The sequence below is a fragment of the Bufo bufo genome, chromosome 2 (genome assembly GCF_905171765.1).
Source record: "Bufo bufo chromosome 2, aBufBuf1.1, whole genome shotgun sequence".
NCBI lineage: Eukaryota > Metazoa > Chordata > Amphibia > Anura > Bufonidae > Bufo > Bufo bufo.
In genome coordinates this window covers 316,496,950-316,620,021 of record NC_053390.1, presented here as the reverse complement: position 1 = coordinate 316,620,021, position 123,072 = coordinate 316,496,950, and the positions used below count along the sequence as shown (strand labels likewise).

Genomic DNA, 123,072 nt, shown 5'->3' with positions numbered 1-123,072 from the left:
CCGATTGGCAACATTTTCCATTTGTCTTTTGCCTTCATATTTACAAATGGGATTTAGGCTCCATTCACACGTCCGCAAATGGGTCCGCATTTGTTTCGCAATTTTGCGGAACGGGTGCGGACCCATTCATTTTCTATGGGGGCGGAATGGATGCGGACAGCACACTGTGTGCTGTCCACATCTTTTCTGTCCCTCTGTAGAAAATAAATGGGTCCGCACCTGTTCCGCAAAATTGCGGACCCATTTGCGGACTTGTGAATGGAGCCTAAGGCCTCTTTCACACTACCATATGGCTATTTCAGTGTTTTGCGGTCCGTTTTTCATGGATCTGTTGTTCCATTTTTTTGTTTCCATTGTGTTTCCGTTCCGTTTTTCCGTATGGCATATACAGTATACAGTAATTACATAGAAAAAATTGGGCTGGGCATAAAATTTTCAATAGATGGTTCCGCAAAAACGGAACGGATACAGAAGACATACGGATGCATTTCCATATGTGTTCAGTTTTTTTTTGCGGACCCATTGACTTGAATAGAGCCACGGAACGTGATTTGCGGGCAATAATAGGACATGTTCTATCTTTCAACGGAACGGAAATACGGAATGCATGCGGAGTACATTCCGTTTTTTTTTGCGGAACCATTGAAATGAATGGTTCTGTATACAAACCGTATACGGAACGCAAAAAACGGCCTGCAAAACGGGAAAAAAAACCGGTCGTGTGAAAGAGGCCTAAGGCTCATTCACTCCACCGTATCCATTTCGATGAACAGAACATCCGTCTCCGTGATAGAAATGCCGATTCTTGTCTGCAAAAACGGGAAGAATAGGACATGTTCTATCTTTTTAGCATGGCCACGGAACGCAAAATTGTGGACAGAAATGTATGGTCGTGTCAGTGGTCTCTTAGGCCTCATGCATGCGACCGTTGTGTGTTTTGCGGTCCGCAAATTGCAGATCTGCTAAACATGGATGGCGTCCGCGTGCGTTTCGCCATTTGCAGAACGGCACTGATAGCCATTGATATAACTGCCTATTCTTGTCCGCAAAACAGACAAGAATAGGACAGGTTATATTTTTTTTGCGGACCACGGAACGGAGCTACGGATGCGGACAGCACACATTCAATGGTTTTTATTGCAGATTTGATAGAGATTTTGCACTTTTCATTGCAATGGGTGAAATCTGTAATGTAATCTGCAGCAGTAATTGACTTGCTGAGGATTTATAATATACACTATTAGTTTCTGCCGCAGATTTTTTACACAACGTGTGGATGAGAATTGCGAAAAACTCTTTCCCTTTGCTGGTAGTGTACAACATGGCGGATTTGCTTAAGGAAGTGCACACATGACTGAAAAGTTGCACCAAATGGTATGTTTTTTTGTTGCAGATTTCATTACGGAAATGCTGCTGATTTGACGCACATTTTAGGCCCCTTGCAGACGAGCGTTCCTCTCGCAGCGAGTCCGCAACGCAGCTCCCGGCCTGACCTCCCAGCGCTGCCGGCGGTCACATAGCATTATGTAACCCTTACAGTTCTGGAATGTATTGCATAACACTGGCAGCATTATGCCAGTGTTATCCAATACATTCCAGAACTGTAAGGGTTACATAGCATCATAAATCAATATAAAGCTATGTGAATCCAGTCAGCGCTGGGAGGTCAGGCCGGGAGCTGCGTTGCGACATCACGGTCACTGATGGGCGGGCTTTAGTGCTGCCCTAGACATTTTACAGGCTAGGGCAGCCCTAAAGCCGGCCCATTAGTGCAGGTGACGTCACCGTGCTCATTGATAGGCGGAAGCCTCCACCTAGCAGTCCTTAAGAAGAGCCCGATACGTCACCGGAACTCCATAAAATGCCTTTGCTCCGCCGTGCTCCGATGCTAATATGAGGGGGGGCTGCCTGGGTGAAAATGTGGGTATGTCCGGATTCGGCTCTGAACCCGGACAACACCTTTAATGCAGAAGTTTTTTTTTTTCCATCAAAAATAACGGATCTCAGATGGAAATGGATAAAACAAATGCAAAATGTGCATAACTGATCACAATGGATGCTTAAAATACAGGATCTGCTTTTGTTTCTTTCTGTTCTGCTGACGGATCCAGAGAATGGAAAATGAAACAGTGATGTGAACCCGGCCTTAGGCTACATTCACACGACCCTATTTTTGGCTCCGCATCCGTTCCACAATTTTGCGGAACGGGTGCGGACCCATTCATTTCAATGGGGCCGCAAAAATATAGAGCATGTCCTATCCTTGTCCGCAATCGCGGACAAGGATAGGCATTTCCATCATAGGGCCGGCTACATTCACACGGCTGGTATCCGTGTTTTGCGTATCCGCAATTTGCGGACCGCAAAACACATACAGTCGTGTGAATGTAGCCTATGAGATACAGATCATCCTGCTAATGAGGAACGTCCTGAAGATATTTTTAGTTTCTTCATGTCCGGCCACAAATGTCATGTATTCCATACAGTGCACAGTAATCTGTACTTCTCTAGTGGTTTGCAGCATACACAGATCTTTGACATTTGACCCTCTTTATATCTTAAAGGGGCTGTCTCACTTAAGTAAGTGGCATTTATCATGTAGAGAAAGTTAATACAAGGCACTTACTAATGTATTGTGATTATCCATATTGCTTCCTTTGCTGGCTTTATTCATTTTTCCATCACATTATACACTGCTTGTTTCCATGGTTACAGACCAGCCTGCAATCAATCAGTGGTGGCCGTGCTTGCACAATATAGGAAAAAGCACCAGTCTATGTTCGTTCCCATGGTCCTGGCCACCAGAGAGGCTTACGCTTTTTCCTACAGTGTGTGAGCACGACCACCACTGATGGATTGCACGGTGGTCTGTAACCATGGAAACGAGCAATGTATAATGTGATGGAAAAATGAATCCAGCCAGCAAAGGAAGCAATATGGACAATCACAATACATTAGTAAGTGCCTTGTATTAACTTTCTCTACATGATAAATGCCACTTGCTGAAGTGAGAAAACCCTTTTAAAAGTAAAAAAGAAAATTTGTCATCAAACAATGGCTAATTCACCCACCACCTAAGTAACTCAGTTGGAAGACTCCCCCAAACCACACTACAGAAATCTATTAGGTATTTACGGTGGGAAATGTGGCATCCTTTTACAGCCGGCTTCTCACTAGTTTGGTGATTTTTCTTTGTTTGTACATCCCAACAGCAATTGGTGCCATAACTTTCTGCTCCGATACTAGTCAATTGTCTGGGGAGTGGTCTTCAGTCCGTGTGAAGGCTCCCAGGCCTGCCATAGCAAACTGCCTGGTAAAGGGGTATTCCAGCCGCTCCATTCATTTCTATGGGAGTTCCTGAGATAGCCGAGTGCTGTATTTGGCTATGTCTGGAATTCCCATAAAAATGAATGAAGTGGCCGCACGCATGTGTGACCGGCCGCTTTGGTCATTTCAGGGTAGCTGCAGGGGGTATGGGGCCGTTCTCATGATTGGTGGGGGCCCCAGTGGTAGGACCCTTACTGATCTGATAGTTATCCTCTATGCTGTGCATAAGGGATAACTTTAACCAACCGGAATACTCCTCCAAGTCCTACCTATGGCATAGCTTAATAGGAAGACTCTCAAAATGCCCTAGACTACAATAGTATTCCACAGTCTATGATACAAGCGTTCAGAAGGTCACATATTTAAGTCCCCTAAGGGGACTTAAAAATGTTTATTATAAAATACAAAATTATTAAAAATTTAAATCCTCCTCCTTATCCACTTTAACATATAAAAAAACCAATTAAACATAAACATCATTGGTATTGCTGCATCCACAAGTAACATAACAGATAAAAAATAAAATGGCCAACTTGCAGTTTTTTTGACACCTTGCCTCCCCAAAAAATGGAATAAAAAGTGATCAAAAAGTTATTTGTACCCCCCAAAATGGTACCAATAAAAACTTAAGCTCGTCCCGCAAAAAAACAAGTACTGTCATGGGTGTCAGAATATGAAGATGAAAATAATTTCTTTAACGTTTTTTATTTTTAAAAAAGGTAGTAAAACATAATAGAAACTATACATGTGGTATCACCGTTATCCTATTGACCTGCAAAAAAAGGTCATGTCATTTTTAGAGCATAGTGAAGGCTGTAAAAACAAAACCCCAAAAACCTTTGCATAATTGTGGGGGGGGGGGGGGTTTCCCACAGTTTGAACCCACAAAGAATTTTGACCTGTTTTCCAGTACAAAATAAGGTAAATAAAATGGTGCCATTACAAAATACAAGTTGCCCCAGGGAAAAACAAAAACAAACCCTCGTCTAGGTGAATAGAAAATTCAAAAAGTTATGGCCTTTGGAAGACAGGGAAGAAAAATCAAAAACACTAAAAAGAATATTGGTCTGGCCCTGAAGAGGTTATTTTATTATTATTATTATTATTATTATTATTATTATTATTATTTATTATTATGATTAAATAATAAAATAACCCCTTTAGGACCAGACCAATATTATTAGTTTTTTTCTCTTGTTGCTTGTATATCCTGTGAGATACGCCTCTCCTCCCTGGCACGCAGTGATCTGATATCTTGAACGTGCTGAAACAAAGAGTATAGCATATCAGCGTTACCTGTCATGTGTCCCTCTTCTTAGACGGAAACCGTTCATGCAAATTTCATACTTCACTGGCTGCCTTTGTTTAGTCTGATCCATAGCAACGATCGGCAAGTCAAATAAACCATTCTTCTAAGCTACGGCTAGTTTTCAGTTCTTTCGACTTTTAGCTAGTTCTTTTTAGCTAGTTTAGCCGGTAGTTTGTATCGCTGCTTATCAAGTGTTCAGTAGAACCCTGCGCTGGGGACATTGACATATCACATCTGGTAAGTGCAGCTGGCTGTGTGATGCATTGCGATGTATGAAAAGCATAGTCTACATTCAGGATTTATATTGTACTGTTATGGTGCTTATTCATTTTTTTAAGCTTGAAAAACATGTCTCTGGCAAGCGGACATTGGGTACAAAGCAACGTCCTTGGAGATGCCCCAAGACCTCGGTATGTTTAATGGCCACTATTTTTTTATTATTCTTAATTCTATATTTATTAACATGCCCTGTAGAACAGTGTACATAGATGCCCAGGAAAGAGCTTACAATCTATTTTATATACATGTTATCATGCTGGAATTTATGCATTTATCATGCAGTAGATAAAAATGGTAGTGGAGCACATAAAATTACTTGGAAGAGACTGGACCTAAACACAACTATACTATACCGCTTTTGCAAATAAAGAAAAAACATGGAATTATGTACAGTGTCTTCATATAAATCAATTGGAGGAGATTTACTAAGCAAAATGCACCAGGATTCTGGCTTAATTTGCACCAAGCACATGCTTTACCCCATGTTTATGTGTTTGAGACTTTGTTTTGACAAGGGGTGGTGGCTTAGTGGAATAGGGCAGTGACTTAATGGGAATAGGAGTGGCTTACCATGAGTCAATGTATGCCAGCATTTTTCAGCAAAATAACTAACCACAGGTAGGGTTGCCACCTTTCCCAACAAAAAGTTCAGTCCACGTTAAGCTATACCCCAAAGGGGGTGTGGTTGTGAGGGCGTGGCTTAACACAGGGTGTTAAGTTTCAATGTTATAATGTCACTCCCATTATTAATAGTGCCCCCATTACTGCCCCCCAGTAATATTAATGCCTCCATTAGTGCCCCCCAGGATTGATAATGCCCCCCATTAGTACTCCCGGTAATAGTAATGCCTCCATTAGTGCCCCCAGTTATTATAATACCTCCATTACTACCCCCAGAATTAATAATGCCCTCATTAGCACCCCCAGAATTAATAGTGCACCCATTAGAGCCCTCGAGTAATATTAATGCCCACAGTAGTGCCCACTTCTCTTTTATGTGCAAAAAAAAAAAAAGCACTCACCTCCTCCATTTGATCGCGCTGTTGTGAACACTCGCTGCTCACTGGATGCGCTCCAGTGTGATGACGTCTCGCAGCTGAGTTGTTTTTTTGTTTTTTGTTAACGGGGGGGGGGGGGGGGGTAAAGGCTGTACTAATGAGCGCTCCATAATGGAAGTGCTCATTAGCAACAGTCCTTACAGGAAAATACCAGCAATTATTATTGCCGATAGAGAAAATAATTACCGATACTTGTAGGGGCACTAAATTACCGGCCTGGCCGGTTAGATACCAGCCGGTGGCAACCCTAACCGCAGGTGGTGTAAAGTTAGACAAATGTTTCTAGCAACTTGCCAAATTATTCATGCAGAGTGAGCCACTGTGATAAATTTGGCACATCTTTAGACTGTTTACAGAGTCTAAATATTAGACAGACTTAGTAGATTTGTCCCTCTGTGGTAAATTGGTGTAAAAGCATACCAAGGTTACGCTGCGTTTATTACTTTTTGTCCCACAATGACATAATATGTTTCTTTGTTGGATCACACATAACATAAAGATGTTTGAAAAAACTAAAATCCTGTTCCAGATTTTGCTTTTTCTTACCCGTGTTATGGCATCCCTTAATGTGCTAGGGCCAGTTAGAAAATGACATCTCTAGTGCACAAATTAATATTGGCTAGCACTGCACAATAGTAGATTTAATATTTTATCGCAGAACAACATACAGCAATATTAAAGTGTACCTGAGGTTTTTTTTTAAGTTTGCATAATGGCTGTGCTGCTTTGTAGAATCATAACTGTGAAAGAGCAGGAGTTTTTTGGGCTTCCCTAATGTCTTTTTCAGCCATTTTAATCCCCTCTTCAGCTGCACAGCTAGATGCATTTCCCTCAGAAGCAGGGGGTGTATCCTTTCTGGGAAATCTACCAGCATTGTACTGCTATGACAGGGGCTCCTTTTTCAGGTAGATGCAGGCAATAAACAGAAATAAAATTATAGGAACTGATTGGTTGTTTTAAGCAAGGAAGATTGCATTCCTGTATGATAGATTTCACCCATGCCCCAGAAGAATTTACTTGATGTGAAAATAAAACATACAGTACATGAAACATTTTTGTAAAATAATTAATTTCTCATAGTTTTGGACCATACTAATATCATATGCATTTCTCATTTATTTAAAGGGGTTGTCCGGGTTCAGAGCTGAACCCAGACTAACCTCTATTTTCACCCAGGCCCCCCTGACTTGAGCATCAGAGCAGTTCATGCTCTCCTTTGCGCTGCGCTAAATTGCGCAGGGCAAATTCTCTTTTGTTCACAATAACACACTGCCAGGCGGAGGCTTCCGCCCGGCAGTGTGTTCAGTGATGTCACCGGCTCTGATGGGCGGGCTTTAGCACTGCCCTAGCCGTTTTACTGCCTAGAGCAGTGCTAAAGACCGCCCATCAGTGCCGGTGCCCTGAGCAGCCGGAAGAAGAGACTTCAGCGCTCCTGCAAGAAACCCGGTACGTCACCGAGTATAAGAAAACTTCACTTCCGGCAAAGAATTTCCTATACGAAAACGGGGCTTCAGAAACATGTGGAAAAGGTAGGACATGTATGTATTATGTATGTCTGTCTTGTACTAATGGAACAAAGTCCTCAATCCCAGACAACCCCTTTAAGGCATCTTAAAATTAGGTCTCATACTAGAGAGCAGCAGAGGGCTCCTGTGTAAGAACAATATATGGGCCCCTTGGACTATAATATCTCATCATAGAGAACAACCCTTAGGCTGGTTTCACACGGGCGTTGCGGGAACATGCGCGATTTTTCCGAACGAGTGCAAAACATTGTAATGCGTTTTGCACTCGCGTGAGAAAAAACTTGCATGTTTGGTACCCAAACCCGAACTTCTTCACAGAAGTTCGGGCTTTGGATGGGTGTTCTGTAGATTGTATTATTTTCCCTTATAACATGGTTATAAGGGAAAATAATAGCATTCTGAATACAGAATGCATAGTAAAATAGGGCTGGAGGGGTTAAAAAAATAAAATAAAATTTAACTCGCCTTAATCCACTTGTTCGCGCAGCCGGCATCTCTTCTGTCTTTAACTGTGAGCAATAGGACCTTTGATGATGTCACTGCGTTCATCACATGGTCCATCACATGATCCATCACCATGGTGATGGATCATATGATGAACGCAGTGACATCATCAAAGGTCCTATTGCTCACAGTTAAAGACAGAAGAGATGCCGGCTGCGCGAACAAGTAGATTAAGGTGAGTTATATTTTTTGAAAAATCGTTTTAACCCCTCCAGCCCTATTTTACTTAGCATTCTGTATTCAGAATGCTATTATTTTCCCTTATAACCATGTTATAAGGGGAAATAATAATGATCGGGTCCCCCATCCCGATCGTCACCTAGCAACCGTGCGTGAAAATCGCACCGCATCCGCACTTGCTTGCGGATGCTTGCGATTTTCACGCAACCCCATTCACTTCTATGGGGCCTGCTTTGCGTGAAAAACGCAGAATATAGAACATGCTGCGATTTTCACGCAACGCACAAGTGATGCGTGAAAATCACCGCTCGTGTGCACAGCCCCATAGAAATGAATGGGTCATGATTCAGTGCGGTTGCAATGCTTTCAACTCACGCATCGCATCCGCGCGGAATACTCGCCCATGTGAAAGGGGCCTTATTCCTCTCTAACACTCACCAGTAATTGTGAGCCATGAAATTCACTAGTCGCTTACAAGCAATCTAATACACAGTGGGATGCTGCTTTTAAAGTTGCAGTGAGTTTGTGCCGCTGCACAGGTTGGTTTCTCTGACACAATAGCAAACGGGTCCGTCCCCCATTGACTTTCAATGGTGTTCAAGACGGATTCGTCATGGCTATAGAAGACATAATACAACCGGATCCGTTCATGACAGATGCATGCGGTTGTACAGGGTGGGCCATTTATATGGATACACCTTAATAAAATGGGAATGGTTGGTGATATTAACTTCCTGTTTGTGGCACATTAGTATATGTGAGGGGGGAAACTTTTCAAGATGGGTGGTGACCATGGCGGCCATTTTGAAGTCGGCCATTTTGAATCCAACTTTTGTTTTTTCAATAGGAAGAGGGTCATGTGACACATCAAACTTATTGGGAATTTCACACGAAAAACAATGGTGTGCTTGGTTTTAACGTAACTTTATTCTTTCATGAGTTATTTACAAGTTTCTCTTTGTTTACAGCCATTGACATGTCGCCGAGGTTAACACGTGAGGAGCGGATAGAAATTGTGTTGATGTCTGGTGAACGCAGTAACCGGGTCATTGCAGCAGATTTCAATGCAAGACACCCTACGAGACCACCCATCTCCCATGCTACAGTTAGCAAACTGCTTGCTAAGTTTCGTGAAACTGGTTCAGTGTTGGATTTGCCAAAATGTGGACGCATGAAATCTGTCTCTAATGAAGAAACATCAGTGGCTGTCCTAGCTTCATTCAGCAAGAGCCCACAGCATAGCACTCGCCGCATGTCACTGGAGAGTGGCATTAGTCGTTCATCCCTTTGGCGGATATTAGCTACTCACAAATGGCACCCTTACAAACTCCAGCTACTGCAGCATCTCAACGAGGATGACCCAGATCGGCGCACTGAATTTGCAGAATGGGCAAAACAAAAATTGGAACAGGACCTTCAGTTTACGCAGAAGATTTTGTTCAGTGATGAGGCAAACTTTTATGTGAATGGTAAAGTTAACAAACAAAACCACCGCTATTGGTCTGACACTAACCCACATTGGATAGATCCCTCCAAGACTGTTGGAACAAAAAAATTGATGGTATGGTGTGGTATATGGGGTACAAAGATAGTGGGGCAATTCTTCATCAATGGAAACCTCAAGGCCACTGGATATGCGAAATTGCTACATGATGATGTGTTTCCCTCTTTATGCACTGAAGCTGGCACGTTCCCTGAGTTTTTCCAGCAAGATGGTGCACCACCACATTATGGGTGTCAGGTCCGAGCATTCCTAGATGAACAGTTTCCTGGAAAGTGGATTGGTCGTCGTGGGCCAGTTGAATGGCCCCCAAGGTCTCCCGATCTGACCCCCTTAGACTTTTATCTTTGGGGTCATCTGAAGGCAATTGTCTATGCTGTGAAGATACGAGATGTGCAGCACCTGAAACTACGGATACTGGAAGCCTGTGCTAGTATTTCTCCTGCGGTGTTGCTATCAGTGTGTGAAGAGTGGGAGAAGAGGGTTGCATTGACAATCCAACACAATGGGCAGCACATTGAACACATTTTATAAGTGGTCAGAAACTTGTAAATAACTCATGAAATAATAAAGTTACGTTAAAACCAAGCACACCATTGTTTTTCTTGTGAAATTCCCAATAAGTTTGATGTGTCACATGACCCTCTTCCTATTGAAAAAAACAAAAGTTGGATTCAAAATGGCCGACTTCAAAATGGCCGCCATGGTCACCACCCATCTTGAAAAGTTTCCCCTCTCACATATACTAATGTGCCACAAACAGGAAGTTAATATCACCAACCATTCCCATTTTATTAAGGTGTATCCATATAAATGCCCACCCTGTATTATGGTCATGGGAGCATTTTTGCAGATCCATGACAGATCTGCAAAAAACGCTAATATGAAGTAGCCTAAAGTAAAATAACACTTTAATCAGGTGAACCACAGCTATGTGTCTGTGCAAACAGTTGGCTAGGATGTTGATGACAGATTCCCTTTAACAGTAATCTCTGTTACTGTGTTGCTATTTGACTTTATTCCACTGACTGACTAGGAACCATACATTAATTCACGGGGCCACCAAGAATCAGACACTGGGGCAAATTTACTATTTTCCCTTTCATCCTCCATGACGGCATACCATGAGAGATGACCCACCAACCAGGTAGGGACAGGAAGAATAAATTTGACCCTCCTCCGGCTCCTCCTCAGTGTCTTCCTGTCCCTCCAGGTGGAAACAGATTATCCTCATGGCACTTGCTGTGAGGCCACTTTCTGTGTAAGGCAGGCAGAGGCGGGATAAGAAGATGGAATGCCTTTCACAAGAGGGAAGCAGGCAGCACCCGTGCCCTAGTTGGGTATTGAGGTGCTGGTAGGCGTTGGAGATCCCTGCTCCTTACCTCCCGCTCTGTGCATCGGGCGCAGAGGTCCATGTGAAGACCGGACACTCAGGGAGTATCTCCGGTCGTTTTCAAGCTCCTCATCGCAGCCTGATACTTTTGGCACTTGCAATGACGTCACCGGAAGTCGGATGCGTTCCAGGAGGTACTTCCGGTCTGTGTAACGCACGCTAAGGGGGCAGAGCTAAAATTGGCGCCCAGGATCAAGGCGGACGTCGCTCGCTGATCTTGCGTCTGCAGGTAAGAGTACTTCAAGGGGTCAGATGTAAAGTGGCCAAACATGTTTGAGCCTGGTACAGTCCAAATGGAGACCTCCCAGGGGCCAACTATTGTAAGTTACTCAAAGTCTCTTGGGAAAATGCTGTATATTTTTACTTATGCTAACCCCCTTGTACCTCTGTCTCCCTCTCTTACTGTATGCATTTAGAGTGATAACGATGGGGCTCAGGGAGCTAAACCTAGTCCAAAAACTAAGAAATGTGTTATATGTTACCTGATTCATATACAAAAAAACTCTGCAAAAAATGTACTACAAATATGGCGAAGGATCTGGTTCCTTCAATTAGAGAGGAATTAAGGGACGTAATCAGGGAAGAAAAGCGGGCAGCCCTTTCTGAAAATCCTATGCCTACCCCTGGTACATCTGCGTCAAAACATAGTGAACCTAAATTAGGTTACTCCAGTTCATCGTCCTCAGAGTCAGAACAAGACTTAGATTCAGAGGGCCTTGTCACTTCTGATTCCTCTGGATCTGATTCAGAATTTAAAAGTTTTCTCTTCTCCTCTGAGGATACAAAGGATCTAATAAAAGCTGTCAGGGCGACCATGGATCTCTCGTAAGAAAAGGTCCAGAGGTCCGTCCAAGATCAGATGTTTAGTGGACTAGAACAAAGGAAAAAGAGAGTTTTTCCAGTCCACAAAAATATGCAGGAGTTAATAAAAAGGCAATGGAAGACTCTGGATAGGAAATTATTTATTCCAAAAACTATGAGTCGCCTTCCATTTAGTGATAAAGATTAGAGGCGTTGTTTACGTCCTGTCCTAAAGTATATGTATCCTTATCAAAATTAGTCAAGGGGGCAAATGCCCTTCCATTTGAGGACATGGGGTCCCTAAAAGACCCCATGGATAAGAAAGCATATTAAAGTCTGAAGAAGACCTGGGAGGCTGCCGCTGCTTTATTTAAACCAAATCTAGCTGCTACATCCGTTTCTAGATCCCTAAAAAGATGGTTATCACAGTTGGAATCTCTTCTAAAAGAAGAGGCTACTTATGACTCCCTCAAAGACTCCTTTCCCCTCCTATTAAAAGCGGTGGACTTCTTGTCCGATTCCACAGCAGAATCGGTCAGAATGGCAGCAAGAACATCGGGACTAGCGGTAGTGGCCAGAAGGACGCTTTGGTTAAAATCTTGGAGGGCGACATCAGTTCCAAGATGAAACTATGTAGTTTGCCCTTTCATGGGAATTTGATGTTTGGCCAGGATTTAGAAAGAATTTTTAAAGAGAACTTCGGACTCTAAAAAATCATTTACCATGGGATACAAATAAAAGAAAATTTCCCTTTCGGAGGGTCAAAAAAAGATAGTTCCTTCCAGGCCAAAAGATATAATAGAGAAGGACAGTGGTCCAGGGAAAAAAAACAAAAGACCGGAAACAGAGGATTAAAGTTTTTCACAAAAGAATGGGAAGAGATTACCGTAAACCCTTGGGTTCTAAATATTGTATCAAGGGGTTACGATATTTCTTTTTGTCTTCCTCCTCCCATGAATGTTTTCAGAATAACCCCAAATCAAAGATCGGCGGTTTTACAAGAAAAATTTGAAGAAGAGATGGGAAGCGCATTGCTTTCATCTCTCTTTCCAAGGACAATGGTCCGATGGTCAGAGGTCTCTCTTTTCAAATCAGGGGGAATTGTCCGCAGTCTGGGAATCTATAAAGGCATTGTCCCATTACATAGAGGGGAAAGACATTCAAGTAAGGACGGACAACGCGACCGTAGTTGCGTATCTAAACCATCAAGGGGGAATAAGAAGTGTAGGTCTAAGTCTATTAACAGGAAAAATATTTTCCTTGGCAGAAGTTCACTCAAGATCACTATCGGCAGTACACTTAAAAGGATCCTTAAATACAAAGGCGGACTTCCTAAGCAGAAATTCACTGAGGTCAACAGAATGGAGACTAGAAAAGGAAGTTTTTCTCCAGATTACAGAATTATGGGGTACTCCCCTAGTGTCTCAGCAGATAACACAAAACCCAAAAAATTATTTTCCCTAAACCCCTTCGACGGGATCATAGGAGTAGACGCGCTGTCACAAAAGTGGGACTTTCAGCTGGCGTACGCCTTTCCTTCTCTTCAGTTAGTTCCCAGGGTGCTAAAGAGATCCGCCTAGACAAGGCCCATGTGATTTTAATAGCCCCTCTGTGGCCGAAAAGGCTGTGGTTCCCTCTTCTGAAGCTCCTGTCAATTCAGAGCCCATGGATTCTTCCCTGGAGACAAGATCTTTTGTCGCAGGATCCAATCTTTCATCCCAAAGTGGAAAGGTTACATCTGGCAGCTTGGAACCTGAGAGGGTGACATTGAGGTAAAAGGGCTTATCGGACGCCATAATTGACACCATGCCGACTAGCAAGAAAGAAGTTACTTCCAAGATTTACTCTAAAATCTGCAGAAGGTCCTGTAGTTGGTGTACTCAATCGGGGAACTCTTCTCAGAGATTTTCCATCCAGGCAATTTTGGGATTCTTACAAACAGGATTTGAGAAAGGGTTACTACCAAATACCTTAAGAGTACATATATCAGCATTAAGTTCGGTGTTTAATGAAAAAATTGCGAACCACCCTTGGGTTATCTGGTTTTTGAAAGGGGCAGATAGACTAAGATCCTTCTTAAGACCTACAGTTCCTCCCTGGGATCTTAATTTAGTTTTATCAGGTCTGACAATTCACCCTTTTGAACCCCTTTCAGAAGCCTCGCTGAAGTATGTTGCTCTGAAAACCCTATTTTTAGTAGCAATTACCTCTACCTCACAGCCACTCACTCAAAGTCAATTATTTTGTGATTCTAGAGGAGCATCTATCGATTTATATGATTTCCTGTATTATTATATCTCATACTTTAAATCTCACATCACACATTTTTATATTTTTGCATTTCACAACTTTTTTCCCCTATATTTTCAGTATAACACTAGGAAACATAATAAAGACAAAATCATGATCCAAGCGCATTCATCATTATGGTCATATTAACCATCACCTCCAATTCATTCATTTTATGATAGTGGTATAGTCTGTGCCTTTCATGCAGTCATGCCTAGCAATGCTTTTTTCTAGCCCTTTCTCCTAAGGGTACTGCCACATATCCTGCCGATGCTTTTTTGAATGCGTCAAAAAACGTATCAAAAACATGCATGCGGTTTTTGCAACAACGTACCTGTGATTATGCTGCTTCCAGCAGAGAAAAAGAGTAAATCACAAGCACCCAGGATCTAGGTTTTATTTCCTGATCTTTAGTTGTGTCTTCTAATTACTCACATCCTGCATAACATGAGTTGAACTACTTCCTGTTCTAAGCCTGACTCTCACTAACAGATTATTGTGTAAAAGGTTTCCAGGCTATGCAAGCATGATTGTGAAGAGTTCATACAATAAAATGTATCATATAATATTTTAATTAACACTGAAACATGTTCTCTTCCTAAGCTTCTATTTCTTGTAAGGACCCTTTTACATGGACCTATGATTGAGAACAAAACACACTTGTTCCCAATCATTGCCTCGTATAAACAGGTTGGAGATCACCCTTAACCCTTAGGATACCGGAGGTTTTTTTCGTTTTTGCGTAATAACTTTTTTATATTTCAGTCACATAGCTGTATGAGGGCTGTTTTTTGCAGGACAGGTTGTATTTTCTAATGCCATCATTAATTATGGCATAAAATGTAATGGGAAGCTGTGAAAAAATTCCAAATGGGGTGAAATTGGAAAAAAAACACAATTCCTCCACCGTTTTATGGGTTTTGTACCCATGGCGTTTCATTTATGGCAAAACTGACCCATGCCCTTCATTCTCTGGGTCAGTACGATTACAACGATACCCCATATGTGTAGGTTTTTTATGTCTAAATAGTGTAAAAATAAATGTAAACTTTGATAAAAAAATAATAATTTTACATCACCATATTCTGACCCCCACAACTTTTTTATACTTATGTCTACTGAGCTGTTTAGGGGCTCATTTATTTGCGGAACAATCTGTAGTTTTTATTGATATCATTTTGGAGTGTGCTTGACTTTTTGATCACATTCTATAAAAAAAATTTGGGTAAGAGAAGCAATGAAAAAATGGCAAATTGGCCATTTTGGCCCTTTTTTCCATTACGCCATTCACCGTATTGGAAATTTAAAAAAATATTTTAATAGTATGGGCGTTTTCGATCGTGATGATATCCATGATGTTTATAGTTATTGTTATTTAGGTATTTATTTTTTAATTATACGGAAAGGGGGGTGATTTAAACTTTTTTTTTTTATATATACACTGCTCAAAAAAATAAAGGGAACACTTAAACAACACAATGTAACTCCAAGTCAATCACACTTCTGTGAAATCAAACTGTCCACTTAGGAAGCAACACTGAGTGACAATCAATTTCACATGCTGTTATGCAAATGGGATAGACAACAGGTGGAAGTTATAGGCAATTAGCAAGACACCCCCAATAAAGGAGTGGTTCTGCAGGTGGTGACCTGACCACTTCTCAGTTCCTATGCTTCCTGGCTGGTGTTTTGGTCACTTTTGAATGCTGGCGGTGCTTTCACTCTAGTGGTAGCATGAGACGGAGTCTACAACCCACACAAGTGGCTCAGGTAGTGCAGCTTATCCAGGATGGCACATCAATGCGATCTGTGGCAAGAAGGTTTGCTGTGTCTGCCAGCTTAGTGTCCAGAGCATGGAGGCGCTACCAGGAGACAGGCCAGTACATCAGGAGACGTGGAGGAGGCCGTAGGAGGGCAACAACCCAGCAGCAGGACCGCTACCTCCGCCTTTGTGCAAGGAGGAACAGGAGGAGCACTGCCAGAGCCCTGCAAAATGACCTCTAGCAGGCCACAAATGTGCATGCGTCTGCTCAAACGGTCAGAAACAGACTCCATGAGGGTGATATGAGGGTCGGACGTCCACAGGTGGGGGTTGTGCTTACAGCCCAACACCGTGCAGGACGTTTGGCATTTGCCAGAAAACACCAAGATTGGCAAATTCGCCACTGGCGCCCTGTGCTCTTCACAGATGAAAGCAGGTTCACACTGAGCACACGTAACAGACGTGACAGAGTCTGGAGATGCCGTGGAGAACGTTCTGCTGCCTGCAACATCCTCCAGCATGACCGGTTTGGCATTAGGTCAGTAATGGTGTGGGATGGCATTTCTTTGGAGGGCCGCACAGCCCTCCATGTGCTCGCCAGAGGTAGCCTGACTGCCATTAGGTACCGAGATGAGATCCTCAGACCCCTTGTGAGACCATATGGTGGTGCGGTTGGCCCTGGGTTCCTCCTAATGCAAGACAATGCTAGATCTCATGTGGCTGGAGTGTGTCAGCAGTTCCTGCAAGACAAAGGCGTTGATGCTATGGACTGGCCCGCCCGTTCCCCAGACCTGAATCCAATTGAGCACATCTGGGACATCACGTCTCGCTCTATCCACCAACGTCACATTGCACCACAGACTGTCCAGGAGTTGGCAGATGCTTTAGTCCAGGTCTGGGATGAGATCCCTCAGGAGATCGTCCGCCACCTCATCAGGAGCATGCACAGGCGTTGTAGGGAGGTCATACAGGCACGTGGAGGCCACACACACTACTGAGCCTCATTTTGACTTGTTTTAAGGACATTACATCAAAGTTGGATCAGCCTGTAGTGTGTTTTTCCACTTTAAATTTGAGGGTGACTCCAAATCCAGACCTCCATGGGTTAAAAAATTCGATTTCCATTTATTTTTTTTGTGTGATTTTGTTGTCAGCACATTCAACTATGTAAAGAACAAAGTATTTCAGAAGAATATTTAATTAATTCAGATCTAGGATGTGTTATTTTTGAGTTCCCTTTATTTTTTTGAGCAGTGTATATATATATATATATTTTTCTTTTTTTATTTTTTATTTTTTTTTTGTGATCATTTTGAAGCTCATATAGGAGCCTATAAATAATGTTTTTTAATTTTTGATTTTGTTCTATCAGGGATTTTTAAATTTACATTTAAACCCTATTTTGCTCATTTCTTATCCTGGCCATTTCTTATCTGGTGGCCAAAATAAGAATTGCAGCATGAACACTTTCAGCCTCATCAGTGAGGCTGAACGTATACAGCGCAACTACCGATGCCCGCATTGGCCACACGGGGCATCGGTAGCAAGTCTTTGCGCATTTAGATGCCGTGATCTCGCTTGATCACGGCATCTAAAGCCTTTAATTACCGCAATCTGCATTATTGCCGGTCAAGGTAATTAGCCGCAGGTCTCTGCTGTATGAAACAGCAGAGATCTGCCGGCCATGACGCCCGCTGCACGTGCGAGCGGGCACCATGTGTACACATCGCTCCAGCTGGTAGCGAAGGTGTTAAAAATGATCAAATGCATATCAATCAGGTGGTCACAGCTTTCATGTAAACAGGATGAGCCGCTAATAATATACAAAGAGAACGAGGGATGAACAATCCTAGTAACGATCATTCTTTCCCCAGTAAGGTTGCATCAGGTCGTGTAAAAATCAGCATAGATGGACGTGTATATCATCAATCGGCGCTCATAAGGGGATGAATTTGCCCCATGGAAAATCCCCAAAAACTCTGCAAACACAAATAAAGTACAATAATGCCATAATTATAGAAAATATTTAGGTGCTAATGCTACGTTCATTCTATAAATTTGAGATTCTTGGCAGATACATTTTGAACAAAATTATTTGTGCCTGTCCGCTACCAGCCCAGCATCAAGACAATCTCTATAGGACAAGAACCTAACACTAAATGCTACCTACCCCATACTGGCCACCATTAAATACAGGGAATGCAGGTTCCACATGCATGCTGAGCCCACTTTATATCTTACCTCTCCTGGTGCCAGAAGGCTTCCAATGAATGCAGGGAGAACACATCTCCAATGCAAACTGCATTCATTGGAAGCCTTCTGGCACCAGGAGAGGTAAGGTATAGAGTGGGCTCCGCATGCATGTGGAACCTGCATTTCCTGTATTTTATGTTGGCCATTATGGCACCAAAAGCGGTAAAAGGCAGAGTGGACCCAGCTTGCATGCGGAACCTGCATTCCCTGTATTTTATGGTGGCCAGTAGGGCACCGTAACGGGTAGCATTTAGTGTTAGGTTCCTGTACAAAAGAGATCACCTTGACGCTGGCGGACAGGCACAAATAATTTTGTACAAAATGTATTTGCCAAGAATCTCCAATTTATAAAATTAGCATAGCATTAGCACCAGAATATTTCCTATAACAATGGCATTATTGTACTTTATTTGTGTTTGCAGAGTGTTGTTGCATTGTTTTTTTGTTTTAGTGCTTTCAACCATGGCAACGTGCACCTGGATGTGCTGACTGACCCCTTTTTCTTTGCCCCATGTAAAAGCGCCATAAGACTGTCAGTTATTTAGACCTCCAGAAGTAGCCTCTGTTGAATTCATTAATATTCCCCATGACTTACTTATAAAAATGTCTATACAAAATACATTGTAATAGGGTTTATTTTACACAGGAGTCTTTGAAACATAAAAGCATAATGCAGTAAAGTTTCTTTCATCCAGTAGCCATCAGATCAGAAATGCAATAGAAACTGCAGGGAAGGCTCTAACCACTATCAGGGCCCATTGACATGGACAGATACACATTGAACTTGATAGACGTTTGTCTTTTTTCAACCGTATTAATTATGTAAGATGACAATGATTGAGAATGAACCGTTTTACAGGGAGTGCAGAATTATTAGGCAAGTTGTATTTTTGAGGATTAATTTTATTATTGAACAACAACCATGTTCTCAATGAACCCAAAAAACTCATTAATATCAAAGCTGAATATTTTTGGAAGTAGTTTTTAGTTTGTTTTTAGTTTTAGCTATTTTAGGGGGATATCTGTGTGTGCAGGTGACTATTACTGTGCATAATTATTAGGCAACTTAACAAAAAAAATATATATACCCATTTCAATTATTTATTTTTACCAGTGAAACCAATATAACATCTCAACATTCACAAATATACATTTCTGACATTCAAAAACAAAACAAAAACAAATCAGTGACCAATATAGCCACCTTTCTTTGCAAGGACACTCAAAAGCCTGCCATCCATGGATTCTGTCAGTGTTTTGATCTGTTCACCATCAACATTGCGTGCAGCAGCAACCACAGCCTCCCAGACACTGTTCAGAGAGGTGTACTGTTTTCCCTCCTTGTAAATCTCACATTTGATGATGGACCACAGGTTCTCAATGGGGTTCAGATCAGGTGAACAAGGAGGCCATGTCATTAGATTTTCTTCTTTTATACCCTTTCTTGCCAGCCACTCTGTGGAGTACTTGGACGCATGTGATGGAGCATTGTCCTGCATGAAAATCATGTTTTTCTTGAAGGATGCAGACTTCTTCCTGTACCACTGCTTGAAGAAGGTGTCTTCCAGAAACTGGCAGTAGGACTGGGAGTTGAGCTTGACTCCATCCTCAACCCGAAAAGGCCCCACAAGCTCATCTTTGATGATACCAGCCCAAACCAGTACTCCACCTCCACCTTGCTGGCGTCTGAGTTGGACTGGAGCTCTCTGCCCTTTACCAATCCAGCCACGGGCCCATCCATCTGGCCCATCAAGACTAACTCTCATTTCATCAGTCCATAAAACCTTAGAAAAATCAGTCTTGAGATATTTCTTGGCCCAGTCTTGACGTTTCAGCTTGTGTGTCTTGTTCAGTGGTGGTCGTCTTTCAGCCTTTCTTACCTTGGCCATGTCTCTGAGTATTGCACACCTTGTGCTTTTTGGGCACTCCAGTGATGTTGCAGCTCTGAAATATGGCCAAACTGGTGGCAAGTGGCATCTTGGCAGCTGCACGCTTGACTTTTCTCAGTTCATGGGCAGTTATTTTGCGCCTTGGTTTTTCCACACGCTTCTTGCGACCCTGTTGACTATTTTGAATGAAACGCTTGATTGTTCGATGATCACGCTTCAGAAGCTTTGCAATTTTAAGAGTGCTGCATCCCTCTGCAAGATATCTCACTATTTTTGACTTTTCTGAGCCTGTCAAGTCCTTCTTTTGACCCATTTTTCCAAAGGAAAGGAAGTTGCCTAATAATTATGCACACCTAATATAGGGTGTTGATGTCATTAGACCACACCCCTTCTCATTACAGAGATGCACATCACCTAATATGCTTAGTTGGTAGTAGGCTTTCGAGCCTATACAGCTTGGAGTAAGACAACATGCATAAAGAGGATGATGTGGTCAAAATACTCATTTGCCTAATAATTCTGCACGCAGTGTATTGCCTGCTTTTAGTAGCATTTACATGCAGAAATCATCCCCAATGCTTGGTGATGAGTGATGGTTATAGCGGTTGTTTGTCAGATTAATTGTTTGTCAGCAGTAGATCCCTGTTTACACAGGACGATGTGCTGGCGACAAATGATGATTGGTCTTCCACCTAATATATTCAAAGCTGGTGAGAAGGAGCTCTGATTGTTATTAGCTGACCTGCACAATACCAGGACTCACTCCACTGCCCATCCAGGTGCTGGGTTTGTGTGTCCTCCAAGCACTGGACACAAGTGGACTTCTGAGAGGGAATCAAAAGAACACCAGGGGGCGCCATGACAAGTATATAACAGCAACATTTAATAACAAACATTATTATGTTATTTTCTGATATTGAGGTTATTTAATCATGGGATAAGCAGTGGCATAACTGCAATTTAGGCAGACTATGTGACTGCAGTGGGGCGCGGGAGGCCTGGTGCTGAACTTTTAATTCTCTTCCCCTTGTGAAAACACTGCATTATCTATCAGCAGTTGACAATAGGGGGAGCTCAATGCAAAGAGATGATTACAGCTTCCATAGTTATTGCACAAATTCCTATGTACTGAGCTCCCCCTAGTATTGGCTGCAGGCAGACAGCTTTGTAACAGAAAGGAAGCAGATTTATCAATGTATTTTTGCCAGTTGTCTGGTGTAAAGACATTGAGAACTATGGTGTCCAGAATGAGCACCATAATGTCACGATGCAGTGTTCTGGGAAGCGCGGACGGCCGGGGCGCGCTTGCGTCATCAGCGCGCCCGGCGTCGCTCGTTATCATGACAACCGCAATAGGGCTGAGCGCCGAGCTGATCACTTGGCGCTCGGCTGCATCAGAACTCAGGAGTCATGTGATGCTGGTCACGTCACATGACTCCACCAGCGCTCTATTTAAACAGGCCATCTGCTGGCCACAGATTGCCTGTTATTGAGTTCCTTCCTGCATGATACTCACCTGGTTTGTTTGCTCCTGCTTGGCTTCCGATTTCCTGCCCGTCTCATCCTCTGCTCTTGGCGTACTCTACTGGTTTGACTTCGGCTTGTCCTGACGATTCTCTGCTTGCTTCTCTGGTACCTTTTCTGCTCTCTTGGTTTTGACGCGGCCTATATGACCTTTCTGTTTATGTGTTGTTTGTCTTCCCTACACTTTCCTAGCTAAGGGTTTGTCGACCAGTTGTCCCTTGTCGCTAGGACTTGCGAGGCAAGTAGGCAGGGACAGGGGTGAGGGTGGAGTTCAGTGGTGACTACCCCACCCCCTGTGTGTGTGACACATAATTTTGAAGCACCTGTTCTATTTTTTCAGACTTAAAAGTCAGATAAAGTGGTTGAGGCCAAAGGCATTTTTTCATTAGTTTGTATTTAATTAAAATTTCTTTCTTCTTAAAAAAAAAAAAAGTTGTAAATTTGTAAAAAAAAATCGGGGGCGTTGCACTTTGTGTTCTGCACTGCCTGGGAGTGACTGACACACACATACTCAGAAACTGGGGGGAGGAACGGGGGGCAGGAGTCTATACCAAGTTTTCCCATGGGGACCTATGAGACCTGTGTAGGCCCCTGCCTGTAAGCTCATATTCACACTTTAAAGGAGTTGTCATTGTTAAATAATAACTCAGGCAGCCCCTGTAAATAACAAAGGAAGAGATAGTTACCCCCTTCATCCCCTGCGGCTTCCACTGTCTGGCTCCAGTCCTCCCTCTGTTGTTTCTTTTCCTATCTGTGATGTTCTAATAATTGGCTTCAGCAGTGTTGTCACTTGTACTACTGAGGCCAGTGATTGACTGGAAATATTACCGCTGCAGCCAGGAAGATGGCGTTAGCAGCAGGGAGGACTGTATTGTAGCACTGGAATCGGCAGGGAAAAAAAGGGGAAAGTATGGCTTCTTTTGTTATTTAGTACATTTCCAGAGGCTGCCCAAGTTTCTATTTATAGTATTGAACGGGTTGACTGTGTTAAACGTAATGGAAATGACCCATTGATAGCTCTTATTTATTTTAGATGGACTTTAGAGGGCATCTGTCAGGAGATTTGTACTTATTAAACTGGCGGACCTGTTACATGTGCGCTTGGTAGCTGAAGGTATCTGTGTTGGTCCCATGTTCATATGTGCCCACATTGCTGAGAAAAATGGTTTTAATAGATGGAAATGACCCTCTAGGAGCAACAGGGGCGTTACCATTACACCAAGAGGCTCCACCCTCTCTGCGCCCTCTGCACTTTGATTTACAGGGCCAGGCTATGTGAATGTGATCACACCTGGTCCTGTCAATCAACGTTTAGGGAGTACGGCAGTTGCAGAGAAAACAGAGCCTCTATGTGATGCTCCCGTTGCTCCTAGAAGCTTATTTGCATATATTTAAACATAATTTTTCTCAGCAATGTGGGCACATATGTACATGGGACCAACACAGATGCCTTCAGCTGCCAAGAGCACATGTAACAGGTCAGCCAGTGTCATAGGTACAAATTTGCTGACTGATGGCATCATGCTGAGTAATACAATATACTGCAGTTTTTAGTCCCTTTAGAAATGTTTGTCTTCGCTTTTCAGTTATAGAGAATAGAATATTAGACAGCAGTGGATATCATGTTTGTGATCAGTTTTGTCTGTTAGTTGTATTTTTGTAATGTAAAGAAATCCAGATATTGGAAATAGCACAGATCTATTCTATATCATCAAGCATAGAGCACATGCTCTTCTAAGGTTACTTTCTCACTGGCGTTTTGAATTCCGTTTGTGAGATCCATTTCAGGGCTCTCACAAGCGGTCCAAAACGGATCAGTTCAGCCCCAATGCATTCTGAATGGATAAGGATCCGTTCAGAATGCATCAGTTTGCCTCCGTTCCGCCTCCATTCCGCCCTGGAGGCGGACACCAAAACGCAGCTTGCAGCATTTTGGTGTCCGCCTGGCGATCCGTCCTGACTTACAATATAAGTCAATGGGGACAGATCCGTTTTCACTGACGCAATATGGTGCAATTGAAAACGGATCCGTCCCCCATTGACTTTCAATGTAAGTGAAGACAGATCCGTTTTGACTTTGACTTTTTTTAAAAAGAATAATGCAAACGGACCCGTTCTGAACGGATACAAGCGTTTGCATTATAGGTGCGGATCCGTCTGTGCAGATACAAGACGGATCCGCACCGAACGCAGGTGTGAAAGTAGCCTAAATTGTGAATAGTCAATTGATGGGCATATGCCAAAAACACATCACAAGAGTCAGACAGGCAAGCAGTGCAGAAGGCAGAGGAAAATGGAATCAGGAAAACAGAGTCAGGTTTCTACCACAACCGAAACAAGCCCAATCAGCAGCATGACTGGGACCAATGCTTGGACACGTACCATAAATAATATTTTCAATATAACAATGTTATTCGTTTGACTTAATGCATTCATGTATAAATAAATCAATATTAATTATATACATATTTGTGTATTATACAAAATGTAGGTATGGCCATGCATTAGCAGTGGCAGGCAATATTGCATTTGTATTTGGAGGCTGCACCACTAACAAAGTTCTGGTAAGTGCCGCAATGATTATTTTTTTAATAGGACCACTGAGTACTTGCTCCACCTCCCAGACTGTTCTGCCGGCCGTAGCCACTCCCCTACACAGTGAGACATACGTACACGACATAGTATATTCTTCTTCTTCTCCCCAGTTATGATTTGGTTGTACAGTACAATATCCAAGCATAATACCTATTACCCTTTTGTTTTTATTCATATGATAATAAACGTTTGTTTCAATAACAACATAAAAAAGCCACCAAAAATGGCAAAATGAAGAGTCACAAAGCCACTTGTCAGTATCATCACTGGAGTATGTGGACATATATATTGCTCGAAATAGATTTTTTTTTTGTACCTATTTAATGCATTCATTTCTATTTTTATAGGATGAAAAGTCAGTGTACTTCAATGACTTTTACATGCTTACAAGTAAGTTTTTCATCCTCACTTCTGTGAAGTATATAACTAGAAATGTGAAATGGTGGTATATGTGTTACAGCAAGTTTTATACAATGCAGAGAATACTTTGCCTTCATTTTCAAATAATTTTCTTCTGTGATACAGTGAAAGAGTTAAGTTGCAAGTAACCTTAAAGTCTATGTACCTTTGGAGTAAATTTTTTTATGATTGCATTTAACTTATTTTGGGCTAAAAATCATATTTTCAGTTGGTTTTTATTAAAAACATTGAGCTGTTGAGTCACAAAGGGTTAACTGTTTTTCTAATTATGTGACTGGTACTTTCGCTTTGTGTCATTACCCTTATCTCTAAACTACTAAGAGGTCATAAACACTTATTTAAGCCACTTTCTTATCAGTAAGAAAAGGATTGAGCTTTAATGAGTGTTTATAATGTGAGAGAGCAGGGATAAGGAGTCGTCTGTTCCTCAGATGACGGAAAAGACAGAAAATCTACAGGCAGCTAGTAGAGTATGTCAGCTCTGTACAGAAAAAAGGATTCCATATTCTTAATAAAGACCAATTGAAAAAAAGATGTTTAGCTTAAAATAAGTATAATGCAATAATAAAGAAAATTGCCCCCAATGGTGTACATAGCCATAGCAAGCTGGTTTTTCAGTTTGCACATCTTTTCAAATAATCATTGCTGCAAGTAACCGTCATTTTGTAATGTATTTTTTTACCTTTATTACTCATATCTTCAGTTCTGGGCTGTGGTCTTCTTGCAAATTGGGAGGTTATTCCTTGGTCATGTAGATGTCATCAAACTCACTCAATATTTATTGTACACAACTATGCTAGTTAACATAGAGTCCTTACCAGTCCTCTTAGGGTACTTTCACACTTGCGGCAGGACGGATCCGATATGCTGTTCACCATGTCGGATCCGTCCTGCGGCTGTTTCGCCGTGCCCCCGGGCCGCCGCTCCGTCCCCATTGACTATAATGGGGACGGGGGCGGAGCTCCGGTGCAGCACGGTGGTGCACGGCTTAAGGCCGCCGGACTAAAATTACTGCATGTCAAAAAAATTACAAGTCGCATATGGCAAGACTGTTCATTTTTATGTGCACTGGTTCACTGTCTTGCACTTTAGTAAGTCTATTCTCTTATTTTAATTAATATGTAAGTGCTTTTATACTAAACTATTAAATGTTAAGTTTTAACTTACATGGTACTTTCTTTGGCTTATGCCCCTTGTTCTCGATACATGTTCCTTTGCAAATAAATTTTTCAAATCCTGGAATAATGCCAACTCCTTTGTTTAGTGTACTCTACTATAGTATTGTTTTACATACAAAAGAAAAACTGAGTAACATTTAAACTGAGGACAGTTGTGTAACAAAAACACTGAATACTATTATTCCCATCGAAAGCACAATGGAGTAAAATGCATTTTATACTTTTATAATCCTTGTTTATTTGTTGCTTTCTTTCCTGCCTTAGGTAGTAAGCAAGAGTTTTCATCAGGATAGGGAACAGAGTGAGCACGTTGATTGCATGAATGCCTCATAAAGCCCATAGTAGAATATTTTGAGTGTTAATAGTTCATAAACCTCTGAATAACCACCTGCATCACCTCTTGCACACCAATAGCAAAGAATGAATAGCAAAAGCTGCTCTAATTTTAGTCTTCATTCCATTCATCTTCTCCTATTCCTTGGCACTATATTGTCCCATGTTTCATGAAGAAATATTCTTTGTGTCCCAGGAGGTCATTCATGTCCCCCTCCTCCTCCTCCTCCTCCTCACAGTCCAGTGAAAAGCTGTAAGATGCCGTTGCAGCAGGAGCCTTCCTACTGTGTTTTTTTCTGTACTGTTCTTGGCCCCATCACCGATCATCAGGAGATTAACCCCCTTTGTTCACCTCAGGATTTCTACAAAAACAAACTATGAGGGCCAATATATTTTTGATTACCTTTATCCTTAATTTCTGGTTGTTGTCTTGCTTTTATCTAATAATACAGTGTTTCTATCAACCCCTTAAGGTCTGACCTGTTTTGGGCTTTCAGGATTCCAAACGTTTCTTTTCCCCTTGAGTAATAGGCTGATGCATCCTGATCATTTTTATCCCCATTGACAATGAATGGGGACAAAACTGATCCGTTAAATTCAGGTTTTGAGATCCTGTACCAGATCTCAAAACCTGCATTACAAATGCAGATGTGAAAATAGCCAAATGTGTCTATGTTGCTTCACTTGCTCTGATCTCAACAGTGGCACTGAGAGGAGAAAGAGATCAGGAAAGCTACTGAGCATGTCTGGTCAACCACTGAATGCAGGAGCTGGACCAGAATTTCGGCCTCACAAATCTTAATAACAAAAAATTACAGTGAACTTCAAGGATTTTACTATTGATAGCCTATCCTCAGGTTAAGCCTTCAGTATCAGATCAGCAGGGTCTGATAACCCAAACCCCGCAAATCAGCCATTCTGCATTAGCTCAGAAAGTCGTGCTGGAACTACACAGCTCCGTCTACTGTTTAGTGGACAGAGCTAGTTACCGTAGCGCGGCTCCCTTTGAAGTGAATGGGAGATGTGTAGCTCTGTAATTGGATTTACTGCAGGACAGCTGATCTGTGGGGCTGCACGGTGACAGACCCCCGCTGATCTGATATTGATGGCCTGTTCTTAGAATAGGCCATCAGTAGTAAAATCCTGGAATACCCCTTTAACTGTTTATAAAATTAAAACAAATACACAGTAATATGTACTTATGTAAATTGCACAAAAAGCTGAGAATTTGTTGTAAGTGGTTCAAATACTTTCTTCAACAGTTACTCCAAATGATCTAACATGGGAACTAATTCCACACACTGGCCATATACCAACCCCTCGAGAAGGGCATGAAATTTTGTAAGTATATGTGACTAGTGGAAGATTTTTAGTTTTTTCTTTCTTTCTATCCTTTAAAGGGGTTATCCAATTTCAGAAACATCCCCCCCATGTGCCGGGCCCCTCACAGGTAATATACTTATCCCGCTCCTGGTCCCCACACGGCTGCTGCTTCTCTCTGTACACTGGTGAAAACATCCGGTGTGGGGGGGGGGGGGGGGGCAGCCAGTGGCAGGCGGGGACAGGGTCGAGCCTCCTTAGCGTCACCCGCGATGCTAGGGAGGCTCGTCCCCGTCCCCGCCTGCCATTGGCTGAATCCCCCCCCTCCCCAACACTGGATGTTTTCATCGGTGTGCAGGGAGAAGCAGCGGCCATGTGGGGACCAGGAGCGGCGCAGGGTGCGGAGTAAGTATATTACCTGTGAGGGGCCCAGCACATGGGGGGAATGTTTCTGAAATCGGATAACCCCTTCAATTATTGATTAAATACTTACATCTATTTATATACATGATGTTAATTTTGTTAATCATAATTTTTATCTGCCTATCTACATACATATACTGTATATTGAAGAGTAATAAGTTGTTTTCATAATTTTTTCACCAATGCATGGACTATGGTAAAATATGTTAAGATTGTTTTCCGCAGAAACAGGACATCAAGTTTTCAGTACTAATGCTCTACTCTTTGCTTTTAAATATCCTTCACGATTCTACTTATTAACTAACACATTCAGCACTCCAAGCATTGATGCAAACTCTACATTGCCTACATCAATACATGCATTTCATGCGTCAGTGTCTAAATGTTCGCAAACACAACATGGAAATAAAGAAGTCACCTCTAAAAACTCAGTTTCATAAAATGCAATATGTTTTTGATGATTGTTTAATATTGGTGATTAATTAGCTTATAGATCATTCACAAGTGGGAATCTTATAGAACCGCATTCAGCAGCTGGCTGCTTAGTATATTGACAAGAGGTCAGAGAAGAACTGGAGACCCAAGCCATCAGACAGCCAGTCTAATGGATTTAGCAGAATGGCTTCCTGCAGCTACCTGTGTATTGTATATATGTATACCAGCTGTAGAAGCCAAACCAAACTTTCTTATATGAAAAACTTGCAATTTAATAATGCAAAGAAATCTATATCCTTAAAAGGATACTCCAGGACTGGATCCCCTATAAAGTAAGCCCCTTAACATGTTTGACTTAAGAAAAGAATCAGACTCATCTGCACCCTACTTCTCCGGTCCTGCTTCCTAGCTTCGTTCAGCAATCTTCTGTCCCCTGGCGTTTTTGCTTCTGGCCAGGGTATGGACATGGTCATGCGTTCTGCTGCAGCCAACCACTGACCGTAGTGGTGACATGTCCCTATTCCGCACATCACTGCTGGCTCATCTCACCACTGAGGCCAGTCATTTTGTGCAGTAGCACATGCGACCCTATCCTTACCCCAGCCAGAAGTAAATAAGCCAGGGACCAGAAGATTGCTGAATAGAGCCAGGAAGCAGGACCGGAGCGGTAGGGTGCAGGTGAGTATGATTATTTCCTGAGGTCAAACACATTAGGGGGGCTTACTTTAAAGGAATACCTCTTTAAAGGTCCATTCACACATCCGCATGAATGGGTCTGTATCCATTCTGCAATTTTGCAGAATGGGTGTCGAACCATTCATTTCAGTGGGGCGCGGCAAAAGATGCAGACAGCACATCGTGTGCTGCCCGACATCCATAGTTCCATTCCGCAGCCCCGCAGAAAAGATAGAGCATGTCCTATTCTTGTCCGCAGTCACGGACAAGAATAGGCGTTTATTTTATAGTGCCAGCCATGTGCAGTCCGCAAAATGAGGAACGCACATGGCCGGTGTCAGTGTTTTGCGGATCCGCAATTAGTGGACCACAAAACACTTATGGAAGGGTGAATGGACCCTAAGGCTGTATTCACACAGTGTTTTTTTTTTACAGCTTTTTTGTTGGTGTTTTTGACAAAAACTGTGACACTGTGGTCAGATGTTATTTTAAAGTCAAAATAAATAAATAATTTTCATATACAACGTTTTTTTAGATCTTGGGGTTTGTTCTCTGGTACTGTATGTTTTTTTCCATAGGATTCTCTACAGAGAAATACTTTGCTTAAATAGTACTAACTCAAAGTATACAATCTGTTAAACTGTATCTTTATCCTGTATACCTAAAGTAAGCTAAATAAACGAGTTCTTTATGGACTTGTCAACTTTTTCACATTAGACTACCTACAGTAATACGCTTGCCCTTAGAGAGAACACATGCTGTTGTTTTTTTCCACAGTGTTGTGAAAAAGAAAATCTTTTTGTTTGGAGGTCATGATGACAAAGATGCTGTTGAATGTTTGCCTGGGATATATTCATTTGACCTGGGTAAGAAGCATTAAATGGTTTGTAGATTTCTATTTAGTACCTATAGCAAGCACATGTTCAGTAGCTAAGCAAAGCCCCCTTCACCATCACGGCCGCTGCAGAGACAGATAAGGGGATTGGCTAAGCCATTGAACTAAGCCCCCTTCTAGCACATCACCAACACCAAGATGGGGGTAAATTCCTTGCCTATGTGGGAGGGAACAGAAATAGAAGTTCCTGCACCTGGAGTTTGACCTGTCAGTCTCTGATCCAAGGACTTGACGCTCTATTTAACCCCTTAGTGACCAAGCCTGTTTGGGCCTTTATGACCAAGCGTTTTTCTTCCTTTTTTCATGGTCTCGTTCCAAGAGCTATAACTTTTTTATTTTTTCGTCTATATAGCTTTATGAGGGCTTGTTTTTTTACGGGACAAGTTGTAGTTTTTAATGGCGCCATTTTGGGGTACACATAACTTTCTGATTAACTTTTATTAACTCTTTCTGGGAGGGAGATGGGGAAAAATAGCAATACTTCCACTGCGTTTTTACATTATAAATTTTATGGTGTTAATTTTTCGGTACAAATAACATAATATCTTTATTCTCTGGGTCAGTACGATTACAGTGATACTAAATACTTATAATTTTGTTTACGTTTTACTACTTTTTTTGCAATAAAACCCCTTTTATTAACCAAAAAAATGATTTTGCATTGCCACTTCACAAGACCCATAACTTTTTTATTTTTTTATATGGAATTGTGTGAGGGCTTGATTTTTGAAAGAAGACTTGTATTTTTCATTGGTATGATTTTGGAGTAAATGCCGCTTTTTGATCACTTGTTATTACGTTTTTTTCGTGTGCAAACTAAGAATAAATTCGAAATTCAGTTTTTCTTTTTTATTTATTTTTTACGGCGTTCACCATAGGGGATAATTTATGTAATATTTATGTAGTCCGGTCGTTACGGACGCGGCAATACCAAACATATGGCGGATTTTTTCTTTTTGCCATTTTTTTCTTGAAAAGCGTATTTTCAATGGAAAAAAAAGCATATTTTTTTTATTTTATGGAATTTTTTTTATTTAATAAATGTATTTTTTTCTATTTTTTTACTACTTAATAGTCCACAAGGGGACTATAATATACAGTATTTTGATTGCTTTTAAAATGTAATGCATTATCTCTATAATGCATTGCATTTCAATAGCAATGCTATTCAAACATTGACCAGCAGGCTGCGCCAGAGAGGCACAGCCTGCTGGAGGTAACGGAAGACAGGCTCGGGGCCCCTGATCGGAAGCAAGGTAAGCTTCCCAACACATCAGCACCCCACGATCGCATTTTCGGGGTTGCTGATGGGAGACAGAGGGAGTCCGCTCCCTCTGTCACCACTTTACATGCAGCGGGCACCATTGCGCCGGCATGTAAAAGGTTAAACAGCCCGGATCGGCACTCCTGCCGGTCCGGGCTGTTAGAGCAGGGACCCGGCTCTCATGTGAGAGCCAGGTCCGCGCTCCCCGTTGCACGGGGGAGCCGTGCAGCGCTTAGACTGGGCCGCCGTAAAAAACACGGTGGCCCAGCCTAAGGCCCCTTAGTGACCGCCGTAAAAATACGTATGGGTGGTCACTAAGGGGTTCTGACAACTTTCTGTCTCTCGTTTGGTACTGCATTGTCTGTCTGGTTCTGATCTCGTAGCTTGTCTGGTTTTGACCATTTACCTACAACTCTGGTATTGTGTTTGTCTGTCTTTGATGTTTGTCTGTCTATGCACTTAAATAGCGTAGGAACAGTCGACCAGTTGCAGTCTAGATATCTAGGGCTTGTACTGCAAGTAGGTAGGGAAAGAGGGCTGGGTTCTAGCCTTAGGGCTCATTGTCCTGATCTGTCTCTATCTACAGTGGTAACAGTTTCTCAGTGCAAAGATGTGTCCCAGTGATTTTTCATATGCATCCTATGACCATTACAAGTAAGCATCCACTATGGCTAGGTAGGGGAAAGAAGGTTTGTCTCGGGAAGAGTCAGGTCAGTGAGGCTACTTCCCAGAAGATTATGATGGTTGATGGTATCTATGTCAAGTTGTCTATACAAGAACGCTGTGAGGGACAAGGGATTTATTCATATTCTGACACACTGGAGTTAGAAAGGTATTTATTTCTGTATATAAAGACTGCATATAAGGGTTTATATTTTACCTTCCTTTAGATCAACATTGTAGGATAATATGTTGAACTTCATGGAATGAAAGTCTCAGTAATGCATATTCTTACTACCCAATAGCATTTTCAACTCAGCTGTCAAAGTTATTTTTTATTATTTATTTATTTTTTGTCTCAGAAAAAAGAATTGTCACAGGGCTTATAAATATAAAGTTTCCATACATTACAGGTACATTAAAATGGGAGAAATTAAAACCGACTGGAGCTGCTCCTCAAACCTTGAACCATAGTGTGGCCACTGTTGGTGAAAATGTCTTTGTTTTTGGCGGTATCTACCATGGAAGAGTTGTAGATGACCTGCACATGTTTAACACAGGTATCATGCCTTATATAAATTTGTAAGATTGTCTAGTGCTTGGCTGGTATTGTGAAGATTATCTGAAATCAAGATAATTCCATGCCTTAAATGCATAACTGCTTTCTTCCCATTAACTATGAGGTCTGTTTAGTCAGCCCTCTTTGGGCATAAAGCATGAACGCGCAAACAAGCAGTGTGATGACTGCTGGTGCAAAATGTGGACCTGATCCAAGGTGGGGCAATCCGAGTCAAGTATAATGCCCTATGGGGATCTAGAATGATGTTGGTCTATGAGCTGGACCGCACTACCATGCATAACATTGTATGGTATATCGATGAATATAACCCCATGGGGCAGAGAGTATGTTACCCCTCTTCTTATGCTGAGTGGAGGTGGAGATAAGTCCTTGCTCCACCGCCCGGACTCCATCGGCGTCCGTGTGGTCTCTAGGTCTGATACTGCGAGTAGCCAAAGTGATGGGTGGGTGGCTGCTCCCCACGTTCCAGGCCGGGTCTTGGGAGGCTTATAAAAAGCAGTCGCCATTAATCAGGTGGTGTGGATTATCCTCCATCTCACAGTAAGCTGTGGAGTCTCTGCGGTTTGGGATTTGAAGATGTGTGCTGTGCAAAAGGGCTGAGAGCCGCATGATGAAAAACTGCTAACAAGGTGAATGTTTGTGTTCTGTGGACTTTCCATGGTCTGAACAAACACCAAGACTGTGAACTGTTATTTTGTTTTGCCTTCTGTGTGAATAAACACTGAACTATTTAAGTTAAAAGACTTTGTGATTGCCTCTATACTGCGTCCGCTAACTGCCTACCAGAGCGAATCCCCACATTATATATACACATATACATGTGGCACATGTAAAACATTGCATATGTAAACAATGTACCGTATCCCTCGATATTAACTTCTATGTAGGTCTTGAACCTGGCAAACAGAGCCTTACATACAAGGATGGCTAATTTCTGGCCTCTGAGATACTGAAGATTAACTAATTTAGAGGGGGTTATCCAACAGTATAAACTGCCCCCCCCCCCCCCCATATTCCAGGCCCCCCACATGGAATATACAGTCAGGTCCATAAATATTGGGACATCGACACAATTCTAACATTTCTGACTCTATATACCACCACAATAGATTTGAAATGAAACAAACAAGATGTGCTTTAACTGCAGACTGTCAGCTTTAATTTGAGGGTATTTACATCAAAATCAGGTGAACGGTGTAGGAATTACAACAGTTTGCATATGTGCCTCCCACTTGTTAAGGAACCAAAAGTAATGGGACAATTGGCTTTTCAGCTGTTCCATGGCCAGGTGTGTGTTATTCCCTCATTATCCCAATTACAATGAGCAGATAAAAGGTCCACAGTTCATTTCAAGTTTGCTATTTGCATTTGGAATCTGTTGCTGTCAACTCTCAAGATGAGATCCAAAGAGCTGTCACTATCAGTGAAGCAAGCCATCATTAGGCTGAAAAAACTAAACAAACCCATCAGAGAGATAGCAAAAACATTAGGTATGGCCAAAACAACTGTTTGGAACATTCTTAAAAAGAAGGAATGCATCGGTGAGCTCAGCAACACCAAAAGACCCGGAAGACCACGGAAAACAACTGTGGTGGATGACTGAATAATTCTTTCCCTGGTGAAGAAAACACTGTTCACAACAGTTGGCCAGATCAAGAACACTCTCCAGGAGGTAGGTGTATGTGTGTCAAAGTCAACAATCAAGAGAAGACTTCACCAGAGTGAATACAGAGGGTTCACCACAAGATGTAAACCATTGGTGAGCCTCAAAAACAGGAAGGCCAGATTAGAGTTTGCCAAATGACATCTAAAAAAGCCTTCACAGTTCTGGAACAACATCCTATGGACAGATGAGACCAAGATCAACTTGTACCAGAGTGATGGGAAGAGAAGAGTATGGAGAAGGAAAGGAACTGCTCATGATCTAAGCATACCACCTCATCAGTGAAACATGGTGGTGGTAGTGTCATGGCGTGGGCATGTATGGCTACCAATGGAACTGGTTCTCTTGTATTTATTGGTGATGTGACTGCTGACAAAGCAGCAGGATGAATTCTGAAGTGTTTCGGGCAATATTATCTGCTCATATTCAGCCAAATGCTTCAGAACTCATTGGACAGCGCTTCACAGTGCAGATGGAAAATGACCCAAAGCATACTGCAAAAAGCAACCAAAGAGTTTTTTAAGGGAAAGAAGTGGAATGTTATGCAATGGCCAAGTCAATCACCTGACCTGAATCCGATTGAGCATGCATTTCACTTGCTGAAGACAAAACTGAAGGGAAAATGCCCCAAGAACAAGCAGGAACTGAAGACAGTTGCAGTAGAGGCCTGGCAGAGCATCACCAGTGATGAAACCCAGCATCTGGTGGTGTCTATGCGTTCCAGACTTCAGGCTGTAATTGACTGCAAAGGATTTGCAACCAAGTATTAAAAAGTGAAAGTTTTATTTATGTTTATTATTCTGTCCCATTACTTTTGGTTCCTTAACAAGTGGGAGGCACATATGCAAACTGTTGTAATTCCTACATCTTGTTTGTTTCATTTCAAATCCATTGTGGTGGTGTATAGAGCTAAAAAATTTTGAATTGTGTCGATGTCCCAATATTTATGGACCTGACTGTACTTACCCCATTCTGCTCCTGATCCCCGCACCGCCGCTGCTGCTTCTCCCATGCATGGATGAAAGATACGGCGTTGGGAGGGAGAAGCCAATGGCAGGCGGGGACGAGCCTCCGTAGCATCGCAGGTGACACTAGGGAGGCTTGTCCCCGTCTCTGCCTGCCTTTGGATGCTTACCCCCCCCCTTCCCCCCGACATCGGATGTTTTCATCCTTGCATGGGAAGAAGCAGCGGCGGTGCAGGGACCAGGAACGGCACAGGGAGTGGGGTAAGTATATTCCATGTGGGGGGCCCGGCATATGAGGGGACATTTTATACTCTCAGAGAACCCCTTTAACCAGTTCTGTTTCCGTAAATGATTCTCTCAGTCTGCACATACTACTATATCTCTAAGACAACAGCAGTAAGTGCATAAATCATAAACTAATGTGGACAAATCCAGCGCTTTATTTACAACATATTTAAAGATTTTACAAAAATGAATAGATTTTCTGAAATACGTCTATCATATAGTTCTTTATTGTCTGTGGTCAATTCTTAAAACACATTCTTAATTCTTGCCTATCCCAGTATTCCGAAAAGGTGGTTGAGTGGCACTCCTGTAGCTGGTTGGCGGTGCTCAGTGTAAGGGTGCATATAATTTATATTAAAAAAACCACGGCACTCTATAGCTGCTTTTAAGTTGCTTGTTTTATTTCATTTTTTCATTATATATCTTTTTTAATTTTAGTATCCATCCAAAAATAAGCCACTGGCCAACGTTTCGGTCTAGTCTTAGACCTTGTTCACGGCCTAATGTATAGACAAGTAAATGTTTTACATTAATAATTAAATATATACAACAATAGAAAATGGTTCTTTGTCAAATCACATAATATAGTTGACTATGCATTGGTAAATAACATCGTTCTTGGGAAGAAAATCTCTGTCATATAAAGGAGAATACAAAAACTGACCAAAATCATCTAAGGACGGACACAAGATCATATAAGCATATATATCTCTTCAGGTGGTCTATCAGTAGCATGATATGTCGCAGGGTGAGAGCAGAGGTCTAAAATGGGGTGCTGTAGTAGGGATATCCAGATAGCGGTGATGTAGGGTATCTGTGGGATCCAAACAGTATAATATTACTATTATTATTACTATTACTAGGTGGATACTGGGATAGTGTTCTAGTCATATAGGTTGTATAAACAATGTGGTTCAGACCACATAGATACGATGCCAATAGACTTAGTCAAATGGGGGTAACATGAAGGTAGCAAGGTAGCAGAGACACAGATATTATTAACACAGATATTGTAAACTCAGGTATTATGAAGGTAGCAAGGTAGCAGAGACACAGATATTATAAACACAGATATTGTAAACACAGATATTAGCTAAATCCTTAGCCATCAATTTTGGAAGCGCACATACCTTAGTCTGTATAGTAGGGAAGTCTCTGGGATGGTATAGGGACGCTACTGGTTTGTGCACTTTATAGAGCTAGCGAGGGGAGGCGAGGGGGGGGCGTGTCTGGCGCCAAAAGCGTGCGCATATGCAAAATAACTTGTTGGTCCACGTTACCTTAGACGAGCGTCACAAGCGGACGCATGTGCAGAGCGACCTGGGCGGAGAGTGGCTTGAGCCGGATTAAATGTTTGCGGGCGCTGCGCAGTAAGGCACGCTGGTCTAGAAAGGGAACTGGTAGAACGTAGCCGCATATTGGAAGATGTGCGCATGCGCAATGGCAATAGCGGTTATAATAGGAGGAATAGAGCAGCATAAAGGACATAAAGTCAGCATTAATCATATAGAAATTGCTCATCTTAAGACAAAGTCGCTATCTATTTGTTAGATATAAGAAAATATGTTAAAACTAGGAGTTTGGCTAGTCTAAGGTAAATGAGTACAAATGCCTCTATGTATCCTAACGTATATATTGATATGACACTATAATACTATAATACTATAATGTATCACTATAATATATTATGGCAGTGGTATGATACTACCTGTGTGACAGTGGTCATTTCACCTGTAGAAAATAAAGAAGAGGGGGGGGGGGGAAGGGAAGGTTAATATCTGGAAGCATATCACATATTAATTTTGCATATATATACAATGTGTTAAACAATGGATTGTGAGGTTACTAGCATATAGTCATATGACTATGACTACATGCTAGTAACCTCACAATCCATTGTTTAACACATTGTATATATATGCGAAATTAATATGTGATATGCTTCCAGATATTAACCTTCCCTTTCCCCCCCCCCCCCCTCCTCTTTATTTTCTACAGGTGAAATGACCACTGTCACACAGGTAGTATCATACCACTGCCATAATATATTATAGTGATACATTATAGTATTATAGTGTCATATCAATATATACGTTAGGATACATAGAGGCATTTGTACTCATTTACCTTAGACTAGCAAACTCCTAGTTTTAACATATTTTCTTATATCTAACAAATAGATAGCGACTTTGTCTTAAGATGAGCAATTTCTATATGATTAATGCTGACTTTATGTCCTTTATGCTGCTCTATTCCTCCTATTATAACCGCTATTGCCATTGCGCATGCGCACATCTTCCAATATGCGGCTACGTTCTACCATTTCCCTTTCTAGACCAGCGTGCCTTACTGCGCATGCGCCCGCAAACATTTAATCCGGCTCAAGCCACTCTCCGCCCAGGTCGCTCTGCACATGCGTCCGCTTGTGACGCTCGTCTAAGGTAACGTGGACCAACAAGTTATTTTGCATATGCGCACGCTTTTGGCGCCAGACACGCCCCTCCACGCCTCCCTCGCTAGCTCTATAAAGCGCACAAACCAGTAGCGTCCCTATACCATCCCAGAGACTTCCCTACTATACAGACTAAGGTATGTGCGCTTCCAAAATTGATGGCTAAGGATTTAGCTAATATCTGTGTTTATAATATCTGTGTCTCTGCTACCTTGCTACCTTCATAATACCTGAGTTTACAATATCTGTGTTAATAATATCTGTGTCTCTGCTACCTTGCTACCCTTCATGTTACCCCCATTTGACTAAGTCTATTGGCATCGTATCTATGTGGTCTGAACCACATTGTTTATACAACCTATATGACTAGAACACTATCCCAGTATCCACCTAGTAATAGTAATAATATAGTAATATTATACTGTTTGGATCCCACAGATACCCTACATCACCGCTATCTGGATATCCCTACTACAGCACCCCATTTTAGACCTCTGCTCTCACCCTGCCGACATATCATGCTACTGATAGACCACCTGAAGAGATATATATGCTTATATGATCTTGTGTCCGTCCTTAGATGATTTTGGTCAGTTTTTGTATTCTCCTTTATATGACAGAGATTTTCTTCCAAGAACGATGTTATTTACCAATGCATAGTCAATATATTATGTGATTTGACAAAGAACCATTTTCTATTGTTGTATATATTTAATTATTAATGTAAAACATTTACTTGTCTATACATTAGGCCGTGAACAAGGTCTAAGACTAGACCGAAACGTTGGCCAGTGGCTTATTTTTGGATGGATACTAAAATTAAAAAAGATATATAATGAAAAATGAAATAAAACAAGCAACTTAAAAGCAGCTATAGAGTGCCGTGGTTTTTTAATATAAATTATCCCAGTATTCCTGCCTGCCTTCTCAGATTTCAGTGATTTACTTCTTGTAAATTTAGTTTTATTGGGTTTTCATGGATAAAAGCATCCAAAATAATCCTTGCATGTTACATCCATCAAAAATAGTAACATTGATAAGCTAAATAATATGTTGTATTTCTTTATTCAGACTTTCATTAATTAAGAGAGCATTTATTAAATTGGTAATATTAGAGCGTGGAATTCCCCTCTCTGCGTAGATCTGATTTTAATCTTTATTTATTCAGTGATTTACTTTACCATAGTATTGTTTGAGGTAAGATACTACAAAGTGTATAGCACAGAGACTAGCAGGAAAAGGGCTGTATGTGGAGAGACTTCACTGGGCCGGTCCTGACTTATTTTAAAGTTTTCTAGATGATGGTGGTATTGTTTCTATTTTCACAATGACATAGCTTAGCATTTGGTATAAATAAAAATTAGCTATTTAAAAAAAAAATACTTTTTTTGCTAACTTGCTTCTTTGTGGCTATTTAAATTTCAGTTTCTGAAATGTGGGTACCGGTTAAAACATCTGGTTCATTGCCTGATGCAAGGTAAGTCTCTACATTATTTTACAAATCTAAATTATACTTCTTTCATTATCAGTACTTAACTATGGTTTTTGTCAAAAATATATCAATTTACTAATATGTTATATTAAGGTTGGGCAATGCATTTGCTACAGTTGGACAACAATATACATGTTTGGCGGCTGTTCAGCAGATGGAGTATACCACAGTGATGTGTACATGCTGGATACAGGTGAATTATTTCCTTTACCGCTAGATGTATCCAACTATTTATCTGAAATTCTTTCTAATACTTAAAGGGGTTGTGTCATGTCAGATTTCAGTAGGATATACCATCAAAGTCAGATAGTTGCAGGTCCCACCTCTGAGTCCTGCACCTATCTCCAGAAAGTGAAGGAGAGCACACTGCACATGTTAAGCATATTCTCCATTCATTTATATGGGAGTTCCAAATTAGCTGAGCGAGCACGCTCGGCTATTTTTGGAAGTCCCCATAGAAATGAATGGAGAGCGCACCATGCAAGTGCGGCCACCGCTCCATTTACTTCAGTGTGACCAGCTGGAGATGATTTTAAGAGTCCCATATAAATGAACGGAGGGTGGCCCCATATGCACAGCTGCTCTCTGTTCACTTCAAAGTTCCTGTTCTGGAGATAGGTGTGAGACCCCAGAGTTTAGACCCACTCCTATCTGACATTGGTGCCATATCTAGAGATATGCCCACCAATGTGTAAGATGAGACAATGCCTTCAGGAAAAATCTTTTTTTTTCTTCTATTTTCTGTCATATAAGTTGCTAAATATCATTATAAAGAGTTTTCCATGTTTAATGGAATCCTCATAAACAGGAAGGTATTTCGGATCAGATAGTATAATGCATGACAAGCCCAAAAACCAATTAGCAAAAACCTTTTGACAGTCTAATGTAGGCTATACGATTTCTGAGAGTATGCCATAGCATGCTGCCATCATTAAATCAATTTTGTTATTTCAAATCAAACTAGTGGTAAAATACAACAAATTCAGAAAGTCTTCAGACCCTTTCGCTTTTTGGTTACAATGCAGCCTTGTGCTAAAATAAAATTAAATAAAACAAAAAAAATATATGCTTTTCCCCATCAATCTGCACTCAAACAGAATGTTTGAAATCTTTGCTAATATATTGAAAAGGAAAAACTAAAATATTGCATTGGCTTAAGCATTCTGGCTGTTTAGTCAGTACTTAGTTGAAGCAACCTTTGGTAGTGATTGCAGCCTCAAGTCCAGAGCACTCTGGATCAAGTTTTCATTAAGAACATCTCTGTATTTTGCTACATTCAGCTTTCTCCCAACCCTAACTAGTCTCCCTGTGTCATCTGCTGAAAAACATCCCCACAGCATGCTTCTTTGTACGGATGGTAGTAGGCAGGTGATGAGCAGTGTCTGGTTTCCCCAGACACGATGCTTAAAATTGAGACCAAAAGGTTTAATCTTGCTTCCATCAGACCGGAGAATCTTGTTTCTCACAGTCTGAGAGTCCTTTAGGTGCTTTTTTTGCAAACTCCAGGTGGGATTTCATGTGTCTTTTACTGAAGAGAGGCTTCTTTCCTGCCACTCTGTCATAAACCCAGATTTGTGGTGCTGCAGTGATTTTCTGGAAGTTTCTCCCATCTGAATTCAGGATCTTTGGACCACGACCAGACTGACCATGAGACCTTCGTTCAACTTTCTTACCAAGGCCCTTCTCCCCTTATTACTTAGTTTAGTGGTGTGACCAGCACTAGGAAGATTTATGGTTGCTGCAAACTTCTTTCATTTAAGAATTGTGTAGGCCACTGTGCTCTTGGAAACTTTCAGTGCCTCAGAATTTTTTGTACCCTACTCCAGATCTGTGCCTCCATACAAACCTATCTCTGAGCTCTACAGGCATTTTTTTTCTCCTCATGGTTTGGCTTATGTTCTGATATGCATTGTCAGTTGTGAGACCTTAAATAGACAGGAGTTTTTCTTTCCAAATCATGTATAATCAACTGAATTTACCATTCGTGGGCTCTAATCAATGTGTAAAAACATGTCAAAGATAATCAAAAGAAATGGGAGGCCTCCAGAGATAAATTTCAAGTGCCATAACAAAGGGTCTGAATACTTATGTCCATGTGAAAGTTTAGTTTTTCCTTCTTAATTCATTTGCAAAAATTTCTAGAACTCCGTTTTCACTTTTTGATTATGGCGCTTTGAGTGCAGACTGATGAAGGAAAACTTTTTTTTTTTTATTTTAGCACAAGGCCGCAACATAACAAAATGTAAAAAAAAGTGAAAGGGTCCTAAGACTTTTCAAATGCACTGTACATATGATACATGCAACAAGCAAATAAATCCAAAAACCTAAAATATGTTCAGTTAGTGAAGTATGTTTATTTTAGGTTGGTTGGTTGAGTAAAACCAACTTTAGGGTAGGTTCACATTTAGTTTTTGGAGGAGGTTTTGAGCCAAAGCCAGAAGTGGATCCAGTAGGAAGAAGCAAATCCTTCCTTTATATTTCCAATTCCCTTCGCATCCAGCTCTGGCTTAGACTGAAAAATCTGCATCAAAAGCTTCTCCAAAAACCCTTGTGTGAACTTACCCTTATGCTGCATCTACTATTCAAATTAATGTGTCTTCTCAGTGGTGTGGCAAAATGTGAGTTGGCAAAAATCAATAAAATGAACACTATCCCCTCCTCAACAAAGCCGTTAGCTGTTTCACTTTGGCAGAAGCATAGTGTGCCTGAAACATAACTATTGCCTTGAATGTGGACAAGAATTTTGCCTTTATTCACTTATTTATTTTTATAGCTACTTTGTCATGGCAGTGTTATGAGATCAAAGGAGAAAGTCCAGAGGGAAGGAAATTCCACTCATTTACAGCACATTGTGATAAGGTAAAATGGTATAGTAACACAGAATGGAAGGACCATGGCAAATTGTCAGGTCACAATGTTGCTGTCAAGTTACCAAATCTAAACCAAAATGTAAGTTTGGTATAGTGCACTCAGACATGCCCGGTACCAAATACTAACATACATCTAGCCATGTTTGAAAGGTGCAGGTACAGGTTAAGATAAGAATAGTGTGATTTATACCAAAGAAGAACCTCACTCCTAATGCTGTTTATGGATTATAAAGTGTAAAGGGAACGCAGGTTAACCTTTGCAACTCTTTTCTAATTGTTTCCATTCATTTAAAATTAACAAAAGTAACTTGGCAAATAGTCTTAATAAAATGAAAAAAATCTTTAGTCAAATAAGATGTAAAGTGTATGAATGTATATATATACAGTGGGGAAATAATTATTTGACCCCTCACTGATTTTGTAAGTTTGTCCAATGACAAAGAAATGAAAAGTCTCAGAACAGTATCATTTCAATGGTAGGTTTATTGTAACAGTGGCAGATAGCACATCAAAAGGAAAAATCGAAAAAATAACTTTAAATAAAAGATAGCAACTGATTTGCATTTCATTGAGTGAAATAAGTATTTGAACCCTCTAACAAAAAAAGACTTAATACTTGGTGGAAAAACCCTTGTTTGCAAGCACAGAGGTCAAACGTTTCTTGTAATTGATGACCAAGTTTGCGCACATTTTAGGAGGAATGTTGGTCCACTCCTCTTTGCAGATCATCTCTAAATCCCTAAGGTTTCGAGGCTGTCTCTGTGCAACTCTGAGCTTGAGCTCCCTCCATAGGTTTTCGATTGGATTAAGGTCCGGAGACTGACTAGGCCACTCCATGACCTTAATGTGCTTCTTCTTGAGCCACTCCTTTGTTGCCTTTGCTGTATGTTTTGGGTCATTGTCGTGCTGGAACACCCATCCACGACCCATTTTTAGTTTCCTGGCAGAGGGAAGGAGGTTGTCGCTCAGGATTTCACGATACATGGCTCCGTCCATTTTCCCGTTTATGCGAATAAGTTGTCCTGTGCCCTTAGCAGAAAAACACCCCCAAAGCAAAATGTTTCCACCCCCATGCTTGACGGTGGGGACGGTGTTTTGGGGGGTCCATAGGCAGCATTTTTTCTTCCTCCAAACACAGCGAGTTGAGTTAATGCCAAAGAGCTCTATTTTGGTCTCATCAGACCACAGCACCTTCTCCCCAGTCACTCTCTGAATCATTCAGGTGTTCATTGGCAAAACTTCAGACGGCCCTGCACATGTGCCTTCCTGAGCAGGGGACCTTGCGAGCCCTGCAGGATTTTAATCCATTGCGGTGTAATGTGTTTCCAATGGTTTTCTTGGTGACTGTGGTCCCTGCTAATTTGAGGTCATTAACTAACTCCTCCCGTGTAGTTCTAGGATGCTTTTTCACCTTTCTCAGAAACATTGACACCCCACGAGGTGAGATCTTGCGTGGAGCCCCAGAGCGAGGTCGATTGATGGTCATTTTGTGCTCCTTCCATTTTCGAACAATCGCACCAACAGTTGTCACCTTCTCTCCCAGCTTCTTGCTAATGGTTTTGTAGCCCATTCCAGCCTTGTGCAGGTCTACAATTTTGTCTCTGACATCCTTGGACAGCTCTTTGGTCTTTCCCATGTTGGAGAGTTTGGAGTCTGCTTGATTGATTGATTCTGTGGACAGGTGTCTTTTATTACAGGTGACTAGTTAAGACAGGTGTCCTTAATGAGGGTGACTAATTGAGTAGAAGTGTCTAACCACTCTGTGGGAGCCAGAACTCTTAATGGTTGGTAGGGGTTCAAATACTTATTTCACTCAATGAAATGCAAATCAGTTGCTATCTTTTATTTAAAGTTATTTTTTCGATTTTCCTTTTGATGTGCTATCTGCCACTGTTACAATAAACCTACCATTGAAATGATACTGTTCTGAGACTTTTCATTTCTTTGTCATTGGACAAACTTACAAAATCAGTGAGGGGTCAAATAATTATTTCCCCCACTGTATATACACTGCTCAAAAAAATAAAGGGAACACCTTAAACAACACAATGTAACTCCAAGTCAATCACACTTCTGTGAAATCAAACTGTCCACTTAGGAAGCAACACTGAGTGACAATCAATTTCACATGCTGTTGTGCAAATGGGATAGACAACAGGTGGAAATTATAGGCAATTAGCAAGACACCCCCAATAAAGGAGTGGTTCTGCAGGTGGTGACCACAGACCACTTCGCAGTTCCTATGCTTCCTGGCTGATGTTTTGGTCACTTTTGAATGCTGGTGGTGCTTTCACTCTAGTGGTAGCATGAGACGGAGTCTACAACCCACACAAGTGGCTCAGGTAGTGCAGCTTATCCAGGATGGCACATCAATGCGAGCTGTGGCAAGAAGGTTGCTGTGTCTGTCAGCGTAGTGTCCAGAGCATGGAGGCGCTACCAGGAGACAGGCTAGTACATCAGGAGACGTGGAGGAGGCCGTAGGAGGGCAACAACCCAGCAGCAGGACCGCTACCTCCGCCTTTGTGCAAGGAGGAACAGGAGGAGCACTGCCAGAGCCCTGCAAAATGACCTCCAGCAGGCCACAAATGTGCATGTGTCTGCTCAAACGGTCAGAAACAGACTCATGAGGGTGATATGAGGGCCCGACGTCCACAGGTGGGGGTTGTGCTTACAGCCCAACACCGTGCAGGACGTTTGGCATTTGCCAGAGAACACCAAGATTGGCAAATTCGCCACTGGCGCCCTGTGCTCTTCACAGATGAAAGCAGGTTCACACTGAGCACATGTGACAGACGTGACAGAGTCTGGAGACGCCGTGGAGAACGTTCTGCTGCCTGCAACATCCTCCAGCATGACCGGTTTGGCATTGGGTCAGTAATGGTGTGGGGTGGCATTTCTTTGGAGGGCCGCACAGCCCTCCATGTGCTCGGCCAGAGGTAGCCTGACTGCCTTTAGGTACCGAGATGAGATCCTCAGACCCCTTGTGAGACCATATGCTGGTGCGGTTTTGGCCCTGGGTTCCTCCTAATGCAAGACAATGCTAGACTTCATGTGGCTGGAGTGTGTCAGCAGTTCCTGCACGATGAAGGCATTGATGCTATGGACTGGCTCGCCCGTTCCCCAGACCTGAATCCAATTGAGCACATCTGGGACATCATGCCTCGCTCTATCCACCAACGTCACGCTGCACCACAGACTGTCCAGGAGTTGGCAGATGCTTTAGTCCAGGTCTGGGAGGAGATCCCTCAGGAGACCATCCGCCACCTCATCAGGAGCATGCACAGGCATTGTAGGGAGGTCATACAGGCACGTGGAGGCCACACACACTACTGAGCCTCATTTTGACTTGTTTTAAGGACATTACATCAAAGTTGGATCAGCCTGTAGTGTGTTTTTCCACTTTAATTTTGAGTGTGACTCCAATCCAGACCTCCATGGGTTGAAAAATTTGATTTTCATTTTTTAAGTATTTCAGAAGAATATTTAATTAACTCAGATCTAGGATGTGTTATTTTTGTGTTCCCTTTATTTTTTTGAGCAGTGTATATATATATATATATATATATATATATAAGTAAGGAACAAGACTTGTTTACAGTATGTTACCATGGAAACACATAGGTCCGCAGACACAAAATGATCGACTGTTAAGACAATTTGAAAAGTTATTACATTTTTTCATTTTAGATGCATGGAACAACTAAAAACTCAGTTCTGAAAGTGGACCTCCCTTTTTAGACTAGGGAGGTCGTTCATTAACCTTAAATATACCTATGTAAGGCTTACATTTAGAAGTGGTGTTGGATGCGCTGAAGTTATGTAGAGGCCAGCACCTCTACATAACTTCGGCGATCCACCGCCAGCGCAGGGGCTGCTAAAACACCGGTCTTAATAACTGACCATCTAGGTTTCCACTTTGAAGTTTTCTGATGCAGTTTTTGAATCCAAAACCAAGAGTGGATTAAACAAAGAGGTGAAATAGTATCTGTACCCCACACTTGGTTTTGTCTTCACAAACTGAGGGGCACATTTATCAAATCTGCTACACCAGTTTTATGGCTTAAAAATGATGCCTATGTGAAAGTGATGCCTATTTATGAAATTTGGTGCATATTAGGCCTCTTGCACACGACCGTATGCCCTCCGAGACATATGGTCCGGGAGCAGGCCATATGTCCCGGTGCGGCATTGATCGTGCACTCGGGAGCACACAACATCATAGACTACAATGATGCTGTTCACATCAGGCTACCCCCGGGACTATTGTCCTGCACTCATAAGATCATATGAGTGCGGGACAATAATCCCGCGGGCGGCCCAACGTGCACAGCATCATTGTAATCTATGATGCAGTGTGCTCCCGTGCACACGATCCATGCCACTCCTTGACATATGGCCCGCTCACAGACTGTATGTCTCGGAGGGCATACGGTCGTGTGCAAGAGGCCTTTCTGTGACATTTGGTGAGCCTCACCGCTTTCAGAAGTGGAGTGAAAAGTAGGCCAGGATTACAGATTAGAACACCTGTAAGTCTCATTTATGATGTGCAACATTTTAAAAGGTCACAAAAAAGTTGCATCTCCAGGTCAGGCAACCCCATAATGTACTTCTACAGACTTAGCCGTACAAGACATTACACTTGCGGCAAATATATTATTACTGTGCGCCATTTTATAAATTTGGCACAACCTCTCAATGCAAAGACACACTTAAAATTGACACCAAAACCACCGCAAGCGATAAATTCCCCCTTGAATGTTTAAACTCAGCCTAAGAGGTTTTATTTTTGTTTTTCTAGAAGTGCCTGTTACTTTAGCCACATTTGTACATACGGATAGCAATATGAATTCCTTTTGTTGTATTGCAATCCAGAATTGAACTCTCGATGTAGTTATTAAATGAGTATAGAGATGACCTGCTGATGTGTCAAGGCCTTTATTAAACTAGATGTCATATTTCTGAAAACAAAACATTTTGACAAATTTTTTCTTCAAAATAACTAGAACTAGTTTGAAGCCACTAGACCGCCAGTATGCCATTATACTGCTGGGTCCCAAAACTGTTCATATCAATCTGACCGATCCTGCAAGATATAATAAAATATCTAACTTACCGAGAGATGAATCTGGGAAATCATCTCAAGCGGTATAAGGCGCATGTGCAGGACAGTACCCTTTGCTTCGCTGCACATGCACCCAATGCCATTGGAGATAAACCGCAGGCTGATTTTCCAGTAACTTAGATCATTTACTATATTTTGCAGGGATGAATGATTTAAAAGTTTTTTTTTTTGATTTTTATACTGATGATCTATCCTCAGTATGACCTATCAGCTGTTTGAGAAGGTACTGGCACGTGCAGTAGCACCACATCCTTCTCACAGCTTAACCCAGGCCACTTGACATCACATTCATCACAGAAATACCAAACACAGCCACTCTATAATGAGCTGCTTGGTAAGCTCAGAGAAGACTGCAGTGCTACTGTACTACCTTTTCAAACAGTTGATTGGAAGGGATCCCAGATGTCAGACCCCCACTGACCATATACTGGTGACCTGTCCAAAAGATATGTCATCAGTATAAAAGCCTGTGAAAACCCCTTTAATATGGGCTGGTTTGGGACCCTAAAATCCAGCTGCATAGCGGTACAGTATGCTGGTGGCTTAGTGGCCCCAAATCAGCTGACAGATTCCCATTAAAAACTAAAGAATTCCCCATCCTACTAAATCTTACCTAGGGTTCAGAAATGCATATATCTTAGGAGTTCTCCTGGCTTGTTTCCTGCAGTGTATGGCTGTCAAATTACATTATCATAGGCAGCCTAGATATCTTCATGCTATCAAGTCTACACAGCCGACAAATCAGGATATTGTAGTTTTGCTACCAGTCTAGCTCAGTGCTTGTTTTCGATTAAGTTGAAAATGAATTGACATACTTTGCTATGAGATTATATTATTAAATGGTCTTTTGTTTGGTCCCATTAATAGGATATCTACTTGTTTGGAGGCATCTCAGATACTGATAATGAGACTACAATGTTGAAATGTGATGTGATAAAGTTAAGTCTTGGTAAGTAATACAAAAAATGCAAATGTATTATATAAATTACCAAAAAAATCCCATTCAGAAATCCTAAGTATAACATGATAATTCTAGCAGTTGAATCAGTTAAAATGTGACTTTTATTGATATTAAAATATTCAAATCCAGAGTCAGTATGACACAGTTTACGCATTTTGGCTGATCGTCTAAGTCATAACCAATCAGAAATCCTAATCATAAGCCAATTATAATACTCATATCAGCAGGTGATAGATATTGGTTCAGAAAATCAAAATTCTACATGTAATGTGCATGTTTGTAAGGCCTCATGCACATGGCCGTGTCGTTTTTTGCGGTCCGCAAACCGCGGATCCGCAAAAAATGGAAGCCGCCCGTGTTGCCTTCCGCAATTTGCGGAACGGAACAGGCGCCGGCAATATAACTGCCTATTCTTGTCCGCAAAGCACGGACAAGAATAGGACATGTTATATTTTTTTTAACGGGGCCGCGGAACAGAGCCACGGATGCGGACAGCAATGAAGTGAACGGCCCCATTGAAGTGAACGGGTCCGCATCCGAGCCGCCAAAACGGTCGTGTGCATGAGGCCTAAGTCTCATAATAAAAATAAAGGATGATAGGCCAACATCCCTTGCTTTCTCATATGTATTGTAAATATAGATGTCACTAAGGTTTTTAACAGCTGTCACTAGGGATAATGTGAAATAAGAGTTCATGGTATGTAATTAAGTTTATTCCTGATGACTGTTGGGTTGTTTACTTCAAAGAAAACAGTGATACTGAAACATGTCTTAGTTATATGAATGCTTAACATATCTTTTATACATTACACTGCACAAATACATGAAAAAGTGCTGAATTAAGGATGAGTGAATCAATTCCACTAGTTCGGGATTCATTGCCAATTTCTCAAAAGGTTTAGAGTGATAATTTTTTATTTATTTTTGAAAGAGAAAGATGGAGGTAGGGAGAGAAAAAAAGCCCAGTATACTGCTCTGTGTTTCTCATCAATATATATGCCTTGTCTTTCTCATTATGGAGAGCGCTTAGTATGCAGAGTACGTGTGCACAGTATTGTAGGCCAGGCAATGCCCCTCTGGGTTTCTGGGAAAGATATATAAATTCATTTTCCTAAACCTAAAAAGGCCTAAAAGGCACCCCTTGCCGATCAGGTGTGTGAAGATAACACAGCACTCATATGAGTGCTGTGTTCTCCTCACTGTTTAACTTCTTGCTGAGCAGCAGTGAGCAGGTCTAATTTCAGCTCCACTATTCCCATTCACTTCAATGAGACAGCTCCTTCCTATTCACCTGAGGATAGGTTATCAGATTAGCACAAGCGACACCCTGTTTAAGAATGAGCAATTCCATTTTACCATTTTGGGATCAATTTCAGATGAACCAGAGAGAGACCTCCAAAGTAATATTCAACTGAAAGTGAGACTAGAGAGATAGAACATCCCACCCAAGGTTACACTTCTCTCAATGAAATATGCAAGATAGTTCTCTTTCTAGAAGGACAAGAGAACCAGAATGTCTCAAGAGAATTTTACCTTGCTTCGTTGACTGGTATTGCGGGATACTCTTCAGGGTGCACTTTATCATTAGGGAGACCAAAAAATATGCATGAATATTGTATGCCAGACGACACTACTGCTGGTTTCTAGGAAGAATATATGCAAAGCCGCATTAAAGAGGACCAGTTACCATGAAATGCAGCACAGTCTGTAGGCAGTGTGTTCTAGAGCAGAAGGAACTGAGCAGAAAGATTCAGTAAAATCTGTAATTTACACTTTAAAGTCTCTGCTTTTTCTGAGCTCAAGACAGCTCATTTGGCCATTATCAGTGATTGATGACATTCTCTGAGTAAACGTGTATACAGAGATAGATGTCATTGATAAGACAGCCCGTACACAACTGAACTCACAAAAAGCCGCAATTTAAATATATAAATTAAGTAAATTATAAGTTTTATGCAATCTTTTCCTACAAAACTATATATAAATCTACTTAGCTTCTCCTACTCTATAACATGCTGCCTGCAGACTTCACTTCATAGTAACATGTTATCTTTAAACGGCTTTTCCGACATTTTGATGCCGATGACCTATTCTCAGGATAGGTCATCAGTATGTGATCGGTGGAGGTTCGACACCCGGGACCCCTGCCGCAACCTTCTCGCAGCTTACCAAGCATAGCACCGTATATTGTACAGCGGCTGTGCTTGGTATTGTGCTTAGCCCCATTCACTTCAGTGACACAATTAATGCATCACCACTGGCCTTGGAGAAACTGCGAGAAGGCCACAGCGCTCACAGGAGCTCTGGTGCCTTCTCAAACAGCTAATCGACGGGGGTCCCAGGTGTCAGACCCCCACCAAGCAGATACTGATGACCTATCCTCTGGATAGTACATAGTAGTAAAATCTCAGAAGACGCCTTTTTTTGATCGAGTTTTTTTTTTTACAAGTTATGTACCCTTACCAGTGTTTTGTTCCCTTACCAGTAAGTAACTAATTAGTATGAATTGTGGAACTGTATGAATTATATAATATCAGTAAAGGGTAAGTACCTTATGACAGAAGTAATCCCGGCAGAAACACATTAACTATTCAGTGCGGCTTGTATACACATGACTTTACTCATCACTCTAATCTTGTTTTAGCGCTATTTAAACCCTGCTGAATAGTTTTGATCAATTGACACTTTTTCACAATACAGTGCGAATGGAAATGTTCCTATATATAATATGCAGCAGAATGATATAATCCTAAATAATGCATGTGCTGTTGGATTAGACATGAAAAAGCACCATTATTATTTCATAGGCTTTCCTGGGTATAGAGGTGCCATCTGATCACACTCATCCCATCTGCAGCTATCATTTTTATTGCCTGCCTTCATATGAATTTACATGCAGACAACAGACAAGCCTTACTTCCAGCAGATCGCCCTGGACTACTTGTCCTACTCTACGAAAGGCTACTTTCACACCCGTGTTTTTGCTGGATTCGTCATGGATCAGCAAAAACGCTTCCGTTCTGATAATACAACCGTCTGCATCTGAACGGATTTGGTTGTATTATCTTTAACATAGCAATGACTGTTCCATCATGAACCCCATTGAAAATCAATGGGAGACGGATCAGTTTTCTGCTGTGTCAGAGAAAACGTATCCGTCCCCATTGACTTACATTGCGAGTCATGACAGATCCGTCTTGCTCTGCACCACATTGCGGACAGAAAAACGTTGCTTGCAGTGTTATTCTGTCCGCAATGGGGAACGGAATGCATTCTGGTGCACTCCGTTCCCTCCAGTTCAGTTTTGTCCCCATTGACAATGAATGGGGACAAAATGAAAGTGTTTTCATCCGCTATTGAGATCCTATGACGGAACTCAATAGCGGAAAGAGAACAAGCAGATGTGAAAGTAGCCTAAATAATCTCTGCATGTTTGACGCTCTTTTTCACAAGCACACAGAGTATAAAACATTGTTTTGTAACAAGAGCTTAAAAGGGTTGTCCGAGTTCTGAAAAAAATATATATAGCACTGAAAAATCTGATGGGCAGCAATATATAACTACAAAACAAAGCAACAGTAAAAAACTGTAGTCCATGTATACCACAACAGGTTAAATTAGCAGCAGTCCAGATGACAGGAGCCGGTCCTCTCTCCTGTATATAATAGTAGAAGAAAATGGATTCCGGTCCGCGCTTCTTCCAACAAACACGTAGCCACTTGTGCACACAAGAAAAGTTGGTTTATCATAGGCAGACGCCCTGTTCACCACTCCACGCTGCCCAGCGAAAGCTCATACACTCCAGCACCTTCAAAGAAATGGCAACATAGTGCAGCATCCACGGTACTTTTAAATGAAAATTGTATTTATTGTACTCACAAACAAGCACTTGGTATCAGCATAAAAAAAAGCATAACACCGGCACCTATTTAAGGGCTCTTTCACACCTGCGTTATTGTCTTCCGGCATAGAGTTCCGTCGTCGGGGCTCTATGCCGGAAGAATCCTGATCAGGATTATCCTAATGCATTCTGAATGGAGAGTAATCCGTTCAGGATGCATCAGGATGTCTTCAGTTCCGGTACGGAACGTTTGTTGGCCGGAGAAAATACCGCAGCATGCTGCGCTTTTTGCTCCGGCCAAAAATCCGGAACACTTGCCGCAAGGCCGGATCCGGAATTAATGCCCATTGGAAGGCATTGATCCGGATCCGGCCTTAAGCTAAACGTCGTTTCGGCGCATTGCCGGAGCCGACATTTAGCTTTTTCAGAGTGGTTACCATGGCTGCCGGACGCTAAAGTCCTGACAGCCATGGTAAGTGTAGTGGGGAGCGGGGGAGCAGTGTACTTACCGTCCGTGCGGCTCCCCGGGCGCTCCAGAGTGACGTCAGGGCGCCCCAAGCGCATGGATCACGTGATCCATGTGATCACGTCATCCATGCGCATGGGGCGCTCTGACGTCATTCTGGAGCGCCCCGGGAGCCGCACGGACTGTAAGTATACCGCTCCCCCGCTCCCCGCTCCTACTATGGCAACCAGGACTTTAATAGCGTCCTGGGTGCCATAGTAACACTGAAAGCATTTGGAAGACGGTTCCGTCTTCAAATGCTTTCAGTACACTTGCGTTTTTCCGGATCCGGCAGGCACCTCCGGCAACGGAAGTGCATGCCGGATCCCAACAACGCAAGTGTGAAAGAGGCCTTAGTCCTCCATCAAACACTTCCGTGTCAAACCTCCTATGTCGGGGTCAATCTTTTTTTGGACAATTAAGTGACTATATCTCCATTGTATAACATTTAAACATACACAATTACATAAAAATTAATGTTAGAAAGTCAAACATAATTTCATCATAAAATCCTCTATAAAACATGTTATCTAAAATAATAAATAGAAAAAAAACACTTAATTATTCACAGTTTTCAAACAATTACCGTTCCCTACTTCTATAGCTATATTTATAGGGGAGCTAATTATGAACTACCTATATAAAAAATCCTACATAGCTGCTCTAATATCCCAATCAATATTTAACCCATTTGGTTGGAGAGTGCCTATGTCATAAATCCACTGCACTTCTTTTTTATTTATTTGTTTGACAGGGTCCCCCCCCCCCCCCCCCTACAATGTTTCACAACCCGTTCCACAGCCCTAAATTTTAAACCAAAACGTTTTTTTTTGATGGAAGTTTTTAAGATGTGCTTGGGACACTATGTGTCTCCAAACCTCTCTTGATGTTACCAATATGTTCACTTACTCTGATTTTTTATTTACGTAAGGTTCTCCCTACATATTGCAAACCGCAGGGGCACTCTAGAACATAGATCTATACAATGGAGATATAGTCACCTAATTGTCCAAAAAAAGATTGACCCCGACATAGGAGGTTTGACACGGAAGTGTTTAATGGAGGACTTAAATAGGTGCCGGTGTTATGCTATGTAGAGCCCCTGACAAAGCCATTGGGCGAAACCCGGGTCGGGCGGACAGCGGACTGACTAAATATTTTTATGCTGATACCAAGTGCTTGTTTGTGAGTACAATAAATACAATTTTTATTTAAAAGTACCGTGGATGCTGCACTATGTTGCCGTTTCTTTGAAGGTGCTGGAGTGTATGAGCTTTCGCTGGGCAGCGTGGAGTGGTGAACAGGGTGTCTGCCTATGATAAACCAACTTTTCTTGTGTGCACAAGTGGCTACGTGTTTGTTGGAAGAAGCACGGACCAGAATCCATTTTCTTCTAGCAATATATAACTAAGCTAAGCAAGTTTCAGGCAAAAAATATATATATATTTCATTTCTCTGGTTCTTTTCTGGTTCTTTGTTTACATGCAATAAAAACAATCTCTGCCCCTCCCCCTGCACTGCTAAGGGAGTGGATACAAGAGCTGCTCTGAGTGCTGGGAGAATCAACAGCAACTTGCAAGTGTAGAACTACAAGTCCCAGCTGTATAATGACACTTCTAAGGGAGTGGATACAAGAGCTGCCCTGAGTGTTGGGAGAATCAGCAGCATCTTGTAAGTGTAGAACTACAGATCCCAGTTGTATAATGACACTGCTAATACACACAGGATCTTCCCCCTACCTTCTTGTGCAATGCTCTCTCTAGTCTGTCAGCTCCAGTGCCCAGCATTGTCTCCTCACTGCTGCAGCTAGCCAGTCTGTGCAGCTGAAGGGGTTAAGAATCCTAGGAGAGAGAAGACAGCCGGCAGTGAAGGGGGCGTGGCCAGCACAGTAAGTCTAGTTTACAGGCTTGTAAACAACTTTATCAGAGCAGGGAGAGAAGCTGACATCACAGGTCATGTGACCCTCAGTCAACTCTGATAAACCAGGCACTGCAGATAAAGTGAGTTAATTGGAAAGCTGTTACATTTGCCTAGTTAGAAACCTAGAAAGAACAAAAAAATAACTCGGATAACCCCTTTAAAGGGAACCTGTCACTGTTAAAATACATTTAAATCTGCAGCAGGCAGCATGATATAGAGCAGGAGGAGCTGAACAGACTGATATACACTGTATAGTATTATGGGAAGAGATTTATTAGCTCGTACAATATATTTATTTAAACCACTGCTCTTTCTATGATTAGGAGTCATGTGGGAGGTCTTACTGATTGACAGCTGCCTCTGTATGATTAGTCATGCAGAGATAGTGGTTGGTCACTGATTAGGATTACCTACATGACCACTAGGATCACAATGAGCAGAGGTTTAAATAAAAAAAATTATGGGGGTCATTTATTAAGATAAGCATTTCAGACACCAGTCTTAATAACCCCTGTGCTGGCGGAGGAACTTATCCACCGCCTGTCTAAATCTACACTCGCTCCCTTGTTGTGTAGATTTAGAACATTTTCTATGCCTAAAACAGGTGTAGACAATGATAAATGAGACGGGCATGGCGGCCTGCCCCCATCCACACCCCCTTTTTTTAGACCTGGCGTGAGTGGGGAAAAGTTGCAGATTGCGGCACAATTAACCTTTGCACTGCAATCTGCGCCAGATATACGCCAAAATTTGGCGTATATCTGATAATAAATGTCCCCCTACATGTTTTACTGAATCTTTTCACCTAAAACTGTATATAAATCTGCTCAGTTCCTTCTGCTTTATAACATGCTGTTTTCACTGGATTTTCTTGGTGACAGGTTCCCTTCAAAGTTAATATATCTATTAAAATGGAAATGTCACCACATGCTTCTCTATTTAAAGGTAGTCTGACAGCACCAGATGGTGACAGAAAGCAGTTAAGCCATACCTGCTGCTAATACTTGCTCGATAGGTCAGAAGTAGAACTTTTAACATGAAGCGCTCTGCTCTCACAAGCGCCATGGACAGTCCCTCATGCTGAATTGACCTGCTCCACATCCTCCCCATCCTTCCAGCACTCTGAGTGACGGCCGTTGCGCCCAACGAGCAGACCACCACAGCTGTCACTTGAAGCTGAGCATAGTTAAATGCAGAGCTGAAGGGAACTTCTCATTGAGAAACCACCGAGATAGAACTTGCTGGAGCAGAACAAGCCATGTTAAAATGTTTTTTTTAATTTATTTTTTAACCTATGTAATAAATATAAGCTACACTTCAGGTATGGTTTAACTCTTTCCTCGTCACTCATCTAGTACCATTAGCAGCTTTGAGGGGTTAAAACTGCTTACAGGCTCCCTTTACTAACATATTATTATAAGTAGATAAGGAAATAGGGGACTCATGTTTTTTTTTAACTTCCATTTGAATGCTGAAATGCTTGCTCATTCATGTTCTTTCTACAATGTTTCATTGCTGAATTCTGCTCAAAGTCTGTGCTAAAGGTTCCACGTATTATACGGAAGAGTAGAAAGTATGGGGGTCACACATCACCGCAAAACAAGGATACCGGCCGTGTTCGTTTCGCATTTTACGGACAAGAATAGGACATGTTCTGTTTCTTTTTTTGTAGGTGCAGCGGAACGGACATACGGATGCAGACAGCACACGGTGTGCTGTCCGCATCTTTTGTGGCCCCATTGAAGTGAATGGTTCCGCATCCGGTTATAAAAGGGTTTGGCGTCACTCAATATCTGGCGTTGATACAGACAGAAAGCAAATATAGTTCCAAAAGTATTATTTAATATCTCACAACATGTTGTATAAAATAACATAAAACACCTTAAAAATACATAAAAATGCACGTATACCCTATTAGGACCACTATGTTAGTTAGTATGCAATTCAATTGTCCTTGTAGGTCATACAAAGTCCATAATGGGTTATGCAGTGATAACCAATTGAGGTAGGTACAGTTAATGTTAGTGTGCAGAGCACTATATCGGTTGCAGGTCTACTTTACCGCTCCTAGTAGTCAAATCGTTGCTTGGATGTAAATCGCAGGAATCACTACTGTTAGCCGTCCGGCTGTTTAGCTGTGAACTGCGAGCTGCAAGGACCTTTGGAGGCGTGGTTGATGAATCCCCGTATAGCTGAGTATACTCTGACCTTTCAGGACCTGACGGTGGCGTCCCACGTGGTACCGGTCGGATAGGTCAGGTGGCTCTTATTTCAAGCGGGGGTTTCAAATAGATGCAAAGTTCATTTGTAGTTGTAATCGTCTTCCTTATCTTGTCCCACACTGTCTGCCAACCATACGCGTTTCGGGATGAAATCCCTTCCTCAGTGGTACAGACAGTGGGATGGAAATGTTCTTTTTATATCATCTATAATTAATTGATGAGATGCATGCTGGGACATGCGGATCGGATGCGGACAAAAACAACTGTCGTGTGTATTATCCCTTTACCTACAATCCATATTTAGTTCCACTGCAGTGAATGGGAGATTTACATATAGAGGTGCTTTCTCTTATATATAACATTCAACTTATCTTTTCTAGCAAAAATGAAATGGAAGATGCCGCTCTATTTTGGCATTCCACCGGCATGCAGATATAAGCATACATCTTTTGTTCTGCAAAGTCATGTAAGTACTCTTCATTTGGTTAATATACTATAAAGGTGGTTGGGATTCTGTCTTTTAGATTATTTTGGACAATAACATTGCTAGATCAGCATGATTGTAGAATGCTTTAAAGCTCAAATCTAATGAGCAAGAACATTTGACTCATCTATATAAACTTTTTCAATCCTATTTAAAGTATCAGTGTACCAAAATACTCAATGCAGAGCTATTTCCATTTTCTGAAAATAAAGCTTATAAATTGTATAAAAAAGTATGTAATAATGGCTCACATTCAGTGCCTACAAGCAGAGATGCCGTAAACCATGATTTAAAACACAAGATGTATAATATATTTTCCCTTACGCCCATGACAGCACCCTTGAGAGAGCCCGCCTCCATCCCGGACAGGAAACAGGAACTTTCGTGGACAGCTTCTTAAGGAGGAACTCAGCTCCTATACCACCAGTTACTGTTTCCTGTCCTATGGATAGGACAATATTTTGTGGAGAGCTACGAGGCTGCAGGGCCCCGAAATCTTTTTTACTGCAGGGGTTACCTGGTACGGCGTAAGTCTCCACTAGGAGCCGCCGGAAGACTGGATGCAAAGATCCTTCTTGAGACTTGCCGGGTCGATGTCCACGGGCAGTCCGAGCCGTACAGAGAGGTGAGGCTGTCACGGCGGATCCTCCTGGCGGTGTTCGGGAGGTCCGGGGCCTTTGGTTTTCTCCGCAAAGTTCTCTCCCATAAGTCCTTACAGAGGCTGGGGGCGGAGTAGGTTTTCATACTCACGTGTAGAGCGCGCACCAGAAGTTGTGAACGTAACCTCCGGTGTTTGGAACGCATAGCGTTCCGGAAGTACGGCGCTCTGGAAGGCCACTGGCGGGCATCGGCAGGGACCAGACCTAGGGTATTTAATCCCATTAAGTGCGCAGGTAGAAAGATTCCAGCCAGCCTGCAAGCATCGGCAGAGTCCTTTATGGAAGACCCTCCATCCCTGGATCGTACCATGGAAGAAGAGGGTGTTCAGTGCACTGGAGACCACAACAGTCATGATACAAGACCAGTATTCCTTGTGGGGTAAGGGGGTCAATCCCCAACTTTATTTCTTCCTCCTTTTGTGCTCTAATGGGGTTTATTTGTTGTTATTATATTTTAGAATATCAAAAAGAGTCCTAGAAAAGCTGTCTCTAAAACACGTGGAAAAGAGTGTGCGGTGTGTAGGAAGAAACTTGCTCCCTCCTGGCCAAAGTTGTTATTCCAACAATGTGTAAACAAGATGGTAGAAGAGTAATCCCCATCACTAATGCAGAGTATCAAAAATATTGTAAAATCTGAGATCGCAGATTCTATGAAAGAATTTAAAAAAATGTTTCCTTCATCACCATCCGGCAGGCAGGGACACTCTAGTAGAATATCTGATTCAGACTCTTCAGAGGGAGAGGCAGAATAGGGAGAGGTTCTGGATAGTTCTAACCCATCCTCAGATGACGAGTCCACGAGTAAACCTTTATTCTCCCATGAAGACACTGATTCCCTACTTAAGGCCATTAAAGCCACTATGAAGGTGGACGAGTCTAAAGAACAAAAAGACAGTTCAACAGATAATGTTCGGTGACCATTCGGCGAGATCAAAGGTCTTTCCGGTAAATGAAAATATAAAATACAAAAAGAGTGGAAGAAACCTGACAAAAAATTCTTTATTCCTAAGAATGTTAAAGGGCTTCTGTCACCCCACTAAACTCATTTTTTTTGGGCTTCTTATAATCCCTATACTGCGATATATGAATACATAATGTTATTAGTCATTTTGGTTCAGTAGATAATGAATAAAACGTACTTTTATAATATGTAAATTACCTGTCTACCAGCAAGTAGGGCGGCTACTTGCTGGTAGCAGCCGCATCCTCCTATCATAAAGACGCCCCCTCCGCATGTTGATTGACAGGGCCAGTGAACGCGATCCTACTCTGGCTGGCCCTGTCTGCTATCAAGATCTCGCGCCTGCGCCGTAACGGTATTCAGTCGGCGCAGGCGTACTGAGAGGAGGACGCTCACTCGGCCGCTCCATCCTCAATGCGCCTGCGCCGATGACGTCACATCTACACCCGGCGCAGGCGCACTGAGGAAGGAGCGGCCGAGCGAGCGTCCTCCTCTCAGTGCACCTGCGCTGACTGAATACCGTTACAGCGCAGGTGCGAGATCTTAATAGCAGACAGGGCCAGCCAGAGGACGATCGCGTTCGCTGGCCCTGTCAATCAACATGCGGAGGGGGCGTCTTTATGATAGGAGGATGCGGCTGCTACCAGCAAGTAGCCGCCCTACTTGCTGGTAGACAGGTAATTTGCATATTATAAAAGTACGTTTTATTCATTATCTACTGAACCAAAATGACTAATAACATTATGTATTCATATATCGCAGTATAGGGATTATAAGAAGCCAAAAAATAAATAAAAGAGTTTAGTGGGGTGACAGAAGCCCTTTAAAAGGAAATACCCCTTTGATGAAGGTGAATCCTCCTGTTGGGACAGACCTCCTAAATTGGACGCCCCAATTGCTAAAATGTCCGAAAGATCGGCTTTACCTTTTGAGGATTTAGGTTCCCTCAAAGATCCCATGGACAGAAGAGCTGAGGTATATCTTAAGAATGCTTGGGAGGCCTCCACTCAGGCTTTCAAGTCTAATATCGCCCACATTGAAAATAAAACTCCCAGAGAAAAGTTATTGGAAGTGTTTCCTACTATATTAAAAGCAGTCGACTTTATATCCGATGCTTCTGCTGAAGCTTTAAAATTAAATGCCAGATCAGCCGCCTTAGCCAATCCCGCAAGAAGAGCCATTTGGCTAAAAGGATGGATGGGAGATACAGGATCCAAAAATAAATTATGCGCTATTCCATGTCAAGGCGATTTTTTGTTCGGACCAGTCTTAGATGACCTTTAGGAAAAGGCCTTGGATAATAAAAAAGGATTTCCTTTTTCCAGACCTACTAAAAATCGTCAGTTTTTTCGCAAAAACAGGAAAGATTTCAACAGAGACAGAAAAGGACAACAGGGGTAGAAAAGATAAAGGTTTCCTGTTTAACTCCCAGTCCAATACCAGTTCCAAAGTTAATCAACAATGACGGCTTCGTTCCGGTGGGGGGGAAGACTCTCTCTTTTCCGCCGCGCTGGGGGGGGGGGAATCTCAAGTCCGTGGATTTTGGGGTTTATAAGAGACGGGTTCCGGTTGGAGTTTGTCTCTCCTCCACCGGAAAGAATGAGAATTACAAATCTAGATCAAAATTCTGTAAAAAACATAGCGTTAAAGCAAGAGGTTTTTTCTCTTTTAAAGAAGGTCTTGACTCAGGTACCAGACTCCAAAAAAGGAAAAGGATTTTATTCGTCCCTTTTTCTTGTTCCCAAACCAGACGGGTCTTTCAGAATGATAATAAACCTAAAAAACTTAAACCATTTTCTGAAATACAAAAAATTCAGGATGGAATCGGTACAATCAGCAGTAAAACATCTTTTCACAAATTGCGTCATGTCAACCTTAGACATAAAGGATGCATATTACCACATTCCAATTCATGTAGATTCCCAGAAATACCTAATAGTGGCGATATCTATGGAAGGACAGATCCATCATTTTTAATACAGAGCACTCCCGTTCGGAATTTCCCAAGCCCCCAGAATTCTTACCAAATTAATGGCGGAAATGATGGCCCACATAGGAGAAAGAGACATTCTAACAATACCATATTTGGACGATATCTTAGTGGCAGCAGAATCCGAAAATGTTTATCCTCCCACCTACTAGAAGTAATAAAGATATTAGAAGGATTAGGATGGCAGATAAATTAGGAAAAATCAAATCTGAACCCATCCAGGAAATGTCTCTTTCTAGGTCTGATCCTGGATTGTGAAGGTGTGAGGTCTCTTGTCGCATTAAAAAACAGAACCATCAGACAAGGAATGGCGGTCTTAGGCAGGATGACCTCCACAATCCCTGCTGTCAATTGGGCTTTGTTTCACTCCAGGAAACTTCAGTGGTATATTATGCAGAGATCACAGGGATCGTTGTCCCCCTTAAATGCTTTTCTCCCTCTCACCCCTCAGGTTGCAGAATCCCTAAAATGGTGGCTAGAACCAGCAAATCTATCACATGGCCTTCCCTGGAATCTGCAAGAACAGATATCAGTTACCACAGATGCGAGTCCAACAGAGTGGGGAGCATATTGTCAGTCGGAAGTCCGTCAGACAGGATTCTCAAAATATGAGGGAGCTGAGAGCGGTTCTACTTGCTCTCGGAGCATTTCTACTGAAAATAAAAGGGAAAGGAGTAAAGGTTTTCTCGGACAACGCAACGGTAGTATCCTATTTGAACAGACAAGGAGGAACAAGATCAGAAAATGTTATGTCACTGACCGCAGAAATTTTTTCTCTAATTATCCTCTGTGTTCCTTTTATCAAGGCAGTTCACTTAAAGGGAACAGAAAACAAAAAGGCGGACTATCTAAGCAGAAACTGTTTAGACCAAGGGGAGTGGTGTTTAAATCAGGCCTTCAACCAGATAGTTTGGCTTTGGGGCAATCCTCAAATAGACCTTTTTGCGACCAAACAAAATCCAAAGTGCCATCTTTTCTTCTCTCTAGATCTCTTCCATGGCCTGATCAGCTTCTATATGCTTTTCCACCTCTAAGACTGATCCCGAAAGTACTATAGAAGTTGAGACAGCACAAAACAAGGCTTATTCTGATTGCTCCCTTTTGGCCAAAGAAAACGTGGTTCACCTGGTTAAGGAAACTATCTCTCGCGGAACTCTTTTTTTTCAAGGGCCGATCCTTCATCCGGAAGTAGTAAAGCTTCACTTAACAGCCTGGTATCTGAGAGGAATATATTAGAAAAAAGAGGCTTGTCTAAAGAAGTGATTTCTACCCTTCTGTCATGTAGGAAAGAGGTTAACTCTTCAATATACCTAAGAATATGGAAGACATTCTTGAGTTTCTCGAAGATCCCAGTAGATCCATTAGGTCCTCCTCCGATGCTGGAAATTTGGGATTTTTTACAAAATGGACTTAATAAAAAACTAGGAATTAGCTCTCTTAAAGTGCAGATTTATGCTTAGTACCTATTTTGATTTTCCCTTGGCCAATCATCCTTGGATTAGGAGATTTTTCAAGGCAGTTAGCAGATCTAGGCCGGTGACCAGATTCTCAGCTCCACCGTGGGATCTCAACCTAGTTTTATCTAGAATGATGGAACCTCCCTTTGAGCCTCTACAGGAATTACCTATTAAAATTCTGTCTTTCAAAACTGCCTTTCTAGTAGCTATCACCTCTGCTAGACGTGTAAGTGCGATTTCTGCCCTCTGTACCTCTCCTCCCTATACTAACATTTTGGATGACAGAGTTATCATTAAACCTGATCCTTCTTTTGTTCCAAAAGTGGTCTCTTTTTTTCATAGATCCCAAGACATTGTTATACCTTCTTTGTGCCAATTTCCAAAAAAGAAAAAAGAAAAGAAACTCCATTGTCTAGATGTAAGAATATGCCTGTTAAAACAGACAGATTAAAACAGAGAGCATACCCCAAATGGATGATATCCAGAGGTCTAGCTATAACAAAAAGTAAAAATAGGAAAGAATTACTCTTTTCAACCCGTGAGAAAAATATTTTCAAACAGAAATCTGGAATTGTAGGATCGGATAAAAATGACAATGAAAATCTACCCACACTTGTTTTAACATACAGCAAACAATTCAAAAAAATCCAACAAATTATTAAGAGATATTTACCTATCCTCTATGATGACAAAATATTGCACTGTTGAAACAAGGTTGCAGAATTGTGTCAAGACGGCCAAGAAATATAGGAAATGATTTGTCTCCATCTATGTATACACAACGGGTTAAACATAAACGGAATCCATGGCTCATTTATAAAGGTTTTACCAGATGCGGAGGCTTGCGCTGCCGCACCTGCACATATGTAGTGAATACAAAAACCTTCCATGATGCCAATAATTCCCATATCTACCCAATTAAATCATATATTAATTGTAATTCAATAGGGGTGGTATACATTATAAAATGTGTAGCCTGTGACATGATGTATGTGGGTTGCACCACCAGAAAGTTCAAAGTTCGAATTTTGGAGCATCTCAACTACATAAAAAATCTGCACAGTGTGAACACATCCAATGCGGCCAAACACTTTATTTGCAAACATGAAAGCCAAGTGCGCAATTTCAAAGCTTATGCAATAGAACAAGTGAGACTACCTAGTAGAGGAGGAGATTTTAAACGTTTGGTGAGATTAAGAGAAGCCTTCTGGATTTTTAAATTGAACACCAGGCACCCAAATGGCCTAAATATGAAAAAAGAGCTCATGTATTTCTATTGATCAAGGATCTCTTTCCATCATATCTCCTTTTACACTGTAATTAAGAGTACTAGCGGGGGAAAAAGGGCCTATGTCAGATATAGCAGTATAACACTATCACATATGGATCCATGCAAAAATGCTGTTATATATAACCAATGTGGTGTTCTATTGTTATCATGACAGTTGATATTCTATCATAATTTTAATATGTATACTACATAGTAACATAGTAACATAGTACATAAGGCCGAAAAAAGACATTTGTCCATCCAGTTCGGCCTGTTATCTTGCAAGTTGATCCAGAGGAAGGCAAAAAACCCTGTGAGGTAGAAGCCAATTTTCTCCACTTTAGGGGAATAAAAAATTTCTTCCCGACTCCAATCAGAATAACTCCCTGGATCAACGACCCCTCTCTAGTAGCTATAGCCTGTAATATTATTACGCTCCAGAAATACATCCAGGCCCCTCTTGAATTCCTTTATTGTACTCACCATCACCACCTCCTCAGGCAGAGAGTTCCATAGTCTCACTGCTCTTACCGTAAAGAATCCTCTTCTATGTTTGTGTACAAACCTTCTTTCCTCCAGACGCAGAGGATGTCCCCTCGTCACAGTCACAGTCCTGGGGATAAATAGCTGATGGGATAGATCTCTGTACTGACCCCTGATATATTTATACATATTAATTAGATCTCCCCTCAGTCGTCTTTTTTCTAAAGTGAATAACCCTAATTTTGATAATCTTTCAGGGTACTGTAGTTGCCCCATTCCAGTTATTACTTTAGTTGCCCTCCTCTGAACCCTCTCCAGCTCTGCTATGTCTGCCTTGTTTACAGGAGCCCAGAACTGTACACAGTACTCCATGTGTGGTCTGACTAGCGATTTGTAAAGTGGTAGGACTATGTTCATATCACGGGAATCTATGCCCCTTTTGATGCAACCCATTATCTTGTTGGCCTTGGCAGCAGCTGCCTGACACTGGTTTTTGCTGTTTAGTTTGCTGTTTATTAAAATTCCTAGATCCTTTTCCATGTCAGTGTTACCGAGTGTTTTACCATTTAGTATGTACGGGTGACTTGCATTTTTCCTTCCCATGTGCATAACCTTACATTTATCAGTGTTAAACCTCATCTGCCACTTATCTGCCCAAGCCTCCAATCTATCCAGATCCCTCTGTAGTAGTATACTGTCCTCTTCAGTGTAAATTACTTTACACAGTTTAGTGTCATCTGCGAAAATTGATACTTTACTATGCAAGCCTTCTACAAGATCATTAATAAATATATTGAAGAGAATAGGGCCCAATACTGACCCCTGAGGTACCCCACTAGTGACAGTGACCCAATCTGAATGTGTACCGTTAATAACCACCCTCTGTTTTCTATCACTCAGCCAGTTACTTACCCACATACAGATGTTTTCTCCCAGTCCGAGCATTCTCATTTTATATACTAACCTTTTATGCGGTACAGTGTCAAATGCTTTGGAGAAGTCCAGATATACGACATCCATTGATTCGCCGCTGTCAAGTCTAGAACTTACCTCCTCATAGAAACTGATTAAATTAGTTTGACATGACCGATCCCTCACGAAGCCATGCTGATATGGCGTTATTTGCTTATTTCCGTTGAGATGCTCTAATATAGCATCTCTCAGAAAACCTTCAAACAGTTTACCCACAACAGATGTTAAACTTACCGGCCTATAGTTTCCAGGCTCTGTTTTTGGCCCCTTTTTGAATATAGGCACCACATATGCCACGCGCCAATCCTGTGGGACATTCCCTGTCAGTATAGAGTCCGCAAATATCAGAAATAAGGGTCTGGCTATGACATTACTTAATTCCTTTAGGATACGGGGGTGTATGCCATCCGGTCCTGGCGATTTGTCTATTTTAATCTTTTTAAGCCGCTGATGTACTTCTTCCTGGGTCAGACAGGACACTTTTAATGGGGAATTTATTTTTGCATTCTGCATGTCATCTGACAATTTATTTTCCTCAGTGAATACATTGGAGAAAAAAATATTTAACAGCTTTGCTTTCTCCTCGTCGCTCTCTGCGACTCCCCCCTCATTACTCTTTAAAGGGCCGACACCTTCAGATTTATACTTTTTAACATTTATATAATTGAAGAACATTTTAGGGTTGGTTTTACTCTCTTTGGCAATTAATCTCTCGGTCTCTAGTTTGGCCGCTTTTATTTGTTTTTTACATGTTCTATTTTTTTCCTTATAGTTTTTCAGTGCTTCCGTGCAACCCTCCTGTTTTAGTGTTTTATATGCTTTCTTTTTGTCATTTATTGCTTTCTTTACAGTTCTATTTATCCACATTGGTTTCTTTTTGTTCCTTAACCTTTTATTACCATACGGTATGTACCTCTGACAATGAGTTTTTAGGATGTTTTTAAAGATATCCCATTTTGTGTCTGTATTTGTGAGGACTTTGTCCCAGTTAGTTTGGCCTATGGCCTCTCTTAGTTGGCTAAATTTAGCTTTTTTGAAGTTTGGTATTTTTGTTCCTCCCTGTAGAAACGCTCTTTTGAATGATAATTGGAAGGTTATTACTTTATGGTCACTATTTCCCAGGTGTCCCCCGACCTGCACGTCTGTTGTTCTGTCAGGTCTATTGGTTAATACTAAGTCCAGTATGGCCGTCCCTCTAGTCGGGTCCTGAACCAGTTGGGAGAGGTAATTGTCTTTGGTTATAGCCACGAACCTGTTTCCCTTATGAGATATACAAGTTTCAGTTTCCCAGTCTATATCTGGGTAGTTTAAGTCCCCCATAATAACCACCTCATTATGATTTGCCGCCTCGTCTATCTCGTTTAGTAGTAGATTTTCTGTGGACTCTGGTATATTAGGTGGTTTATAGTAAACTCCTATTAGTAATTTATTGTTGTTTTTAGCTCCATGTATCTCTACCCATAGTGACTCCACATGTTCATGTCCCTCACTTATATCTTCTCGGACTGTGGGCTTTAGACAGGACTTTATATAAAGGCAGACCCCTCCCCCTCTCCGGTTTTGACGATCCTTTCTAAACAGACTGTAACCTTGTACATTAACTGCCCAGTCATAGCTATCATCCAGCCATGTCTCAGTTATTCCCACTATGTCATAGTCCTCCTCACACATCACTAATTCCAGTTCACCAGTTTTATTAGTCAGGCTTCTGGCATTAGTATACATACATTTGAGAGGTTTATGTATATTTTTTACCCTACACCTTTCCTTCTGAATTGTTCTAGTCCCTCCTTCCATTCCTCCCCCATTCTTATTACCTTGCCCCCGGTCTCTATCTGCACTATCTTCCCCTCCTATAACGTAATTACCCTCCCCCCCAGTCCCTAGTTTAAACACTCCTCCAACCTTCTAGCCATCTTTCTCCCCAGCACAGCTGCCCCTTCCCCATTGAGGTGCAGCCCGTCCCTACGATAGAGCCTGTTGCCGATAGAAAAATCGGCCCAGTTCTCCAGGAACCCAAACCCCTCCATCCTACACCAGTTCTTGAGCCACTTGTTAATCTCCCTAATCTCCCATTGCCTTTCTTGTGTGGCTCGTGGTACAGGCAGTATTTCGGAAAATACTACCTTAGAGGTCCTTGCCCTCAGCTTTTGACCTAAATCCCTGAAATCATTTTTAAGGACTCTCCACCTACCTCTAACTTTGTCATTGGTTCCGATATGGACCATGACCGCTGGATCGTCTCCAGCCCCTCCCAGTAATCTGTCAACCCGATCCGCGATGTGTCGAACTCTAGCGCCAGGAAGACAGCACACTGTTTGGCGATCACGGTCTTTGTGACAGATTTCCCTATCTGTTCCCCTAATAATGGAGTCTCCCACTACCAGCACCTGTCTGGCCTGCCCTGCTCTCCTGGTTCCCTGCTTACTGGAGCTGACATTCCCCTGACTGGCAGAGGAAGTGTTTTTATTTATGTTACATTTCACGTTTGATTTAATTGATAAACTGATGACTATATGTGGATGCATAAATTATCTATGTATATTGTAAGACACATGAGCAGTGCTTCATCTGGAAAATAAGAGGTTAAAGTGTGCTTTGCCTCCTCTGCTCCCCCACCCTGCAGGTGGGGGGAGAGAGTAATTACTCTACAAACCAGCATAAAACTACCAGAGGAAACACTGCTCATTGTTACGACTAAGAACTACTGTTCGAAACGCGTCAAAGTTGCTACACTTGTGGGTGGATGTCCTGTCTAAATTGTCTACTGCCTGAATAAAAGACGAAGATTTTAGCTAACCTATATCTCAAATGGAGGCATAAAACATTATGTAAGCCCACCCTAAGACAGTTGAAGATAATTGGTGCAAAGTACAACTCTTCATGCAAAAAATATTTTGATGTTTAGAATATGGGATGGTAACAGAAAGTGGTCCTAAATTACTGCTTAAGGCTCCATTCACACATCCGCAATTCCGTTCCACATTTTGCGGAATGGAATTGCGGACCCATTCATTTCTATAGGGCCGCATGATGTGCGGCCCGGATCCAGAAATGCAGACCCGCACTTCCGGGTTCGCAATTCCGATCCCGAAAAAATCGTCATCTAATAACCCCTATCTAAACTACTAAGAGGTCATAAACTTATTTAAGCCATATTCTTATCAGTAAGATAAGAACTGAGCTAACATGAGTATTTATAAGGCCAGGAAGCAGAGATAAGGAGTCCGTCTGCTCCTGGTCTGATGGAAAAGGGTGCACGTAGAGCATGTCAGCTCTGTACAGAAAAAAAAAGGACACCATATTTTTAATAATATATAATATATTTTTAGCTCAAAATGAGTACAATAAAAAAAAAAAATATCCCCACAGGTGTACATAGGCTTTAAGACAGGATTAGTAAAGCTGCTCCATGTTTAAATCTATGGCCTAAACCACTAAAAGGCTTGTGGAGCAAGCACAGCACACTGGTGTCACGAGTAATGGGGAGGGGAAAGTACCAGATAACAAACAGAAGGAAATAGGCCGGAATCTAGGCCTCAAAGCTAAGGGAGAGGGATGGTGACCTCCTAGGAATCCCTAGACATCTCCCTGACTCCTGCCAATATGAGTAGACCCTGAAGGTGGAAATACTCATAAACCAGAATCTTCGCCCTGGTGACCCTGTGGTGGCAGGGAATGAGACTACTGGTTCCTTCCCAGATGAAGGAACCAGTGTCGCCCTGAGGCCTAGAAAACAACCATCACAAGCAAACAACAAAATGCAAAACAAAATGCACTTAGCTTAAAGAAGAATGGAGGAGCAGGAGATCCAAAGGAACAACACTCCAGCTCAACCAACTCCAGCAGGAAATATCAACCGCATGGTAAGCAGTGTGAGTCAGAACTAAATTGAGCCTCAGTAATGATCACAAGCTGCACCTGACAAGAGGTGTGGTCATTACCAAACAACAACACTGCAAGGTGAAAACAGAGAGACTGTCAGATACCCTCACATGCCGCCAGTCTCTCAGATCTTCTCACCTCTGTCATGGGAGGGCCCGTGACAACTAGTGTACAGGCTAAAAGGATAATCAAATGGCAAGATCCTTATAAATAGCTGACCCTTATTAGTATTACATGACAATAAAGGGATATTATATATGGAATTAGATAATCTTCCAAAAACTGCCTGACTCTCTTGTCCATGGGCAATGTGTGGAATTGCTTCCCAGTCCCATTCAAATAAATGGAACTCACCTGTTTCTGGTAGAAACAAAGTACAATTCCTACTATGTCATATGTTCACAAATAAACTCCTGCACAGGAGTTCCACACCGCTCCATACAACAAAGTCTATCCACCATTAGTAATACCCTCAGCATATCCTCATCACACGCAATGTTTCTGGAGACAGGCCCTCTTACTCATGCATGAGTAATGAGGCGTGTCCCCCAAAATGTTGCGTGTAATGAGGATACACTGAGGGTCTGCCCCCCTGTGATTGCTATCTGTGTACTATGTATCCCTGATGGGAAAATATATCTTCATGAAGAATAAAGAAGTCATGAGTGAGTCGCATTGTCTGTACTCATTGATACAATCCAGCATTTGGTTCAATAACTGCACTTATTATTGGTGGCGGATGGCCTATTTTAAAAATCTCCCACGTCTCTTTAAATCAAGGGTTACAATTAGAGTATTACATGTGAATATATTATGATTACGTTAATAGAATGTCTTTTTTCCCTCAATATTAAAGCTTTTCGTATTTGGTGGAAGAAATGAAGAAAAAGACTTCAATGATATGATGGCTATGAAACTCATAAACCCTTCTGACAGACAGCCCAGTAAGTTATACAATGCAATTTTACATACTGGACTAAATTCAGGACTGTGAGAAGAATAATCTAAAATTATCTATAAATTATAACCAAATGGTGTATATTACATAAAAGCCTACAATGAAATGTGACTATTGAGTCTACAATTCAGTACGGTTTAAAATGTTGACATTTTTACTTCTTTTGCAGTAATGAAAGACATTCTGTTAGAATGTGGGATTCAAGGCATAAGTAATGGGTAGGTATAGCTTTATCAGCTTTTGGACAAAAGAAAAACCTCAGTGGAAACTCTGATGGAGTCTGTTGGGTGCATCAGCATTGTTTAAATATTGTGAACAAAACATTAAACCTAGATACATTCTTGACTAATGCACTGATGAAGTTAAAATACAGACATCTCATCATTGTTATGATGTCTTTTTCGTTCTTTGTAGATATACACCAACTAAAATCCCAAAAGTGAAATATCATCTAAGTGAGCTGGAGCCTCCAAAACCCTGTTCTATACACACTGTTCCTGTAAGTCCATACAAAACTCAAAATTTTCAGCATCGTTTTACTACTCGTTTCCATGGTTACGACCACCCTGCAATCAATCAGCAGTAGCCGTGCTTTCATACTATAGGAAAAAGCACCAGCCTATTTGCCCTCCCCTGGGCTCGGCCACCAGAGAAGTCAGCATTTTTTCCTATAGTGTGCAAGCATGACCACTGCTGCTGGATTACAGGGTGGTCATAACCATGGAAACTATAAGTGTATAATGTGATGGAAAAATGAATTCAGCCAACAAAGGAAGCAATATGAACAATCACAATACATTAGTAAGTGGCTTGTATTAACTTTCTCTACATAATAAATGCCACTTGCTGAAGTGACACAACCCCTTCAAGCATATTAATTCCCTACATCTGCTATATTTTATTGCCAAAAATCTCAATTGTTTTGTTGCAGGAAGTTAAAGAAAGCAGCTTCATTTCTCTTCGTAGTGAAGCGATAGAAAAAATAAAATCAGCCTTTATCTTGTTAGATGCTGAATTTGAAAAATTTGACCTGTAAGTATTGGTGTGTTCATCTGGTATTATATAGTGTATATGCCAAAATTATATGTAGTGTAATGCACAAAAATGACGTGGCCCTGAAGGGGTTGTATCCCACTCACCACAAATCTTCAGGAATAACCTGTGACCATCAAAAGTCTTTGCTAGGTTGGATTCGCACACATGGAAAAATGGCATTGCAATTTATGATGCAATTTTTTGAGCCAGAGCCAGAAGTTGATCCTTCAGGAAGGAAAGGTAAAAGCCCTTCATTTATGTTTCCCATTCCTTTTAAATCCACATCTGGATTTGGCTCGGAAACCTGCATGAAAAACGTGGCGTTTGAAAGAAAAAAAAACCTGTGTGAGAAAACCGCACTTATTGTTTCCGTAAAAAATACACTTTAGGTAGAAGCTAAATTAGCTAAAAGAAAAATGCAAATTTTGGTAAAAATATTCAAATATATGTGTTTTTACTTTTCCGCCAGTTTTGAAAAGTGCATGGCTGAGATTAATGATTAACTGCACCAAATGTATGATTATTAAGATGTGACATATTTTTGAAATGAGATGCCATAAAGAAGAGGAGTGTTTTAACGCTCAGCTAGTTGTACCAAATGTATTATTGCTTGTGCTCAGCTTTCATAAATTAGGTACAATTTGTACCATTTTACCTGATGCCTAAGGCTACTTTCACACTAGCGTTAATATTTTCTGGTATTAAGATCCATCATAGGGTCTCAATACCGGGGAAAAAACGCTTCCGTTTTGTCCCCATTCATTTCAAATGGGGACAAAACGTAACTGAACAGAACAGAATGCTCCGAAATGCATTCCATTCCGTTCTCATACCAGAAAGCAAACCGCAGCATGCTGCGGTTTGCTATACATCCTGGGATGCGGAGCAAAACTGATCCGTCATGACTCACAATGCAAGTCAGTGGGGATGGATCAGTTTTCTCTGACACAATGGAGTTCATGACGGATCCGTCTTGGCTATGTTACAGATAATACAACTGGATCCGTTCATAACAGATGCAGATGGTTTTATTATCAGTAACAGAAGAGTTTTTGCTGAACCCTTCCGGATCCAGCAAAAACACTAGTGTGAAAGTAGCCTAAGTTGATGCAACTAATTACACGTGTGAACTATGCATATTGTTAATTGTTATACACTGTTTCCCTGTTCAGATTTGTTTTATGGTAAAAATAATAACTGATATTCCAGGTGATATAGTGGAATGTGTGCTCTAACACCACCAGCTCGTCATTGATATAAAGAAGCTGTATATAACGTCTAGCATATTAATGCATTTAATATAAGTCATTCCAGTAAAGTGGAAACATTCACTATTACTTTCAGCAGCTTGGTTTTATATACACTCATTGACAAAATTACGCACCAAGAAGAAGCTGTTGCAATTGAATAAAACTTTCTATTTGTAAGTGTAATGATGATACAGTGGCATGCAAAAATTTGGCCACACCTGGTCAAAATTACTGTTACTGTGAAGATGAAATAATCTCCAAAAGGCATAAAGTAAAGGTGACACATTTCCTTTGTATTTTAAAGGGAACCTGTCACCTGGATTTTAGGTATTGAGCTGAGGACATGGGCTGCTAGATCGCCCCTAGCACATCCACAATATCCATTCCCAATAGCTCTCTGTGCTTTTATTGTGTAAAAAAACCGATTTTATATATCTATGTAAATGAGGCTACTAATGTTTCACGCCCACTGTGAAGGAGCCCAGCACACCCCGCATCCTCCGAATTTCCTCCTTGCTCCCCGACGTCACAAAGCTAGAGCGCCATAATCTCGTGATGTGCGAGCTAGCGCATGTGCAGTGTCGACATAGTGTTCCTTCCCTGTGATGGCATCAGCCTCAAGGAACAAACTGCGCATGCGCTAGCTCGCGCTTCGCGAGATTACGGCGCTCTAGCTTTGTGACATCGGGAACAAGGAGGAGATTCAGAGGATGCGGGGCGGTGCTGGGCTCCATCACAGTGCGCGTGGCTGGGCTCAGAGTCAGACTACGCTGGACTTATCTCTCAAGCATGGAGGAGACAGGACTCATCTAAGGTTAATTTACATATCTATAAAATCGTTTTTTTGACACAATAAAAGCACAGAGAGCTATGGGGACTGGATATTGTGGACATTTTTAAAATATCAAAAAAGGAAAAGGGCCTGAAGCAAAACTTTGGAAACCCTGCATAGTTAGTACCTTGTAGCACCCCCTTTGGCAAGTATCACAGCTTGTAAATGCTTTTTGTAGCCAGGCAAGATTCTTTCAGTTCTTGTTTGAGATGTTTTCATCTATTCTTCCTTGCAAAAGCCTTCCAGTTCTGTGAGATTCCTGGGCAGTCTTGCATGCATTGCTCTTATGAGGTTTATCCACAGATTTTCAATGCTGTTCCGATCAAGGGACTGTGAGGGCCATGGTAAAACCTTCAGCTTGTGCCTTTTGAGATAGTCTATAGTGAATTTTGAGCTGTGTTTAGGATCATTATCTATTTGAAGAAGACATCCTTTTTTCAACTTCAGCTTTTTACAGTTGGTGTTATGTTTGCTTCCAGAATTTGCTGGAATTTCATTGAGTCCATTCTTCCTTCTACCCATGAAAATTTTCCCCGTGCCGTTGGCTGTAACACAACCCCAAAGCATGATTAATCTACCCCCATGCTTAATGGTTGGAGAGGTGTTCTTTTAATGAAATTCTGTGCCCTTTTTCCTTCAAACGTATTGTTGCTCATTGTGGCAAAAGAGTTCTATTTTATCATGATCGGTCCACAGGACTTGTTTTCAAAATCATCAGGCTTGTTTAGATGTTCTTTTGCAAACTTCTGACACTGAAATTTGTGGTAAGGACGCAGAAGACGTTTTCTTCTGATGACTCTTCCATTCCACAGTTCCAGTCCATAGTCATCTAGGTTTCTCGTTCACGGCACCACTGCACCTCAATGGGGAAGGGGCAGCTGTTTTAGGGGAGAAGATGGCTAGAAGGTTGGAGGAGTGTTTAAACTAGGGACTGGTCGGGAAGGTAATTACATTATAGAACGGGAAGATAGTGCAGATAGAGACCTGGAGCGAGGTAGTGGAACTGGAGGAGGAATGAAAGGAGGGACTAAAACAGTTCAGAAGGAAAGGTGTAGGGTAAAAAATATACATAAACCTCTTAATTGTATGTATACTAATGCCAGAAGCCTGACTAATAAAACTGGTGAACTGGATTTAGTGATGTGTGACAAGGACTATGACATAGTGGAAATAACTGAGACATGGATGGATGATAGATATGACTGGGCGGTTAACGTGCAGGGTTACAGTCTGTTTAGAAAAGATCGTCAAAACCAGAGAGGGGGAGGGGTCTGCCTTTATGTAAAGTCCTGTCTAAAGCCCACACTCCGGGAAGATATAAGTGAGGGACATGAACATGTGGAGTCACTGTGGGTAGAAATATATGGAGGATAAAACAATAATTAAATACTAATAAGAGTTTATTATAAGCCACCTAATATACCAGAGTCCACAGAAAATCTACATCTAAACGAAATAGACAAGGCAGCAAATCATAATGAGGTCATCATTATGGGGGACTTCAACTACCCAGATATAGACTGGGAAACTGAAACCTGTACATCTCCTAAAGGAAACAGGTTCTTGGCAATAACCAAAGACAATTACCTTTCCAAACTGGTTCAGGACCCGACTAGAGGGACGGTCACACTGGACTTAGTATTAATCAATAGACCTGACAGAACAACAGATGTGCAGATTGGGGGACACCTAGGAAATAGTGACCATAAAGTAATAACCTTCCAATTGTCATTCAAAAGTGTTTCTTCAGGGAAGAATAAAAATGCCAAACTTCAAAAAGGCAAAATTTAGCCAACTAAAAGAGGCCATAGGCCTAACTAACTGGGACAAAGTCCTCAAAAATAAAAATACAGCCACAAAATGGGATATTTTTAAAGCCATCTAATTGTGAGAGGTACATACCGTCTGGAAATAAAAGGTTAAGGAACAAGAAAACAATAATGTGGATAAATAGAATTGTAAAGAAAGTAATAATAGAATATGTAAAAGACAAATAAAACCAGCCAAACTAGAGACCGAGAGATTAGTTGCCAAAGAGAGTAAAACTAACCCTAAAATGTTCTTCAATTATATAAATGGTAAAAAGTATAAATCTAAAGGTGTCCCTTTACAGAGTGATGAGGGGGAGTTGCAGAGAGCGATGAGGAGAAAGCAAAGCTATTAAATATTTTTTTGTCCACAGTATTCACTGAGAAAAATAAACTGTCAGATGAAATGTAGAATGTAAAAGTAAATTCCCTATTAAAAGTGCCCTGTCTGACCCAGGAAGAAGTACAGCGACGTCTTAAAAAGATTAAAATAGACAAATCACCGGGACCCGATGGCATACACCCCCCATATCCTAAGACAGGGATGCTCAACCTGCGGCCCTCCAGCTGTTGTAAAACTACAACTCCCACAATGCTCTGCTGCAGGCTGATAGCTGTAGGCTGTTCAGGCATGCTGGGAGGGCCTCAGGTTGAGCATGCCTGTCCTAAGAGAATTAAGTAATGTCGTAGCCAGACCCTTATTTCTGATATTTAAGGACTCTATAATGACAGGGAGTGTTCCACAGGATTGGCATATAGCAAATGTGGTGCCAATATTCAAAAAGGGTCCAAAAACAGAGCCTGAAAACTATAGGCCGGTAAGTTTAACATCTGTCGTGGGTAAACTGTTTGAAGGTTTTCTAAGAGATGCTATCTTGGAGTATCTCAATAAAAATAAGCAAATAACGCCATATCAGCATGGCTTCATGAGGGATCGGTCATGTCAAACTAATTTAATCAGTTTCTATGAGGAGGTAAGTTCTAGACTTGATTGCGGCAAATCAATGGATGTCGTATATCTGGACTTCTCCAAAGCATTTGACACTGTACCACATAAACTGGGGGGAAATGTCTGTATGTGGGTAAGTAACTGGCTCAGTGATAGAAAACAGAGGGTGGTTATTAGCGGTACATACTCAGATTGGGTCACTGTCACTAGGGGGGTACCTCAGGGGTCATTATTGGGCCCTATTCTCTTCAATATATTAATGATCTTGTAGAAGGCTTGCACAGTAAAATATAATTTTTTGCAGATGACACCAAACTGTGTAAAGTAATTAACACGGAAGAGGACAGTATACGGCTGCAGATGCATCTGGATAGATTTGAGGCTTGGGCAGAGAAGTGGCAGATGAAGTTTAACACTGACAATAGGAATTTTGGTGAACCGCAAACTAAGCTGTAAAATCCAGTGGCAGGCAGCTGCTGCCAAGGCCAATAACATAATGGGTTGCATCAAAAGAGGCATAGATGCCCGTGATGAGAACATAGTCCTGCCACTTTACAAATCACTAGTTAGACCACACATAGAGTACTGTGTTCAGTTCTGGGCTCCTGTAAACAAGGCAGACATAGCAGAGCTGGAGAGGGTTCAGAGGAGGGCAGCTAAAGTAATAACTGGAATGGGTGGACTAGAGATTATCAAAATTAGGGTTATTCACTTTAGAAAAAAGACGACTGAGGGGAGATCTAATAACTATGTATAAATATATCAGGGGTCAGTACAGAGATCTCTCCCATCATCTATTTATCCCCAGGACTGTGACTGTGATAAGGGGACATCCTCTGCGTCTGGTGGAAAGAAGGTTTGTACACAAACATAGAAAAGGATTCTTTACGGTAAGAGCAGTGAGACTATGGAACTCTCTGCCTGAGGAGGTGGTGATGGTGAGTTCACTAAAAGAGTTCAAGAGGGGCCTGGATGTACACTACGTGCAGAATTATTAGGCAAATGAGTATTTTGACCACATCATCCTCTTTATGCATGTTGTCTTACTCCAAGCTGTATAGGCTCGAAAGCCCACTACCAATTAAGCATATTAGGTGATGTGCATCTCTGTAATGAGAAGGGGTGTGGTCTAATGACATCAACACCCTATATCAGGTGTGCATAATTATTAGGCAACTTCCTTTCCTTTGGCAAAATGGGTCAAAAGAAGGACTTGACAGGCTCAGAAAAGTCACAAATAGTGAGATATCTTGCAGAGGGATGCAGCACTCTGAAATTGCAAAGCTTCTGAAGCTTGATCATCGAACAATCAAGCGTTTCATTCAAAATAGTCAACAGGGTCGCAAGAAGCGTGTGGAAAAACCAAGGCGCAAAATAACTGCCCATGAACTGAGAAAAGTCAAGCGTGCAGCTGCCAAGATGCCACTTGCCACCAGTTTGGCCATATTTCAGAGCTGCAACATCACTGGAGTGCCCAAAAGCACAAGGTGTGCAATACTCAGAGACATGGCCAAGGTAAGAAAGGCTGAAAGACGACCACCACTGAACAAGACACACAAGCTGAAACGTCAAGACTGGGCCAAGAAATAGCTCAAGACTGATTTTTCTAAGGTTTTATGGACTGATGAAATGAGAGTGAGTCTTGATGGGCCAGATGGATGGGCCCGTGGCTGGATTGGTAAAGGGCAGAGAGCTCCAGTCCGACTCAGACGCCAGCAAGGTGGAGGTGGAGTACTGGTTTGGGCTGGTATAATCAAAGATGAGCTTGTGGGGCCTTTTCGGGTTGAGGATGGAGTCAAGCTCAACTCCCAGTCCTACTGCCAGTTTCTGGAAGACACCTTCTTCAAGCAGTGGTACAGGAAGAAGTCTGCATCCTTCAAGAAAAACATGATTTTCATGCAGGACAATGCTCCATCACACGCGTCCAAGTACTCCACAGCGTGGCTGGCAAGAAAGGGTATAAAAGAAGAAAATCTAATGACATGGCCTCCTTGTTCACCTGATCTGAACCCCATTGAGAACCTGTGGTCCATCATCAAATGTGAGATTTACAAGGAGGGAAAACAGTACACCTCTCTGAACAGTGTCTGGGAGGCTGTGGTTGCTGCTGCACGCAATGTTGATGGTGAACAGATCAAAACACTGACAGAATCCATGGATGGCAGGCTTTTGAGTGTCCTTGCAAAGAAAGGTGGCTATATTGGTCACTGATTTGTTTTTGTTTTGTTTTTGAATGTCAGAAATGTATATTTGTGAATGTTGAGATGTTATATTGGTTTCACTGGTAAAAATAAATAATTGAAATGGGTATATATTTGTTTTTTGTTAAGTTGCCTAATAATTATGCACAGTAATAGTCACCTGCACACACAGATATCCCCCTAAAATAGCTAAAACTAAAAACAAACTAAAAACTACTTCCAAAAATATTCAGCTTTGATATTAATGAGTTTTTTGGGTTCATTGAGAACATGGTTGTTGTTCAATAATAAAATTAATCCTCAAAAATACAACTTGCCTAATAATTCTGCACTCCCTGTATTTCTGGAGTGTAATAATATTACAGGCTATAGTTACTAGAGATGGGTTGTTGATCCAGGGAGTTATTCTGATTGCCTGATTAGAGTCGGGAAGGAATTTTTTCCCCTAAAGTGAGGAAAATTGCCTTCCTTTGGATCAACTTGCAGGATAACAGGCTGAACTGGATGGGCAGATGTCTTTATTTTGGCCTTATAAACTATGTGTAATGAAAGTGCCATATGTGTTTGGATGGTGGACAACAAAACTGTGGAAGCTGCTTGTGCTTGTCTGTGGATCAAACAATCCTTTTTACTGGTGGTCTGTCTGGACTATCTAGAGCCTGTTCGCTGTGTGTTTGCACCCTTACTTAACCTCTGCTCCTAACTCCTAACAGCCAACAACTCCTAACAGCCAGGTGAGAATGGCCTAGAGAGACGGTAGTCAAAATTGTCAAAATGACCATCCTGCTTCTCTCAGTCTAATGATGTGCCCCCTCCCAAAGTCTGCCAATTGGGCAAAATGCGTCTCCCACTGTGTCTGAAGAAAGTGGCTACCACAAAACTCATTATTTGTTGGAAACAATAAAGGAACTTCTAGACCAGTGATGGCTAACCTCCGGTACTTCAGCTGTGGTGAAACTATGACTCCCAGCATGCTGCATTCATATCTATGGAGTTCTGCGAACAGCCAAGCAAGTGTACATCTTGGGAGTCGTAGTTTTACCACAGCTGGAGTGCTGGAGGTTAGCCATCGCAGTTCTAGACCATTCCAGCACAGCAGCTATGTTTTTGTTTGCCTAACTAGAGGTTCTTACCAGCATCTCACCCCACATCATTTATATACCCTCTAGAATCCTTCCAAGACGGAATAAGATGTGGCAGCCAGCCATTCTGACGGTGATCCTCACTATGCTTATACGGTTGATGTTCCTTGTCACGGTGACAGTTCCTGCACAAAAACTTTTTGCACCTTATAGCAGTAGTTAGAGATGAGTGAAGCGAGCTTCGGATCCAAGATCCAAAGTCACTTTGCTCCAAAATTCATTTTATTGCTGTACGGAGATCCATCAGTATTAAAATGTATGTGCTCGGGCGGGGCAAAGTGAATTTCACCGAAGTCTCGCTGGACTTCGGTGAATAACTTCGGGATTAGATTTTTGAACTTGAAAACCATTTTAAAACTTGGTTCCAAAGTCGGCTTCATTACTGAGGTACCAATTGGTACCGAAGATGACATAGAATACTTATTTTAAAATGATTTTCAAGTTTAATAATCAAATACCGAAACTTCGGTGATAACTCGCTTCATCTCGTCAGAGCCCATACATTTTAATGCTGTACGGAGACGGATCTCCATACAGCATTAAAATGAATTTTGGAGCGAAGCGACTTCAGATCTTGGATCCAAAGCTCGTTTTGCTCATCCCTAGTAGCAGTACTCCATGTGGCGCCTGGCACTGTATTTTCCTATCTTTTCAGCATGCCAGTAACTGGGCAAAATGTTTTCGAGTGCGTCATAGAGGCATGTCTAGCAGTCAGTGATCTCTCGCCAAGAGGTACCCTGCCAAAAGCTAGCTCTTGAGAGTCTTTTTATAGGACAGCAGGGGAAGCACTTTTACACCCTTTTGTGGCAAAACCCAGTGTTTAATCAGACTAGACCTGTAATCATTTACACAACTGCATACCGAGTTTTACAGCAATCCAACATTTCTATCTAGGTGCGTTAATATTTATTTCTCTTGTCAGAGTTATTTACAAGCTCTGTTAGGCTATTTTCACACTCGTGTTTTGGCTTTCCGTTTGTGAGATCCGTTCAGGGCTCTCACAATCGGTCCAAAACGGATCAGTTTTGACCTAATGCATTCTGAATGGAAAAGGATCCGCTCAGGATGCATCAGTTTGCCTCCGTTCTGTCTCCATTCCACTTTGGAGGCGGACACCAAAACGCTGCTTGCAACGTTTTGGTTTCCGTCTGACGAAACGGATCCAAACGGTCCTTGCACTCAATGTAAGTCAATGGGGACAGATCAGTTTTCTATGACACAATCTGGCACAATAGAAAACGTATCCGTCCTCTATTGACTTTCAATGGTGTTCAAGACGGATCCGTCTTGGCTATGTTAAAGATAATACAAACGGATCCGTTCTGAACGGATGCAGACGGTTGTATTATCTGAACGGATCCGTCTGTGCAGATCCATGACGGATCCGCACCAAATGCGAGTGTGAAAGTAGCCTTAAACATGAACCTCTCTTTTACACCTTTTTGTGCTTATTTCTGCAGTTCATTTTACCTTTCTTATTGCAGTCTACTAGCATCAATTTCTTGTGAAGTTTGTGTACTATGTAATGGTGTGATGTACCATGGGTGTTTGTAGCTTTGAATATTACAAGTTAATAATCTTGTGAAGATGATCTTGATATGTTATAATGAAAATACAGGGAAGTGAGGCAGGAAATCAGTACCATATTATGTTCTACTTCAATAATTTAAAGGAATTGCAGATGTTAAAGGACATAACACAACTACAGAGGTAAAAGATCAGAGAGTACCCACCAAGATCTATGTCAAAGGCTTCTCACTTAGCAAACCAACGCCCTGCTTTGTAGATAGGTCCCTTTTCCTTTTTGGCTAATATCCTTACCCACGTTGCAAGGCCTGTTAAAGGGTTAGAAATTGACAGGTTGGTAGCTACATTTACTAGGTGGTACTACAGACAGCTTTCTTTTTTTGGAAGAGAGCTAATCGGCATATGCTGTGTGTGATTGCATTCTAAGGATGGATTCACTCATACTGTTTTAGTGGCATTTTTGGTGGTAAAAACGCCAGCTCCAGGTATTATCTTAAACCTATGACAAATATGAAATGCCGAACAAACATTTTTTTGCTCCTGGCAAATTCCGGATAGGTCATCAATATCAGATCGGCGGGGTCTAACTCCCAGCACCCCTGCAGATCAGCTGATTGAAGAGGCCACTGCGCTCACAGAAGCTCCAGTGAGCACTGCGATCTCTTCACAGCTTACTAAGCATACATTTTATATCGGCTGTGTTTGGTATTGCAGCTTAGCTACATTCACTTGAATAGGACTGAGCTTCCCCTAAGCCACGTGACCGATGTACAGTAAAGTCACTGGCCTAGAAAGAGGCCTATGCGCTTAGAGAGCATCGCGGTCTCTTTGAACAGCTGATTGGCGGAAGTCGGACCTCCGACAATCTGATATTGATGATGTTAATGTTAATATTAATATTCCCTTAGGTTCTGTGCAAAAAGCATAGGGGGAACACATTCCATATAGCATATGTGCCTCCATGTGCCACCTTTGTTATTTGCTGTCTGATGGAGCATAATATCATTTTTCTGTAGGATTCATGCCTTAATTTGAAGTCAGAGACATTCGGGGGTACATTAGGGCACCATAGGCTGTTTATGGGTGCCATATTAGATCCATAAGCCCATACACGTAAAACAAGTAAATTACCTCTAGCATTAAAATAAATTCTGATGCTAAGGCTAATAATGCAAAAAAAAAAAAAAAAGGTTTGAGTAATACTGTAAATCCCCCATCTACCTAAGCTCTGTTCCTGTCTTGTGGCAGGCAGTAGCACTGGCCTCTAACAAATAAGAGCTGTTGCTATAAGAAACTTATTTTCTACACTTGTTTTTTATATATAAATCTTCCCTAATATTTTAATACACTATTAATAAAATTAAGCATCATGTGTCTTTAGTGAAAGAGGAAAGTTTGCCCAGGAACAAGCTGCTCTCTTTCAAGAAAAAGAAGAATTTAACAGACAGTATAAGCTACGTCAACAGGTTTGTACTATTGGTTCTCGAATTTTCATTATCCAGTCTTTTATATTTCTTGTTTTTCCATTTCTCTTCCTAGAGATACAAAGTAGAAGTATCAAACTGGCTGTTATACAGTGATTAGTCTTGAGCAAATTTTACAAAAATCCAATTTGGCTGCTTCACCGAAGCGCATTTCTTTGCATGTAGCGGGTGCAATGACGAGGAACGGCGATTGCGCCAACCCCTGTCGTTGAACCTCTCAGATGCCACATTCATCACTGATCGCAGCATCAGAGATGAAAAATGAGGGCTTTCAGGGGTTAATAAGTAAAAAATAAAAATAAAATTCACCTTATACAGTTAGGTCCATAAATATTGGGACATCTACACAATTCTAACATTTTTGGCTCTATACACCACCACAATGGATTTGAAATGAAACGAACAAGATGTGCTTTAACTGCAGACCGTCAGCTTTAAATTGAGGGTATTTACATCCAAATCAGGTGAACGGTGTAGGAATTACAACAGTTTGCATATGTGCCTCCCACTTGTTAAGGAACCAAAAGTAATGGGACAGAATAATAATCATAAATCAAACAGTCACTTTTTAATACTTGGTTGCAAATCCTTTGCAGTCAATTAAAGCCTGAAGTCTGGAACGTATAGACATCACCAGACGCTGGGTTTCATCCCTGGTGATGCTCTGCCAGGCCTCTACTGCAACTGTCTTCAGTTCCTGCTTGTTCTTGGGGCATTTTCCCTTCAGTTTTGTCTTCAGCAAGTGAAATGCATGCTTAATCCGATTCAGGTCAGGTGATTGACTTGGCCATAGCATAACATTCCACTTCTTTCCCTTAAAAAACTCTTTGGTTGCTTTTGCAGTATGCTTTGGGTTATTGTCCATTTGCACTGTGAAGTGCCGTCCAATGAGTTCTGAAGCATTTGGCTGAATATGAGCAGATAATACTGCCCGAAACACTTCAGAATTCATCCTGCTGCTTTTGTCAGCAGTCACAACATCAATAAATACAAGAGAAGCAGTTCCATTGGCAGCCATACATGCCCACGCCATGACACTATCTCCACCATGCTTCACTGATGAGGTGGTATGCTTAGGATCATGAGCAGTTCCTTTCCTTCTCCATACTCTTCTCTTCCCATCACTCTGGTACAAGTTGATCTTGGTCTCATCTGTCCATAGGATGTTGTTACAAAACTGTGAAGGCTTTTTTAGATGTCGTTTGGCAAACTCTAATCTGGCCTTCCTGTTTTTGAGGCTCACCAATGGTTTACATCTTGTGGTGAACCCTCTGTATTCACTCTGGTGAAGTCTTGTCTTGATTGTTGACTTTGACACCTATACACCTACCTCCTGGAGAGTGTTCTTGATCTGACCAACTGTTGTGAAGGGTGTTTTTTTCACCAGGGAATAAATTCTTCGGTCATCCACCACAGTTGTTTTCCGTGGTCTTTCGGGTCTTTTGGTGTTGGTGAGCTCACCGATGCGTTCCTTCTTTTTAAGAATGTTCCAAACAGTTGTTTTGACCACGCCTAATGTTTTTGCTATCTCTCTGATGGGTTTGTTGTGTTTTTTCAGCCTAATAATGGCTTGCTTCACTGATAGTGACAGCTCTTTGGATCTCATCTTGAGAGTTGACAGCAACAGATTCCAAATGCAAACAGCACACTTGAAACGAACTCTGGACCTTTTATCTGCTCATTGTAATTGGGATAATGAGGGAATAACACACACCTGGCCATGGAACAGCTGAGAAGCCAATTGTCCCAATACTTAACAAGTGGGAGGCACATATGCAAACTGTTGTAATTCCTGCACCGTTCACCTGATTTGGATGTAAATACCCTCAAATTAAAGCTGACAGTCTGCAGTTAAAGCACATCTTGTTTGTTTAATTTCAAATCCATTGTGGTGGTGTATAGAGCCAAAAATGTTACAATTGTGTCGCTGTCCCAATATTTATGGAGCTGACTGTACATTTGAGCGCGAAGAGATCGCCGCGGCCATCTTGATTGAAGATTTCACATGAAATCTCTCACAGGATCTTCAATCAGGATGGCCACGACGGCCTCTTTGGGCTCAAATGAATGAGGTGATTTTTTATTTTATTGTTTTACCACCATTTCAGAGAAAAATTATTCGTTACCACGAAGCACCAGGAAATTCGGCTTTGTGGCAAATAGAATTTTACCTGAAATTCGGATCAAAGTCCAGTTCAGATACTTCGATGCACTAAACCAACAGTTATATAAAATGATAATATACTATGTGAGGGATTAGCCCTATCTCCGGGGTCTCAGTCACAATATTCTCGCTGACAACTGTGTTGAATGTCCAAACAGTGCAATTATTTTGATACCAGCACCAGCAAACACGATGCGAAATGAAAACTTTCCCATCTGGGCTCTACCTAAATATATAACATGATCCCTGACTCACCTATACAGAGCGCTGTTCACACATGGAACATAAATGCAGCTTTCTCCAGCCATACAGTCCCGCAGCTTCTGGGCTGTGACCCTTCAACAACACGTTCTGGGGGATTGTGGCCCAGCAGTACTCCCGACTCTGGCCTCGTGACCCTTGTTCCCAGGCGTCAAGGCGTCCCCTAAAGTTCCGGCTAGCGCCTAGCCCCGTGGCCCCTCAGCCTTGCCCTGCTGAGACCACACTGACAGAGCCTCACCAGGCCTCTATCTGTACATTCCCCACTAATTGACACCCTGGGAGGATCTTTATGCCAGTCTGATTTTCGCAGACCTCACCTGCGATCCTCTCTGGTCCAAGGGAACACCCGTGCTGGAAGTGTGTGGATTGGAAGATCCCGCTTCCAATCCTATCTGCAAATCCATCTAAAATCCGGCCCAGACTACACCAACAAGAACCTTGTCTCAGCAACCTACATGCTGCTGAGACTATTACCTCCCTTATTTTAGCTATCCCACCCAGCTGAGGTATCTGAGTGGGATATACACCTCTTCCCGCACTGTCCACCTCATCGCACTTATCACAACTACACTGCGTGCAGAATTATTAGGCAAATGAGTATTTTGACCACATCATCCTCTTTATGCATGTTGTCTTACTGCAAGCTGTATAGGCTCGAAAGCCTACTACTAATTAAGCATATTAGGTGATGTGCATCTCTGTAATGAGAAGGGGTGTGGTCTAATGACATCAACACCCTATATTAGGTGTGCATAATTATTAGGCAACTTCCTTTCCTTTGGCAAAATGGGTCAAAAGAAGGACTTGACAGGCTCAGAAAAGTCAAAAATAGTGAGATATCTTGCAGAGGGATGCAGCACTCTTAAAATTGCAAAGCTTCTGAAGCGTGATCATCGAACAATCAAGCGTTTCATTCAAAATAGTCAACAGGGTCGCAAGAAGCGTGTGGAAAAACCAAGGCGCAAAATAACTGCCCATGAACTGAGAAAAGTCAAGCGTGCAGCTGCCACCAGTTTGGCCATATTTCAGAGCTGCAACATCACTGGAGTGCCCAAAAGCACAAGGTGTGCAATACTCAGAGACATGGCCAAGGTAAGAAAGGCTGAAAGACGACCACCACTGAACAAGACACACAAGCTGAAACGTCAAGACTGGGCCAAGAAATATCTCAAGACTGATTTTTCTAAGGTTTTATGGACTGATGAAATGAGAGTGAGTCTTGATGGGCCAGATGAATGGGCCCGTGGCTGGATTGGTAAAGGGCAGAGAGCTCCAGTCCGACTCAGACGCCAGCAAGGTGGAGGTGGAGTACTGGTTTGGGCTAGTATCATCAAAGATGAGCTTGTGGGGCCTTTTCGGGTTGAGGATGGAGTCAAGCTCAACTCCCAGTCCTACTGCCAGTTTCTGGAAGACACCTTCTTCAAGCAGTGGTACAGGAAGAAGTCTGCATCCTTCAAGAAAAACATGATTTTCATGCAGGACAATGCTCCATCACACGCGTCCAAGTACTCCACAGCGTGGCTGGCAAGAAAGGGTATAAAAGAAGAAAATCTAATGACATGGCCTCCTTGTTCACCTGATCTGAACCCCATTGAGAACCTGAGGTCCATCATCAAATGTGAGATTTACAAGGAGGGAAAACAGTACACCTCTCTGAACAGTGTCTGGGAGGCTGTGGTTGCTGCTGCACGCAATGTTGATGGTGAACAGATCAAAACACTGACAGAATCCATGGATGGCAGGCTTTTGAGTGTCCTTGCAAAGAAAGGTGGCTATATTGGTCACTGATTTGTTTTTGTTTTGTTTTTGAATGTCAGAAATGTATATTTGTGAATGTTGAGATGTTATATTGGTTTCACTGGTAAAAATAAATAATTGAAATGGGTATATATTTGTTTTTTGTTAAGTTGCCTAATAATTATGCACAGTAATAGTCACCTGCGCACACAGATATCCACCTAAAATAGCTAAAACTAAAAACAAACTAAAAACTACTTCCAAAAATATTCAGCTTTGATATTAATGAGTTTTTTGGGTTCATTGAGAACATGGTTGTTGTTCAATAATAAAATTAATCCTCAAAAATACAACTTGCCTAATAATTCTGCACTCCCTGTATTACATATTATTGTAATATAACCCAGTGTGTGAGACAATATTCTGCCCCTTTCAAAATGTATGTTGAAAGTCCAAGCCACTAATGCAGATTCAATTAAACAAAGCATTTAATTTTCTCCAAATCCTACAGTATTTGTTATTTATTAATGCAGTCATTTTATATGTAGGAACTTCAGGAAATGATGGAAAAACACAGGCTACAAAATGAGGCTTGGCTGAAAGCAAGGGCAGAAGAGAATGACAAAGAAAGGAGAGACATTTGTAAACTAAGAGTAAGTTGGGATTGTGATGGGGCATCTTCAATGGTCGTTTAGGTTTTTTGCATATACGCTTTTATCTGAGTGGATTTCATTTGCCAAGGAAGAACATAAGGGTACATCTACATGGGATGTATGTTGGTGAGGAAAATTTGTGATGAATGCGTTTTGCACGCACGTGATAAAAAACTGACTGTGGTACCAAGACCCGAACCCGGACTTCTTCACTGAAGTTCGGGTTTGGGATCGGTGTTCTGTATATTTTATTATTTTCCCCTATAACATGGTTATAAGGGAAAATAATAGCATTCTTAATACAGAATGCTTACTAAAATGTGGCTTTAGGGGTTAAAAAATAAAATTTACTCACCTCATCCTGTTGTTCGCGCAGCCGGCATCATCTTCTTTCTTCTTCTTTCAGGTCACCACGTGGTGAGCGCAGTTACGTCAGCGCAGGTCCTGCTAAATGAAGATAGAAATCTTCTATCTTCATTCAGCAGGACCTGCGCTGACGTCACCGCGCTCACCACATGGTGAGCGCGATTACATCATCAAAGGTCCTTTGGCAGGTCCTGAAAGAAGAAGAAAGAAGATGATGCCGGCTGCGCGAACAACAGGATGAGGTGAGTACATTTTTTATTTTATTTTTTAACCCCTAAAGCCACATTTTAGTAAGCAATCTGTATTAAGAATGCTATTATTTTTCCTTATAACCATGTTATAAAGAAAAATAATTCAGTGAATTGACTTTTATCAATTTTCTTACATCATCTCCTAGCAACCATGCGTGAAAATCGCACCGCATCCACACTTGCCTGCGGATGCTTGAGATTTTAATGCAGACCCATTCATTTCTATGGGGCCTGCTTTGCGTGAAAAACACAGAATATAGAACATGCTGAGATTTTCACGCAACGCACAAGTGATGCGTGAAAATCACCGCTCATCTAAACAGCCCCATTGAAGTGAATGGGTCCGGATTCAGTGCGGGTGCAATGCATTTACCTCACGCATTGCACCAGCACGGAATTCTCGCCCGTGTGAAAGGGGCCTTAATGTGCCAGAAATTCTAATCTATGGCAGCTGTGTGGCGGTGTAGATTTGAATGTTTTGCCACAGCCCTCATGCCAGGCCCCTCCAACATTTCTCATCACTTATGAAACATGTTGAGAAGTGAAAAGTTGCAAATTGTGGTGTAGACACGATGTGCACCATAATTTGTGACTTTTTAAACCACAATGGTGGCGTAAAACAGTTGTCAAGTGTCCCTGATTGATTTACAGGGTAAGCCATGTACATGTTATCATAGCAACAGATTTCATACTTTGAGGGGAGATCATTGCCCTTAAGATTAGAAAACAGGGTGCGCTGGAAGAAAAAGTGTTACACGTTTACTTTACAGAATTTATTCTCAATGCCCAACCCCTATATAATCAATAAAGTCTAAAAGCTTTTGATTGAAAAACTCCAAAAGCAGCTCCAAATGTTTTTTTTTTCCCTCCTGGACATTTGGGAACCACTATGGTATCAGAGTCTGTGCCCACCACAAGATCCCCTGGTACTGTGGTGGGCGAGTCCGACACAGAGCGCGTGGACAGGTGTAGTAAAGCTTGTGGAAAATACTGACTTTTTTCTCTCATTCTGGAACACACCTTCCTGGTTTTCCCCAAGCAGAATCAGTATATCAGTGAGGGCTTGTTCACACGACCGTGTGAAGCCCGTGCCCGTATTGCGGACTGCATTTGCGGATCTGCAATATACTGGTCTCGTTCCATGGCCATTCCGCATCACGGATGCGGACCCATTCATTTCAATGGGTCCGCAAATCCGGAGATGCAGAACGGAACCATGGAACGGAACACTACGGAAGCACTACTGAGTGCTTTCTGAGGTTCCGTTCCGTGCTTCCGCACTGCAAAAAGATAGAGCTTGCTCTATCTTTTTGCGGAACGGAGGTATCGTGGACCCATTCAAGTGAATGGGGCCACGATCCCTATGCGGCTGCCACACGGCAGGTGCCCGTGCTTAGCGGACCGCAATGTGCGGTCCACAGCACGGGCACGGACTTCACACGGTCGTGTGAACAAGCCCTGAGGCTGGGAAGACTTCTGATTATAAAACTTCTAGGATAAGATACTGACCTACGTGGTAGCCAAGGAAATTATCATTTACAGCAGCTGCAGCATGCTGCATTCACTTCTATGGAAGTTTAGAGAACAACCGAGCAAGTGTGCATGCTGGGATTTGTAGTTTCATAACAGCTGGAGTGCTGGAGGTTGCTGAAGACTGATTTACAGACTACTCTTCCTTCATAAGTAGAGCTATTGAGTAAAATGCACAAATATTTGCTGAAGCAATAAATAAAGTGCGCTCCAACATCATGAGTCACAAACTTGTCCTTTCCACTGGCCGTTAACATAAAGCGTGAGTATATGAAGCAAAGCGCCACGCAGTACACTGGTACATATTTATTCCATATCGTTTCTCATTCAACATTTTTGTTGGAAAATTCTTCAATAGTGTAACATTTTTAAACAAACATCATTCCTCAAGGTAAAAGACTACCCCCACTTACGGTAAAACATCCAACATTAAAAGATGATACGGGAAATATATACTGAAGTGAACTTTAGGTTATTTTGATACACCTCTCCCGGTGAGGTGGTCTCCACTACAACAGTCTTTTTAGTATATGCTGAACTGAAATGTGCAATAAAACAAGTGCCGGCGTTCTGAACATTGGGGCAGATTTACTAATCTTAGGCTACTTTCACACTGGCGTATTGGTTTCAGTTTGTGAGATCTGTTAAGGGCTCTCACAAGCGGTCCAAAACTGATCAGTTTTTGCCCTAATGCATTGTGAATGGAAAGGATCCACACAGAATGCATCAGTTTGCCTCCGTTCCGTCTCCATTCCGCTTTGGAGACGGAGACGGAAACCAACACGCTGCTTGCAGCGTTTTGGTATTCACCTGACGATGCAGAGGCAAACAGATCCGTCCTGACACACAATGTAAGTCAATGGGGACGGATCCGTTTATAGAAAATGGAATCCACAATAGAAAATGGATCCATCCCCCATTGACTTTCAATGGTGTTCAAGACGGATCCGTCTTGGCTATGTTAAAGATAATACAAACGCATCCGTTCTGAACGGATGCAGACGGTTGTATTATCTGAATAGATGCACCAAACGCGAGTGTGAAAGTAGCCTAAGGCTGTCTAGACATACATTAAAGAGTAACTAAACCTTTATATAAACTTTTAATATGTTGTCCTTAATGCCCTAATAAAACTTCCTCTAATATACTGTACTTTATTAATCAATTTTCAATTTTTATTACACTTTTACCTACCTAAAGCGCATTCCCTTTGCGCTTAAAACTCTGTTGTCTGTACACTGCTGACAGCCCAGCGGTGTACAAATTTTATCAATAGAAAATTGATTAATAAAGTATATTAGAGATAGTTTTATTAGGGAGAACATATTAAAAGTTTATATGAAGGTTTAGTTACTCTTGGCGCAGGGACGTACATACTTTTGTCTAAGTTTATATCTAATATTGCTTGAGTTAGTTTGAGACAGGCTAAGAGCAGAATTTTTCTAAACCTAGATGTAAAATCGCACTACATTTTGTGGCAATTTTATGCCAAAATTAAGGTGCCACTGACTTAAGTTTTATATTAACAAACAGAAGGAAAACAATCGCCGCTTAACCATGTGGTGACTGTGTCCAAACTCACAATCTGGATGTTAGACAGTGCACAGGAATAATCCCATGTCAGCCGCAGACATGAAAATCAGTTCTGTGAAAGTCCAGCACACATTTGTAAAGCCTCATGCTCACATCCGTGAGAAGGTGGTCAGTGATGCATCCGTGAAGCTGTCCGTGAAGGATCCGTGGGTCCGTTTTTTGCTGTCTGTGTGCCATCCGTGTTTCACTGACACTGAACAGCAGAATTTTTTTTTAAAACATCTCTTCCTAATAATCCGTGAAAAACAGATGCAGCACGGATGGCATCCGTGTTGCATCTATGTTTTTCACGGACCTATAAACTATAATGGGATCCGTGAACGGACAAAATAGAGCATGCATCCGTGCTAAAAACAGGGACCCACGGACCATGCTAAAACACTGATGTCTGAATACACACATTAAAATGAATGGGGACGTGTGCTGTCCGTGGAGAACACGTGCAGCACACGTCCGTGAAACACTGACGTGTGAATGAGGCTTAACAAGAAGAAAAGCAGCAAACCAAGTACTTGCTCTTAACCCCTTAAGGACCTTGCCATTTTTCACCTTAAGGACCAGGCCATTTTTTGCAAATCTTATCCAGGCCATTCTGAGATTGTTTTCTCGTCACATATTGTACTTCATGACAGTGGTAAAATTGAGTCAAAAATTTTCATTTTTAGTTATTAAAAAATAACAAATTTACCAAAAAGTTGGAAATATTTGAAAATTTCCAAATTTCAATTTCTCTACTTTTCTAATAGATAGTAATAACTCCAAGAATAGTTATTACTTTACATTTCCCATATGTCTACTTCATGTTTGGATCATGTTGTGAATGCTATCTTATTGTTTGGGGACGTTAGAAGGCTTAGAAGCAAATCTTGAAATTTTTCTGAAAATTTCCAAAACCCACTTTTTAAGGACCAGTTCAGGTCTCAAGTCACTTTGTGAGGCTTACATAATAGAAACCACCCAGAAATTACCCTATTTTAGAAACTACACCCCTCACGGTATTCAAAACTGATTTTACAAACTTTGTTAACCCTTTATGTGTTCCACAAGAATTAATGGAAAATGGAGATGAAATTTCTGAATTTCACTTTTTTGGCAGATTTTCCATTTTAATCAATTTTTTTCCGCTCACAAAGCAAGGTTAACAGCCAAACAAAACTCAATATTTATTGCCCTGATTCTGTAGTTTATAGAAACACCCTATATGTGGTCGTAAACTGCTGTACGGGCACACGGCAGGGCGCAGAAGGAAAGGAACGTCATATGGTTTTTGGAAGGCAGATTGCACTAGGATAATTTTAAGCTGCCATGTCACGTTTGAAGACCCCCTGATGCATCCCTAGAGTAGAAACTCCCAAAAAAATGACCCCATTTTAGAAACTACGGGATAAGTTGGCAGTTTTTTAGGTACTATTTTAGGGTACATATGATTTTTGGTTGCTCTGTATTACACTTTTTGTGAGGCAAGGTAACAAAAAAATTGCTGTTTTGGCACAGTTTTTTTTTTTGTTATTTACAGTGTTCATCTGACAGGTTAGATCATGTGGCATTTTTATAGAGCAGGTTGTTACGGACACGACAATACCAAATGGTTGTTTGTTTCAAGTTTACATAATAAAGCATTTAAAAAAAAATAAAGATTTTTATTGTGTCTCCACTATTGTGAGTGTTAGGTCCCCGAGCTACTTGAGAAACCTTGGCACGGTGCTCGGGCTCAGACATGTCCTACACCGTAGGATATGTTGGCTAATCTCTCAATTTTAAAATCAGTTTGAGGGTTTAGTAAGACCGCAGAGTGCACCTGTCTTTGCTATTATTTTGTTATATTGCTATATTGATTATCACATCCACATAATTGCTATCTTGTGTAGGATGTCTATTGTGGTACTTGTGGTTCGCTGTGGGCATCCTCCACTGTATGCATTTTTGCTGGGGATCGTCATTAGCAACTGGCCACAAGTGCAGGATTTGCTCCCCTATATATATGCACAACTGCATGTGGGTTTGAGCACGTCCTGCTTGTTTAATACCACTCCATTCTTTTCAGTTTGTATTTATAGAGATGCTTGGAGGTGTATAAACTCCAATTCAAATGTGCCTGCTTTCCATCTACAGGCTACATTTAGGTGCACCTGTGAGGCCTGGGCCATATCAGCCAGTCTTGAGTGGGACTCGCAGACTCCTCCCTCCTCCCATTGCAAGCATGGTTACATGCTGGAGGTAACTGGTGAGTTGTTTGTGAGTCGGCCTCATGCTCCTGTAATTTGCCCACTGGCTCCTGGTATAGCCCATACGGCTCAGGTAGGTGAGTGTTAGGTCCCCGAGCTACTTGAGAAACCTTGGCGCGGTGCTCGGGCTCAGACATGTCCTACACCGTAGGATATGTTGGCTAATCTCTCAATTTTAAAATCAGTTTGAGGGTTTAGTAAGACCGCAGAGTGCACCTGTCTTTGATTGCTTGGTATTACACTTTTTTTGATGTAAGGTGACAAAAAATGGCTTTTTTGACACACTTTTTCTTTTTTTTACGGTGTTCACCTGAGTGGTTAGGTCATGTAGTATTTTTATATAGCAGGTTGTTACGGACGCGGCAATACCTAATATGTCTACTTTTTATTTATTTATTTCACTTTAGCACAATAATAGCAATTTTGAAGCCAAAAAAATCACATTTTAGTGTCTCCATTGTCTGAGACTGATAGCTTTTTTATTTTTTGACCGATTGTCTTAGGTTGGGGCTCATTTTTTGCAGGGTGAGGTGACGGTTTGATTGGTACTATTTAGGGGGGCATACACCTTTTTGATCGCTTGGTGTTGCAATTTTTGTGATGTAAGGTGACACAAAATGGCTTTTTTACACAGTTTTTATTTTTCACCTCAGGGTTTAGGTCATGTGGTATTTTTATAGAGCATGTTGTTACAGATGCGGTGATACCTAATATGTCTTTAAAATGTACACTTTTTTTAAACTTCTTTTTTTACTTTATTTTTTGTCCTACTCTGGGACTTCAACATTACAGGGTCTGATCCCTGTTTCAATGCAGCACAATACATCTGTATTGTACTGCATTGACTATCAGTGTATTACACAGTGTAATATACTGATAGTTTGCCTATGAGACCCATCCTGGGGGCTGGGCCTCATAGGACTCCATATATTCCGGGCCCCAAGACCTTGCAATGGCTTGGGGCTGCCATGGCAACCATTGGGACCCCTCCACAGCAGCGCATTGGACCCAATGGCTAAGGTGAGGGAGCACAAATCTCCCATATGCCGCAGTCAGTGCTGACCGCGGCATATGAGGGGTTAATCCACCGGCATCAGCATTATCACCGATGCTGGTGGATGCAGCAGGGATCCGGCTGTCATTAACAGCCGGATCTTTGCCGCTGATCGCGGCACCGCATGTGGGGGAAGAAAAGGACCGCAGGACGAAAATGCTCTTCCTGGGGTGCAAAGTACCGGCCCTTTAGGAAGAGCATTCTTATCCTGGGTCCTTAAGGAGTTAAAGGGGTTGTGCAGCCTGTTTATTGATGACATGACCTCTGGATAGGTCATTAATATCTGATTGGTGGGGGTCCAACACCCGGCACCCCCGCCAATCAGCTTTCTCTTCATTTCACTATGTGTTGCCTCCCCTGCAGCGTAGTGTAATTACAAGTACTTGTTCCATTCAAATGAGTGGAGTGAGTACTTGTGTTCGCTACCTGGGAACTTTCACTACCCTCGTCACTTCCTGTTGTGACGCAGCACATTCCGACGTTTGGAAGGAGGTGTGTACACCCAAGTGAAGGTGATTACTCTGGCTTCCTGTGTGATGATGCGCGTGTGCTAATAGTGGGAGGAAATATGGGCATGTGATATGAGATGTACACGCCCTCTCCAGCTTTGCGGAACGCAAATGCGTTCCACAGGCAAGAAGACAGTAGTGCGTGCTTCACAAATCAGCAGGAGGGGTTGGTCTTTCGGCTATGTGGGAGCCTGCACCTGTAAGAGCCGCATTCAAGGGGCTAAAGAGCCGCTTGTGGCTCGCGAGCCGCGGTTTGCCGACCACTGGTCTAGGCAATATTTCGTGATTTTGTGCATGTGGTGGTTTAGTGACCCTAACTTTTTTATTTGTTTGACTACCAAAGTAATTTTGCGAGGTTTTTTGCTTGACACTTAAGAGTTTTTATAAGCATGTTTTTTTAGAAATTTTTTGTCTTCCTTTTTTTAAGTTTAATTGGGGGGAAAACTGCTAATTGTTATTAAAAAGTCATATTTTTTTAATTATAGCTTTTTATTTCTTAAATATTAAAACTGACACCAATTTTTTTTATTGAAATGGGTTCCCTATTTTGTGACAATCGTTTTGATATATAACATGTATAGGTTTGAGTGAATTATGGTGACTGTTTCAGTTAGCGGCTGTATTTTTTAATTTTTTTATATATATTTTTTTATTTTTACTTATCTTTTAATTTATTTTTGGCACATAATATGTCCCCCAGGAGGTCATTAAGGACACAGACTTTTTTTTTTTAAACTTTTTTTTTCACTGTTTCCACTGCAACTGGGGTATCCACAGGAGCCCCAGTTATAGGGGAAAACAGCCCCCTGTGGGGGCATTACACACAGGCAGAGCTGATCAGGGTCTCCTTAGACCCTGCAGCTCTGCTCCTGCCCAGAGACGCTTCCTGCTCTCTCTCGCTGCACTCAGGTACTGCTCTGCTGCCAGCACTGGAGAAGGCAAGAGCGGCAATAAACCGCTCCTGTCTTTTCCTCAGAGTCCCCGCTGTGTCTGAGAGCCAGGACCCGACCTGCTCCTGCGAGATTGCAGGAGCTTTAATCCCAGCGCTGTTTATATATGTGCTATCTGCACATGGTATTTCAGATAGGCCATACAGTCAGGTCCATAAATATTGGGACATCGACACAATTCTAACATTTTTGGCTCTATACACAACCACAATGGATTTGAAATGAAACGAAAAAGATGTGCTTTAACTGCAGACTGTCAGCTTTAATTTGAGGGTATTTACATCCATATCAGGTGAACGGTGTAGGAATTACAACAGTTTGCACATGTTCCTCCCACTTGTTAACGGACCAAAAGCAATGGGACATAACAATAATCATAAATCAAACTTTCACTTTTTAATACTTGGTTGCAAATCCTTGGCAGTCAATTACAGCCTGAAGTCTGGAACGCATAGACATCACCAGACGCTGGGTTTCATCCCTGGTGAAGCTCTGCCAGGCCTCTACTGCAACTGTCTTCAGTTCTTGCTTGTTCTTGGGGCATTTACCCTTCAGTTTTGTATTCAGCAAGTGAAATGCATGCTCAATCGGATTCAGGTCAGGTGATTGACTTGGCCATTGCATAACATTCCACTTCTTTCCCTTAAACTCTTTGGTTGCTTTTGCAGTATGCTTTGGGTCATTGTCCATCTGCGCTGTCCAATGAGTTCTGAAGCATTTGGCTGAATATGAGCAGATAATATTGCCCGAAACACTTCAGAATTCATCCTGCTGCTTTTGTCAGCAGTCACATCATCAATAAATACGAGAGAACCAGTTCCATTGGCAGCCATACATGCCCACGCCACGACACTACCACCACCAAGCTTCACTGATGAGGTAGGGGTGAAATAACTCTCCTTAGGGAGAGAGCACCTTAATCAGGAGACTTATAGGCCATACATGCTCCTTTGGAATTCTGGGAGGGAAGGGATGCAAATGAGCTGTTAACAAGCTCTGCCTCTAATGCCACCAGATGTAAGGCAACTATCCTATAAGTCAATGTTCAGCTCTTAAAATAAGTCTTGAGACATGACTTGGATATTAAATAAGCCAGCACCTCATCTGCAGACAGCTGTTTCGGGGTGATCAGTGCAGAGCAGAGAGTACTGGCATAACTGGGTCAGAGGCCTGTGTCCGAGTCAGGGGGCAACTAACTCTCCTTAGGGAGAGAGCACCTTAATCAGTGTGAGGAGACTTATAGGCCATACATGCTTCTCTGGAATTCTGGGAGGGAAGGGGTGCTGGCTTATTTAATATCCAAGTCATGTCTCAAGGCTTATTTTAGGAGCTGAACATTGACTTAAAGGATAGCTGCCTTACATCTGGTGGCATTAGAGGCAGAGCTTGTTAAGAGCTCATTTGCATCCCTTCCCTCCCAGAATTCCAGAGGAGCATGTATGGCCTATAAGTCTCCTCACACTGATTAAGGTGCTCTCTCCCTATGGAAAGTTAGTTCTCCCCTGACTCGGACACAGGCCTCTCACCCAGTTAAGCCAGTACTCTCTGCTCTGCACTGATGAGGGGCAATAACCTGGAAACAGCTGTCTGCAGATGAAGAGCTGGCTTATTTAATATCCAAGTCAAGTCTCAAGGCTTATTTTAAGAGCTGAATATTGACGTGCTTTCCTTCTTTTTAAGAATGTTCCAAACAGTTGTTTTGGCCACGCCTAATGTTTTTGCTATCTATCTGATGGGTTTGTTTTGTTTTTTTAGCCTAATGATGGCTTCCTTCACTGATAGTGACAGCTCTTTGGATCTCATCTTGAGAGTTGACAGCAACAGATTCCAAATGCAAATAGCACACTTGAAATGAACTCTGGACCTTTTATCTGCTCATTGTAATTGGGATAATGAGGGAATAACACACACCTGGCCATGGAACAGCTGAGAAACAAATTGTCCGATTACTTTTGGTCCCTTAACAAGTGGGAGGCACATATGCAAACTGTTGTAATTCCTACACCGTTCAACTGATTTGGATGTAAATACCCTCAAATTAAAGCGGACAGTCTGCAGTTAAAGCACATCTTGTTTGTTTAATTTCAAATCCATTGTGGTGGTGTATAGAGCCAATAATGTTAGAATTGTGTCGATGTCCCAATATTTATGGACCCGACTGTATATAGCCAGTGGGCAGTTGGGAAGGGTTTAAAGGACAGTCTGAGCTATATATTTGGATGACCTATCCTCAGGATATGTTATCAATATCTGTCTGCCAGACACCTGGCACCATAACCAATCAGCTGTTTCAGGCAGCCACAGTACGAAAACACTGTATGGACGGAAACAGAAAGCTTTGTACACTGTATCATTTCTGGCTGCGGTGTAATGCAGTTATGCTCCCATTCACTTGAATGTGAGCTGTTCTGCAATACCCTGGCACAGCCACTACACAATGTACAGAGCTGTCTGTTTCCAGCTCCGGACACAGTATAGTTTCCGGCGTCACTGCTGCCCAAAACAGCTGAATGGTGGTGTTACCGGGTGTCGAAACCCCACTGATCTAATATTGATGACCTATTCGGAAGATACATTACATTTTAAAAAGTTTCAGACCCTTTGACTTTTGGTTATGTTACTGCCTTGTGCTAAAATAAAAAAAATCTCCTTTTCCCCCACCATTCTGCACTCAATACTTGATATTGAGAAAGTGAAAACAGAATTTTAATAACTTCTGAGCAGGCAGGTGGCACCAAGGGCTAATGTTGATAATGCGATCACAAACATTTAACCCTTCAGAATCCATTGTCAATTGTGACCACAGCTTCCTTTCCCAGGGAGTGCTGTGCTCCTGGGGCACAAACAGGTCCCTCGCATGGCGCTCAGGGGAGCCATTCATTTATCGTGGTAGCCTCAAGCCTGCTAGAGGCTCCTAGGCTTACTACAGCACTGTTCCTATGGAGTCTTAGACTTATCTGTAATAAAGTTATTATGGTCACAAAACTATATACCGTATTTTACCATATAAGATGCACCTAGGTTTTAGAGGAGGACAATAAGAAAGAAATATTTTTCATTAGACCTCAGGTCAGACCACCAATGTTAGCCATACCTCAGCTCACAGCCCCAATCAGACCCCAGATCAGACCCCAATGTGAATGACCCCCAATCAGATCTTAGCTAATAGCCCCAATATAAATAAGACCCCCCATTCAGACATCAAATGAGACCCCCATGCCTCCTATCAGCCCCCAGCCTCCTATCAGCCATTAGCCTCCTATCAGCCCCAGCCTCAGATGTGGCCCCCAGCCATCAGCCTGAGATGTGCCCCCAGCCTTAGATCAAATAAAATACAAAAATCCACTTACCTCTCCTGCTCCGGACGCCGCTGCTCCTCACTGCCAGCGCTCTCTCTCTTCTTCCTGCCGACGTGCACAGCGTCACAGAGCACCCTTCATAGCCGACAGTCGAGGACCAGGAAGCGGCGGGCGACAGTGGAAGTGGTACAGAGCCTTCACCGCTTCCTGGTCCTCTGGTACTAATGAGCGCTTCCATAATGGAAGTGCTCATTAGTATTTGCCGTCTAAGACGCAGTGACGTTTTCCCCCCACCGTGAAAAATACGGTAAATGAAGTATCGCTGTAATCATACTGACCTGGAAAATAAAGATAACAGCAGGTCAGTTTTGCAGGATAGGGAAATGCTGTAAAAACGAAAGCCATAAAACTATGGTGGTATTGCATTTATTTCCAATTCCACCCATTTGGAATTTTTTTCCAGTTTCCCACTACAAAGTATGCAATATTAAATAGTGCCATAAGACCAATCTAACAAAAAACAAGCCCTCATACATCTATGTGAACAGAAAAAAAAATGTTATAGCTCAGGCAAGGAAAAAAAAAGAAACCACAAAAACTATGCAATATGATCCCTAAATTTAAAAGTGTATGTTCACCAATTCTAAAACATTAGTATGTTCTATACCAAACTAATAATTGCATTGGAGCAGTGACGCTATAAGTAAAGTGACTATAACCTTCACATTAAGTAATGCAGGAACACAAACCATTGCACTATTCTATATTAAAAAGTTTACCTTTTGTGCTGCAGTTATGCCCTTGCTATGAAAAGTAATGCAAAGTACTACTAAAGAACCTGTATGTGAAAAGCTATAATAATAATCAACTCCGTAACTGTTTAATTGCTCCGTAGGAAGAAATTCTTCTACAACAGAAAAAGTTAAAAGAAGAAGAGCAAATGATTGAAAAACGCAATCAGCAGTTGATTTCTATCATGCAGCAGTTCAAAGGAATGTAAAACGCTTTTATGTTAGTGGCAGAGACAGGAAGAATAATCTCAAATCTTTCAACTCTGTGTTTATCTGAAAAATGTGTGATTTGTACTTGCTATCAACCATTCCAAACCATTACTAACATGGTATGCAATGCATCTTTCATATGTTTTATACTTACCATTTGATGCACTGAATAATAAAACAAACAATACTAGTATGCTTTTTTTCTAGGATTTGCATGTACTGGTAAAAGTTCAATACAATTTGGGATGAGTTCAGTCATTCTATTCATAGTGTGAACATTTCCTATTAATGCTGTATAATTCAGGAAGTGTTTCACAAAAATATTGATATGCAGTGCAACTTATTAAGACTATACCACTGTTAGGCCCCTTTTACACGAGCGCATGATGCGAACGCATTGCGCCCGCACTGAATCCGGACCCATTTATTTAAATGAGTCTGTGTACATGAGCGGTGGTTTTCACGCATAACCTTTGCGTTGCGTGAAAATCGCAGCATGTTCTATATTGTGATTTTCACGCAACTCTGGCCCCATAGAAGTGAATGAGGCTGCGTGAAAATCACATCCGCAAGCAAGTGCGGAAGAGATGCGATTTTCACGGATGGTTGCTAAGAGATGTTGTTTGTAAACATTGAGTTTTTTATCACGCGCGTGCAAAACGCAGTAAATCGCATTGCACCCGCGCAATAAAAACTGAACAACTGAACGAAATCGCAGACAAAACTGAATGGCTTTGTTTTCGAAATTGCGCAGTTTTAACTTCACGCATCCGCAACACATCGGGGACTAATCCGGACACGCTCGTCTGCAAGGGGCCTTACAAAAGAGATTTGGCTTGGGGCTACTCCTGAGAGCATTATCTCAAATGGCCGCCCTGGTATTCACCCTTTAATCCCTATACAGGGATCTTGACTACACTGCAGGGGAACCACCAGGTTATTACCTCTTAGAGTAGTCTCTGTTCAAGTGACTGCTGACTCATGGGGATCAATAGACACTGATGCAGAGCAAAGAGGGATCAGACGAAACCATGGTCAGGTACAGGCCAAAGTCAGGGTAGGCAAAGTACATGCAATGCGATAATTAGTCCATGGTCAGGACGAGCAGCTTAGAGTCCATACTAAGATCAGGCAGAAGTCAGGTCATGTACCGAAGGGTCATATCTGGGAAACAGGCAAAAATCTGAACGCTGGCAGGCAAACGTTTATAACAGTGTGCTTTACAGGACACTAATTAACTCAATCCCATTACTCGGACACCTTCCCACAGAGTAAGGTGCATCAAGTGCCCCAAGATGGCCAGTCTTTGGCTGGTGAAGATTAGGGTGCACACACTGGCCCTTTAAAAGCCGGAGGGAGTTCATGCTCTATGGGCAGCATGAGAGAGGCCAAGCTGGAATGCAAGCCGCAGACTATGTGTGGAAGGACAAAGTTACTCCAGCATCTGGGCCCAGCGAGAGGAGGGTCTGGGTCGCTGGGGACCAGAGTCCTGGACCGGGTGAGCACAGCAGCGGCAGCCACTGTAACAAACACCACGTTCTTCACGTAAAAAGTTGTGATGAGCTAGTAAGAAATTGTGTGATATACAATAATAATAAATATGCCCCACTATGTACCTATTATTGTTAGGCAACAAGGCTTGTTTTTCTTTGTGAGTTTCCATATATCCCTGCCATTCCAGTGCTGTTGTTTTGGAGCATTATTTACTCGGCTACAGGGATGACATTACATTCACAACACATGACCGCTGTAGCCAATCATAAATTATTGCCTCATCCTGGGAAAGCCCTTGAAATGTGGGTGCAAATTATTCCAACACCTCATCCTAGATTTAACTAATATATATAAGCAGCATTTAAACTAACATAGGTTGCTGTATTCATCATTGTATTATATACAATATCCACAAGAGGGCAACAGATCATAAAGTATCTGCAGCGATTCTGTAGCAATTAGTCATGACAATCCTGGGTAATGGTACCAGCTTATGTGTTTCCAAGTTCATTAAGTGGACAGATTAGATTTACATTCATACACAGCTAGATCTCATTGCCATAAAGATTCTACAGCAAAATTCAATAGTTGCACAAGGTGGATTGAAAATACTCAACCTGGTTGATCATCAGAAAGAACAAAACATCAGTGTAATTACACTATATATTTTGTCTAAAGAACGTGAATCATTTTTGAACAGATCAGCTGTTTTGCTGTAATTTTACAGGCTTGAGGGCTTTGTCTTGATGCATTTAGACAGTACAGTGGCTCAGTGGTTAGCACTGGTCCTTTGCAGTGCTGAGGTCCTGGGTTCAAATATATCTGCCTGGAGTTTATATGTTCTTCCCGTGTTTTGTGGTTTTCCTTCTACACACTAAAGATCAGGGGCGTAGCTAAAGGCTCATGGGCCCTGGTGCAAGAGTTTAGCTTCAGGCCCCCATCCCTCATTGCTTTGTGGCCAGGGACAGGGAAGCACATTGCCTTCCTGCTGCCTGAGGCAAAAATTTAAACTGCACCCCCCACCATGCCAAATTCTTGACCTAACACCTTCCCTCCAGCCAGAGGTGTAACTTGACTAGCATGCACCTTCTATAAAACAGGTGTCTTCTCATGTGGTACAAGGGTCTTTGGGGCCCCTCAGGCTCCTGGGCCAGGTAGCGACAGCTACCTCTGCACCCCCTATAGCTACGCCCTGGGGGCCATGAGTGGGACACTATGGGGGACATTACTGGGGGCACGGTGGGGGGATTGTTAATGATAGATACAGTATAGGGGGGCATTACTGGGGACTTTTAATAATGGGACATTATATGGTGAAAATTTTATTAATTACTCTGGGCATTACTAGAAGCATTGGGGGTATTTTAATACTGGGGGACTGAAGGGAGCATTTTTAATACTGGGGTGCACTATAGAAGATTTTTTTTGCACTGGGGAATTAGTATTATTGTTGGCACAATAGGGGTTGTTATTGCAGGAGGCACTATAGGGGGTATTAATAATATTAGAGATGAGCGAATTTAAAAAAAAAGATTCGCCGGTTCGCCAAATTTTTTAGGAAAAATTTGGTTCGATCCGAATTTATTCACGGCTAATTGCGTAAAAAATGGCTATCTCCTGGCTGCAGAGAGCCTTTATAGTGCTGTAGAACACTGCATTGCAGTACCATGCATAGGGAGTCTGCTGTGGTAGTGAAATAATACAGCGAGTCTGTATGACATGCAGATCACAGGCGTTGCTCTTAGAATCACTGCACACTTCACTTATTTAGGCAGTCACGGGGCCAAAACTAATCAAATAACTCAAGTACAGTATGATCCGTCAGAACAATAACCCCCAAAAAACGGATCCTGTCTGTTGAGCATCCGCCTCAACTCGGTCATCATTTGGTCAGTAATCCATCAGTATTGCTAATGCCAAAAAAAACAGGAGTGGATCCAAAACAGAGATGACACGTGAATGGAATATTAGCAAGTCTTCTGTGTATTGCACCCTTCTCCTGCTTTTTGCTACCAAATCATAAGCCAATTCTGATGGGACCATACAGGCCTTACAGCTGCTACACAGAGAGGATCTTTTGTGCGTCTGATTTTACTTTCCTTCTGACAGGAGCATCAAGAGGCCACAGAGTGGCATAATGAGAGAGTGTGAAGGTGGCGGCAGCATCAGGAGGCCACAGAGTGTCTAGATAACATAGCGTGAAGGTGGCGGCAGCATCAGGAGGCCACAGAGTGGCAAGGTGACATAGAGTGGAGGTAGGAGCACCATGAGGAGACCACAGAGTGGCAAGGTGACATAGTTTGGAGGTGGCGACAGCATCAGGAGGCCACAGAGTGACTAGGTGACATAGTGTGGAGTTGGCAGCAGCATCAGGAGGCCACAGAGTGGCAAGGTGACATAGTTTGGAGGTGGCGGAAGCATCAGGAGGCCACAGAGTGGCACATTGACAGAGTAGGTGGCGGCAGCATCAGGAGGCCACAGAGTGGCAAGGTGACATAGAGTGGAGGTAGGAGCAGCATCAGCAGACCACAGAGTTGCAAGGTGACATATTGTGGAGGTGGGTGGCAATACCAGTAACCGCTGAAGATGGTGGGTGAAAGAAGGAGCATCAGATGTGTGGCAACAGGCGGGTGGCAGCATCAGAATAGTAGCTGAAGCAGGTAGCCAGAAGAAATGGTCTCTTTTGTCAGTGTTGGTGTGGCACCATGGATGATCTAGTCTGATGCATCAGGCATTGGTGGGTGGAAATCCTGGCTGATCCACACCTGATTCATCTTAAGAAAGGTCAGTCTCTCCACATTTTGGGTGGACAGGTGAGTTCTCCTTGGGGTAACTATGGTCCCCACCACACTAAACACCCGCTCTGATGCCACACTAGTGGCCGGGCAGGACAGCTTTTCCAGGACAAACTTGGCCAGTTGCGGCCACAAATCCAGTTTAGCTGCCCAGTAGTCCAGCGGATCTTCAATGACGGCTGGCAGGGTGCACTCCAAGTATGCCACCACCTGCTTGTTCAGGTTCTGCTCTACGTCTAGCTGCTGGTGAGTAGGTCCTTCACTATGGGGATAAAGAAAGCTGCTCATCAGCGACTCTAGACTCAGGCTACTGCTAATGGAGCTTGTACTGCCCCTGCCACCCCACCCCTCCCCAGCAGCCATGGCAGTGGAACGTGAGCGCAGAGGGCCCCCCGGTTAGATCTGCAAGAGGATGGATGATGGCACAGATAGGCAGCGGACAACTGACTACATAGGATGTCTCTGTAGTAGTTCAGTTTGTCCTCCCTCTCCATTTGCACAAGTGACTCGGAGGGACTCGCTGCCTCCATCTCCACTGCATACTGCCATGATGTGTCTGGGTCCACTGCCTCGTCTTTCTCATCGCCCTGTAGCTCCTCTGCCTGCTCCTCCTCTCCTGTCACCTGTGTAGAAAAACCACCCATTTCGCTACCATTGCTTGTGCTCCAATGTCCTCCTCCTCCTCCAGTTCAGCCCCCACAGGGCTCATGTGGCCGTGAGATCTAGGCACCACGTCTCCAGTCCCCTAACCAGCCAGATTTACCAGCATCTGTTCCAGGACATGAAGCCGTGGAATGACGTTGTTCATCCCATAGTCCTGTCGACTGACAAATAACGAATTTCGCCAGTAAAACACGACAAACTGGGCTTTAGAGTATATCACTGCACCGCAGAACAGCAATTAGGCCCAATTTTTTTTCTACTTTTACACAACACAAAAGGCTTTTCAACAGATAAGTGCAACGCTGAACGGCAAATATATTTTTATTTTGCCACTAATACACTGCAAACTGGGCTTTAGAATATATCACTGCACTGCAGAATGGCAATTAGGCCCTAATTTTTTTTTACTTTTACACAACACAAAAGGCTTTTCAACAGATAAGTGCAATGCTGAACGGCGAATATATTTTTATTTCGCCAGTAAAACACGGCAAACTGGGCTTTAGAATATTTCACTGCACCGCAGAATCGCAATTAGGCCCTAATTTTTTTCTAATTTTACACAACACAAAAGGCTTTTCAACAGATAAGTGCAAACGCTGAACGGCGAATATATTTTTATTTCGCCACTAATACATGCCAAACTGGGCTTTAGAATATATCACTGCACCGCTGACCGGCAAAGATATTTTTCCTTTTTCCACTAATACTCGCAAAAAAGGGCTTTAAAACAGATAACTGCACCGCTGAGCGGCAAATATATTTTTTCCTTTTTCCACAAATACATGCAAAAAGGGCTTTAAAACAGATAACTGCACCACTGAGCGGCAAATATATTTTTTCTTTTTCCACTAATACACAGAAAAAAAGGGCTTTAGAGCAGATAACTGCACTGCTGAGCGGCAAATATATTTTACTTTTGCCACTAATACACGACAAAAAGGGCTGTAATTTTCGCACTTCACCACACAACGGCTAATAAGCCCTTTTTTCCCACTAATACAAGCCAAAAAATGCTTTACAACATGAAAATGCACTGCACTAGGGCAAATAAAACGTAGAAATATATCCTTGTAATAACCCCTGTTAATGCCTGTGTCAAACAGCACTTGCACCCTAATAAGAACAGTTTGATGGAATTACAGAGCTGTATAATGGCAATTTGGATCCCCAGTCAGTGCTGCAAGGTGTAATAGGAATGTTCCTATTACCCAGGTTGTCACCTCCCCGACTGAACCCTGTTCAACAGAAATGTTGTGGAATGATTCCCCCCTATCCTTTCCCTACACCATGAATAATCTTTCCCTGCACTTGTAAATCGTTTTTTTTTTTTAGCACAATGACGTTTTTTCTATCACTGTCCTTAGCGCCTGCAGACATCTCTCCCTGCACTAAGTACACTGTTAAATGGCAGAATCTAAGATGGCTGCCGCTATTTATAGGGCTGTGACATCACAGGGCTGGCTGCTGATTGGCTGCATGCATGGCATTGTGCCTGATTCCGCTTTCCCAGAGTTCCTTTCTCCATGTCCTTACACGTGCAGCAGCCATTTTTGGAAAAAATGCAATTCGTTACCACGAAGTGCAAGGAAATTCGCAGTCGGTGCGAATCAATTTTTTACTGAAATTCGGAACGAATTCCACATCATCAACTTCGATTCGCTCATTTCTAATTAATACTTGATGCACCATATGGGCATTATTGGTGAGGGTACAGTCAGGACATTATCGTATTTTTCACCCTATAAGATGCACTTTCCGGCGCTTTTATGTGGCCTCTGATTTTACCTGCAGCTGCAGTGATGAAAGAACCGGCTGCGGGTGCTGGAGGGAAAGAGCCAGCTGCGCTGCGGGTGCTGGAGGGAAGGAGCCTCGTGCGCTGTGGGTGGTGGGAGGCAGGGACCGGCCGCCATGTAGATGGTGGATGCAGGGGCTGGTCGATTCTGCGGTTGCTCTGTCGTAGAGGCCGGCCAGCCGCAGCAAGTACGGGGTGGTAGGGACTGGCCGTTTTGAAGATGAGCTGTTATGGAGGAGCGGGAGCAGGCAGACGAGGGGCGGAGCAGACTTCCCTATCACACATGCCTGCTCCGCCTCTCAGTCTTCACACGTGCCTGCTCTTGACTACTGTACGTGCATAAACTTCTATCAGCGGCAGATCCCCCCCACAAGTGTGTCAGCAGCAGATTACCCCGATAAACTTGTGTCAGCAGCAGATCCCCACCATAAGTTTGTCAGCAGCAGATCCCCCCCATAAATCTGTCAGCAGCAGATCCCCCCATACCATTGTGTCAGCAGCAGATTACCGTTCCCTCATAACATTGTCATTCACTGATGTTCTTAGTTACAGTACCCCCAAAATTGTAGTGCTGACAGTTCTTCCATTACTGTATTCTGTTGCAGAAAATTACAGTAGTTTGCTGCTGCATACTGTACATTTCTGAATGGTGTCAAAGAGGAAAAGGCTTTCTTAAAAATTCCTTTTAAACTGGAGGTGATAAAATACGCCAAAGAGCATGGAAACAGGGCAGCGGAGAAACATTTTGGGCCGCCTCCAACTGAAAAGATGATTCATAAATGGAGGAAACAAGAGGATCAGTTGGAAAAAGCGGATAAAAGTAAGCACACTTTTTGTGGGTGTGCTGCAAAGTGGCCACAGCTAGACGTAGACATGAAAGAGTGGGTCACAAGTCACAGGAACAACGGCTTCTCAGTATCTACAAAAATGATCATATATGAAGCCAAACGTCTTGCTGCAGAGAAAGGCATTGACGACTTCACTGGATCGGCATCATGGTGCTACAGGTTCATGAGGAGATGTGGCCTTGCTATGCGTACCAAAACAAGAATTGCACAAATTCCCAAAGAATATGAGTCCCAGATTCTCTCTTTTCATAAATTTATTATACAGTTGTGTTCAAAATAATAGCAGTCAGACATCACTAACCTGATCAATAACTGTTTTTGGTAGAAATTATATTTCTACATGGCAAATAATTTACTAGCAGGTGTAGTAGAGTAATAGAAATCCAACATACCCAACAGTCATGCCATGCATGCTGCTAAGTCTCTGTAATTCAATCACTTATTGAAAGGGGCATGTTCAAAATAATAGCAGTGTGGAGTTCAATGAGTGAGGTCATTCATTCTTTGAAAAACAGGTGGCAATTATTGCCCTTATTTAAGGAAGGAAGGCAAATGTTGTACATGCTGGTTACAGTGCATTTCTCTCTGAAATTCTTAGGAAAATGGGTCGTTCCAGACATTGTTCAGAAGAACAGTGTACCTTGATTAAAAAGTGGATTGGAGAGGGGCAAACATATAAAGAAGTGCAGAAAATGATAGGCTACTCAGCTAAAATGATCGCAAATCCTTTAGAATGGCAACCAGAACCTGAAAGATGTGGAAAAAAGCGAAAAACTACCATTTGAATGGATAGAATAGCCAAAATGGCAAGGACTGAGCCAATAATGAGCTCCAGGAAGATCAAAGAAGGCCTAAAGTTACCTGTGAGTATTGTTACAATTAGAAGATGCCTATGTGAAGCCAAGCTATCTGCAAGAAGTCCCACTGTTGAAAAAAAGACAAGTGCTGAAGAGGTTACAATTTGCCAAAGAGCACATTGACTGGCCTAAAGAGAAATGGTGCAACATTTTGTGGACTGATGAAAGTAAGATTGTTCTTTTTGGGTCTAGTGGCTGGAGACAGTTTGTCAGTTAACCACCAAAAACTGAATTCAAGCCACAGTACACTGTGAAGACAGTGAAGCATGGTGGCGCAAGCATCATGATATGGGGATGATTCTCATACTACGGTGTTGGGCCTATTTATTGCATACCAGGGATCATGGATAAGTTTGAATACATCAGAATACTTGAAGAGGTCATGCTGCCTTATGCTGAAGAGGAAATGCTCTTGAAATGGGTGTTCCAACAAGACAACCGACTCCAGGCACACCAGTAAACGTGCAACATCTTGGTTCCAGACCAAAAAGATTGACGTTATGGAGTGGCCAGCCCAATCCCCGGATCTTAATCCAATAGAAAACTTGTGGGGTGACATCAAAAATGCAGTTTCTGAGACAAAACCAAGAAATAAAGAAGAACTGTGGAATGTAGTCCGATCATCCTATGCTGGAATACCTGTTTACAGGTGCCAGACGTTGGTTGACTCCATGCAACACAGATGTACAGCAGTTCTCAGAAACACTGGTTATACAACTAAAAATTAGTTAAGTGATTCAAAGCAAAATCTTCAAACATTTTTCAGTTTATATAGTGAATGTTTAAGTTTGTAAAGAAGAATACAAACACTGCTATTTTTTTTAAGTCTAATATTCACTTTTCTTCAATTTCTTTTTACAGGAACAACACAAATTTGATATATTTTTCTTCATGTTTTGATTTGAATAGCATGTGTAGTGTTCCCAATGCATTTGTGTGTATGGAAAAAGAAGCTATTAGAAGGATTTTGAGCTTTATTCACGTTTTTAAACACACTGCTATTATTTTGAACACAACTGTATATATGAAATAGGCCACATTGGGAACATGGATGAAGTCCCGTTAACCTTTGATGTTCCATCGAACAGGACCGTTGATGTGAGAGACGCAAAAACCATAACGGTGAAAACCTCAGGACACTAGAAAACCCATTACAAGGTTGTGTTGTCCTGCTGTGCAGATGGCACCAAGCTGTCATCAATGCTGATTTTTAAAAGGAAGAACATGGCAAAAGAGGTGATCCCACGAGGAGTGATTGTCCATGTTCACGACAAAGGGTGGATGGACGAAAATGGCATGAAAGTATAGATTGAAAAGTATAGATTTTTTATTTTTTTTTCTCTTCTTCTTCTCCTTCCACCTGTTTACAAACCCAGGGTAGTTTCCTGTTAATATAATGCCACCAAAGGTACAAAATAGGAAGTCTCTGGGTGCAAGTGGAGGTAGCCCAATTTCAAAGATGGATACATTTTTGAAATCACCACAAGACCAGGACAAATCAGAAGGGTAATAAAGAAAATAAAGCTGACCCGATAGATCCACAAAATATAGAGGAAGGTAGTGAAAGAGTAGAAGGGAAGAGTGATAAGAACGCCCTAATGGAGGAGAAAATAGAATTGGTGGATAAGAAACTGACAGACATTTTGAATGCTCTCCAGCAGTCGAGTGTATCATTGGGAGAACTGTCAGCAAAAATATCCACAGTACAAGCAGATTTGTCTCTGATCAAGGACGAGATGAACAAAGTACGTGAGAAAGTTAAGGATCTTCAGGTGGTTGTTACAAGGGAATTAAAAGACGAGGTGGACGGGATAAAGAATAGAATGGAGGTTATAGAAACTGAAAAGAAAGCATTGCAGGAAAGAGTTACAGAAATGGAAGATAGCTATCGTAGAGCGAACACACGCTTGGTCGGGTTCCCTGAAGGGGCTGAAAAAGAAGACCCGAGTGGGTTTATCCAGCAATGGCTACTGGAGGTAGCCATGATAAGTAAATTATGTACAAAGGGGGTCGGCCGGGGGGGGGCAGGAGGGAAGGGTGAAGGTTAAGAGGTTGGCGGACTGTTAGGTTTGTTTGGCCAGGATGGGGGAAGGGTAATTGGGTGGGAAGATGAGGTCTCGGTGGTCACGGTGGGGTGCTCTCTCTCTCTCCCACCTCCCCGCCCCCTGTGGTGGGCTTTGGAGGTCGTATCATTGGGTATGAAAACTCATGAACAGAATATTTACGTGGAATATACGTGGGATGGCCGAAAGAGCTAAGCTGGTGGTCATATTTGATGTACAGTCGTGGCCAAAAGTTTTGAGAATTACATAAATATTAGAAATTGGAAAAGTTGCTGCTTAAGTTTTTATAATAGCAATTTGCATATACTACAGAATGTTATGAAGAGTGATCAGATGAATTGCATAGTCCTTCTTTGCCATGAAAATTAACTTAATCCCAAAAAAAACTTTCCACTGCATTTCATTGCTGTCATTAAAGGACCTGCTGAGATCATTTCAGTAATCGTCTTGTTAACTCAGTTGAGAATGTTGACGAGCACAAGGCTGGAGATCATTATGTCAGGCTGATTGGGTTAAAATGGCAGACTTGACATGTTAAAAGGAGGGTAATGCTTGAAATCATTGTTCTTCCATTGTTAACCATGGTGACCTGCAAAGAAACGCGTGCAGCCATCATTGCGTTGCATAAAAACGGCTTCACAGACAAGGATATTGTGGCTACTAAGATTGCACCTCAATCAATAATTTATAGGATCATCAAGAACTTCAAGGAAAGAGGTTCAATTCTTGTTAAGAAGGCTTCAGGGCGTCCAAGAAAGTCCAGCAAGCGCCAGGATCGTCTCCTAAAGAGGATTCAGCTGCGGGATCGGAGTGCCACCAGTGCAGAGCTTGCTCAGGAATGGCAGCAGGCAGGTGTGAGCGCATCTGCACGCACAGTGAGGCGAAGACTTTTGGAAGATGGCCTGGTGTCAAGAAGGGCAGCAAAGAAGCCACTTCTCTCAAAAAAAAACATCAGGGACAGATTGATCTTCTGCAGAAAGTATGGTGTATGGTGAATGGACTGCTGAGTATGGTGAATGGGTTGCTATCAGTCAGGAATTGGCCCAGAAGTTGATTGAGAGCATGCCCAGTCGAATTGCAGAGGTCCTGAAAAAGAAAGGCCAACACTGTAAATACTGACTCTTTGCATAAATGTCATGTAATTGTCGATAAAAGCCTTTGAAACGTATGAAGTGTGTGTAATTATATTTCACTACATCACAGAAAAAACTGAAACAAAGATCTAAAAGCAGTTTAGCAGCAAACTTTGTGAAAACTAATATTTGTGTCATTCTCAAAACTTTTGGCCACGACTGTAGTTGCGAGACATCTTCCTGCACTAGTATGCCTTTTAGAAACACATCTCACAGATGAGAACATCAATAATGCAAAAAGGAAATTAGCAAAATATGACTACCATGCTTGCTGTTCGGCATACTCCCGGGGTGTTAGTGTGTATGTCCACAGAAGTATGGATTATATTCCAATTGCCCATAGAATTGACAGAAGGTAGATTTGTTTTTTTGCACTGTTGTTTAAATGGCACTGTTTGTATACTGGCATTTGTGTATGTTCCTCCTTCCTTTTCTATGTGTGTCATGTCATATTTGGTGGATTTTATAGGCTCCAGAGCACGGTGCCCGGTTCTGGTAACTGAGGATTTTAACGATGTCATGGACCTAGAGGAGGATAGATACTCTAAGGATCATGCCTATAAAGTAGGTAAAGAAAAATTAACATCATTAAGAAGGGTCTCCCGGGAAATGGCACTGATAGACATTTGGCGATACATATATGGGGGAAAAAAAAGTATTTTCTTGCTTTAGCCGGGCGAATACTGTTATGTCCAGAATAGATCTAGCCTTAGCTAACCCCGATTTTTTAGATTATGTAATAAAAATGAAGTACGAAATACACACAATATCTGACCACTCTCCAATAGTAGTAACGATAAAAATGGGGTATCTCAAAAAGAAAACAAGGAGTTTCAGACTAAACCCCCATTGGATCAAGCTGGTTAAGGATCAGGAAAATAAAACTAAAGGAGATCCGGGAATTTTGGCTATTGAACGCTCCGTCAGCACCCATGCATATAGTATGGGATTCTTTTAAAGCGTTTCTGCGTGGAGTGTATATTGCCAAAATTAATGGGGGAAAAAAAGAATATGCAGCAAAAGAATTGGCCCTAAAAAAAAGGGTCCAGTCTTTACAGGGAGAGATAGTTAATAACAAAAACTCTACTGCACAATTACAGTTTGAAGAAGCTAGATTGGAGTATAAAAATTACTTATTTGAAAAAGCACAACACAGGGTCTTCTTTACAGGAGCTAAATACTTTTCTCAATCAGGGAAACCTGGAAATCTTCTGTAATTTCTGATCCAAAACCCAAAAAATATCAACAAATTAAAAAATATCAGATTAGAAAATGGGGTGGTTACCACGCGCCCAGCGGAGATTGAGCGAGAGTTTGTCAAATACTTTAAAACCTTATACACAAATAATAAAAATCAGCAGGATGGAGATGTTGAAAAGTTTCTGGAGAATATTAACCTCCCTAAGTTAACAGAGCAGGAGTGTAAAATGCTAAATCGACCCATAGACTTAAAGGAAATACTGGAGGCTGTCAGGACAACTCGGGGAAATTCTTCCCCGGGGACCGACGGGCTCCCGTTTGAAATCTATCGTCAATATGGAGACACAATTTTGCCAATGTTATTACAGGTCTTAAACAAAACATATCAGACTGGTGAGCTCCCCTCATCTTTATCCGAAGCTGTGATCACACTCATTCTAAAAAAGGACGAGGATGAAAGACAGATCGTGCGTATCACCCGATATCTCTGTTAAATACAGACTATAAAATCTGTGCAAAAATATTTGCTAATAGACTAAAGGGAGTCATAGATAGGTTAATCCACCCAGATCAGACCGGGTTTATACCTAAGAGACTGGTACAATCTAGCATACGTAGAGCTTTCCTAAATATGCAGGAAGAGCGGGGGGTGGTTCCCGCTCCATTCTGTTATTAGACGCTGAGAAAGCGTTCGACAGGGTGGAGTGGGAATACCTCTGGAAGGTGATGCATAGGATGAACCTGGGCAAATATTTTATCAAGTGGGTACAGATCCTATACAATCACCCCAAAGCCAAAATTAATATTAATGGAGTATGGTCTGAGCAAATAGAGCTGTACAGAGGAACAAGACAGGGATGTCCCCTTTCACCTTTATTGTTCGCCTTATTTATAGAACCACTGGCAGCGAAAATCAGATCGGATGAAAGGATTAGCGGCTTTGGTATGAAGGGGACCTCTGACAAGATAAGTATGTATGCAGATGATATATTGATCTTTTTTGAGAACCCAACATCCCAGTTGTCTTATCTTATGGAACTAATAAACAAGTTTAGCGATATCTCGGGATACAAAATTAATTGGGCTAAATCAGTATTGCTACCACTTGATCAGGAAACCCCATCGAACTCCCTAGGAATTAGGGTACTAAAAACTAGGGAGTCTATGGAATATCTGGGTATAAAGTTGAGTGTAAGTATACTAGACTTTAAGAGACTCAATCTCACCCCCTTGTTGATTAGATGTAAAATCAGTGTCTGGCAGAAGTTATCAATAGGTCAGGCAGACAGAATTGCACTAATAAAGATGGTCTTACTTCCCCAGATTTTGTATTTTTTGGCAGCCTGTCCAGTTTTGATAGAGGACCGTTTCTTCACCCATCTGGAACGGATGCTGAATGACTTAATCTGGGGAAGAAAGAGGGTAAAACTAAAACAAAAATATCTTTGGTTAGCGGAAGAGGATGGAGGGCTATCAGTCCCTTTTTTTAGGGATATCACTTAGCCTCCCAAGTTCAGTGGATAAAGTCAGGGGTAAACAACATAATAGAATACTTGGAACGGGTCTTTAACGGCCCAAAATATAATATATTTAGTATAATAGAGACCGGATTTATTAAAGAATATTGGGAATTTTGAACACTTCGTATTTCTCACCTTTGTGGTGTAATAGCAATATTATAGAATTTCAATTAATCACTGATTATAAATATTGGGAAAAACATGGTATTATTTATGTATCACAGTTAGTTAGGGACAGGGAAATAAGAGCACTAAAAGAATTATGTCCTGGAATAAATATAGACCTAATGAGTCAATACCGGTATCACCAACTAAAACACGCATTTGAAGCTACACAAAATAGGGAATATTTTACTACAATAAAACACGATTTTATAGATTTTTGTTATCAACCCATGAAAACCAGGGTGACTATCTCGCAAGTATACAGGACAATAAGAAAGGGGCTGGGAAAAATAGTAAAGTTTAATAGTGAGGAAAAATGGGCAAAGGATATAGGATCAAATACAATAGAATGGGGGAGCATATATAAAAAAGACAACGATCCAAATGTTGGAAATGTTGAGAAGAGTCCGCTGACTATATGCATATGATATGGATTGCCCAAGTATGCAATCCTACTGGCGAGAGGTTTTTAGTTTTTTTAGTGCAGAGTCCCTAATATCCCTCCCATATAAACTGGAAGTGGCCGTCCTGGGCTGTTTACCATTATCAATTAGGGAAAAAGAGAAAAAAAGGGTCTGGACAAGAGGTCTCATGGTGGCAAGAGTTATTATTGCAAGAGAGTGGGGTTCAAAAAGAGCCCCTAACATCACGGAATGGAAAAACTTACTGGCAAAGATTGAGGGGGGGCGTGGCAGGTGGGGGGGAGGGAGATAGACGAGAGCGATAATTAGCGGTGCCCACCGACATGACCATCATGGGGGGGGGATTTGGGTGATAAGTTTGGATAGATCTGAGATAAATGCTATACGAGATTCAATATAGAGATTGAGAACCTCTCAAAATAGAGATATACTTGATCTGTATAGTATTGTTTGTGTGTAATGTGATACACAATTTACTATATCTGCTATTTTGGCAGATTGTGTATGGATGTACTCAGATTTTGTACTGTCAAATTGTATTTTAATTTTGTATTAAAAAAAAAGAAAAAAAAAGTAATGCAAGTGTCACAAACATTATCTGAAACAGTAGATAAAAGGGCAGGAAGGAGGGTACAGTATAGTTTTAAAAGGTGACACTAATTCATATTTTGGCAATCCAATATGTTCATGACTATCCTTCAAAATTAATTACAAAATAAACTTGATTGGCTGATCTGTTAAAAAAAAAAAAAAAAGTCTTCAAAGCCAAGGCCAAAGGCTCGATATAAATATCAAATAACAATGGAGAGAGTGGGCAACCTTGCCGAGTGCCCCTATTCAAAATCGAAGCTAGATGTCAAGATCCCATTTACATTCAGCCTCGCCGATGGAGATCTATATAATTGTTTAATCATATCAATGAATCTATCTCCAAAACCCATCCTAGCCAAAACCTTCCAGAGTAATCTCCACTCCACCCTGTCAAAGGCCTTAGAGGTGTCCAATGACAGGATGGAGCGAGAGACCCCTCCGGGAGACTCCAGCCGATATACACTCGCCTAAAGAATTATTAGGAACACCTGTTCTATTTCTCATTAATGCAATTATCTAGTCAACTAATCACATAGCAGTTACTTCAATGCATTTAGGGGTGTGCTCCTGGTCAAGACAATCTCCTGAACTCCAAACTGAATGTCAGAATGGGAAAGAAAGGTGATTTAAGCAATTTTGAGCGTGGCATGGTTGTTGGTGCCAGACGGGCCGGTCTGAGTATTTCACAATCTGCTCAGTTACTGGGATTTTCACGCACAACCATTTCTAGGGTTTACAAAGAATGGTGTGAAAAGGGAAAAACATCCAGTATGCGGCAGTCCTGTGGGCAAAAATGCCTTGTGGATGCTAGAGGTCAGAGGAGAATGGGCCGACTGATTCAAGCTGATAGAAGAGCAACGTTGACTGAAATAACCACTCGTTACAACCGAGGTATGCAGCAAAGCATTTGTTAAGCCACAACACACACAACCTTGAGGCGGATGGACTACAACAGCAGAAGACCCCACCGGGTACCACTCATCTCCACTACAAATAGGAAAAAGAGGCTACAATTTGCCCAAGCTCACCAAAATTGGACTGTTGAAGACTGGAAAAATGTTGCCTGGTCTGATGAGTCTCGATTTCTGTTGAGACATTCAAATGGTAGAGTCCGAATTTGGCGTAAACAGAATGAGAACATGTATCCATCCTCTGATGGCTACTTCCAGCAGGATAATGCACCATGTCACAAAGCTCAAATCATTTCAAATTGGTTTCTTGAACATGACAATGAGTTCACTGTACTAAAATGGCCCCCACAGTCACCAGATCTCAACCCAATAGAGCATCTTTGGGATGTGGTGGAACGGGAGTTTAGTGCCCTGGATGTGCATCCCTCAAATCTCCATCAACTGCAAGATGCTATTCTATCAATATGGGCCAACATTTCTAAAGAATGCTAACAGCACCTTGTTGAATCAATGCCACGTAGAATTAAGGCAGTTCTGAAGGCAAAAGGGGGTCCAACACCGTATTAGTATGGTGTTCCTAATAATTCTTTAGGTGAGTGTAGATTGTAGTGAGTACCCTTATTTTGAATAAAACGATTCTGATCTGGATGAATAATAGAGGGATGACCTTGGAAAACCTTGTAGCCAGAATTCTTGAAAGAAGCTTCACGTCCGTATTTAATAATGATATGGGTCTATATGATTAGTATTATTTCAGCTTCTGTCATTGATTCTGGTAATTTCCCATCCTCCAACGATTCAGCGAGAACCCTCAAAAGCCTAGGAAGAATAGTATCCCTATATTTATGATAAAATTCATAATGGAGGTGGAATATAAACAAAAGCTAAAATACATAATTATATATATTTTATATCCTATATATAAATATAGGAAAACAAATTCCTGCTCATCAACCGAGGATGCCTCGAAGACAAAGTCGATCGCTCTATGAATAAAGACTGTCGCTCTTCTAGAATCCCCTGGCAATTCTCAGGGAGGTATCCTCAGAAAGATGAGTCTCCAACAGACAAACAATCGCTGGTAAATGTCTCCGCACAAGATCAAAGACCACTTGTCTCTTTAGTTTATCCCCCAACCTCCGAACATTCCAAGTAAAAATTCTAACTAACATTAAACCAAGAAATAAAACTCCCTAGAGATTTTTAACAGACCCTTCTTCCTTCCCCCTATCCAACGAGACGCATCATAACCCACCCCTAACCCCTGAACCCAATTGATCCGCCACATTCTGCAACAGATCTCTCAACTATCACCTCCCCTCTCACTACTGTCCGACTCCACCATTACTACTAAACAGAAAAAGGAAAAATACAAAACTTAAATGTTATTCCAGGTTAATCAGATTTTGTAGCAGCTTAGTCAGATATTATTCCGATCAAGCCAATCCATAGCCATGTCCGACGTATCAAAAAAATGAATTCCATCCTTGAAGATGATCCGGAGTTTAGCTGGATAGACAAGTGAGTACTTAATTTCCTTTTTCCTGTAAATGCTTTTTAACCGCAATAAAAGAATGTCTCCTTTCTTGGATCTCATTAGAAAAGCCAATATATTCCCATCATGTATAACAGGGGGACAATCCCTCGCCCTTCTTAAAAAGGACCTTTTATGCGATTTTATTAAGGGTGATATATATCTGTACTTGCAGGTTGATGCTGCCACCCTGCTTTATTTTTTAAAATATGCCTTTATCCCTGGCTGCGACGCTCTGCGCTGCAATTGGACAACGCTACAGCCAGGGAGAAGGAGTTGCCCACTGAAAAACCCTGGCGTCTCCTTCTCCCTGTTCCGATGCTCAGTATTAGCATAGTGAGTGGGAGAAATCTGGCAGGGCACAGTGGGGCGTAGGAGGCATATTTAAAAAAAAATCAAGCAGGGTAGCAGCATCAACGGGGGTACCCCGCAAGTACAGGTATATATCTCCCTTAATAAAATTGCATGAAAGGTCCTCTTTAATATCATATCTCTGTCCCGCGAGACCAGTATATTAGCAAGAAGTGTCTGTGGCTGTCTCCCATGGATTGATTTACCTCCTGGGACCAGATGAGCCCTTTCTACTAAAAACAATGGAGAAAAATGTTCTTTTCCAAAATCAGCGTTTGTAGAAATTGGGTAACCCCAAGATTCTCACATTACATTTCCTTGACCTGTCCTCCAGGTCTACCGCTTTTTTTTCCAGAGATTATTAAGATCCATCTTTAAGGTAGAGATCGCAGCTTTTATTTTTTTAAATTCATTCTGCATAGCACCCATGGAGTTCTCTATAGTGTTAACTCTATCCCGAATCCTAGATACGTCCTCCTTGATCAGGACTACATCATTCTGAATGGATCCAAGCTGGATTGAAATGTCCTGTATTAGATCCCAGTTTTGCTTTACTGCCAGCAATATTTCTTTTTAATGGGGAGGAGTTAGCATTAGATAATTCTTCTTCCTCCATTCTCTCTATCCCCTGGGATTGAGCGGATTCTTTTATTACTTCCTCCTCCGTAGCCTCAAAATTATCATTTCTTTTAGAGCTAATGTTCCTTTTTGCCCTGGTCTATTTTTGCCCCTTCCAGGGATCTGATGGCTGATTTTTGCCCAGAAAAGTTCGCTGAGCTCCTATTTTGTTTAGGGCCCATATTTTCTTTTCTCCTTTCCTCTCTTCTTTACTCCCTTTTTTCCTCTGTTTATATCGGTCAATTAATCTGTCATATTCAGGAGGGGAAAAAAACAACATAGGGAGAAACTGTCTAAAGAAAAAAAAGCACTCAAGGGAAGACAACCAGGAGGGAAAAAAAAGCAAAAAGGAACTGCAGCAAACAGTCAAACCAAACAAAACACTTATGAGTTAGCTTGTTAGTGTGTTATAAGTAATTATGAGTTCTTAGTTATAAGGTGTTAATTTGTTGTAAGTTCATGGCAGATTTAAAACAGAGCGATCTCAACAATCCTCTGAGAGGCAACAGCAGGACCCAGCAAGGGACACCAGTCGCAGAGAGCAGGACACAGGGCAGAGAGGAGATGCCAGGAGAGAAGCCCACGTGGCAGCAAGCAGAGCAGAGAGAACCGGAGCCACAACTCAAACGGCACTTATTCAGCTGGCATGGTTTCAGAACAGACCCCAGCAATCAGAAGGAGAACCGCTTCATCGGGGAGGAGGTCCGATCCAAGATTCTGAGGCTCAGAAGCAGCTCAACACCGGGGAAAAAGGAGAGTCGGAGACACGATAGAGCTGTGGAACGGAGCAGGAGGGGAGGGAGAGGGTGTGACGCACCCACGTCTATGTCATCACATGAACCTGTGATTATTATGGTTTTTAACATATATGTTTATGTATGTGCTTACCTCATGTACATCTTCTCCATGCTGTTTTCAGTTTGGAGACTCTTGACCTATTTTCTCCATGTAAATAAATCACTCTGGTTTGTTTACATCTTGTATGCAGCACTCCCTGTTGCTGTATACAACCAAAACCATGATGCACTTCTTTTTTCTCTGCCACACCAGCTAACAATGCTCAGCTAGTTATTTAGACACTCCCCGATCACTGCCCATGTTGCTGCTTGTTGCACATGGACATGATAATAATAATAATCATCACAAGTAAAAAATAACTGCATGGTCATGTGGCCACCAGTGATGGCCAGTTCGCAGTGTTCGCCAGCAAACACATGCGGGCTGCCATCTTGACTCACAAGTCCGGCAAAGCACAGGTAAGCCCTTATCTGTGCTTGGGCCGGGAGCTGGTCTGAAACAAATGCGGTCACCGGGAGCAGGAAGTTCCGAGAACAGCCACCGGGGGCCTTCATCAGGCAGTTATCGGAACTGCCTGCTCCCGGTGACCGCATTTCAATTCAGACCGGCTCGCAGCACAGGTAAGGGCTTACCTGTGCATCACCGGACTTGTGAGTCAAGATGGCAGCACGCATGTGTTCGCTGGCGAACACTGCGAACTGGCCATCACTGGTGACCACAGCCGGGAACGAAAGCATCTGTGTTGGTCACATGTTCATATGTGGCCGCATTGCTGAGATTTGAGTTTCACGATGTAACTCAATGTGTTAACTACAGGGGGGGGGGGCCCACTGGCCACCAACGAGTTAACTACAGGGGAGGGAGGGGGGCCGGCCGCACTGGCCACCAATGAGTTAACTACAGGGGAGGGAGGGGGGCCCACTGGCCACCAATGAGTTAACTACAGGGGAGGGAGGGGGGGGGGGGCGGCCGCACTGGCCACCAATGAGTTAACTACAGGGGAGGGAGGCCGCACTGGCCACCAATGTGTTAACTACAGGGGGGGGGGGGCTGCCCCCTGCTGCCTGGCAGCACCTGCCAAGCAGCAGGGGGCAGCCATGTACACAGTTCTTTTAGTATATTCTAACCTGAAGCGTCCCCATCACCATGGGAACGCCTCTGTGTTAGAATATACTGTCGGATTTGAGTTTCACGATGTAACTCAAATCCGACGGTATATTCTAACATAGAGGCGTTCCCATGGTGATGGGGACGCTTCAAGTTAAAATATACCATCGGATTGGAGAAAACTCCGATCCTATGGTATATTAACTCCTGACTTTACATTGAAAGTCAATGGGGGACAGATCCGTTTGAAATTGCACCATATTGTGTCAACGTCAAACGGATCCGTCCCCATTGACTTGCATTGTAATTCAGGACGGATCCGTTTGGCTCCGCACGGCCAGGCGGACACCAAAACGACTTTTTTTTCATGTCCGTGGATCCTCCAAAAATCAAGGAAGACCCACGGACGAAAAAACGGTCACGGATCACGGCAAAACGGAACCCGTTTTTGCGGACCGCAAAAAAATACGGTCGTGTGCATGAGTCCTAACCCTGTTGTACCTATATCACCTGTGTCTGTAACCTCAGACCACTGTATATATTCTCTGTGTATATTGTATAATATCTAGTGTGCCCTTAAGGAGATTAAATATATAATTTAATCTTGTGCTATCGTGTATCTCGATCACGAATCCCCGCGGGTTGTTTTCTCACCCTATATGATCCCGTTAGCGGACCGAGCTTAAGCTACTTTCACACCTGCGTTTAGGTGCGGATCCGTCTGGTATCTGCACAGACGGATCCGCACCTATATGCAAACGCTTAGATCCGTTCAGAACGGATCCGTTTGCATTACCATGAACAAAAAAATAAAAGTAAAAAATATATATATTATTTTCATGATAATGCAAACCGTTCCGTTTTGACTTTACATTAAAAGTCAATGGGGGACGGATCCGTTTGAAAATTGAGCCATATTGTGTCAACTTCAAACGGATCCGTCCCCATTGACTTACATTGTAAGTCTGGACGGATCCGTTTGCCTCCGCACGGCCAGGCGGACACCCGAACGCTGCAAGCTGCGTTCAGGTGTCCGCCTGCTGAGCGGAGGACAAACGGTGCCAGACTGATGCATTCTGAGCGGATCCGCATCCACTCAGAATGCATTAGGGCTAGACGGATCCGTTCGGGGACGCTTGTGAGAGCCTTCAAACAGAACTCACAAGCGGAGCCCCGAACGCTAGTGTGAAAGTAGCCTTATATCAAACGAGAAGCTGGTGGCAGATACCCGGGCTGAGACCGCGCTGTTTTCACTGCGGCAGTGAAAAGGCTCTCTCAGCTTGTTGCCTCTCTGTGCCTGCGTGGACAGGAGGTGTCTGTGTAAACTGTACCAAGCTGACTTTACCTGCTCCTCTGGAATGCGTAATGTCACACGTTGATAACAAGTGACCAAACTGCGTCTAGTGAGCTCTACGTAGATGATGTCAAGCGGGATCGAGGCGTGGTATTCGTCACATATTGGTGGCAGCAAAGTGGGATCGAGATACTAGTGTGTGTGTGTGTGAGACCCATACTCCCAGACACTAAAGACGACCAGCAGTAGCTTTTGCCGCTAGAGTCTTAAGATCAGCTCAACACTAGACAGTCTGAGTGCAAATACAATAAGGTGTGTGTGCATCAGGTGGCAGTCTGTGTCAGGGACAACCAGTGGCAATGATGACCAGTTACACACGAAGCAAGGCTAAGGAGATGGCCGAGGCTATGAATGATGGCAGGGAGGACGGAGTCCAGATAGGGGGCCGAGAGGAGGTAGAAGGCAACTTAATTCAAGGCGAGGGGGAGCACAGCCAAAGCTCCCCAAGGAGCCAGTTGCTGGAGGTGAGGTCTACGGTGGGCCTCACTCCACCTGCCCATCCCCCCAGCCTGGCAGGCTCGGCTGCTCTCCTACAAGCTGCCCTGGACCGTCTCCAGGCCGGAGACCAGGCAGCCTCTTAGCTCCTCCTGGCGGCTGCAGAGTGTCGCGAGCAAGCAGAGGCTGCAGAGCGAGAACGTCGGGAGCAAGCAACAGCTGCAGAGCATGAGCACCAGCTATGTCTGGATTCCCAAACTGCGGGCAGAGGAATTTCCCCTACTGGACAGAGACGGGGACATTGTTGTTGGCATTTGAGACGGCCTGCCATCAGTACCAGCTGCCAGAGGACCAGTGGGTCAGATTCCTCACGCCACGGCTCAGGGGAAAAGCCCTTGAAATCTTCGAGTACCTGCCCAGCGAGACCATCCTGAGCTATGGACATTAAACAGGCTCTGGTCAGGCAGTATAACTTAACCCCTGAGTCGTACCGGAAGAAGCTCAGGAATTTGCAGCGGAGTTCTTCCCAGAGCTGGGCCGATCACATGCGGGCCTTGCTGAGAGCGGTTGACCAATGGACCACAGGATTGCAGCTCACCACCGTCCAGCAGCTGAAGGATCTCATCGCCACAGAGCAGTTCTTGTGGAACTGCCCGGAGGAACAACAGCAGTACCTCCACGACCGGAAGCCAAAGGGGGCCTCCGCAACAGCAGCCCTGGCCGATGAATACACCAACAACAGGACTTCAGAGGGCCGGAAACCTGTCTGCTGGAGAGGGGGTAAGACACACTCTGCCCCTGCCCCAA

The 123,072-nt window shown here is 42.2% G+C and overlaps 1 protein-coding gene across 2 annotated transcripts; it reads left to right on the top strand.

The window, feature by feature from the left end:
- Positions 1 to 4,643: 4,643 nt before the first annotated feature.
- LOC120991490 lies at positions 4,644 to 99,783 on the top strand. Of its 2 annotated transcripts, none has more exons than XR_005776686.1 (13): positions 4,644 to 4,873; positions 4,975 to 5,046; positions 24,087 to 24,159; positions 24,538 to 24,580; positions 27,384 to 27,462; positions 29,752 to 29,840; positions 32,207 to 32,353; positions 39,164 to 39,215; positions 39,324 to 39,423; positions 42,004 to 42,089; positions 48,090 to 48,171; positions 57,052 to 57,137; positions 69,689 to 69,739. XR_005776686.1 is itself a non-coding variant. In XM_040420299.1 (13 exons), the coding sequence occupies exons 3-13, from the start codon at positions 39,363 to 39,365 to the stop codon at positions 99,608 to 99,610; spliced, it is 933 nt and encodes a 310-aa protein (XP_040276233.1). In that variant the 5' UTR covers positions 32,274 to 32,353; positions 39,164 to 39,215; positions 39,324 to 39,362; the 3' UTR covers positions 99,611 to 99,783. The 2 variants fall into 2 exon arrangements, 1 of the variants encoding a protein (XP_040276233.1); XM_040420299.1 differs by lacking the exons at positions 4,644 to 4,873; positions 4,975 to 5,046; positions 24,087 to 24,159; ... (1 more) ...; positions 27,384 to 27,462; positions 29,752 to 29,840 and adding exons at positions 69,960 to 70,008; positions 70,205 to 70,289; positions 70,722 to 70,822; ... (1 more) ...; positions 86,729 to 86,833; positions 99,506 to 99,783 and having other exon boundaries at positions 32,274 to 32,353; positions 69,689 to 69,776.
- The last annotated feature ends 23,289 nt before the right edge of the window (positions 99,784 to 123,072 follow it).

Bases quoted from the DNA above. Each gene is read 5' to 3' on its own strand.
- LOC120991490 (XM_040420299.1), top strand. From the start codon at position 39,363: ATGTTTGGCGGCTGTTCAGCAGATGGAGTATACCACAGTGATGTGTAC. The intron at 69,777-69,959 runs GTAAGTTATACA...CTTCTTTTGCAG, and splicing joins CCCTTCTGACAGACAGCCCA to TAATGAAAGACATTCTGTTA. The intron at 70,009-70,204 runs GTAGGTATAGCT...CGTTCTTTGTAG, and splicing joins ATTCAAGGCATAAGTAATGG to ATATACACCAACTAAAATCC.